The following is a 102,959-nucleotide window of genomic DNA, read 5'->3' as shown; positions in this document are numbered from 1 at the left end:
TTTAATCAGACGAAAAAAAATTAAGAAGGGTAAGTAAAAGGTAAAAATGGTTGTGTGGTTAGCAGTGCCCGATATTTATGGCCAAGAAACCATCTTAGCCAGTGGGGGACTTTGGAGAGAATATTTATATTGGCTTATATATTATGTATGGTATCTTTGATTGAATAGGATTAGGAACTAGGATTGCATTAGATTTGGACAGGATTATGATGCTAATCCAATGATTTGTTTGGTGCTACAACTTAATGTTTTTGAGTTTGATTTTCTAAGTATATATAAATTAGTATTCAAAATCACAAGTTATGACTGAGTAAAATGATCATTCAGACTTGGCTGCAAACAAGTTAGCTACAACATTGTGCTCTCCTTATTGTTTTCAAGTCCAAATTTCCCTCCCTTACTTAAGTTAGAATAGAATTCTTCAAATGAAAGCAAAGTAATATGGCAGAGCACTGTGGTCACCCGGTAGAATTTCTGTTCCGGGGTTTCAAGGCAATGACATAACAAAGGAAAAGTGCTTACCTGAGCTATGTTCCGCCTCAAATTTAGAAAATATTGGAAAAATCTATAAGAAGATAGGTAAAATTAAAGAGAAAAACCGTCTAATTAATTAAGAACAAACCCACCTCATCCTAACCTCCCCATACCACAAGGTTCCATCCCAGTCCAAGTAACAAAGTTGGCTCTGTCCCTATCACGAGGTCGAACTAGTTGGTTTAGTTATCCCACAAAAATGAACTCAATGGGATATATTATGATCGGATTAGTTCTTACCCAATCTCTATTCACTTATGAACAACCGAAACACGAGATAATCCTTACCAAAAGAGGCCTTATAGGAAATGAGCCAACAACAATGTAGATCGAGTTAATAATACCAACCCAACGTACAGTTTTCCTTTTGTCAAGGGATGGTCTATGTCCTCTTCTCCATACATCATGATGGAAGTGTACTAAAATCTTAGAACCCTACTCTTTTTTTACTGCATTCTTAAATTACCATCAACAAGTTTTCTGCACAATTTACATATAAAAGAATCTGAGAGAGAGAGAGAGAGAGAGAGAGAGAGAGAGAAACATGGCCACGCATGCATCCCATGCTAAAAATCGAAGGCCAAACAAACACACAGAGTGACAGAAGCACTTATAATATCACAACTATTTGATTGTGACCACCGACCACCACCATCGTGCCTTCGTACTCACAACTCTCCTCTCCCATCATGCGTCGCTCCCTCAGTGGACCACTCAACACAGATGCCTGGCTTGGCTATATAGCTTTTCTGTTTTTCTTCCTTTTTTATTTTACACTTTTTGGTCAAAAATAGATTGTTTTTTTTCTTCTCAAACTTGCATGTACATTGTACATGAACATCAAAAAAAATATATCATCAAGTGCTCCTGTAGCTGCTGCTATTGTTCATCAGCCCACCGGGGGATCTTAGTGTAGTCAATTTTTGGAATAAATTTCCATTTTTTAACTCACTTTTTTTAAACCAATCTGGTTTGCGGTGCGGTACATTTGTAATTGGTATTTGTGGATTTATCGGGTTGATGAAATCATGAAAGGGGTTTAAAATAATGATTGTGGGAAAAGTATATGCTTCCAGTTTCACTGCTCTTACGCTTTGCTTCTTTGGTGAAAAATAATGAATTATATATACTCTCACTTTCTATGTTTTGTATACCAACTAGGGTTCCAGCGTACATTTCACTGCTAGCTCTAACCTTTTTTCACCAAACTAGAAGTCTCCATTTTAGGAGAGTGCACTATGCATATTTAGACGGTCGTGTTCATATCGTGTCACTTCCTGTTTATACCAGATGTTAAGTTTTCCAAATCAAGAATTAAGCTAACTTAATCAATCGTTTTGTGTTCTGGTGGACTCTGTTGCTATTCAGACCGATACTTTTATCTTTGAGTGACTCCCAACATTAAAAAACAAAAAAATTGCAGATTTAAAATGCAGAAGTATGAAGCTAGTCGAGAAAGGAATTTGTTTTAATGTCACGTACACAGCCAGCTTGTATATGCAAAGATTGTAAATCTTGTCACTTTCAAATTATATAAGAGTAAATTGTATGATTCCTCAACTTATCAAAACGTACGTGTAGCTATGGTCATTCTCATCAACTCCATTAGAACTTTCTTTAAAATGAGTCACGTGCCATGCACGTAGGGTTAAATCAAGGGGCAAACATAGAAAATCAAATAAGAAAAATTGTATCAATGGTCCCTCAACTTTAATTCAACCGGAGAAATTGTCTCTCAACTTTAATCTAATTTGAGTAATGGTCCCTCAACTTTAACCCAATTGTAGCAATGGTCCTTCTAACATAACTCATTTTGACAGATTCTGACGGAGTTAACGAAAATGACCATAACTACACATTTTGATGAATTGAGAGACAAATGGTAATGAATTTTTAGTTAAAAGACTATTTGTCTAATTTAATTAAAATTAAAGAATCATCGCTATAATTTACTCAAATAATTTCACACACACACGTGTTACGTACTATTAATGCGGTGGATGGGCGGGGACCAGCGAGCAGGCAGGCATAATTTGAATAGATGAAGGAAATCCAATGGCTGGAGTTGAACATAAGTGGTCCCCGAAGAGTGCTTAGGGTTGCCAGATTCATTGCCATTTTAGGGCGAACACCATCCACGTCAACCATAATAATACGTGGACCTCTTTCCAATTTGGGCACATGTATTTGAGGAAGTCGCGTCGAAGCGGTCCTCTCCTCCTCCATCACAGTATTCAAAACACCGATCCAATTTCTTTGCTGGCCGGTCTTTTGTCATGGCTACCGCACCATCAATTCAAAGTCTTTATCTTCGAGTCCTTTGGCTTTGTTAAAAGCATGATCAAAGAACCATATTCTTTGGCTTTCAATCCCTTTGGGATTTTGATCACGTCTTTAAAAAAAAGTATACCATAAAGAAAAACGTTAAACACAATCGTTATATGTGCTCAAGTGAGTGATTTTTTTATATGAATTAACGACTGACAATTACTTGTTGATGTGCACGATTTCAACCTATTAGTCACGGCTGAAAATCACTTCGTGGTTAAGCGACTGACGTAAACGCAACTCATATGGTGAATATGGTTGGACATACCTCAAGTAATTTGGATGCTAATCATTTGTCTTCGATTCTTTTTACTATTGGCTATTGCACCATTATTAATTCAAAGTCTTGTTTGAGTCTTTTGACTTTTTTAAAAGCAAGATAGAATAACAATATTCTTGGCTTCAATATGTGGGAGATTTTGATCATGTGTTAAAAGAAAAGTATACCGCAAAGAAAAACGTTTAGAGCAATTGTTTACACATAAACGTGGTGATATTTTCACCATTTTCTAAAAGAAAATTTCAGTGGTATGAGGTGAATTTTATAGGAAAAAAAAATTACATTTAGTCATGAGGGACACAAACTTTATCCTTCTTAATATAGTGAAGAGGAAACAACAAAAAATACAAAAAAAAAAAAAAAAAAAAATTGCAAGAAAAAGAGGGAGGGACATAGAACTAACCCCTCTAAAACAAAGCCTAAAATATAGAAACCTGCACAACAAGCTTTAAAACACCAAAACACAAAGTGTTAGGAAAAAAAAATAAAATCACACATCCAAAAGATATAGTCATCTATAAATTGGAATTCATACTAATTTAAAAATCGAAATCAGGTAAGCCAAGAAAGTCCGAATGCAGCGTAGTTAGAATTGCCGGCGGAGGAGAAGCATGCCACATTGAGGTTGAGGAAGACACACTCATGTTAGCAAAACTATCCGTTACAACAGTCTCTTTCCACTAGATGTGAGAACAATAAAAGTTATCATCTGAATGCGAGCCAAACACTGTTTATTTAAATAGAATTGTGACTAGGAGACTGACTGAAGCATAACTGAATATGATAGAATGGAGTTGAGCATTTGCCCATGCCATAGTTTCGATGCTAATCATAGTTCTTCCACTCTTTTTACTTTGGGGGGAATTTATTGGGACTCTTAGAAACTAGGAATAGCATCTGACGAGGGCAAATATTTTCCCATATTGATATCATGACACGTTTGTTCAATCAAACTTAGCCTAACAAGAATATCGCTGGCACCAAACTCCTTTCATACACAAGCTCCGTACCATATTTAATTAGTTCAACATGATCAACAACTTGTTTCAAAAGTTAATTCGAATAAGGAATAAGGGCTCGTTTGAAAGTGTTTTTAAAATGACTAAAAATATTTTTGGTAAAATTGATTTTGGGTTTCAAAAGCACTTTAAGTGATTTTTAGAAGCAACAAATATGTGTTTCTTGTAGGAAACACTTTAAGTAATTTTTGGAAGAAGTAATAGTTATGAGCTTCTTATAGGAAGCATTTCAAGTCCTTTTCGAAGATCCACTTGGATTTTTACTAAGGACTGGTTTCAAAAACATTTTCATCAAAAAAAAACTTTCAGTCATTTTAAAAGCATTTTCAAACAATCCTTAAGTTGTCAATTTGTCTCCTAATTAATTATGTCAATTCCAAGTGAGATAAGGTGCAATTTATGATTTACGAAACTTTCTTAAAACGCATAATCAACTCAAAAGTACTTAATATGGCGACACTAATCAACAACTCAATAGCGCGTATGCACATGGCTTGCAACCCTAAATCTTATCTATAACAAACATAACACAAAAAGTAGACATCGGAGGATGGAATGAAACTTTCATTACATGTACTGCAGAAAACCTAATTACTTTTCTCTGATTAGTGCCCTAAACTCTTACTTTTGTTTCGAGGCCTCTCTTGTGTGATCAATCAGGTATCGTTTGGTATGCAGACGGGACGGGACGGAACGGAATCGGACGGGACGGGACGGGACAGGACGGAACGGAACGGAACGGAGCGGGAGCAAAGATGCCCTCGGATGGAAACAAGGAGGAAGAAGAAGGAGACGGAGATGTTATAATTTTGTGTTCCACGGATGTGGAACGAGTCGTTCCAGGGGGGTGAGGTGGAACGAAAATTCATCCAAAACTCGTCCTGTGGAACAGCTCGTTCCACCCGTTTTAGGCACACCAAACGTGGGACGGAACGCCTTGTCCCACTCTGTTCCGTCCCGTCCCACGTACCAAACGGTACCTCAATCTTGTAAAATTAGGGATTTTCAACCTAAAACACCTTGATTTCCAAAAAGACTTTCCCTTTTGCCCCAAAACATCGATGGTTTATAGGCAAGACAAAACATTGGGTATTAGAAGCATCACTTAGGCCTGGTTTGGTACTGAGGTGATTCTGAAAAAAACTGGTATAAAAAAAAGCTGGGAGCTGTTTTTGTGTTTGGTAAACATTCAGCTTCAACTTTTTTTCACAGTTTTGGGTGAAAAAGCCAAAAACAAGAAGCTGCAAAACCCAACTTTGAAAAACTGGCTTTTTTCACATCTGTTTTACATAAACGTTTACCAAACACTATAATACTGCTTTTTTTTTTCAAAAGCACTTTTACAAAAAAGTTTACCAAACACTCTGCTGCTTTATTTCACAGCTGCTTATTCTTACAGCACAGCAGAAGCAGCTTTTTTTCAAAGCACAACAATACCAAACCAGCCCTAAGTTAATTGAGAAAACTAGAGCGTTAGTCTGTAAACTTTGGCCGAATTGGAATGTGGGTCATTGAACAAAAAATTCATGAGTATTAGTTCATGAACTTGTCACAATGTGGAGCAGTAGTGATCTTTTTGGATAACTCTGTTATAACTTCATCCCTTATCTACTCTTTTAAACTTTTTATTTTGTATGAAAATTTAACGATGTTATCTAAAAGGATCATTGCTCCACATAATAACAAGCTCAAGAACTAATACTCATAATTTTTTAATGAATTTTTAATTTAGAGGCTAAATCACCTATTGAGCCAAAATACATAAACCAATACTCCGATTCTCCATAATTAATTAACTATTCTTTTGAGATGTGCATGCTAACCAAGGCTACACTTTAACGTTTGAACAAACCAACTTATAATTAAATCCAAAACTGCATCATGCCTCATCGGATCATGTGCGTGTTGAATTAGGGTTTGTGTGTGCCACTGCCATGCACCACCAACAGGATAATAATTGTGATGAAAGCAATGTTGCGGGGAAGCATGTGCGCTAATGGTCCTTTTGCAGAGGGAGGGATTGCAGTTTACGGTTAAGAGAAGTGGAGGTCTTTCATTTAAGAAAACGAAAGTAACTTAATTTGGTTTAGTCTTTGTCCACTTTAGGTCATCTTTCAACCACCACAATTGGACAGCAGCAGAACCCAACAGCGACGCAAATATTCCCCTTTAAATATATCAATTATATCTAGCAATAAAGACGTGGTTGTCTTCTTTATACTGGTATTAATCAATGTGTTCAACACATTTTTAAACTCAAATAGGAAAATAAAGAAAAAACACCACGTTTTTCATTGTCTGTGAAGTTTGACTCTTATTGTTCATCGGTTGTTTTAGTTAAGGCGGTTTTAGTTCTCTAATTAAAAAGTGGGTTAAGTTCTCTAATTGAAACGTGCGCTCTTATGTCCATAATAATCATGCATAATATTATTTTTTTTCTTGACAAAAAACGATAAATTGATATTTCATTGATCATCAAAACAAATACAGAGGTGCTAGTTGCGTACAATGCTCAAGTGACTAAGAAAATGTATAATTATGCACAATCTTAACATAAAGCAATTGGTTTTGATACGGGGACTAGTTAAGTTCTTTTTTAGTTCTCTAATTGAAAAGTGCAGTCTAATGTTGGGGTGATCACAAAGCATGATATAATATGATTGGACAATAAGTTTATGATTTCGAGTATTACATTAATACACGTAACATGTATCAATGCATGTTTATCTCAAAATATTTCTCAATAAACTAACGCATAGGAAGTAGAAATATGATTAATAGAAGGATAATGCTTGCATTCCCTCTCTAGGGATGAGCTCACTCCTCCACTTGCAGCTAACGTATCTTTATCGTAGAATTCTCATAATCACAACCGTTGAACGGATAATGCTCTTGTGTCCCCCCTTGCATGGGGAGACTTACTTGTCGTCTCACTTACGATTAACGAATTATTTACCGTCCGAATATCATGATCAAAACTGTTCATTCTCTTTATTATCATCTAAAGATTATGTATGCAAACAATCAGTTAATATGGAGATTGTTACCCATTTATATGCATAGAACAAATGGACGGTTCATCATGAGGATGCTACTTGTTACCAAAATTGTTGATTGGTTTAACACATACGTATGGATGACTAAATGATTTCCAAATTGAATAATGTTTTGCAAATGTCATCTTTAGATGATAACAAAGAGAATGAACCGTTCCGATTATGATGTTTGGACGGTAAAGATTCGTTAATCGTAATTAGGGGGACAAATAAGTCCTCCATGGGATACACAAACATTAACCTCGTTGAATTCCTTAAGATTCATTTGAAGATCATTCCTACGCAAAATAGTTCGAAATGAAGTTCTTTTAGTCATCCAAGTTTATCAAATAAATCTAAGGTGTAGGTACCAAATAACATATTCATGATGAATCGTCCATTTATTTGATGCATTTGGATGACTAAACAAACTATGATTCGAATGATTTTTTGTATGAGTGATCTTCAAATAAAAATTAAGAAATTGAATGGTTTTGATTATGAATTTTTTATAATGAAGATACGTTATTTGCAATTGGGATAATGAGGTCATTTCTCCAAGGGAAAACACAACTTTTTAGATTATTCTGTATCCAATTAGATTTTGGATTTAATCAGGATCACATGGAACACTCTAGGTTTTCATAGGTTTTTTGAGTTTTATATTTTTATTTTTATACAGGCCTAAACCGTTCTTCTTTTTTTTTAACTTGGGAGGATGATTTTTTTTAATGAAGATCTTAAAAACGATTTGGATTATGAAAAAAAATTTATGGAGTAGACGTGAACGCATGGTTAACGACATATTAAGTTACTAACTAATTATTGTTTGAGCAATCTTATATACATTACACTAAAATAATGGGGGATATGAGCTATTCTGCACAATGGGCCAACATAACAATCTAGTGTTAGACTTATCATTCACAGGAGTTGAGTAACACTAAAGCGTGGTAATAGTTTAAAAGGATAATTCAAACTCAGTCGCATCACCATATTATATGTATAATCTTTGAAAAGATTTCTCATCTCTCATCGATTCCAGAGAGTAATGTTTGACAATTTATCTTGTGTTCCTATCGTTGTGTACGCTACAAATACGAGGGCCAAACCAGAAGACCACATATCTGATCGATCTAAATATTTCAGAGTGGGTTGTGTTGGGACCAGAGAACTGCCTGGGCTGTGAGCGAAACTAACTTAAGTAACATTGAAAGAGTATAACTCTGGTGTGCGGTAGAGCCCATACAACTCCAAGGTCCAAACTATGTTCCACTACCACCTAAGATGTGAAGAGATTACTCAAAGCATATTTGAAGTGCGTATTAGCTTAAAAACAGTTGAGGTTCTATCATATGACTGCGGGGCAGCCTAACTTAGCCTCACGAGAGAACAGACTCGAAGAGAGTAGAAATAAGGTAGCTGCACACCAGCTGATCAGTTTTATATTTGGGATTAGGCTTGGCAGGAGCATCATCATCAGCAGGAAGCTCAGCGTCAGGCGCAGAAGATGAGCCATGAACATGAGAGAAAAGATCATGACCAATCAAGAAGGGACGTATCTGACACTTCCAGTTGAGAAAATTGGTCTCTGTAAGCTTGAAGAAGTGAGCCACATTAGGTCCATAAGGAAGAGATGGAGCGAAAGAGGAAGAGGAGGCCGCTGCCGTGGGAGGAGACGGAAAAAAAAAAAAAAAAAAAAAAGAATTTAGGAGGGGGTGCTATGCCACACTAGGGTTTGCAACCTCAACTCTCAGATACCATACATAAATTATAAACTTGACAATTATATTCATAGCACAAAAGCCCATATATACAATCATGTATACTTAACGTATAAGTAAGGATCTCTACAAATTAGAAATACAATCAGACTTAAATTACAATATTAATTACTAAACCTTAGGAGAGACGATTTCCTTGGACAAGACCCCTCTAACACATAATTAAGGTTATATCGTAAAACCTATTGGTAATATGGATAGTAACTCGGCTACTTATTAAAACTTAGAAGGTTCATTTTATCAGGCCAAAATTCCAAACCTTGGTAATTGGAAAGTAAACTTCCCAAATTTGTGAACCTGGGTTCAGGCTTCCTCCGGAGTTTGTTGTGTCCATCAAGACGTCTTCTGCAGCTTCTATTTCCTTCATCGAATTCCTCCAACGAATGGAACCTTCAACATGTTACGAAGAAATGCTACTTACTAGTTTGTAAGACTAGTTTTGCTCAAGTTTTCAGTGTTATCAAAATATACATTTTCAACAGACTGTTTATAACATAAAATTAAACAAAATTCCTAGAACAATTGCCTCCCCCTTGCCTGCTGCACTGCTGACAGAACCGCCGTTCCTGGCCCTTGATCGGAACTTTTCAGGCATTTGCTAACGTCCGGATTGCACCCATCAACCAATCATGCAGCAATTTGGTTTCATTATTGGGTTGTCGCGGTCTTTTCAAAGATGTAGTACTCGAAGATGGCTTCCTCATAGAGACCCCAGGATCCTTCAACTTGCCCTTTGATCCATCTTCCATGTCGATTATCAACCGAGCTCACAAGTTTTGAACTTTATGAGTAATATCCCCTATTTTTATGCAGAACTAGAAATTGGAGCACTGTTAACATGCTTTTTCTCAAGGGCAACCAGTTTCCAAGATGTCCTCAATATTCTCCGGAAAAACTCTTTGGAATGTACAGTTTCTTGTCCTTACCACATCTTCTCTGTGTGGGCGTGTGGGAAGGGTGGGTTCAAACTTGGGTGCATGGGGACGGACACTTTGTCTTGATTAACTGACGTAACCTACATATAAACTAATATACGGACTATTCACAAACAATCTAGAATTGATCCATAATTTCTTCAAATTCTTCCCTAACAATTTGTCAACCATCTAATTTTCGTCTTCCTGATTGATGGTTACATGTACACTGTAAAGGGAACAAAAACAAGAAAAAAGATAGAGAATAAGAAGCCTGGTTTTGAATGATCAGCCATCACTTTTCTGCCAAACATTACAGGCAGCTAGAGCAGTAGCTGCTCCATGATTCTCATAACAATTTTTTGTGGACACTCAGGGCCACATCATTTCTGAAGAAGCTCTTATGAAAATATGAGATTTCGTGTATTTTAGTCTCATTTGACTCTACATTAGTTTCACTAATAGTCGTGAGAGCTACTCTAATTAATTAGTCGTAGGCAAGTTATTCTCCTACTAAAGAATTCGATCTCCGCTTCTTTGATTCTTATCCGTTGGATTTTGACTACACAGTTTAGGATTTAGAGTCAACCCGCATCCACAAACCAGGACTAGAACCAGAAATAAAATTAGGAGCATGGGGTTGGAATTCAGGTACTGGTCCATCTGAGATTGAAAAGCCTAAACAATAACAAGAGCCGCGAGGACATTGACATGTGCATAAAAGTTAAAAAGTAATACTGTGACGGATTACATATCGAATTTTTTGCGCTGAAAGTACCTTGTTGAACACAACGATATTAACACATTATGAATAACATCTTTACAATTAGTCAATAAACGGGCTATTGCTTGGGTAATAAAATTGTAATGATAGTTTAGGTGGAGCTAAAGAGAGGAACCACATTGTAAGAGGAATGGGCAATGGATACCCACAGATACTCCCACCCCGGTCACCACATTGCAACAAGGTAAAGAAATCGACTTTGAACTCAAAGACTTTCTCGATAAAATGAAGACTGGATGTCATGTCGTTACAGACCAAAGGATCATAAACATTGTATCCACGAACTATACTATTACTTGTATACAATGAAAAACAGATGCCAAATATTGCATTACTCAAAACTAATTATAAACTTCAAGGGATAACTCAAATCCATCATAAAACAAACATAAAATTTTCGTTATATATCATCATAAGGAACGACAATATGTTATGCCATTAGCTTCGTCGTGACCAGTTCTTCAGCCCGACCAACCAACCAACCAAACCTGTACACCAAATTTGAGCTCAAACTGAAAAAGGCAGGGGAGAAATCAAATGGACCAATGTGAACGGTGGACCTCATGTTGCAGAAGAACACTTGCTAATAATAGAACCCCCTTAACCAGGAAACCAAATTATATATGTCCTTCCTACTTTGGGGCAGATCATAGCACTGGCTTTCTTTGCAAAAAAAGGAGAAATGATAACCATCAACCTTTTTTCTCGTCCTACGCATGTTTAATCCTGTTTATTATTTGTGTTTGATTTATTTGATTCGATAGCCAAAAATAAAGAGTGGTGTGTAGGAGTAAAATAAAGTTGAAAGAAGGGGGTCTACTTTGGCTGGATGCTCTATTATTTGGATTTTACATGGACTATTTTGAGAGAGGTACCTGTGGAACGAGAATATGCTATATCCGCCTCTGATGGTGCTTTAAAACTCTCCCTTAAGCTGCAGACTGGTTCTGCAAAGAAAAATTCAGATAAGCATGTGGTTGAACTTCGGCCTTTTTGGTTACCCTAGAGGTCTCAAAACCGAATTAAAACAAATTTTGCTCAAATTTTGGTATTTGATAGTAAACTGTAAATAAAAGCATAATTTACCTTAGACTTTATAATACTTTGGCTGTCCTTAAAGTACTGATTTGGATGGTTAATTCCAGCGTCACATGATGAACCATGAATAGCTTCGAACGTCAAGGTGCATGCCAGCTGATGCATACGTGACCAAGTATTCCACATTAACATCGTGTTAGAACAAAAACAACTTGGAATAATTTTTATGCATCTAGTAACATTTTCACCTGATAATGTTTGTTTTTAACTTTGTCCATTACATCTCCAACCGCTCGGCCAGTAACTCCCATTTTACCAAGAGCTGCTCTCAAGTTCTCTTCACTGTCACAGATAAATAATGAGACATTGGATAAAGAAGTATTGAGCAAATATTTAAAAAAAATAAGTTAGATTTGCCACGAGCAGGGTGAGGAGATTCAATTAAGTATGAAGAATAAAAGGATATGGTTGATCAGCCAATGTATGTATCACTACTTTAGCTGAAAGCCATTGAATTACTAGAATAAGGCACTGATATAGTTGGGTATTTTGCTGCGGCAGTTCTATCCAATATATTACAGCCAGTAACGTCAGAAAGGCCAAGTTAAATATCATCCAGATGAATAAGGAAATTTTTTATTATCAAAATTACCTGAAATATCGATATGGGCATCCATGATGATCTCCTACACCAGGAGTAGATGAGATGATTTTTTGACAGGAATAAGGCGTGTAATCCTGCAATGTCAAAAATTGAACATATTTGATCATGATCAGAATGCACAGCATCATATATTTTAAGTATTTCTTCACGCGTACTTCCTGTTTTCTAATGGTATTTTTAACAAAAAGGCTGTACATATAAGAACAAAAGCCAACATCAAAACGCTTCTGCAAGCAATAATTATGTAGTGGTTTCGATTTTTTTGAATATTTTTCATGAGCCCAGTTTTGATGAATCTGATTCTAGACATAACGTCGCTCAAAATTCTTGCTATTTGAGTAAAAGAATATAGCATCTTAAAACTCTTGAATCTTAAGTGTGATGTCTTACCGTTCTTTTCCCTTCTCTTCCATAATTGTGGCGTATGCCATATGAATATTCTTTGTCAAACCTTTCAACACCAACCTATACAAAGATCAAGTACAAAGCATGGAATCAAATAGCAAGTGAGTCACAAGGAACAAGAAAACATCTTAATAATATAATGCACTACGACTTTGGAACTTATCCTTTCATCATACATGGATAATAACTGTTGGAAAATATTTCTGTGCCCCGCGTGATGATTAAGAATGAGTAGATTAAATACTTCAGAAACAACATACTCACTTTTTGTGAGAACTCAGCTTTCCAAAACGCAAGGGCATCATCCAGCTTCAACCCAACACCCTGCAGAGGTTAATAACAAATTTTAGCCAATAGGAAAAGAAGATCCCAGAAAGACATATTCAAGATTCTTTTGATAACTTTTACAGTTTGTCATAGCAAGGTTGTGCGTATAAACGTCAGCTGACAATTTTCATGCACCAAAATGCACCACAAAAACCTATAAACTACATAATATATATATATATATATGTATGTATGTATGCATGCCATTCTGCATTCTCCAAAATCATCATTCGCTATTCTGCAACTTTTTCAACACAACAAGACTGTATGACTTCCAATAATTTTGAAAACTCTAGTCGCTAACTTGCATACAGACATATAAAAGCACCAACATATACCACCAACAAAACCCAATAAGTGGTATATGTTGGTGACTGGTATCTAACGTCTATGTAACCACGCATGACATGTACGAATGAAAATGAGAAACATAGGAACAGATATTTGTTAATGATGTGGCAAATTTAAATTGCAACAAACAGCACAAGGTGTCTTGATGCCCAACGTACCAAATACACAATGAATAGCACGTATGATCATGGAATAACATGTTACCACAAAAATACAGGACAGAAACCAGAGAGTGATGCGGGTTAGGATACAACCTTGAGAAAGAGACCTAGTTGCATTCTCCCTCCATGCTTTAAATGATGATCCTCTCTCAACTGCAAGCAAGTAGCATGAGTAAAACAAGAGCAAAGGCGATTTGAAAATCTTCATAAGAAATAAGAAGCTGAGAAGAAAAATTTAGCCAATAAAGTCTGACTATACCTTTTCAAATAGGTGGCGCATGCACAGAGGAAATGAGCTCTTAGCTGCATCATCAATGTCTTTTAACGAAATCTGACCAAACTCTTTTGGCTACAGAGGCAGTCAACATAGAATAATTAACTACAAATTAAATGATCGATACATATGGGTAATAGATGAGCTAAAACACGTAAAGAACTACCTCAGAATAGTCGGGGCCCAGGTAACTTGAGGATAGGGCTTCAACAATCTAAACAGAAATGAAAGGAAAAGAAATGTCAAGAAGCTAACTTAGAAATAAATGCCTACTTCAAAATACAAGGTTCAGGATCCGATACTCACAGGAGTCAACCGATCCTTCTCTTGTTCTGCTATAGTTGTTGTCCATTTTCTGCATGCAGAAAGTGCAACTTCAGATATTTTAAAATCCAAAACCTCATGCATTAGATTGTCTTGACAGAAGATAAGAAATAGTAAGTAACATCAGATATACCCAATGAGCTTTGAATTACAAATAGCCAACAATAACCTGTTTGTCAAAATAAGTGCCTTTGATAGAAGACTGCGGAACTGTGTGGCAACAAGGGAAACCACCTATTGTTTGGGAGAGAGAAGCAAATAAACATAAAAAAATCAATGATTATCGTCACCTTATAGGTATATCGTATGCAAGAACTAATAGAAAGCATTAACTAAACCTGATTTCTAGCTATATATGCATGCCCCTTACTGATGAATACTCTACGACTGGCTACCAGTTCTGGGACTTCTTCAAACGGTACCTTAATGGAGGGGTAGGATAATAAGAAATTAAATAAAGAATAATAAATGATAAAAATATAACACATGACATAAACTGTAGGATTAGTTCGAATTTTAAAATTCATTCAATAATTTATTTTTCTTAACAATTTACTTCACTAATGAAGCAACACATGCAATAAATCAAAACCAACTGAAAATGTATTTCTGGCCGAGGACCACATTGGACCAACAGGAACCTCATTCCCATACTCCAGTAACGAAATAAACTACGATCAAATAATAAATTAAAGAATGTACAGTTGAAAAAGGAAGAATGAATCAAAGATAAACAGACCTTGAAGAAGATATCATTAGCTGCAAAAATGCAAGTAGAGGAGAAAAATTAGAATATGGATAACAGCGAAGGAAAATGCAGATAATCAATTTTTTCTTAAACACGTTCTGAAGCAACAATGAACATGTCTTCTAAAAAGGTAAATGAACATGCCAAATGCAAGACCAAGACCTAACAACATGCCATAGACACTCCACTATTGCACACACCCAGATATTAGAACATTTAAACAGTGCATGTGAGTATAATTAAGAAAATTCACAACTATAAAAGTAATGCACAACTTATTGACTCCAGCATTGCAAAGTGTTATAAAATATGGCCCCTACCAGTTGGTTGAGATTGAGCACCGAGCGAACGCGAAACCTGGACCAATTTATCTAATACACTCTGCAAGGGAAGATAAACTTACATGATGATTGCAGCATATACCAAGAATTTTAAGGGGTTTACAAAGTATGAAACTGATAAATAAATGCTGAAATGGTCTTGGTTTCAAATGCATATTTTCTATATTGAGCACATCATATCGTAAAGGCTTTAGAAAGTATGAGGCACAGAATTACCTCGAGTTCTGAACCACCAACTGCCTTGTATGGAAGATCAAATTCTTCCATGAGCGCCCTCTGAATACCAAAAGCAGAATATTGGTCAGAAACAGACTAACGGAATGTGCCAAGCTAAGTGTAGATTACCTGAGGTTCAGGTTGTTCGTTCATAAATCGGTAACGAAATAGGGCAGTCTCCATGGAAAGAAACCATTTTCTCAGGTCCTCCCTAAAATGCAGAATAAAAATTTACAACATAAAATAAGATATAATAAGGAAATCTTTTAAGAGAATAAAATGTTACAAGTTCTTACGTTCTGCAATAAACTAGCCGAAGAACAAAGTGCGATATTATGTCCTTGTTGACGACCTCATATGCCTGAGGATGCCTCATATTTGTTTTCCATAGTTCTATTGCCTGTAAAATGCCAAAATGTTAATTTTCTAAAAGGGTGCAATAAGGGAAATGAAAAGAATTTCAACCTGGAACTACGGTTTTACCAATTTCTGCATTTCGTCATGTTTCTTTCCGCGTGATAATCCATCAGATATCCCTTTAAGCACTGCATACAGTAGTAATTTCCATCAACACAACTCTCGAGATATATGCTGGGCAAATGCTAAACCCATATTCCCTTCAAGATCTGAATCCTCTCCGGTAAAATGCATCAAGAATCAAATTTCATAATTTTTGTTTGATTCCGAAATCCAGAAGAGAAAGGGATTCAAGGCCAACCGAAACTGAAATGTGGATCTATCCTAAAATCAACTGCAAAAGCATTTCGATTTTCCCATCTCCCAAACAGTCACACTCCAGCATGAAAATAATCAATCTTTTCAGCATTTTCTACCTGAATAAGAAATTTAAAAGCTAATCTGAAAAGTACAAGACTGTGTGCCAATCTCATTCAGCCCCATCCTGAATATGGGGTTCTTTGATTTCACGCCCTAAACGGTGAAAGGTGCAGACTTTCGGTGTAATCTATTAACTTAGCTCCAGAAATGTGTTTCGCTTTTGCAAAATTTTCTCAGGAACCAAACAAAAACCAAAAATTAAAAGATATCCCCCAAGTTTCGAGACAAAAATTGAGCAGCGAAACGGAAATTACAAAGTTTCTTGATAGGAAAATTACCTCGGAGGCGATCGAGGGCGAAGAGCTCGAACTCTTCTAGACGAACTTCAAGGGCGGGAGCAGAGCGGTAGAGAGGGAGGGTCGGGACGACTTCCTTGACGAAAGATTTCCTCTGAGATCGAACGGCTTGCATTTTTGCTCCTCTCTCTCTCTCTCTCTCTCTCTCTCTCTCTCTCTCTCCGGTGGAAGTGAGAAATTATCTCCAGTGGGCCACGACTCCAGTGTGAGTTCTGTATTTTATACTTGCGCGCCAAAGAAGCCGAGCAAAGAAAAATGGCGGGAAACAGTTCCTTACATTGGCATTCCGTGTGGCTTTTGGGCTTTCTCTTTAATAGTACAGACTCAAAAAGTCGGGCCGAAGCTGGATTATTAGGGCCCGTTTATTGTGCCGGTTGGGATAGGTTGTGACTAATTAAAATAAATTGAAGTTTTGTTGAGTTAAAATGTGAGATTGACAGAATAAGTCATGAAATTCCACAATAGGAGGGGTTATATAACATATCCGTACATATGAGTTACAAGTCCAACCTAACAAACCCCTGCCAATCTAATTTTGTCCCTAAGACCCAATCTCATCCAGCCACTAAACAGACCCTTAAAGAGTTTCGTAGGACTTAACATGTTTACTTGTTTGGAATGTATCGAAATGAGTATTTGAATGCATTTAATTTCTTATTTGTGTTAACTAAGACATACGGAACTAAAAATTATGTCGCTCACTTTACAAGCCGTAATTTAATATAAAAAAACCCAGGAAATAGAATAAATAATGGAACATTTGATTTATTGTATAATCCTCTGAACTGTAAATAAAATTCTTAGATGTCACTAGGTGTATACACCGCTGCTCTCACAATTAATCATCACATCCAAGTCATGAATTTTATCAGACATATACACGACAGCGACATCTAAAAGTTTCTCCATTATTGCCAAAACAATAAACTTTAAACCTAAAACCTCTTCTGTGACAAAGGCCATCGTTCATATACACAAATACTAATGTCACCATAAGATTATCTTGAATAACCATATTACGACGTAACTGCGCTACAAAATTTCTCAGCATCCCGTCCCGTCCCGCTCCGCTACAATGACTTTGATCGACTACAAGGCATCAGCTATACTTGAGGTTTTGGCTTCCAAAACTAAACAGTCTAAAAGCTCGAGGCTTTCACCCGAGCGATGGTACAAATGATGATTTATTATATAAATTTACTCTAATGACTTTACCGGGATCTATACAAGGATCCTCATAATGGTTGACTGGTTGATCGTTTCTGTTGCACCATTCCAGTTGTAGCACTTCGCGTCCTCTGGAGCGCCGAACTATTGAAGGTTGGAAACCCGAACCCAAACCAACCAGAACTGGAAGCCGCTTTGTTTGTGCCTTCTTGGGCACGAATCCCATTGGAAGCCTCACCACGATTTGAGGACTCAACCACTTCCAAGATTCCACTATTCTCCTGAAACGACTGGAGATGGATAAGACTACGGATTCCTCAACCAAAAAGGGGGCAAAGTCAAGTGCGCAAACATTTGTATAATTGTAGAGTTGCTTAAGAATAAAGGTGTTAAAGCCTCCTACCAATTCAATATATTATCTTAATAAGATAGCATGTCAAACCGCTATACACTTTGAATATCAATCTTACCCTTGAGGGTGACGTTGGGGGTAGCTCAAGTGCTGGCCTCGGGGACTTCAGTGGTGTCACCAAAGACGAGGGGGAGTCTGGTGGTAGTTCAAGAACTGACCTGGAAAAGCTGGAGGGTGACGCCTGAACATCGTGGAAATCAGAGTCAATAAAATGTCAAATGAATAAATATCAATTGAAGCTCATTCTGATAAAATAAAGTTACAAAACCATAAAAGTGATCAACTCTGTGAAAAAAGATAAAGAAAATTAATGTTACATAAAGCAGTACAATCAATCATTAGCCAAAGAAAAAGTAACGTACTACAGAATCAGACATAAATATCAATCTACCAGTTATGCAGGAAATAATCAGTACATGCCTGAATGCGTTCTGTGTTTCTGCCCTTTTCCATGTTCAGGGCATAGTCACACAACTTCCAGACTCCATCAGCAGTCTCGCCCTAATTAGAAGTCAAAGGCCAGACCATCAGAACAAAAGAGTATTCAAGGGGAGAGAATAACAACTCCTAAATCAAAAGAGTTAAGTACTATATACCTGCTTCCCTTCGATTCTATTAATTTTTGTTTCCTGAGACCAAAGAAAAATAAGGGATATGATTTTCCAATCCATGAATGTACCTTGCTAGAGATGAATGAAAATAAAATAACAATAAATCACCAGAGTCAGCACTGCGTGATGAACTTTTTTAAAATCTCTGCTAATGGTATCCGTCCTTCCTTGTAGTGTGATAACCTATAAATGGCTTCGAAGATTTCTTGTTAACGAACTAGAAACATAGAAATACATACTAACTAAACTACTCAATAATATCTAACATACCCACCTCCTGTTGCGTCCTAGCAGTATTTTCAATACTTTCATCCAAACTACATTCCACATGATCAAGTTGTGAAGATAATTTCCTCCGAGTGCTCTGAAAATCAGACAAAATATCTACAAAGTTAGAGATTTTTATTTTTCGTGTCTAATTAAAAGCAAATAAAAGAAAAACCAATCCAAAAGCACGACAAACATAACAGGTTCATAAAATTTCCTTGCAAAATATGCGTACTTTCACGAAACCATCAGAAATGGATGAGTTCATCTAATCACACAAGTTCATCTAAATCACAAAAGCTTCAACTACAACCAATGCCTTTTGGGAATAAATCAAGTATCTCATAACATGGATGGATATTGACTTAATAATTTGCTCACTAGACCCAACCAAATTTTGGTAACCTCTAAATTCCAACCTTGACCTTCAACAAAATTTATAAAATAATAAAAACTGAAAAACCCCAACAGCCACCCACCATGCCCAAACCCAATGAGAACGTCGACTCTCTCAACTCCCACCATCATCAGCCCCTGCTCTCATCTCTTGCTTTCTTGTTCTTCCCTTTCCCTCTTATATCTTGATTTCGCTCTCTACAACTCCCACCATCATCAGCCCCTGCTCTCATCTCTTGCCTTCTTGTTCTTCCCTTTCCCTCTTATATCTTCATTTCACTCTCAAATCTAATTGGAATGGAGGGCCTGCAACCTTGCAGATAGGAAAATGTTGCACATGATTGGCAATCGCAGAGAGTTTGCAGTTATGGAGGGGGCGGCTTTAAGGAATTGAAGAAACTTATGAAACGACATAAATGGGTCTAGTGAGCAAATGGTTGGTTCCATATAAAATTTTACCAACAACATTTGGAAGAGAGAGAGAGAGAAAAAGTAATACTTGACCGTTGACTCACAACAGAATATTCATGGCTTTGTCATATGGTAAACTTAATTGAATGGCATCAGTGAAGACAGAAAAAGATAAGCTCCTCTCATTCTTGAGAGAGCACTTAACATACCATGAAACAACATAACGACCTACATATTACGTAGTAAACCATCTATATTCCACCATAGGCACAAGGCAAAAGATTTCACTTGGTAAGGAAAAAAGGAACATCAGAAATCAACAAATATCACCCCCAGTGAGAGAGAGAGAGAGAGACAGAGAGACTTGCCGAAATTGATGTAAACAGACTCTCAAGCTGTTTAGCAACAGAATTGGAAGCATCGGATAAGCTACGTCTTGTTGCAAACATCATATCAGGAAGCTTCCACCCCTGAAAACATATACGAAATGCACACATATAATAAACAACTTCGACAAAAGAGAACAAACAGAACAGAAGAAAACAAATTGAACCACTAGTTTTTTTTTTTTTCAAAACATAATTTGTTTATCAAACCAAACGGGTTGAGATTTTGGGACGACACCTATCATAATTACAAACTTTCAAAAAAAATTACATGAACTTTAAGCAATAATCACCCTACAAACTCAGAGTCCTTGAAAGCATATTGAAAATTCAGTTCTAAATTGTTAAATGATTCATATACTTTAGACTTTGCACGCTATGACAAGAGCACTTGAAGTTTATCAAGTTTAGATACAAATCAGCAAAAAAAAAGAGCAAGCTGAGTGTTTGTTTTAGTAACCATTTTAATTGATGCATGCTACTTGATGAAACAGAAGTATAGCATCCCAAATAGGCATATTTGGATGGACTGCACCAATGCACATAAGGAAGTTAATAAGATGGTTATTCAACTACAGAATGCATGTAGTTGCATTCTTATTTACAGTAGATCATGTCAAAATGTCAAGGAGAAACATAAAGGGTTGAATCTAGTGCCTTCACTGGTAGAACTTATTATTTAGCAATTGTAGAAGATACCAAAACTGAAGGGAACCAAAGTATCTAGTGGCAATTTAATGTCCTTGCTAATGTAAAAGAATTTACATTCAATTACCAATATTACATTTCGAAGTACAAATTTTATCTCTTTATAACTTGTTTAACCACAGAAAAGTCAGATAAATAGTCATTTTGCATATCAAGAATGTTATTAACGTTTACAATGTAAGTATAGGTAGAATTTGGAACAAGAAGTTTGATTAGTTGGCCCAAGGGGAAGCTTTAACCTATTTATTTTCTCATGTAAAATAAAACCTCATACCTTCCACCACAAGTAGCCATATCCCGCCGCTACTACAACAATAATTATACCATATTTGCTAGTACCTGAAGTAACCAAAACCAGGTCACAGAATATCACAAATGGATAGTTATAGAGCTATGTATACAACACATAACAAGGAATTTAATCATAACATATATTCATGCTCATATATATGTGTCATAAGATGTTTCCGAACTTGATGACAAAAATAAGATACAAAAACAGCTTAAGTTTGTTTATTAAGGTTTTGTTGGCCCGTGCGCTACTAATCCAGACAATAAATAACCATGTTCAAAACTCCAGTGAAGGTAAGCAGAACCTGTTCGACCCATAGTTATAATTGTAACTGGTTGCCGAGGACTTGATGCTATTATCTCCAGCTCCTTCCGCAGGTTGTTCATCTGTAAAATTTAATTATTTAATCACAGTATACCATCCTCTAGAATATGAAGCTCCAATAATGAAGGCACACAGATGCTGACCGAGAAAAGAAAAGAGTGATAATTGATAGAGAGGCAAAACTATTCTAATACCCAACTACTTTAAAAGCAATTATAAGTAATAAAAACTCTAGAAGAAAATATGAAACCTGAGCCATCAGATGGTCGTTGTGTGGTTTCTTAGCCGCCGGAGTACTATCACTTCGTATAATTTGTTTCCATGCAATCTGTGGTAAAAGACTATAATTAATAAAATCTTATAGTCGTAATGATAAACGGGAAAATTTATACAATTTAAACAAAACTGAAGAACATTAAACTGAAAATATTTTTTTCAAAATATAGTTTAAAGATTACAGCCATGCCCAACAAAATATGCATATTGTATCCCGATCTTATAGTCGTAATGATACATAGATTTCTCTATTGCTCGAAAGCCCTCAAGAACATTGAACCTCTACCCTCCTTTCCTGTTTAATATAAATACCCAGTCCTAGGATGCAACATCACCAACTGGCAGCCAGATCAGTATGTAATACTTTGGATGCCACATAAATAGACTTTAAAACATCAAATTTGAAGGGCAATTTTTAACATATATAGAATACAAAACAGAGTAGCATGAGAAACTACCTTGAAAGCACCAGAGACAACATCAGATACACGTCCTTCTTTTGCAAGAACTGAACCAAGAATGCCTAAAAAGCACACGATAAACCAATTGATTAGAAATACATGCTCTTTAACTAAGACAACATAAAATAATAATTTTATGTCGAACCCTGCAATTGCAGTAAGTTGGTTCATGAATCATAAGAAACTACCAATAAGAAGACAAACCCAGATTGATTAGAACCCTTTACATGAGGTCAGAAGCTACTACTCGAATGGGACTGGACAGGTGACAAGCGGGCATGAAAATTGAGAAAGAAAGCACGTAACTAACACAAGAGGAACCATTTTCCACCAATTTGATAAGACCCAAATGCCTATACTTTCACGTTTCGCAATATACCGTAGGATTCTCCCAAAAATATCACTAACCCATATGACAAAACACGGTCTTGGATAGTTTAAGCACGACTTAAGCTCCTCAACAAACACCAAACACTGCACATTTTTAGTCAAATGCAAAAAACAACAGAACCCATATGGCTCGGATACTCAAATACCAATACAGCTCCACTTTCACACTCTCAGACGCCTTTCTCAATTGCAATGTCGTATTAAGTTAACAATGCATTCAAAAGAACCCATATTTCCTCCTCCCAGCTATCCATTCAGTGTTCCCGAATGATAGAATCTACGGCTAATCCGAATCCCTAACTTTAATCCGCCAGTACTATGCCCGAATAAAAAATTAAAAATAACAAACCAGTTCGGGACAATATCGCAACGGGGATTCCAGAGGACACGGAAATAGATTGCTATGGCGTCCAAGTTATTACGAAATTGAATGAATGAAAGGGAAAGGAGGGATTTGTACGGACCTGCGCCCACGAGGATGGTGAGCTTGCCGAGAGGGAGAGCAGCCATCGACTCTGATTATATTTAGGTATCGTCTCGCGGAGACTAAATTGCAGAGCGACAAGGCATCGAAGCTCCTCCTCCTTTCGATATCACAGAACTGGTAAATTGTTTGACAAGAAATCGGAATTTTTCTCTCTTTCCGAATTCCGGGTGTTTCTCTCTCCTCCGCTACTGAGAAAGAACTGAGAATCGACCAGTTGGGTAGAGCAAGGGCGACAACCCTACTTCCGCCTGTGCAAGCAAAAAGGCCTTGGACTCGGCTAATAGCACCAAAATTACCGCAAAAGCCCTTTCTAAATGTTATTGGCATTCTAAAAATCACATTCTACACTTCTCACAAGTGTATTTTTGTTTTCAAATATAGAAAAATTGAAGTATAGAATGAAATTTTTGAACTGCTAATAACAATTTCTTTTATAAACGGGTTATTGTCTGTCTATTTTTCTTTTGGCGAATTGCCAAAGTATGATTTACGTAACTTTCACTTAGCCAATTTAGGAGAGGTGTATTCAGTTGAGAACTTGAGGAATTTTATTTCTTTTAATGAATTTAGAGGTATTCAATAAGGATTTTTAAGTGATTATCTGAAATTCAACGTGTATTCAATCAGGATTTTACTAAACTATATTAAACCTTCTAGGTTTATTCAATTAGGAATTTATTTTAAAGAATTTTAAAAAGTTGATGAATTAGAGAGAATTGGAGAGATCTCATAGTGCAATTTAAGCATTCACAAATTTCACCTCTCCTCCTGAGATTTCGAGGGAATTGAATAAAAAAGTTTATGGAATCTTTACAAATCCATTAAACTCTCTTAAATTCCACGGATTTATAAAACCATTAAAATCTCTCAAATTCTCAATTGAATATACCCCTTAAACTTTGTGTTTTCAACTTAATCAAATCAATCTTTGTCTTGATTCGGGAATAATTCTTTTTAATACATACATTGTTATCTACAATAAAGAAGTAGCGAAGTGAACTAACTCTCACAATTAACTAGCTATAATTATTTTGCTCAAATTCATTCCAAAAACTCTACTTACAAGCATTTTTTGTAGCATTTGAAAAAAAACATGTTTCTGACCCATAAAAAATAATTTTTAGATAAAGTGCGTACCAAGATTTTTAATGAAAACTAATGAAAATGGCTTGAAAACTTTGAGTTTTAACGATAAGAACAAAATAAATGGTAAAATAAATAGTACCAAGATTGACTTTTTAATGTAAAAATGTGGTTTTTCGTTAAAGTGAACAGTACCGAGAGCTTTTGATTAAAATTCCCATATTTTTAAGCATTTAAAATGCTTTTTTTAAGTGTTTTAATGTATTTATAAAAAATTACTTTTAACATGGGTGCTATTTTTTATAAGCAATTTCAAATAAACCCTTAATTTAGCTAATTTAACTCATGTGCTTTTAATTCAGTTTAGTCCTTAGGCTTTTTCCCGTTAACCGTTTTGGTCCATTTTGTTAAAATAGAGACTTAAGTATTATTAAAACGGTCCCTATGTTTTTTCTTTTCACCGATTAGTCCTTTGAAAAATCCTATGTTATAATTTTGGCCAGTTTGGTCCTTTATATTTAACATAGCACCCTACATATTGCTTATATAGTGTCACGTAGTCCTAGAATTTCGAGGAGTCTCAATAGAGAATGAATTAAAGAATTACCAAAATATTAAAAGTTTCTTAACATCTTAACCATTATATTTTGGACTATTAAACAAGGAAATTCAGCCAAACATTCCATATGTTATGGCAAAACACTAAATCATGGCCCTAAATCGAACACCGAATCTCAAATCTATAATGTTTGGGCGTTGCTGCCATTAACACATTTTCTATTCTTCTTCAACCTTTTCATGCCTTATGCGGAATCAGATATCCTCCAAACCCAAATAAACTGAGCTTAAGAATCAAAGGATCCGGGCCGTTGAAATTTGATCCAACGGCTACAATTATTATAACTTTTAGAGGGCCTTCTGTTTGTAGCCGTTGGATCAAATTTCAACGGCCTAAATCCTTTGTTCATGAGGCTTAGTTTATTTGGGTCCAGAGGGGATCCCGTTCCGCCTTATGCATCAAATGGGTAAATTTCTTTTTAAATAACTAACATGAAATAAATTAGACTTTTTAGCCAAAAGGGTCCTTAAAAATTGTTATAACTCCTCACTTTGGTCCGTGATGATGAAAATTTATAGAAATGATCCCTGAGTTTGTACACGTAAATTATTTTGGTTAGTTCGTGAAAATCTATCAATATCCTCGTTAAGGTGGAATGTGGACGACCACGTGACCACATTTTTAAGAATAGTTTGTGAAATCAACTCCTTCACTTAACGCAGATATTAACAAATTTTTCACAGAATTACCGAAATGATTTATAGCAGACAAACTCTTAGACTACTTCTTTCAATTTTCATTATCAGAGACCATAGTGAAAAATTATATCAATCTTATAAATCATTTTAACTAAAAAGCAAACAAATCGAGTGGAATCCTTGTAAACCCCCCCCCCCCATTTTTCTTTATTTTAAGAAAGGCGAAAACATGTCACTTAGTACTACGGTCTAGTGATATTTCTCTTCAATTGTAAATGAGAGTACTTAAGTTTGATTATCACCAAAAGAGAATTTGAATCACATTATTGCTAGTTCATTATGAGGCTAAACCTACTCCCTCCCCCTTGCTGTAGATAATATTATTTGTTCAATAAAAACAAGGTGTAAACTGTTGGAATTTATATATTATAATATTAACAATTATAATATTTAATTCAAAATATTGAATGAAAAATGCATAACCGTTTGAAAGGGATCAAACCAATCCTTGGTAAACGGTATCATCTAATCGATGAATGTTTACATCTCTTAATCAACCAGTATCTTAGGTTTTATACAAACTCACGTTAGTATAGTCGTGAGATTATTATGAGAAGAGTTTTTATCTAAGGTCTTTTATTCTTGGCTAGTCAAATTCCGCTAAGGTATTTTATTATTAGTTAGTCAAATTCCGAGTCGTGTCTTAAGAGTATGGAATATATGAAGTTCGTCAGAGTCCGATGATTGAGGTGCTTTGATTTCGGATTATAGATTGTTGAATTCTAGGAGACAGACGCCTACCGAACTACAAGCACAAGAGTAAGGGCGAAATTCTGTCTTTAGGATATTGCATTTGTGCAAGCCTCAATCTCCAAATTTGTCAATTTTTCTAACTTTCTCTTTTGTTGTTTATATTAATCTCATACATAATTGATGTTGTGAATTTCTTTGTGATTATTATTATTGTAATTTTTGCGTTATTTTCATATTTTCTAATATTGCTCCAACAATCTAAAGACAGAAGTTTATATCTCTATGCAATTAGAAAATATGAGTAAAGCCTAGGGCTTTAGAGATTCGCAATGAAAATATTGTAAAGATAGATCAGGGATAGATGATGCGTTGAAAGTTGTATATATAGTACACAAAACAACACAAGAATTTTGAGATTTATTGATGATGATGATGATTAAGATAGAAGGTTATTTGTCTTATATATATTTATTAGAAATTATAATCTAACTACTTTTAAATTAATGTTAGTTTGAATTTAATTTCTCTTGGCATTCTGGGCATGTCGCGATCAAGCAATGTTTTAAAGTATGAGGCCTGGTAAAATTATGCATGCCGTCACTATTGTTGCTATTGTTGTTAATTATATAAATTCTATGATGTATAGAAATCTCATACTTGGCTGTTACTTTATGTACATGTCTCTGTTAACTGCTTTACATAGAAATTAAAAGATGGAGATTCTAGTTTCCATAAAGATACAGTGATAACAATTTTTATTATATGGGTACCGGAATTATTATCAGATCCGTTTAAAATTCATGTTCAGTGTTTGTCTCCTTTATATGAAGAAGGGTGTCGATTAAGGCTAAGTGAAATGGTATGATTGTGAGGATGTGAAGACAAAAGGGGTTCCACATCGGTGAAAAGAGAAACATAACAAGACCTTATAAGAAATTGAGTTGTTCTTCGTATTGTCAATTGGTTATATGTTGGAATCCCAACTTTCTTCAATAGTCATACAAAAATTTGCATTATTTGTAAATTTAAAAGGGCCATAATGTAGTTCATGGATTGATGCAATGTTTATTTCTTGGGACAAAGGAGATCAATATTTGATTGGGCACAAGGATGATTAATAGGTTTTTGTTGAGCCTTATATTCATAAAGATGTCAGCGAAAGCTCTTGATGCAGAGTGAATACCCAAATAAAATGGGGTTGTTTTAAATTTGTATTGAAACAGTTGGAAAATTCCAATACAAGATATGAACCCAACTTCCATGGTATCATGTGTTTGTATCATACTTGACCAATCCCAAAACTACTAAGCACCGGTCAACAACATACCGTCAAGGACCCACAAGACTTTTCCTCCAACCAGGAAGCTAATCACAATACGACACATGTCGGTATCAGAGGCCAATCATAGTGCGACATGTGTCGATATCAGAGGTCAATCACAACACGATATGTGTCAATGTCAGAACAAAGCTAGAAACTCTCTTCTATAAAAGGGGCTCATTCTCCCACAATAATCTCTAATGTCATTTGTACTAAACTATTCATTAGAACTCACTAAAAGAGAGTTTGAACCTATGTATTTGTGTAAACCCTTCACAACTAATGAAAACTCCTCTATTCCGTGGACGTAGCCAATTTGGGTGAACCACGTACATCTTGTGTTGTTCGCTTCCCTGTCTCTATTCATTTACATATTTATCCACACTAATGACCAGAGTAACCTAGCGAAGGTCACAAACTTGACACTTTCTGTTGTACTAAAATTCTCGCCGATTTTGTGCATCAACATCATGGAATATAAGATGAGTGCATACTACTCATATGTAAGTGTCTATTCATGGAAAGAATGGAATATGTATGAAGAAAATTGAACAATTACTCAGGCATCTGTGTGCATATGCAAAATTGGGTCTAGCCTTCAGTCATGATAAGAACCCAGAAAGTGGATGAATTTGGCTTTGAGAAGCAACAAAAATAAACTGATAAACTAAACTCTTAGATGAGTTATCTATCAACGTCGAAAGATGCTTATTTAATTATAGGGTCAAGGTCCAAGACTTTTATTGTACCACGTGGCGGTTAAGTCGCAGAAATATGCAACTATTTAACAAATGGATGGTTTTGTAATGTGGTGGAATTGAAAATTGAAATTTGCATTTGAGATTCAAAGGAAAAGCATGCCATTTGAAGTGCTGCTTTTGACAGTGAAGGGGTATGACCTTTCCAACTAGTCATTGACATAATCAAATGTGTTCATGGGCTGGTATGTAAACTTCTACATACCGACTGGTTGTATTATCATATAGTGATAATAATGTTGCAAAATCATTTATATGTTTTATTCGAAGTGATATATTTATCAATTACAAGAGGCTCAAGATGACATTGAGTGTCATTTAAAGTGATATTAATATAAAGAAATAATCATGGAAGTGTGGGGGTCTTTTAGAAAGGACAAGGCCATACTGAAAATGTGAAAGACATTTCACAGATTTGAATTTGACATAATGATGCTTATTAAGTAAGCATATGAATGGACATGGCCATTGGGTCATGCATGTTAGTCATAGCAAGGAAAGAATAAAAGCCAATAAGTGATTTTCTCATAATTTCTAGTGAGGCATGAAGGCCTAAGAAGATAGATAGAGCCTATCTTAGTTGTTTCTTACTTCTTAAAGTGGAAAATGTGATCGATTTAATGATAGCATTAAAAGAAACTACAATTATGAAAGAATTGTGGGGGTTGGTTAAAAGTAGTTTGCTAATTGAACGACATTTAAGATGTCATCTCTTGTAATGAGTAATTGTTTAAGGTATGGCAAGGTTAGAGATCTTCTTACAAATACCTTAAATATGGGGGAGTTTACCCAAGTGCTTATTGTTAGCAAATTACTTAGTAATTAAGTCCTAATATAATTTTGAGGACTTGACATTTCAAACAATGTCAAACAACTACTCTCGTATGAAATATAATTTCATAAGATGGATTGTGCACACCACTAATGATAATCAACCTAGTAGTGAATCCAATTATTAAATGTTAGACTAGAGAATAAGTTGATCGTTGAGGGAAATAAGGCTAAAGCCAACATAACTAATGAATCAGCCGAGCGGAAACCTAGTTTAGTTGATTGGAGATCCCTTGGTCTAAGTTCAATAGACAAACTGGCTGGGCATGATTCAAAGAAGTTAACACACTATATACCTCATTCCTGTGATGGAAGAAGTGTGTTGCCTGCAGAAGTTTATGATGTATATTTATAGTTAATGACAATGATATCTTATAAATAAGAGGAATATTGCAGAGTGTTCTTAATCAGTGGTCACCTATGTGAAAGTAGAAGTGAGTCGCTTCTATGAGTATGAAATGGCTAAATTCTTTAAAGCTTTCATGAATCCGGGATTTATTCAGGACCAAAATGAACACAACCGTATGACCTGGAATATATTAGGATTAGTGATGTGTGTTACTTATTATCTCGGTTTACTGCTGCGATGAACAGTTTAAGATTTCATATCAACTGCGTCACCAAGTAAATCCAACAAGTATTCACTAGGGTAGGTTCAAGTCCAAAAGACACCTCTCCCGATGCATCTCTTGTCTGTCTATACTCTCAAATTCTTTCTAATTTTTCATTCATGTGGAGGATTGTTGGAATTTATATATTATAATATTAATAATTATAATATTTAATTCAAAATATTGAATGAAAAATGCATAACCGTTTGAAAGGGATCAAGGCAATCCTTGGTAAACGGTATCATCTAATAGATGAATGTTTGCATCTCTTAATCAACCAGTATCTTAGGTTTTATATAAACTCACGTTAGTATAGTCGTGAGATTATTATGAGAAGAGTTTTTCTCTAAGGTCTTTTATTCTTGGCTAGTCAAATTCCGCTAAGGTCTTTTATTCTTGGTTAGTCAAATTACGAGTCATGTCTTGAGAGTATGGAATATATAAAGTTCGTCAGAGTCCGATGATTGAAGTGCTTTGACTTCGGATTATAGATTGTTGAATCCTAGGAGACGGACGCCTACCGAACTACAAGCACAAGAGTAGGGGCGAAATTCTGTCTTTAGGACATTGCATTTATGCAAGCCTCAATCTCCAAGTTTTGTCAGTTTTTCTAACTTTCTCTTTTATTCTTTATATTAATTTCATACATAATTGATGTTGTGAATTTCTTTATGATTATTATTATTGTAATTCTTGTGTTATTTTCATATTTTCTAATATTGCTCCAACATAAACGTTTTTCTTCAGTAAGTGGCCCTTTACCACAGTAGTGGAAATGAGTTGAGCTCTTACATGGTGGCATGGATTCGAACTCTGTCAATAACTAATCTGATGAAATCTATCGTTTGACAAAAAAAAAAAAAAAAAACACTTTTTTCTTCAAATAAAATAGGGTAAAGTACAAAAAACTACCTTAACTATTGAGAGCACGACAGTTTCATACCTTATCTTTTAAAATTGACAATGTCATACCACATCTTACGAATTTGTGATAATGTTATACATCCGTCAATTTTTCTATTAGTTTTTCTGTTAAATGCTAACGTGGCAAGAGACGGGGACCACTTTCTATTAAAAAATTATTAAAAACTAAAAAAAAATATTTAATTTTTTTTAAATATTAAAATAATAAATAAAAGTAAAATTAAAAAAAAAAAGGATAAAGTACAAAAAACTACCTCAACTATTGGGGTCACGACAGTTTCATACCTCATCTTTTAAAATTGACAATGTCATACCGCATCTTACGAATTTGTGACAATGTCATACCTCAGTCAATTTTTCTGTTAGTTTTTCTGTTAAGTGCTAACGTGGTTTGATTCGTGACATACTTTCTATTAAAAAATTATTAAAAACTAAAAAACAATTATTTAATATATTTTAAATATTAAAATAATAATAAAAAACAGAAGAAAAAAAACCCTCATTTCGTCCCTCCCCTCCCCTCTCCTCCCTCCTCTCTCCTCTCCCCATCTTCATCTTCTTCCTCCACCTGCAAATCCCAAAAAAAAAAAAAAAATATATATATATCCAATTTGTCTTCCCCCCACACCCACACTCAATTTTCCCACACCCACACTCTTTTCCCTCCTGCAACCCATAAAAAAAAAAAAAAAAAAAACCCAGATCCCGTCGGCGGAAAGATGGGTGAGTAGAGAAGGTGGAGGATGGGTGCTGAAGATGATGTAGAGAATGGATGAAGGTGGTGGATTTGGGGTTTGATGGGTTTTCAAAAAATTTTTTTTTTTCCTTCTTTTTTTCCTCTTCTTCTTCTTCTTCTTCCGCAGGGGAGTTGATGGTTTAAAAAAAAAAAAATAAATAAATAAATAAAAATTCCTTTCTCCTTTTTTTCCTCTTCTTCCTCCTTCACCTTCTTCTTCTTCTGTAGGGGGTGTTGATGGGTTTTCAAATTTTTTTTTATTTTTTCTTCCTCTTCTTCTTCCTCCTTCTCTTTCTCCCTTCTTCTTCTTCCGCGCCGACAGGGGGGAATTTTTTTTTTTTTTTGACTTCCTCCTTTTTTTTCCTCTTCTTCTTCTTCTTCTTCTTCCTCCTCCTCCTCCTTCTCCTTCTTCCTCCTCCTCCTCCTTCTCCTTCTTGTTCTTCCGCAGGGGGATTGTTGGGTTTTCAAATTTTTTTTATTTTTTTGGGTTTGCAGGTGGGGGGAAGAAAATGAAGATGGGGAGAAGAGAGAGGAGGGAGGAGGGAGGAGGGGGGAGGGGGAGGGGAGGGACGAATTGATGGTTTTTTTTTTTTCTCTGCTTTTTATTATTATTTTAATATTTAAAAAATATTAAATAATTGTTTTTTAGTTTTTAATAATTTTTTAATAAAAAGTATGTCCCGAATCAAGCCATGTGAGTACTTAACAAAAAAACTAACAGAAAAATTGACGGAGGTATGGCATTGTCACAAATTCGTAAGATGCGGTATGACATTGTCAATTTTAAAAGATGAGGTATGAAACTGTCGTGACCCCAATAGTTGAGGTAGTTTTTTGTACTTTACCTTTTTTTTTTATTTTACTTTTATTTATTATTTTAATATTTAAAAAATATTAAATATTTTATTAATTTTTTAATAGAAAGTGGTCCCCGTCTCTTGCCACGTCAGCATTTAACAGAAAAACTAACAGAAAAATTGACAGAGGTATGACATTGTCACAAATTCGTAAGATGCGGTATGACATTGTCAATTTTAAAAAATGAGGTATGAAATTATCGTGACCCCAATAGTTGAGGTAGTTTTTTTGTACTTTACCTAATAAAATATACATATCGAATCCTTAACAAAGTTTTTCCTAACTCTTAGATGCCATAGTATATATACAATCTAATGTATCATAAGGATCAAATCCAATCCAAAGGGATCATTCATCAAGTTTTTAAGAGTTTAAAGTTCTAATTTGGGACGTTATCATATTTTAGTGGTAACGGACCACTCTTCGTTGAGTGCGAGAAAATCTGACACGCTTGACATTCAAAATCGTATTTTCTGGTTTGAAGAATAGCCACCGGGGGTGGTCCCCTAGCAACTTTCCAGTCAATTTTCTCACCAAACTGCCTACATAACATGCATCCCATCCTAATGACATTCATATTTTTCTAAAATTGTTCTCTCCGGTCAATTATATTAAACGAACGTTTGATCATACGAAGAAAAAGATCGATATTCAATGGAATGCACGTCAAAAACAAATGAGAATAGGAAGAAACTAAAGCTTATCTTTTTCACTTGTTCAAATTAATTAATAGAGAAAAATTCATTATGAGTGCCTAAATGAATGGACCACGATTTCGAACATATCACATTAATATAATTCAAAACTTGCACGAATACAAGAATTGACAAGTTGATCAGTACTCGTATATGTGTAATAAGAAGCTTGTAACTCACGGGTGGGTAGTTAGCATTTTCTCCTACCTTCCATGTTTCGTTTTGAGAGGTAATTTTCAACATCGCTCTTGTTATAAATAAATTAAATTAAACTAGGGTGCTTGCACCAGAGAGTCTCCCTCAAGCCCAAAAAATGGAGAGATTTTTCAGTTTGACTAGCACATAAGGTAGTACATCACGTGTCATTATACAAATGGTAGGATATGTGTGTTAAAAAGTTAATAATTTAAAAAGTAAAATTTCTCATCACTCATATAAAAACACATGGTATATCACTCATGTTCGCGTGACAATAAAAAAAATTCTCCAAAAAAAGTGCATGCATTACGTACTTCCAATAATCTCATAGTGTGGAATAGATAGAAAGTTATTAATCAAATATAAATAATTAAACAATCCAAGTTCTAAGAATCTGAATTCCTGGTACGTACATGTGTTTTTTTTTTTCATTTCAAATTAAACTACACAATAATATATTTACAAACTGCAGCTTGCATGTAAAATAGAGAAGTGCTTAGCTCTTAAGGTTGAGGAGAGTTCATCCTCAAAACATTTATCGACTTTTTTTATAGAATTTCGTGTTTATGATCGTATTTGTTTATATTATAAATCACAATGTAAAAATTATCTATGCAAAAAATCAATTAAAACTAAGACCGTTTAGTCAACTAATTGTAGCAAAAAATAAACGGTTCACAATACTTTTATCAAATCCATCCGCATGTTTTTATGCAGTTCGATGACTAAACGATCTTAGTTTTAGTTGATTTTTTTTTTTTTTTTGTAGAGATGATCTTTATAATGTGATTTATAATATAGACAGTTCTAACCATAAGCACAAAATTTTGTGACCAAGCCATGAAGTATTTTAAAGTGAAGCTCCTCCTCAATTGTAGTCAAGTGTAAGATATCAATTATCTCTCTCTGCACCGTGCATATTGACATATAATTAATTAAAATGGAGTGTAGATTTTCATCTGGCTCAAAATATGCTCAAAGTTATCAGTAGACTTCTCGATGGGATGAGAATGCATGCCTTCATAAGTTGTCACAACGACTCCTTCATCTTTTGTTAACCTTTGAACTTGCTTTTTCACATTGCACCCCTGATGTGTGCACCTGTAGTAGCTTCTGCAAAAATATAAACAAATATACAAGTTAATTCATTATTCTTGATCGTTTAACATGTGGAAATTAATGGATTCATTTTCTATGCATGTTTGAATATGTATATTGTAATGTTTTCTGAGCACTAGTTCTATAAGAGCAGTTGAAGAATCAGTATTCTGTCAACGATTTTCCTCTTCTTAATTGAAAAGAATTAATTAATTTCTGTATACATTTGAGGATTAACTAGACCAAGTTCCTTTTTTTTTATCCCCTGATATATCTGAATTTAATTATTTTAAAATACAACATTAAAAGTTTCTCGATGACCTTATTTATATGTATATGCAACACCCCATCTTTCTCCAATGTAAGATTCATTCTCAACATTGTGATACAAATTCTCGGAACAACACATATCAAGAAAGCTGACTGCACTGGCACTCCTTGTTATATAACTACTAATAACACTGTTTTCATACTATATACACATTCAAACATGCAGTTATAGATCACTTTAATTAATTTGTTCACTTAATTAATTAATTAATACAATCTATAAGGATTAAACAGTAGTGAAGTGAACTTTTCAATCAAGTCGATCGAGAGAATTTGCAAGGCTAAAGAAGCCAAAGGACACCATATGATACATATCCCAAATGAAGAAATTGTTAAGATACTAGGAGAGCAAGGAAACCCTTAAACAAGAAGCGCAAATACATGCATTCTCATGGGCACCCTAATGCAACCTTGGCAAAAATGTTTCTTACAGCACATATTGTTTCTTTCTTACACTGTTGCTCACCTCAACCAACTCCCATATGTGTATTCACATCAATTTTTATGGTTATATTCTTCAAGTTTATTTGCCTGCCTATTCATCTTATATATGCGGTCTATGACTGCTAACCAACAATTGTCGGTAGCCGAGCTCGCAAAGAGCTGATCAGAGGAAACAGAAGGCTAGGAGCTATAAAGTATATAAAATGATCATGATCCGAATATATATATATATATATATATATATATATATATATATATATTTATACATACACACACACACACACACATACACACCATACATAACAGAGCTAATTAAGAAGCTAGCTACATGTATGTATGTACGTACCTTGGAAATTTGTTGTTCTTCACTGCTTTTTGACCATACTTCCTCCATCTATATCCATCATCAAGTATATCAACTTGGCTCCTTGTTTGAAAAGCATATCTGGGCTTTCTTATTTTTTTCTGATCTCCTTTTTTCATCCCTAATCTCACAGTTGCCTCACCACTTTCAGATCCTCCAAAGCTTTTTTCCTGAGAACTAGAATTGTTCTTGATCATATTGTTTGAAGCCTCCATCTCTGACATCAGTCCTAAGAACCCATTCGATGATTTACTATTTTGGAATTGGTGAAGATCATTACTATTGTAAACGTGATGAGCTGGGTTCCCCATGCTCAATGACAGGGGAAAAGGAGCAGGCGCCGTGGATGAAGAAAAGAATGTTGGGTAATTTTCCATCAGAGAGAGAAAGAAATAGAGGGGGCGGTTGGGTTTGTTTAGTGACGATAATTGATTTATTTATAGATTGTATGGCCTGTGGTTTTCTACTTTTCTGATTGGAAACTTAGAATTATTTAAGGGTGAAGGCGGCTCGGTGGCTGCGAGCGTCCATAAGCTTCTTTTGTCGTATGTTTGATGTCGTAAACGGCACGTAAGTGGTGAGATTAATAAAGAAATTGTCACTTCCACAAGGATAATCCATCATCAACCCTGATTACTACGATTTTATGGGACTTCATGAAAGGTGTAAATTGATGTAAAGCCTGTCACTTGATTGTTAGGGAAATTCTATGGCCGCATGAATCTTAAAGGTGTATGGTTTTTTGAATATTACATCATAATCTCAAAGTTTATGGTAAGGTTATACAAATCATATTATTTATTACACCACTACCATTGATTTTTACATCATTAACGAGTAGTTCCAATAAAAGTAAGTTATCATAAGTGGACATCTTGGAATTACGCATTAGCATCAGTCACTTTGGGCTCCTAACTTTCATATTTAGTGGTGTTACAATATGACATTAAGTTGTTAACTTTCAACATCTTAATTACAAGAAATATAAGGTCACATGCATCATAATAAAAGGTTACAATCCAATGTGACGTGAATTTTGAATCGCACACATTAGCAATGATCGCGGATTGAACGGACACACGAGAAATGGATGACACACAAGGAACCCATGCCGCTTAAAATTCAATAATAATATTTTAAACGTCCCCTAAACCCTAAATTACATTGTGCTTAAATGGAGAAAATAACCTAGAGCTTTAACAAGAAATAAAAATACATAAGAAAAATATTTAATTTCCTTGTCTGATAAGCAATTATGGAAAATAACATAATAACTTAATTTATTACAAATTAAGAATAATTCCTTGGTTTTTACCCTACATCACAAAGTTACAGAATAATAATAGTCGCTTAGTATTACGTTGTAGGGTTTTACTCTAAATTGATTAATCTTGTTTCAGATGGTTGGTTTTGACATCACAAAGTTACAGAATAATAATAGTCGCTTAGTATTACGTTGTAGAGTTTTACTCTAAATTGATTAATCTTGTTTCAGATGGTTGGTTTTGACCAAACTCACTTAGGTTTCGTACGGGTATACATTTCTTTGAAATATGAATATATGTATGTACTCTGTATTTTAACAAACAATATTTCTTTTGTTTCATAAATTAACTAATCTTGTTCACGTGTATTATATATATAACATATAAATATATAAGTGCACGTTATGGCAAGCTACAGCATATTAATTTAGGCTCCCACCACGCGAGTTCAGGCCCGTGCATTTGGAGTTGTGACTCGTCGCCAGTGTCTGGTAGTGGAGGTTCATTTTCTCGAGTCAGAACACGTGTTTTAAGATCATTCTGTAATCTCTTGACTGTCGGGATAATTAAACTCATTATTAAGAACTAATCCTAAAACTCCATTTCCAGGAAGCATGCATTGCATCCTCAAACTGCAGAGGAAAAACCATGTGATTAATTAGACCATTTCGAGGAAATGGGTGGTTATGCTACAAATATTATCTCATCATGATATTCAAATTCACATCATGGTTATCCTAAAAGTACATGGGGCGGTCAAACCAAAACAACTATGCTAGTTATTTCAACAACTTTTGCAAGATTGGGGTAACTTATGTCAATTTTTCTTTTTAACAGTCTGAATTACTTTTTTTTTTTTGTTGAACAATAGTTTGAATTACTTGGCAGTATGAAAAATAAACATTCGTAATTGAGTTAATCATATATTATTTTTTCGATTCGCCAATGTAATAGGTAAAAAGTTAAATTATCTAGTAATTCGAACTAAAGAAGACAAACTCATATATATATATATATATATATATATATATATATATATATATATATATATATATAACTTCTGGATATTTTAAACTAACCAGAGTTAGCGGGATTTAATGGATGTTGAAAGTGTGTAAAAGAACAACTATTCGCTGTCCACTCGGTTTGACTATGCACAGTACAGCGAAAATGAGAGCTCTGATATCTTTGAAACTTGAAGCTGAAATATCATAAGATTAAGGGCTTCAACTGTTCATTAGCACGTAGAATCAATTTGTATGTTTTCATCAGATTGAATTGACTATAGACAATAAGTTATAGTAATAAATCATTATACTAGAAGGAATAAAATTTGAGTTGAAAGTTTAACTTTATATTTTATCAACTATTTTATGTATAATGTTAGAAAAATTATAATGTTTTGACAAAGATGCTACCAATCTTCTCAGCCGGATTTTTTCATTACATTATCAGTTCTTCTTTTCATTATGCAATATTGCATTATGATCAAGGCCATTTATTTTCTAATTTTCTCTTTAAGGATCAATTGTGCAAACAAATTAACCAAAACATAAACGTTTAACTGATTTGCAATAAAACAAAAAAAATGTTTAATTGATCGACTAATGCTATCAAAATTTTAGTTGTTAATTAGGGTATTGCTATCCACCCATTCATTTTTACTTCTTAGATACCTTCTTAATTTTCTATCATCTGATAGGAAGAATTGAATAAGATCAATGACAAAAAATTAGTAAGAGTGTGTGGAAGACAAAAATGGGTGTGTGAATAACACATCTTTTAATTAAATAACTTAATTAATTTGTCTTTTTATTGGATAATCATTAAAAGATCAAATGATTTCAGATTTAGTTATTTTCGAAAAGTTGATCTTTAAATAATGACTCAAAAAATATACGGTTGGAATTCTTGTGTAACATTGTACTATTGTAGGATGAGAATGAGAATTGTGAAGAAAGAATGAAAAAGTTTAAATGAGAAGGGTTCTCAATCAGACCTTCTCGACTCTTCTAAAAGGGATGATATCATACACCACTTATATTCGATTGGAAATTCTGTGGCCTCTGCATTATATTCTTTTACTTTCATATACAGAAGAAAGAAAGAGTAAAAGAGAGAAACTTTGAACGGACACGGCAACGAAAGGGAATTATCACGGAAAGTCATAGCTAATGATGGCGGCCTAAGTTTTTAACGTGATGTATAGGGTTATTTAGAAAAAGGTCATTGAAATTCTTATTTTTCAAACAAAAAATCCACACAATATTAAACTTTCAAATAAAACTCAAATTTCAAATAGAGTACCATGTATACAAATATGTAATCAATTATTATCACATATTTACAACTTATGCCACAAAACTCTAGTTATGTCAATAAATATTATTACTCACCCTAATTATGATTAGCAATTAACCCCATATGGAAATTTTACCTTTCTTGTATGATAAATATCAGGAATATATATATATATATAAATTTAGCCATGTTCATAAACAATTATTGTCACATCCCAGTTTGGGCCCCACCACATCCCGGGCTCAACTCCGTCGTAGCACGATATTGTCCGTTTTGGGCCCCCAACCACACCCTCACGGTTTTGTTTCTGGGAACTCACACGAGAACTTCCCAGTGGGTCACCCATCCTGGGATTGCTCTCGCGCGCTACTCGCTTAACTTTGGAGTTTCGATGGAATCCGAAGCCAATGAGTTCCCAAAAGGCCTTGTGCTAGGTAGAGATAGGGAATATACATATAACGCTTACATGATCCACTTCCCAGGACGAAGTGGGATGTTACAATTATGGGCACATTTTTCATTTGGAAAAAAAAAAATCCTTTGTACAATCAGTTATTTTGCATCAAATAATAATATTGTTTTAGAAAACAACAAAAAACCAATTAATATTCTTTTATGTTGTAGGTAAATTATTTTACCTAGATTATTACATACATTAGGCATTTTTTGTTTGTTATCATATATGCTTGTTAAAAATAATTTATCTATATTTATATGTAAAATATAAGTAAATTAATTTCGAATCAAATAGTATTTATTTTGTAGGTAAATTAAAATAGTAGTTCCATTATTTTGGGAAAATTAAACAGTGCCTAAATTATTTCGTAAAAATTAAACCAAGATAAATTATTTCCATTAAAATAAAATAGTACATATTCGACAAAAAATAAATAAATAAAATAAAATAGTAGATACATTATTTTTTTATATGATTAAACAATAGGTAAATTATATTGTAGGTACATTATGTTTGTAATATAAAAAAAGAAATTGAAATTCATAAACAAAAAATAGTAGATATATTAATTTTTAATCAAATTTCCTTTATTTGTAGGTGAATTATTTTCATGCATTATTATATATATTGGGCACATTTTACTACTAATATATATATATATATATATATGTGCGCGCGCGCGCAATAATTTAGATTGGGCACATCACATCACCACAGCCTCACCTGCTTCCTGTCCAAGGAATTGTAAATGAATTAATGATCAATTAAGATAAAAAACTTAGTTAGTTGATAACTTTCCCTGTTTCCTAATTATCTTTCGATTGTAGGCATACGAAAATTTGCCAAATAGCTAAAGTGGATGAACAACAATTTTAATTAGTAATTAGAACACTAATTTGTTAAACTGAATAGTTCAACTTTCAACTTTCGACTAATTAGATGATTCAAAATTATAACTAATATTTGATTCCGAAACTTTTCTCGACTGGCATTGGATTGCTTATTTGTGATCGATCCTACTGAAAAGGACCCCCTGCGTAGGATGCATGGGATTAGGTGAGCAATTTTGTGCGTCCACCTAGACCTAATTGCAAGGGAATAGATATAAATCTCTAACGAATGAAAACTATTTCATGGTACGATAATATAGGTGTTTGGCATGTATAACGAGACCATCTATTGCGAGATTAGATCTGCTTTTATACTTAGAATCTATAGCTAGCTAGCTAAAAAGTTGTACATGATCATCCCACTCAAAATATTAGCCTGCTAGATGATACCCACTTTTATAAACTTAATTAGATGCTAACTTATTTCTAATTAACTGATAGGTGACATCTAAGGATGTGAAAAAATGTCCACATCAGAAGTTTATTAAATTTTACACTTGTTATAAGGCGTTGGATTATTATTCCATGTATTGTCAATTGGTCTTATGATGTAAGAGTATGTTGATACTTACTTTTAAAGCCCAACGGTCATACGTGCTTCAAATCACCTAATTTTTTTGTCTATGTTTCATCACAATAGATAGTGCGAGACGTGGAAGTTTACAAACCTTCCATTTAGTTATAATTAAGGAAGATGCACTATTCCTTACATATGCAAATTAGCGTAACGATAAAACTTCAAACGTTTTTTCAGTTTCGTTAATCGACTAGTGTGGCCTTAATGTTATATTTGGGATCTTTAATTATGACCAGTTCATAAGTTCTTTGACCCCTAGTCTGCCGAACTGCTATTAAAGGATGTAAATATGATAGTACTGTACTAACATAGAGGGTGCATGCATGGCATGTTTCATCAAATAATGCTGCAAACCTAACCAGTTACGTACGCAGCCAAGTTACCTCATGCTTAAGGGGGCCAACGTATAGAGCATGCTGCATTGGTACCGTATTTCATGGACAGTAGTCGAGGGAGATGGAACTAGCCTTTAGGATTCGGGGCTCGTTAAGTCTGTGTTTATTCTTAAGTGATATTATACACTAGTTTACCATATCATGTTAAATTTATTTACATAAACTGACGTTGCTATTTTTTTTTAATTATTATTACAAGCGGAATTATACATTATTTTACACTAAAAGAAAAGAAGAGAGTTTGAACTCAAAACGCATTCTAATGAACAAAAAGACTTTAACGGGCAATTCAACACTTTGCTAATTAAATACACTAAATTATGTAAACTATGCACGCACTCTTGTGGACATGTATTGTGCAGAGAAAAGTTACGTGTGTACGTAGATGAGTATTGGTTTTGGTGACTTTTGTCTTCTTAGTTTGAATTGACGAGTTCCAAAATTGTAGATGAGTTGATGGCTTGGTGAAATTCGAATGATGTATTAGAGAATAGAGATTACATCAACATCAAGGACAAAGTAGGATTCAAATGTTCTTAGTTTAATTTTTTAGTCATTTTCACTGTTCTAAAAATTCTTGTTTAACACCGTCTAGGCGGAATCATTTTCTTTGTATAGTTGTTTACTCGTTTTACACTTCTCTACTGCACGTGAGTTCCGTTAATTTGAATTGATGAGTTCCGTTAATTCTTCCAATAAAGAAAGATTATACACAAATTTGAAAACGGCTTGAGTTATATAATTATATTGCTCTTATTAATTTTTACTGATATTTTTTTGTCGAATTTTCTTTCTTCAACCCGAGCGTTAATTGTTCCATTTAAATATACATTGTGTGTAGAAGTATCAGTAAAAAGATCAGAAACTAAAAGTTGTGACTTGCAAGTGGCCCTTTACCACAATGGTGGAAAGGTGTTGTGTCCTTGCACAACAGTGTAGATTTGAACTCCGTCAGTAACTAATCTAACATTTAACTTACTATTGCTATCGCTTGAATAAAATTAAAAAAAGCTATGACTTAACTTTTACTGAAGAAACATCAATATTTGTAAATATCAGATCGATAAAGAAGTACATAAATATAATTTCCAAATACCCAATGTCCATCTTTTCAATCGAGTGAAAGATAGTGAATCCAATTGCATGACATTTCAATATGCGTCTGTTATATCACCTGGTCAACAAATTGCATGCACATATATTCTTAGGGAATTATCAACGGATAGTCATTGCCCAAATTGCATGCACATAAATTCTTAGGGAATTATCAACTGATCGTCATTGCCTACGTATCAAATGATGCCATCTGATGTTTACTTGACCTTATATCCATACTTTCACAACGTACATAGCATGCTAGTCTGCTAACAATTTATTCTTGTAAACAATTTGGTGCTTCCTTAATTTTGATAAAAACTTTTCTAATCAAATTAAGATGAAGCATACATAATCTGTAAACTATTTGGTACATGTAATGTCATGACATGTATTTGCATGAACTAGTTATAATAATTTATTTCGTTCAAATTTATTTTTAACGAGAATTGAATCTTAACAATACTTCTTTTATAATGCGATATTATCATTTCTGTGACATCCTACATCGTCCAGGGGACTGATCCTTAAATGTATATTCTCATCCTTACCTAGCATGAGGCCTTTTGGGAGCTCACTGGCTTCGGGTTCCGTAGGAACTCCGAAGTTAAGCGAGAAGGGGGCTAGAGCAATCCCATGATGGGTGACCCACTGGGAAGTTGCTCGTGAGTTCCCAAAAACAAAACCGTGAGGGAATGGTAAGCCCAAAGCGGACAATATCGTGCTACGGTGGTGGAGCGGGTCCGGGAAGTGATCCGCCCCGGGCCGAGATGTGACAATTTGGTATCAGAGCTTAACCCTGGTCGTGGTGTGCCGACGAGGACGTCGGGCCCCTAAGGGGGGTGGATTGTGACATCCCACATCGCTCAGGGGAGTGATCCTTAAATGTATATTCTCATCCTTACCTAGCACGAGGCCTTTTGGGAGCTCACTGGCTTCGGGTTCCGTAGGAACTCCGAAGTTAAGCGAGAAGGGGGCTAGAGCAATCCCATGATGGGTGACCCATTGGGAAGTTGCTCGTGAGTTCCCAAAAACAAAACCGTGAGGGAATGGTAAGCCCAAAGCGGACAATATCGTGCTACGGTAGTGGAGCGGGCCCGGGAAGTGATCCGCCCCGGGCCGGAATGTGACAATTTCCTTTTATGATCATCACAATACTTCTATTTTTAACACAAACCCTATCAATACTCTTATATCACATATATTAATTAATAGTTGTTATTACAGATTTAGAAGCTAATTCGTCATTAATTGGAGAAGCTTCTCGTGTGCATGCATAAAGCTCGACGACTATTCCAGTCAAAGTCTTCTGAACTTTCTGAGAAACGCAGCTTCAAGTTGTTGGCTAGAAGCAGCGGTGGGTTCGAAAAACCGAAAATCGAAAAAAATAAAACCGAACACTAAACTGTAGTCGAAATAAACCATCGAAGAAAAACTAAACCAAATTAAAATAAAATATTGACCGAACTGAATTACATTGGTTTGATTTTGGTTTCAGACCATCTCCAATGGTTGGGCTAAATGCCAAATTTTTTAGCCTGGAAAATTTAGCTTTTAGTCCATAAACATTTTTTCTGCTCCAACCGTTCTAGCCTAAAATTTTAATCCGGGATTATTAAAGAATGAACTTAGGCTATTTTTTTTGTTAAATTAAATTTAAAAAAAAAAAAAAATATATGTAGACCATCGTAAATAAATTTTATAAACATTTTAATATAAAAAAATTTAAATTCCCATAAACATTGGGTGAAGTCCACTTCGATTTCTGGGCTAAATTTTGAAAGGAATTTGGCATTGGTTTAACATTTAGCATTTAGCCCAAAATTTCCCCTTGGGTTGGAGTGGGTTTGGGGGGAAATTTTAGGGGATAATTTGGTTTTTAGCCCACCATTGGAGTTAGTCTCAAAGATGCGGACCGATTTCTAAACCCACTTAAACGACGTCATTTTATGATACTTAACTAACCCTAACTAATACATTACACAGTGTACATGTGCAATTAGCTTAAGGATTTGTTAATGTCTTTTATTGCCAATTGCTTAAGATGAAATGGATTTTGGCAGAAGCCAATTGCTTAACTAATATACGGTATGAAATGGATTCTATGTTAATTTATCATTGCATACAATTATTAAAGTTTAGTTTTTTGCACTATAATTATTTGAGGTCAATGCCTTATATGACCATGCATTATAAAATAGTGTTTTGTTGTCTCCTCCCCAAGGCAGCATTGCCAAGCCGGCGATCCGTATTTTTTTATTTGAGGTCAGTGCATGCATTTGAATAAGACTTCTGCCCAGTTGCATTTTTGTTTGGTTATTCATGCAAGCTTAGCTTGATACAATTATTAGTATCATTTTTTATCTTTAAATTGTTTTATCATTTTTGGTAATGGAATATGTATATGCATTTGTGCTCATTTTTGGTAATAAAATATATATGCATCTGCCCTCCTTTGAAGTTTCAACAATGCATACATTAAGTGATATAGTGTACCCTGCAAGCTGCAACGTTAGTACTTATCTAACTTGGTATTCTTTTTCTGAATTGATATGCTGTGCAAAAGAGTTTCAGGAAAAATAAAATAAAATAAAATAAACCGAAGCTAAATCAAACCGATAAAACTATCAAAAAGAAAATTAAAACGAACCGAACCGCATAGTAACTTTGATTCGGTATTCAGTTTCAACAATAAATCGAACCGAATCCTAGAATAGAAGAAATCCTTTTTTTTTCTTTTTCTTTTTTTTAATGAACACATAAAAGCCTTCTTAACCTTCTCCAATACTTTTTTTTTTTCGATATCGAAATATGTTATTTTATCATTAAATTTGATAACTTATTGTTTTATTAGAATAATGTAAGCCCCCTAAACCGTGAATTTGGTAACGTTAGCGACTAAAACTGCAAACGGACTAAATTGCACTTATCAAATCGGTAAAATTGAAACGTTTGTGACCAAAATGTGTTTTCGAGTCATTTCATTAGATTTAGACAACGCTTCTTTTAAAGATAACATTTGTTTTTGTTTTTCATACTTGGTATGCAAATTTACTCTTTTGGTAATTCATTGTTTGGTAATAGTCTGCGTGAAGTGGTGGGTTAACAATTTATAAAATTGGCGGTAGTTTTTTTTCGTTGAAAAAGTTTTGATTGAAAGAGTTTCGTTGAAAGAGGACTAACGTTGCGGAAAAGGGCTTGTGGTTCATGGCCTTTGAGCAAGAAGATAGCGGCGTTTAGGTTTATGAGGGAGAGAAGTCGAGAGATTTGTACTTAAAGCAAATGGAAAACGAAGGGCATTTTCATAGGAAAATTAACGAAAAGTCTAAAAAAACTTTAGTTTTGATGAAAATGAACAAATAAAGGTGTAATGAATAGTACCAGGAAAATGTAAAAATGTAATTTTTCGTTAAAAGTAAATATTACCGAAAATATTTCGTTAAAACTTCTCATTTTCATCCCCTTCCCTTTCTACGATTATAGAGATTTCCACCCGTTCCTCTTAACATGTGTGAGCACCCCAGCCAAGAGGTAGTGAAGGTCAAATTCATAATTTTGTTCTTTTACGTTAAAAAAAAAAACGCGGGAAATAGGCAGAAAATGAAGGGCTTTTCTGTCAAAACATTGTTAATGAACAGTAGTTTTTAACTTCAGTGGAGATGGTTTAAGGGCTTAAACTGAGATTTTCTACAAGAAGAAGATGAGACTGGAGGAATTTTGAAAGACCAAGAAGAAGCTCAGATCCATTTGGAGAGCATTCAACAGTTCAACTTTAAAGAAAAGATTTACTTAATCTGTTGTGAAATAGTAATTAAGAGGAGAAATAATCGTTCTCAAGTATGCATCTGAGTGTGATAGTATGCATTTCGTTTTAGTTTTCTAGTTTTAATTTTAAATCAAAATTGGAAAAAAGTGACATAATGGATTTGTAGTTTTAGTTTTGTAGTGCATTTGGTTATCATTTTCTTCTTTTTCAAAGAGTTGGAGAGCAAACACGCCAATATATGTAGTTTTGTTTGCAAAGATTGCAAGATTTGGGACGCTGGATGACCTTTGTGCCTTCGAATCTGGCGACTCAGGGTGGTTGTTCGTGTTGTTTTTCTCAGATTTGCAAAGTTTGGGAGGGTCCTCAATCCTCATACAGATACAAACACGTGCATGAGTTAGAACTTGCTACATTTCACCGAAACAAATAAACCTGAAATGAAAGTCACAAGATTTGAGGATGGTTTTACCTTTAGCACCTCCGATTTTCAGCTAGCTCCACCATGGATGGGTTCTCGATACACTATGTTGTTAGGTCAGTGGTTGCAGAAAAGGATGAAGAGCTAAGAGAGAGAGCTAGGGTTTCTAGCACGCGTGTGGCTTGTGTGAGAGCTGACAAGTGGGCTGCCTTATGTCGGCCTGTTTGTGTCTCGTGGCCCAGATCAGATTCTTCAAGGTTTCTTTATAGCCCATCATTGTATACGTGCATGCCTCAGCGCCTCTAATGCTTCTCCCACGTCGTGAGTTCGATTCCCAGGTGTGTCTATTTCCTTTTTCTTTTCTCTTATTTTCTGTTTTATTTGTTATTCTATTTCTTTTATTGTTTTCTATTTTTCTTTTCTTAGGTTATTTTCTTCATTTTTGATAGTCATTTTACGTTTCCTAGGATTTAGTTTTTTCTACGTTTCTTCTTCTATTTATTTTCCACACCTTGAGGACAATGTGTGATTTAAGTTTGGGGATGGGAAATAAGAAATTTTTAATTTTTGAGTCAATAAAATTTTTTCATTCTTCTTAAGTTAATATCCATGAATTATTTTAAACGTTAGAACAAACGGACGTGGTGAAGATTAGGGTCTTTTCTATTTATTGTTGCTTATACATTAATTCATGAATTATACTTCGAAATTTGCACATCACATCAACATGGTTTGTGGAGAGTGAGATTGAAACATTTACTTTTAGTCTAAGTTTAATTTTAATTTTTGTTAGTTATTGTTATAAATAAAGTAATAATTGTTCCACCAGAGATTTTGCCTAGTAACAGGGCCAGTCCTACCTAATCAGCATTGATTCTCGCGTCAAACGGTAGAGTTTTGGCATAAAGCAGGGTGGTTAGTTGGTTTCATAGCTTTTTCAACTCGAGTTAGTAAGTCCTTACGAGTGTTTTACACCTAGTGCCCTAATTAGCCTTTGTGGTTTGGAAGTCATTGATCTAAAGCTCGTTACATGGGTTGGATCGAAAGCTTAAGTGAACTGACATTGCACGACCACAACTGTTAATGAAAAAAAAAATGTGAAAGATTAAAAAGAAAAAAAAAAGAAGAAAAAAAATATATATATATATATATAAAGTTAGTAGGTGTAGAATAAAAATGACGAGAGGTAAGGGTTTTTAGTTGATTCTCCTTAGCTATATTGGTTCACTTTACACCAAAGGAAGTTTGTGAATTCTTTTCTAATTCTAAATAGTTTGGACTCTGTAATGGGATTAGCTGAAACTTTTGAAAAGATGTTCTGATTTTTAACGTATTCTATAGATTGCAACTTTGAAGGTGAAATTTTTCGTCCTTTAGTTTTAGTTAAGTTTCTAGTTTATTAGCTTATATTTTTGTTTTCTAGTTTTATTTTGCTTGAGGATAAGCAAAAAGCTAAGTTTGGGAGTATTTTGATGAGTCAATATTATATTATATATTTTACCATATTCTTAGTATAATTTGGTAATTATTTTGGTAGAATTTTGATACTTTGCTTTATATTTTCAATATAGGACATTCGACTTCTTCTTGAGCAAAACATGACCAAACGGATGAATTTTGGAGTGATTCAAATTGGAGGATGTTCGTGTGTCCCTTGGCTTGTTCGTATCAAAATTTGGGATTTTTCTACTAAGCTGTTATTTTCTGGCGATGGAATAAAAGAGTATTGCGCAATGCTGGAAAGTGACGTTTTTGGGCTTAAATTGTGTTTTTGGAGCCTAAGATGACCTCAAATGGGTTCGCTGGGAGAAATATTCATAATAGTTCAAGCTTTAAATCCAGCTATTTTGGGTCGATTTTGGAGTTGATTTCGGTCCAAAATGTCGTTGTGCATATTTTTGGGCAAATTTACTAAGTTAATTTAGGATTGTGTTTCCTAATTTATTTCAATTTATTAGGTTTCCTAGTCTTATTCTAAGACCTTTTACTAGGAGGATTTTATTTAGAGTAGTATAAATAAGCCTTTTTGGCCAGCCCTAGGGGGGAACGAACGCAACAATGAGAGAATTTAGCAAGCTTTGGAGAATTTCAGACTTTTTACCTATAGAGTGTTTTTTCTTTCTTTTTCTAGTTAATGATACTTTATTTGATTTTTATTATGGAGCCTAAAATAATCCCAAAAATGCTAGAGGCGACACGTGGACTTTTATTCAAGAAAGACAATATTACCCTCAATAAATGGACAGTCTTCTCAGATGCTCCCATGCGCAGCTCACATCCCTGGAGGTCTCAACAGCTCAATACAACTGCCCACAGCTTACCTACCGTTGGCAATGAATTAAAGATAAGGAATAATCACCCAAATCCTATATTTAATACATTCCTAATTGAAGATTGACTCCAATTAAGTAAGTAATCCTAATTCAAATCAATTAGGGATAATTACCCCATTATCTTAAGATATTAGTTCCTATAAAATATCTTGGGAATATTTAGAGAATATCTCTCCCTTGAACATTATATGGATGGCCCTAACCCTATAAATACCTTATATTCTACCAAATTTGGAGGGCTTTTGAAACCCTAAAAAAAGCCCTAAACACTTTACTCTCTTAGAGAAACTAACTTAGGCATCGGAGATCCATTGACCTAACCTCCCCCCCCCACCTCGTGGGCGCGTGAGGCTTAGGTCTCTGATCAAAGGTGTTGATTGTTTTGCAGGTGCATTTTCGTCAAGACTGAAGACGACGGAAATTTGCATCGACAAGTATGCGTAACTAATTTCTTTTGCTAGGGGTTAGGCCATGAACGTTAGCATGAATATGTAATTTTATTAATTTGCTTATGAATAGATGCATGTTTGCTTTGAATTATTAATCACCACAATTAAAACTATCTATATATTTTAATAATTGATCACCATTAGGATATTTAGACAAGTAATTTGATGCAATTTCTATTGGAACATCACCCTAGAATTGAGGAGGGCTTCTTGTGATTGATAATTGTAAGTTCACTTAAGGCGAACATCACGCTTTTAAAGGTTGCATGATTTTTTAAAGGGTTTTCGCAAAACTTAATGATTATTGCATGTTTATATTTGATCTGAACATTATATACGGGTTGCATATTATATATATGTTTTTGCTTAAACATCACGAGGAAAATATGTATTAGGAAAATTTAACCTTCAAAGCATGTATGTGGAAATTCATAAGTAAATAGTAGAATTGCATAGGATTGTAACGGTGACGGCTAAACCCTAGTTTTTCTTTAAATTGATTTTAATTTAAAAACGTTTTTATTCTTTGTTGCTATTATTTCCAAACTTTCAGATTTCTTTTATTGTTAATTTAATCCTTTTAAATTTGAAAATCTCAAATCTTTGATAAAAATATGTTTTAATAATTAATTAAGAGTTGATTTAATTACGAATTAGTCAAACAATCTTTGGGGACAATGACCTTTCATGAGCGATTATACTACAATTACTTTGTATTCTTGCAAGTATTTTCAGTGATTTTAACCCTATTTGCCTAGGTACTAAAAATCCTATCAAGATTGTAGATATATTTGATGTTGGTGGTGAGAGTAACCAATCCCCTTCTCAACTTTCTTTGAATCATTAAATCAAATCAAGATTACTTAGCATCTTTAAAGGAGATGTCAAAAGATAAATGTCAAATGTTAATTTGATGGCTGATGTTTTCTCTTTTTCCAACCGATGTGTTTCTTTGTTATAAATGATATTTGTAAGGCCCATGTTAAAAAGAAATCAATTAAAATCTATTTTCAAGATCTATAATTGGTGCATTAATAGGATCCAAATAATAAAATAATTAAAAAAAATTGACATCACATTTTCTTATTTGTCAAATTTGACATATGAAAACTCTATATATCAATCTACATAAGATTGACATATCGATTGTAACTCACTTGTACTTTCAAATTTGATTACATGAAATTTCACGTAGATTTGAAGATGGTCTTTGTTTATGGGGTCTGAAATTCTTCATTAATAAAGAAAAAACGAAAAGGTTAGAATATGTTCTCGTTCTGATCAAGAAAGCAGACCGACCAATCACAAGAATTTGAACGTCTTGTCTCACCACACGCACACGCACGCCACCACTTCCACAGCAAAAAACAACTCCCATGCCTCGAAAAGTCCGACGACTCTCCATGTGCTCATTCAAAACTCTCAACTGGTAAGAAGCGCGATCAAGCTACGCAACCAAACCGATTGCTTTTACACCACAACAATTTCGTCAACCAAAGCCTACTCGTTTGTAATCAAATTATTGAAATTATTGTTTTCTTGAGCTGCGGCAACTTGTTGGAGTATTCAGCCATGGATTCTGCTTCTGTGAAAACGTTCCTGCTCGATGTTAGAGCTTCTGCGAATTCGTTGTTGTCGCAGTACGAGCCTCTGGTTCTGGTTTCTGCTCCTCTCTTTGCTCTCCTTGTCGCTTCCACGCTTCAATCGGCTATCCATGGCCTGCAGGAGAAGGGAATCAAAGCCACACTCCTAGGGTTCTTCATGAACTTCATCAAGTCAGTGACCTTTCGCATAATAACACTCAGTTCTGCTAATCTTTGTTAATTTTGGATATAATCTGTAATTGTAATTGTTGGGTTTTGTTTAATTTGGTAAACTGCAGGTTGGTTCCTGGCGTCAAGAGTTACATCGACGCTGAGAAGCAAAAGGTCTGTTTTTTATATATAAAGATTTCATCTTTAATTCAATTTCTATTTTTTTTTTTTTAATATTTCTGGTGCCAATTTATGCTTTTTCTTGGGAGATGGAATATTACTGCCACACGAACTTTACATTTTGTTGTCCCTTGGAAGATGAACATTCAATGCAGTTTGTTCAGAGGCCGTTGATGATCAGTCAATAGCTCAGTTGTGATTTATTTTTGTTCTTAAGGGTTTTTTTGTATTAACTGTCTGAACTGGTTCCCCTCCCTTTAGTTCTTAACTGCAAAGAAATGAATTTTAAGGGGGGATTAATCTTGCTGAGAAAATTTTCATCTCGTGGCGGTAACATTTTTTCGGAATTGTGGATGTTGTTGTTGAACAAGCAGGTTGTGGATAAGTTACAGTCTGGTGGTAAATCTGGAAGAGAAAGTTGGAGAACTGAATTGCCTAGCACGGGGTTGGGAGTGGGAATCATAGAGAAAATGAAAGACGAGAAAAGTAAAGATGTGGCTTGGCAAGGAAAATGCTCGGGTGCAGTGTATGTCTGTTATTTTTGCTGTGAAAATTGATGTTGAACCATTCATCAACACACACTTATGTGTGCGTATATGATTTTTTATTGTGGGACATCCTGAACATTAGGTATGAGAACATGCCATTGATCGCATGGTGAAGTCAATGTGATCAATGGCGTGAGTCTCTGTTGAGGAGGTGTTGTGTATCTTTGTCGTGCACAAGAAAAACACCCTCATATGTATGCGTATTGATTGAGATTGTATTTATTTTCTGACCGAGAGCTTGATTGTTTTTGGGTTATTCTTTGCAGCTACATTGGGGGAAGCGAGGTTGAAGGACATTTTTCTGTAATTAATGAGGCATGCTCAATGTAAGTAAGATTATTGTACAATATGTACATTGGAGGAAGTGACTCATGTTTTACCTCTGGTCTGAAGTTGTTTGGATTTGGCCTTCAGGTTTGCACATACCAATCCATTGCATATGGATGTCTTCAAAAGTGTGGTACGGTTTGAATCGGAAGTTGTTGCAATGACTGCTGCACTGCTTGGAAGTCAAAAGAAGTCTTCTGGAGGACAAATATGTGGAAACATGACATCCGGAGGAACTGAAAGTATATTATTAGCTGTGAAATCATCACGAGATTATATGAAAACCAGGAAGGGGATTAAGAAACCTGAAATGTATGCCATGTTACACTTCTCTATACTAACTGTTGTAGCATGTGTGGTTATTTATGTAACTAATTTTATTCCAGCGCAGGATAATACCCGAATCTGCTCACTCTGCATATGACAAGGCTGCGCAATATTTTAACATCAAGCTCTGGCGTGTCCCTGTAAATAAAGAATTTCAAGCGGATGTCAAAGCAATTAGAAGACACATTAATAAGAACACCATTTTGGTAATGTGATGTTCATACTTTCACCTGTATCTCTGGGAACATATTCTAATGAAATTTTGTTGTATTTTATTGGATCCAAAAGAAGAAAGTCATCTCCATCTAACCCATCATATGCTTTTCCTAACTAAGTTCTCAGTTGAGTTAAACTGACCTGGATTATTTTGATGCTGCAGATTGTGGGATCTGCACCTGGTTTTCCTCATGGCATTGTTGATCCTATTGAGGTATTTAATTTTTTTCAGAGGGGAGTGTTTTAAATTAATTTTTGGGAAGATCATTTGATCTTAGCTTTAGTTGTGTTCTCTTAGATTAAGAACTTCGAACTGAGAAAATATTGGAACTTCTTATACAGGAGCTTGGTCAATTGGCTTCTAGCTTTGACATCTGTCTGCATGTTGACCTTTGTCTTGGCGGCTTCGTATTACCTTTTGCTAATAAGCTCGGGTATGTTTTGGGTCTGCTAGCAAAAGTTGTTTATAACTTTGGCTATCTGAAATTATAATTTTTAATCGTTAATTTATCTATCGCAACTTTTATTTCAGGTATCCAATTCCACCCTTTGATTTTTCAGTGAAAGGAGTGACTTCAATATCAGCAGATGTACATAAATATGGGCTGGCTCCTAAAGGAACTAGCACAGTTCTGTACAGAAACCATGACATCAGAAAGGTTATCTACTGATGTTGATGAAACTTTCAGAAAGCATTTGTTTGCATTTGATTTAGCCTTCCTAATGTGTTTTTATTTTCATGTCGGTTCATTGGAATGCTGGGCTTTATGGCTTTCTATTTTCCATCTCAGCATCAATTTGTTGCTGGTAAGTTTTCATCAGAAAACAATGAATATCCAGTTAATGAGTTTTTCATCTGTTTTGTTTCATGAGTATAGTTTACTTAAGTGTACAGTAGGAGCTATCATCTGTGCTTCATATTCGATAGCTATTGCAGAAATTGGATTTTATGTTTTGTATTTTTTTTTTGAAATTTGTTCTGACAGACTAAAAGAGGAGAAAGAGTATAAGTGGAATAAATAGTTTTATTATTTGCTGGAGTTAACGTATATAACAGTCAGTGCTGATTTTTATGTTCATCTTGTATTTATATCCATGTTGCAGTTACCGAGTGGTCCGGAGGGCTATACGTGTCTCCAACCATAGCCGGAAGCAGGCCTGGTGGCTTGATTGCTGGGGCTTGGGCAGCTATGATGTCTTTAGGGGAGGAAGGTACGCATGTAGTGGCCAGACCTTTCTGCTAATCTGAATATTTCATCAAATTCTTGTCTTGTGATTGATTATGTTCATTACTTTCCAACATTCTGTAGGGTACTTGGAAAACACAAAAAACATCATGGAAGCATCAAAAAGACTTCAGAAAGGGTACTGTTTCCCTTTTTCATCAGATAAGGGTGTATTTTTTGTTCAGTTATTTTGTCTTCCTTGGGGGATTGGAAGCAGAGGTATTGATCTTCTGATAATATGGCAACTTTCTGTGCAGAATAGAGGAAATTCCGGAGCTGTTTATCATTGGAAAGCCAGACATGACAGTTGTAGCATGGGGATCTAATGTTGTTGACATATTTGAAGTCAATGATATCATGTCATCTAAAGGCTGGCATTTGAATGCATTGCAAAGACCCAACAGGTAGGCTATGTGCGTATGTTTGTGTGGCTGCGTTTGTGCATGTGTTTGCTTCATGATTAGTTAACGCAACAGTCAAGGTGTGAAACTTAATTCTTTTGTCTAATGTGCTTGACTCAGCATTCATATCTGCGTGACGCTTCAACATGTACCCGTCATTGATGACTTTCTCAGGGATCTAAGGGGATCCGTGAAAACTGTAAGTAGTTTTAAACTTCGTAAAATACCAAACCATCTCTACCATTTGATCACACCCCACTTTCATTCTGTACCGAAACCTATTTATGCGTACATTAATTATCTGTTACCTCTTTCAGGTCACAGAAAATCCAGGACCGATAAGCGGAGGGCTAGCTCCCATTTATGGTGCTGCAGGGAGGATGCCGGACAGAGGTATGGTTCAGGAGTTGCTGGTAAATTACATGGACGGTACATGCTAGTGGTGCTCTCTGTCCACATTGTTTCTCGTGCTTCATGTTTTGTGCCAGAATTCTTTGTTCACGTTGTAAGAAAATTATGTTTCCAAAAACAAGAAATAAGAGACCAAAATCCATTCGTTCATTTTCTACAATTTAACCTCATGTTTGTGCCAATTTAAGGGTTCATTGTCTTAAAGACTTCCATGAAATATATAATGCGATCGTTTGCTGGAGCCTCCACAATTGTTTGTAAAATTGCACTGTGCGATCGTATGCAAATGCTTCCGTAGGAAGCACCTCTGTTTGTAAGTGCTTTTGCCAGAAGCGTCTCAAAAGCAAAATTTGTTTTTAGAATAAAACACTTTTAAATATCTGAAAAAACACTGCCAGAAGCGATCTTGGTATATGAAAACACGTTTAAACCCTTCTAAAAGCGTTGCAAATGGGACTTCAGGCTAAATTCTTTGGTTTTTACCTACAATCAAATATCTAAATAACAAGAATTAGATTGATCTGATTCTCTTTCCTTCTATTTTAAAGCTCTATGATTCCTTCTTTTTCCCATATTTACTCAGCAAACACGCCATAAATTCTTTGCCTTGCACATCACCCTTTTGCCGGTAACCGGTTCCGTTCAAATTCCGAGTTTTATCACCGGCTGCTATGGCGGTACAAATCATGAAGTACGTTCGCAAAACCGTATATTTCTGTTATGTTTATTGATGGAAGTAATCTGCAGCTCATGTATAATGGAAGGATCAAGAAAACATAAATTCAAAATTTTTGATAACTATGATCACCAAGCAAAAGTACATAATCGATCTTATAAGTTACATTCACCATTCAGATAGATTCATAAGAGGAATCAATGCCTCTTTTATTCATCTGTTCCACTCATATTCTTTGATAATTATTACCAACAAGTAGAATCTCACTCTTACAAATAATATTGAAATATGTAGAGAATCACTTCTTACTAATCAAGCGTCACAATTTGAAAAACACGACTTTTGAATCTTCTCCTTTCACAGCTCCAGGACTAGGTCTACAATAAACACAATATAGCTCGATCAGATCTAATCCTCGATTAAATTGATTCACAATTCAAATAATTAATACTCGATTAGTTTAGGCTCTTTACAAATAAGCATCTCAAAGCGTTTTTAAGTCAAAACACTTAAAACACTGTTTTCAAGAAGGAAAAAAAAAAAATTATACACAATGCGATTACTATTTTACCTGACATTAACAATTGAGGTAAGAAGTTTTTCTTCATAATTTTAGGTCTCTTCACAAGTAAAGCACATTTTCAAACAAAAAGACATTGACCCAACTATTATTATACTCGACGTTAATACTGTGAGGTGTTATTTTTTAAAGGAATGTTACACTTATTACATTTTTCATACCACATTTGTAACACTTCTCAAATAGAAATGGGCCCACCAGCACATGTATGTTTCATCTCTATTAGAGAAGTGATACAAATATGTTATGGAAAATATGGTAAGAATGTAATTTTTGTATTTTCTATAGCTTGATTCCGGAAGTGTTTCTTGCTAACATTAATAGTTGTTAGAGACTATGCTATTAAGTATTCATTTTTAAGTGCTGTGCATGTAGTCATTGTTGAGGAAAGACCAAGATCAAACAAAAGGGGTTGTTTGACAAAAAAAAAAAAGAAACAAAGGGGGTTGAACTCGATTGGTACTCGATAATGTATTTTGAAATGAATTAGTGCGTAGTGAGCTTACAGTCTGCATCCGTTTTGATCCATTGCTCCCTGTTATCATTTGAATCCATGCCGCTAAGCGCGATTTGGGGCGGGTTTGATTGGCTCTTGTAGCGCCGCATGCTCGGATTTGAAGAAAATCCTTGCTGAGGATATAAGATAATATCATCCTCCTGATCTCCATTGCTGTAAGTCCCCTCACTGCTTGTTTTCTTCTTGGTTTGGTTCCTTTCGTACTTACCAGGTTTTTGCTCAGCCGCCGAGGTTTCAGGGTGAACTTTTCTATGAAACATGTGAAGGATCTACACATAGATTTTATACAAGTATATATAACCCAATTCAGTTCAAACTACTCTTTCGGTACGAAAGTGCGGAATATAACACGTAAAATATTTGATGTAAGAAGCAAAGTCTTTCCGTTATTTTCGTTAGAGGTACCTTATTGAGTTTTGTTTCTGCTGAAGCGTGATCAGCAGCTCCGCCGGAGCCACGAGAAGAAGCGTGAATCATTTTTTTCTTGAGCATCTTTTTCATCAAGTGCATGGCGGACTTATCCGCTTCCTTCTCTGCTCGCTTCTCCTCCTTGCTTAATTTTGCTCCAGAAATCTCTTCTGCCAATTTAGTCCTCTGAAATAGCTCACCAAGGGATGTCCTGTGTTCCTTCTTTGTCACGCTTGTTGTTTCAGACAATTCATATGCCGACCCGAATAGATATCCCTGGAGCGGGCACACCGCAGTTCCATTGATCCCGTTGCTCTCTGCGCCTTCCAGTGCCTTCCCACTAAGGGTAATGGTGCTTCCATGGCTACTTCTTCCATTGCTGACATAGCTGTTTCTTCCAGATGAATCATTGCAAATATCATCCTTCGCCGGATCAGCCACCAACTCTCTCTCCAATTCATCATTGATGAGCTTCAGCTCGTTCTCCGTGGCCTCAGTTTCTTTTTCGGTTATGTTCTCCACAGAGATTCCAAGCGTTGGAGTTGATGGTTCAGTGGTCACTTGGTCCGAGCTGCCAAGAGTACCGATTGCAAGAAATCCATGGAAGAGCTCAGATGCTTCAGCAGATGATTCTTCTTCGTAGTATTCTTCTTCTGTCCTAGCTGCTTCTAGACCGTTGAAAGATTTTCGAACGTGCTGATCTCTCGGGACTTGTTTGAAGGGTTTCGTGCTGCAGTTTGGCTTCGGATAGTATTGTTGATCGTCGAGTGATGGCTGCCCTGAAAGACAACCACAAGAATGTTCTGACACAAAAAGCATTGTAAGGAACTTGCTGAACATGCCGGTATGAACATCTCGTCTGTAATAATGAATCTTACTGTTATGCATAGTATCTCATGTGATTATAATTGGTTCTTTAAACTGTTTTAACTGCATTTTTGGGAGTGAATTTCTTGTGTTACAAGAATGTATTGTCTGTGAGGCATCACGCGACTTACCAACGACGAAAACTTTAAATGGATCGTTGCTATTCTGCCGAAACTTACGATGCATCCAACCTAGTAACTGCAACATCGGCATGCAAGATCAGCTTATAAATTACAATTACTGAAATGAGGATAAAAATCAAATAACAACATCATATTGATCAAATTTACAAAAATTCTATTTACTATGGTGTATAATATGCACTTGAGGAATGGAGCGTTAGATATGCGATCAAGAATCCCAACGGTCACAAATGTTAGAGTATATTATGCAATGGTGGTATTCTATAAAATCCTCAAATATTGATGAGCGTATTGGAAAATTCTCGAAAAGTGATAATTTCCACAATTCAAACTTTTGTTTCCATAATTTCAGCCCATTTCACAAAAGAATAAGAGAATACTAGGGTTTTTCTTTCTTACCTTCATCTTGTAACCTTTCTTTTAGATGACTTGAGCTTTGCTAGGAGAGGCTGAAAGTGTAACTTCTTTTCATTACTAGTCAGTCTTTATGCTTATTTATGAATAAGGTGTCAAATGATTATCCGAAAGCCTCCAGCCTCTGAAGAGAATGAGGGCACAGAAGTACAAACAGATAGTTACAAACCTGGGCTGGCTATCCTTTGTCAAGATCAAATCAAGAGGCCAATGGATGCAAGTGGGTCCCGACCCCAAATACGTCTATAATGTGAGATTGATTGTAGGGTTTATATATATATATATATATATATATATATATATATATATATATATATACATATATATATATATTATATTGTGTGAAATTTGTAGGGTTTATATTTCATAGTATCAATTTGTCGTGAATAATTCAGGGACAACCACTTTATATCTTTCTGTATTACTATACACGAATGAGGATCCTTTTCAAATTCTTTTTGTGAGGATCTAGAAGATTCTTTAATCGTATTCGTTTATTGTAAATCGTACGGTCAGTTTTCGTCAAGTATTATTTATATTCAATTTTAAATAAAAAAATTTAAAATAATTTATGACCTTATGATGTACAATGAATGAACACGATTAGAAGACCCCGGATTCTCATAAAAAGAATCCGAAGAGGATCCTCATTCGTAATACACGACTCCATACACATGTGTCAGTGTGTGTGTATGAAAAAAAAATTTTAGTATGTTAACCTGATCAAGTGGTTATAAGGATAAAGTACCTTTTTTTTTGTACACTCGTGTTTAGTCTTGTTTGTAGTTTATGTTAAATTTATTCAGTTCGATGGTTAAAAATAAGGAGATGTATGTGAGACAAAAAAAAAAATGTATGAAAATCAACTCCCTTCTATTTATTTGGAGTTGAATAATCTCTTAACATAGAGGAGCACGTTCCTTTTTGAGAGTGTCTTGCCCAACCACGTAATTAGACTTGCTTACTAAAGTTTTTCTCCTCTAACTACTAATTGCTTAGATTTCTAAATATGGTATTTGTGCACGTCCTATTTTGAAGAAGATGCCCATATCAGTACCATGTTACAATGGGGCTTCCCGCTTTAATTATCATGTTCATGCACATGCTTCCTGCAGAGGATGGCAAAGTAATTTTCATTCAATTATTTCTACTACTTCGTTATTTTACTAGCTAGGTATATTTGTTGGGAAGTCCCTAACTTGAACAGTAGGGTCAGCAGGGAATATTTTGTCGGACCTCATTGGAGCCAAACATAAAATTCGACAATTAAGTATTTTTTATATTAATGGGGACACAATATAATTCTCTACTCTTTGATCAGGTGGAATACAAATAATATTTCTGTGTGAGTAGTGTGACAATCATACTACTACATGGCATTACTTATCTACTTATATCATAAGATTTGTGTGCATTTCGAATAATGTACCTAGATTCATGACATATGAATTATAACACGTGGATAGTAATATTGCATGACGATAACGGTCAGACTCAAATTAAGTTTCTTGTAAAATACTTCTAATAGTGGTATTTCTCTTCACTTGTAAATGAGAGGTCTTAGGTTCGATTCTTATCAAAGACGAATTGAACCGCATTATTGCTTCGTTTGTTTAAAAAAAATAAAAAAAACCTTAGCTGATAAACAATGTTAAGATATGATTGCTTTTTAATCTTCAATTATAAGGTTGAACATGTTTTGGAAGTTTATTTTATTTTATTATTTCGGTCAATATACTCGAAGTTTAAACTAATCCAATCCCATGTACCAAAACTAGGCCATATTATTCTGTGTTTGGAGGATATCAGCGTTTGATGGGATCGGTTGCAGGTCTTGACTCCACAGCTCCCTTCAATTTCTGTCATGTTTTCTGTTTGATAGTTGCAGTCAATGACATTCACTTTTCACCGTCTTTCTGGCGTAATTAACGTAGAATCACTTGGTGCATGCCTGCCCCAGGTCCCTTATCGTCAACTCAAATATTCAGAAACTGTCTAAATTAGAGATGGTAAGCATGCCACATCTTACCAAGCTGTCCTCTCTCCTTACTAACCATTCACGTTCATGTACTCACAACTCACTATCTTCGTTTTCTCACAGGAAGTACATGTGGAAAGTCCTGGCAAACACCCCGTATGCGAATATGAAGGAGGTGATAAAGGAGAAAGGGTTTGTAGCTTAGAGACAAAGGTAATAACCGAACTCTAACAGGTGTATCCTTTGATGGAAACTGAGAGGAAACATGCATGATTCAGTCTTGAGGTGTCACTATACAAGAAATAGTTTCTGTGAAAATGATAGGGTATAATTATTTCGACTTTAATTTTTTTAAAGGTACAGAAAAAATCTATGGAAAATGAGAGAGAAAAGAATATAAAAAGGATCTTGAAAGTTATGTGGAAATATATATGGAATGGTGCACAAAATAAGAGTTAAAAACCAAAAATTAAAAAAGTTTTTGTTTCATACATTCTCTTTAATTTCTCCCTTCTCCCTCTTTAGTTTTCCTTTATGTTTTTCCCCACACAAACAAACCCTTTTTCTTAGCATCTTGTTTTGTAATTTCAGTTTTAACCTAAAAGATTACAATAATATTTCAAAGGAAATTTTAACGAAAAACTTCCGGTACTGTTTACTTTAACGAAAAACCATATTTTTACACTAAAAAATCAATCATGATACTATTTACTTTACCCTTTATTTTGTCTTTATCGTTAAAATTTAAAGTTTTCAAATCCTTTTCATTAGTTTTCCTTATTTCAAACTGATTGAAAATGTTTATCGTAAATGAAGAGAGTGGATATCAATCACAAATAATTGTACTATATACTGTTCATTGTTTTTTTGGCTGGAAATAGTTGTACTTACGCCTGTTTAGATATTGGCAGTCTCTCTGTGTATTATTTCAATCTTACATGGTATGTTGAGATTCTAGCTACTTTACTAATTGATTAAATTTTCTGAATAGCAGGAGACATGACCATGGATTTGTCCACTTGATCATGATGGCTACCTGAATCTTGCTTTTGATGTTAATAACTCTCACAATAGTATCTGATATTTATCTATTATATACATAAAAACCATACCAACTTAGGGTTATCTTTTTGCACAAAAATGGAAAAAAAAATTAAGGTTATCTTACAAAGCTGGATTGAGAAATATACTTATTATTATTTGCAAGTTTTTTAAATAGAGCCATACCTGTCTTGAATCCCTCACTTTATTTATTTACTGTCTTCTTTCCCAACTTTTAAGTCATCGATGTGAGAATGGAGCATTTTGTTTCAAATTACTACTTTTTCAAGTATATATGGACGGGAATTCATGGTTATTAGATCCTTAGTCATTGGATCATTGCGAAGAATTTAGTAGCCATGAATCTCAGTCCATTGTAGAATTTTCATAAGATTGCTGCTGTACAATGCTTTCAATGAACTAAACTAAGAACTCTGGATCATGCATGTTACTTATTTGTGCAGGTCAAAAGACTCAAAACAATTCTATCAGATGTCTTTCCGGATCCATGTTTTGAGAAAGATGGTATTGTCCAAGGAAAACGGGACCCAAGTGGAACTTCTCCTCAGAAGAAACCAACAGCAAACAAGAATACGAATTGGTGGATAATTTTTCTGCAGATATCATGAGGGGAACACAATGTGTGTTCAAGGCACATTCCTCATCCCTACTTGACCTTTTTCAATCATTTATCCTTTTGAACGCCTACCAAAAAGTCCCACTTGCCAAATTTAAGTGTGATATCAACACACATTGTGTTGTCAAGGGCAGGGTTGTTTGTCCGAATGCCTGCAGCTCTTTTACCTTTGGTCCTCTACTCTACCGTCCCTTAATTATTAGGTCAAAAGTAGCAAATGGTATGGTGCTTTAATATCGTTGTCACCTCAGGTATTGCGGTTGCATTTTGTCAATTTTATCCGTAGGGTTTACTTTGGTCAGTAATTTTGGCCAAATGTTCAATTTCGTCGATGCGTACGAGTTATAGCAGCTTATAAAAATTAGAAATGCCAGTAAACTGTAGAAACAAAATTAACAAAATTCAAGCCACATCACCTGAAATGACAGGTACCTTTGACCTACAGGTTAACCTGCTCTGGCCTTTGGATAGAAATGGAGGGTGATTAATTTGCAAACGTCATGATCTTATGCTTATATTTATTTTATGAAGTTGCTAGCGGACATTGGTTGCCACCTATAAAGCTCAAACAGGCACACTCATTTGACATCTCCTTGTATATTAAAATCAAAATTGCAGGATTTTGGTGCCGACATATTCATTATTATTTTATCAACTTTTATTATGCAAATAAAAAATAATAAAAAAAGGATAGAACCATGAAACTAAGCATAAGCAACCCATTTGTTAACGATCGGTGATCATCAAGGAGTGATTTTTATGCATTCTTGTTTATCTCATGCATTCCTCTCGTAATTTTATCTCTTGATTTTCTTTTGAACTCTTAGTCAGAAAGGAGTACATAAATCACTTCTCTTAGAGAATGTATACAAATGATTTTAAAAATTAGACGACCTCGTTTATAGTCGCTCATTCTTAAATATGATACTAAGATTAAAATTAAAACATTAAAACCATATCCACCTTTAATCAAATTAAAAAATAATTAACCATAAACATTGATTATCAGGTGGCTAAAAGAACAAGGCTTAGAGAGTATGCTATAGAATAATCTATACTTACTGGCATGGATCAGAGCATGGGGCCATGAAGCTTCTCAGAACTCACTCTTGTTTAGAATGGCTGATGAAGAAAAGCACAAGGAAAGACAGCAATTGTTAAGCTCTTGGGCAGCTGGGTCCACATCAAGAAGACAAGGGGGAAAGAAAAACGATATACCTTGTTGCTTATCTTCTCACTATTCAATTGATAATACGGACGAAATGATACAATAATTCTAGGTTTTGTAAATTTGTATTCAAGCACATACTCTAATATAGTATAAAAATATAAAGTTGCAATAATCTGTAAAAGTTGCTGAATGTAGGATAAGAGGCTTCCTGATGTGAATCAAGTTACATAAAAAAAGGGTTGGGTTGGGCTGGGTTTACATTCAAACCAGGTTGCTATAAGTGTATCTACAAAGCCTAATTGCTCCCAAAGCATAATCAAGGTTGATCGGTCATCGGTGTATCACTCCTCTGCAAAGCCAACATTCTATTGCGCATGTACGAAGAGATGGACCTATCGCTATTCAGATTTGGCAAAGTCTCAATTTTTCAATTTCTTTTTTCGGCTTTTAGGGGATGTCTTTGAATGACTGCATAATAATTTTTGTTTGGAGTTTTGTGTTTTGTGTCACCTGCTGGTTCATTTGGTATTGGCAAAATAAGAGTTTTCCTTAAAGTGATTTTGTCTTTCCAAGTGATCCTAAAATTATTACTCTTTTTTATTGTCACGAATGGCTACGAGCAGATATTATTACTTCTTATAAGGCACCCAAGGCCTTACTTTTTTTCATTGGAACCGCTTCCAGAAGGGTGGTTTAAACTCAATGTATCGTAGAAAAGGCCCTCTTAGTTTTATTTAAGCAGGTGGTGTTCTTAGGAACTCTTTTGGAGCATGGGATGATGAGTTTTGTGTAAATCTTGGGCGTGAAGGGATTCCCAAGGGATTCTTTTTAGGCATTTTTTTGGATTACAATTTGTTTGGAATAAAGGTGTTTATTACTTTTTGGTGGGGTTTGATTCTACAATTGTTGTCTAATTAATATCACATGATGCCACTGATAATTATTCTATTGGTGAATAGATTCAAACTTGTCTTGCGATGTTATTGCGTGATTAAGAATGTAATATTCAACATATCTGTCGTGAGATGAAATTTGTTGCTGATGAGTTGATCAACCTTACCTGAGCCCTTCTCATCCTTTGTGCCCGGTTTATTTTAAGCAAGCTCCATTCTCCTACAATTAAACAATTATTATTATCTGATATTTCTGAAGTCTCTCCACCTTGCAACATTATTTTGTAATCCCCTTTTGTTGGGCTATTAGCCCCTTTGTTTAACAAGAAAAGAAAAAAGAACTACTTTATTGAAAAGATATTGTAGGAAGTGTGGCTTTATTTAATAATAGTGGGCCTATAATAACCAAGATTTGTGCATTCGGTGGTAGCTTTCTTCAACATCCTTGCGGTTTCAGAAATGTCATTGTTTATTTCATAAAAGAAATTTTCACATGTTTTGTTTAGTTTTTTACACTCTTATTTAACCTTGACAGTTGATTTGTGAAATTTATTCAATTTGATGATTATAAATATAAATAAACGTGTAATAATCACTTCCCCTCCTTAACTTGGATTCAGCTTTTCACTTTATTTGCTTCTTTCTAATTTCAGAAATTATTTACACTTATTCTCTGAAATTATCCTCTGTTTTGCACAATTTTATTAATACTTGACATTGTCAAGTTCACAACGCCCCTATCAATTTTAGAAAAGAAAAAAGAAAAAAAAATCAACAATGTGCTAATTCAGTGTGAAATGAAACACTAATGTGGTATAAATATGTAATATCCCTAGCATTACTCTTACTCAAAACGTTGAAACTGTCTACTTATTTTATAATAATTATAAGATTAACCATTTATAATTTGGTTGGTTTTCCACATAAAATATCTTTGAAGGGTAATATACAAGATAAACAATTCCGATCGTCAAACAGAAGTGAACAAAACGGAAGAAGATAAGGGATAATTTCATATTTTATCCCTCACATCCTACAGTTCCAATTGTCTCTATTTTGCATAAAAAGTCTGCTACTACTAGTGGTCCTCTCCCTCATGGTAATCTGTCACATTATTTCTGCAATACTTGTAAGTTTGCGACACAACCTTTTGTCCGTCTCAAAGCTAACAAAATAAAACCAGACAATTCACTCACAAGCGTTTAATTGTTGCCTTTGTCCGCTTTGATTTAGAAAAGGAACCGTGTCTGCGTTGTTTCTGTAATTTCACGGTATTTACTTGGCTTATTATTACGACAAAGACTTAACGAGTTTACTGATCATAATACAAAGTCATGTGAAGAAATCCGTATATGTTTCTTTGTATTAATAGTTTGGAACGCCACATTCACATTGAACTACAGAGGTCTCCCTCCACTTCATTACAAGACGAAATTAACCTAGTAAACGAGACTGCATACAGAGAGAGCAAAAGGGCAGTTCTTGATTTCCAGGTGGTTTGCAGGGCTGGTTTTATATCTCAGAGAAGCATAGGAAATCGCAAACTATCACATCACATTAATACTAATTAATTAGATTAATCCTAATTCTTTAATTATTCATCGCTAAACTCCAAAAAACTCGATACCCATTGGCCCATCTCAGACAATCAAAATTATCCTTCCCACGTTAAAAAGCTAAATAGCTTGATTCCAAAGCAAAAACAAAGAAAAAATAAAGAAAGAATATTATGATAAATGGAGATTAAAGTTAAACCCTTTAAAAACAAGAAAAATTAATAAATAAACATTTTCATTGAGAGAGAGTGGGGGAACACACCTATATTCGAGCACAAAATAAACCTACCCACAAAAACATATAGTACATTCCTTTTTTTTCTTTTTTGAGGCTCGAAATATGACAGAAATTCATTACTTTTTTCATTTTTTTTAGACATTCGGACTCCAAAGGTTCCACAAACGAGAGTTAAAGAGGCCCAACACGTCCGGCAGCACTTTCCTTGCCAAACCCCTGTGGCTGCTCGCCGCCGCCGCCCCCCTCAGAATCACAGCCATGTCATCCACCGTATCCGGCGGCGCTACCGTAACATCCACGCCCAAGTCTTCCACTTTCCCCTCATTTACTTCGACCCCTTCAGCCTTCTCAGGCGAACCCAAGAAAAGAACCTCATTTTCCGGCACCACGGCGGCACCAGAGTTTTGAACAAACTCCGGCGAAGCTGGAACGGCGTTCTCTTCCAGAAAGATTTCATTTTGGGCAGAAACATCGGCCGTAATGGGGGCGTCCCGACGGCCCTGCTTGTCTCTTCTCTTGCCTCTGCCAGCGTTCCTCTTGGGCCGCTCGCCGTTAGCCAAGTGGTCCTCGAAGGCTTCGATGGCTTGGTGGATGAGCTCGCGGTTGGGGGAAGAGTCCCACTTGAACCAGTAGCTTCTGTAGCAGTCAAAGCAGTCGCAATCGAACATTGGAGGCTGATGGGCGGCGGCGGTGCTGGCGGACTTCTTAGGACCTTTCTTGGAAGTCTTTTTCTGGGGGTCTTGTGCGGCGGGGATTGAAGACGAAGAAGTGTTGGGGGTGTTTTTCATGGAGCGGGTAATCAAGTAAGCCAGGACCTCGCGGTCCTCGAGAGAGAGGACGGAGGCTAGAGCTAGAATGGCCGCTGGGAGGAGTTGAAGAACGGAGAGAACATACCCGTCGGAGGAGGAGGAGGCGGCGGGGATGGAGGAGGAGGGAGATGGGTAGACTTTGCCCTTGTTCTTTATCTTCATGGTGTTTGATGTTTTGCCTCAGAGAGAGTGGGGAACTGCTGGTGAATAGGCAGAGGGATTTTTGGAATGGTGAAAACGAGAGAGAGAGAGAGAGAGAGAGAGAGAGAGGGGATGAATAGTGGTAGGGTTTTTATTTTTTATTTTTCGTCGGGTTTTGAAAACAGAAGGGGGATGGGGCTGTCAAAAGGCAGGACAGCAGTCGCAGTATCACGTCGAGAGCGGAGCAGAGAGAGGTCACCGTTCCTCCTTTTTCAGGTTAACTAGCTTTTCTGTACGCGCGGGGGCGCGTACCTTTTAGGCCTTTCTTATTTAGAGGAAATTACACCCATACTCTTCACTTCTTTAGTTTGCAAAATGTGATGAACTACACACCTATTTGGGTATTATTGCAAATGTTTTGTACTTGTAGTCTTGTTGCCCATGAAACCAAACATTGTACTTGCATTCTTGTTGCTCTTGAAACCCCATTTGTTGCACTACTAAGGATTGTCTTAACTCGGATCCTAATATCATATTTGGTGTAACTGCAAAATGCTGATTACCTTAATGGTTAGAATATTCTTTTTACTTCACCTTTTTTCCTTAGTGTAAATTAGTGTGATATACTGTTTGTACTTAAAAAAGTTAGGTGCCACTAAGGACTTAAAAATGGGACCAAGTTAAACTATACATGACTCTACATGCGTCAATGGATGTTCTTATCTAATCTTGTATGTAAACACATACTAAATACGAATACCTCACTAACATAGAAAATGCAATAGTTTTTCTATCTTCAATGAATAAATAAAAAAGAACATTCATCTTCGGTTAACCGTGAATTAATAATTTCGTTCTCTAATTAACCATCAACAACCAAAAAGTAAACTGTCATGCGACAACCAAAGAAAAATGGATAATTAATTGAATGCCTAAATCCTTTGTAAAATTTTGTTTGTGTGTCAACCAATTTATGGTGTCAATTAAGCAACATAACGTGCGCAATTTGAACGTTTATAACTAAAGTAAGTTGATATGGTAAAAAACACGCAAGATATATAAAATTTCTTTAAAAGCTAAAGAAACAAACTTGTTATCACATAGACGTGGAACAATATCTAGTAGTTTGCATTCTACTTAAAAATAATCAAACATATGGTCAACATTTAGTTGTAGGATGCCTTTAAGGGAAGGGGTTCCTTTTTTTTCTTTTTTTCTTTTTTATAATAAAAATGAAGATTAATTGAGAAGTTCACATCAGATTAAATTTTAACGATCTGAATTGTTTAATTTTCAAGTTGCACCTCATAGATCATTTTAACAAAATATTAGCCTATTAAAAAATATTTGAGATATATATATAATTGAGTTAAAAGAAATTGATGAATATTTTATTTTATAAGAAATAAAGAATTTTTATCATGATAATTAAATAGATAAATAATAGAATTATAAAAATAGAGATTCATTTGGAGGAGAGTATATCTCCGCGCGTGGGCTTTGTTGGCAGTTTGAATGTGGCGGAAAAGGTTTATTTCCCAATATCTGAATTTTGATTGGGGTACAATAGTCATTTAGCTCCCGATTGCAAAGATAAGAACAAGATGACAACCGACCGAAAGTACTCTGGGAAGCGGCAATTGAGGCGTACTGTGGAGTGGCTACTGAAATAACACGAGGATAAATATTATGGATTAATATTTTAATTGATAAGTCGTTGTTAGGTCTATGTTAAGAACTATTAATTCATACTAACATGTTAAGAAAAATATTAATTTGATAATTTTTAACCAATAAGAAAATCTTCCTACAATAGCCGTATGATTTAATCTCACGTATATGTTTTTTCTTGATGACAAATAAAACGTTTTCATTATTTGATACTTAGCACAAGATGTGTTTTTTTAATATTTCAACTGTTGCATCAAAATCCATATTTGTTATAGGATATAAAGTACTAAATCAGCATCGTGCTTTATTGTTACAAATATGGTTCAAGTTTTGTTATGCATACCAGATTGACTTTTTCAAAAAAGGTTAAATGTATCTTTTATGTAATATAATATTGTTATTCTATTTGTTTTCATAGTTATTATTGGTAAATTTCTCAAAATTTAAATAGTTTATAATGTTTGGTTTTTCTATGTTTAGTTTATAGGTAAAGTCTTACTAAAAACATCATCAATTAATCTAATTCTTTGAAGACAATAGATCATGCCAAAGTTTCAATACTATTTACCTTGATGCTTGATGAAAATTGAAAGGTTTTGAATCTCATTGACAAGGTTATAACTTTGATAAACGCACCACAACCTTGAAAAAAACTTCTTTCATTTTGCAATTTGCATATCCTTGTCCATTTGATATTTTGCATTTATGTACTAATGATTTTTCATTAAACCCTTATTTGGGTATGAAATACTTGAAAGACAAATGCATTTTTTGTATAAAAGTAATTTTTATGTGACAATGTGGTGTATGGATACTAGTTTTAGTATGATGCATTTCATTTGATTATTTATTGAAGTAACATATATTTTCTTTAAGAGTAACAAATTTGGTCAAATTACTTGTTAATTTTAACGAATCGAGTTTGAATCGGGTCCTTTTATGCATTAATTTTAATAAATTTGACACGACGCAATTCACTAAGATATTAAGTACATAACAAAAACGATGCCTCCTCCTCAATGCATTGTCTTTCCTACCTCTCAAATTCCATCCGTTCGACTTTACAATAAAAATCAACGGCCAATATTTTTTCTTACAGAGAATAAATAAGGATAGGTCTATAACCTAGAAAAACAAAAACATAATGGGCTTTGATGTTAACTTTTCCAAAATGATGTAAATTTTGAAGCTGCATTATCATCGACTCTAAATTCAGGATATTTCATCCCCAAGTTCTTTTTCTCTTTCTATACATCCGTGTTTTTATTTATTGATTTATTTATTTTAATTAAAAAATGAGAATAGGTACATCAAATGAATAAATCGACTACGAAATTGCAACGAGCAAGGTAAGAATCCTTGGCCCACAAGAATTTTTGTTATGCGAATGACACTGTACTTGTTGCATAGCGTTGTCTTTTCGGACTTTGTTGGATGAACTAATTACCTTACCAAAAAAGAACTACTCGCGCTCGGTCTTCACATTATGTTGTTGAAAAGGGTCTTAACTCGTCACAGATCGCTTGAACCACTAGCACTTCAAGCACTCGGTCTCCTTGTACTGAAACAGGCACTTAAAACAAAAACAAGCAATTCCGCCGGTCGATTGCAATACATTTGGAACTTTAAAATGAACTACTTTTGCATTCCAATATATCGAGGTATCTACCTCAGCAAGCGAGACAACATCAACAAAAGTTGAACAAAGCAAACTGATATAGATCAGTGATCCATGCATATAGAGGGAGTAGCAGTACATTGTATCCATGTTAAGCAGGGCAGATTTAGAGTTTTTGAGATCTGAGACTATGCTAAAAAAACGTGCCCTTATTTTATATAAAAAAATTATTTATTTTCACACGTAAGATATCGATAAAATTATACTTAGAAAAACACTTCAAACTTAATAATTTAGAAACACAAAAAACTAATTTATTTTGTATCGTGAGAAGGAAACAAAAAAATTTGGGTTTGCAAGTAGATAGACATAAATTTTGTTTTCCATCTGAACTTTTAAAGTGTTTTTGTGTAAATCGCGATGTGTTTTTTCTTATTTACTAACCTTGTCAATATGTGACTAAAAAATTAATGATGTTTTTAAATCTTTAATTGATATGTATAAGTAATAAATTGATACTAAATTAAACTTTTTGATGACACGTCATATGTTTTGTAAATTTGGTCTAAAAATTTGGTCAACGCATTACTCTTTGTCGAAGATTAGACTTGATTTGAAACAAATGTTTAAAAATAACAACCAACATAGCTACTAACTACTAATTAAAAATAAATTAACAACCAAACAAAAATTCTTAAAAATTGAAAATAATAAACATGCACTTAGCATTTCAAAGTTAAAGAAATTTGTAAAAATTAAAAAATAAATAAGCACAAACGGTATTTTAAACCCAAAGCACTCTCTTCAATTTCAAACAACAAAACCACCCATTCTAGTTTAATTTCTTGGTCATTGAATCAAATTTTATAAATTTATACTCTTATAAAAAGATATATAAATATACTATCCTAATAATGTTGATGCCCCCAATTATTTTAGACCCGAACGGCCGTCCTGCCAGCACTCAACGCGGCCCGCCCCTGATGTTAAGGAAAACCGAACATCGTAGTATATAATATATATGGCACCAAACCCGAAATCAATCACTTTTCTTATTTGCAAATGGTTCCGGCTTATTTGCTGCGGCGGAGCGCTTGTCCTCTACCATCTTGGCCCCAACTTCATCCCTCTCCCTGAAGTACCTCTCAAACGCCCTCGGAAGGAATCGAGGGATCAAAAACCCGAACAGGTTGATCGAGAAATATAAGAAATTGGCTACAGCCAGGCTTCTCCCAAACCAAAACCATGCAACATCCTACAACAAGTGCCCCAACATAACATCAATCAGTAGACACTAGCCAAAGCACAAAGTAAGAAAATTAATGAAGAAGCAAATTTCCAAAACAACAGAAAAACCTATGTGGAGGTGTTCCTCCTACGTGCACTCATACTGGAACCACATTTTGAGCTCGTGCCATCATTTAACCGTCATGTTTCTTTTAATTACTACAATTGGCACGTAGCATGAACATACCACAGAAGTTTTTCTCCCAAAACACAAGCAATATAATAATTACCTTAAACTGTGCATTGGCAGGCAGAGTTTTGTTAAGCCAAACATCTTTCATCCAATCAAGGACGACAAAGATCCTCCTGACAGTGTAAAGCAATGGGACCAATGCCCTCACCGGCGCTGAAAATAGCGACAACCCGCTAATCACATTCTCAGTCAGAATCTGACACGAGAGCAAGAACAAGTGAGGCGTTGCAGAGCGGACAGCATGCTCATCGCCCCTCGCAAAGCCACCCAACACGTATGCAAGCGGCAAGAACAGCCCAACTGTGGTTCCCACAATCACATAGAACCTGAAGAATCTGCTGCCATGGAAAATCTCCTGTGACCCAGTGCTGACAGCGCCGTGGGAAGGGAACGCCAAACGTGACAGGGCTAAAAGGTATGCGGTGGCAAAAGCCGGGAAGATCAAATCAAAAAGCGGGACAAGGCCACTGGCCGAGAAAACCATGATGAAGGCCACGAGTTGGAGCTCTATTACTCGCAGTGAGCCCATTACACCGCCTACTGCAGGCTGCTGGTGCCGTTGGCGGCGGAGCGGTTTCTGTTGGGGTTTGGATCCTGGGGTTGTGGTGGTTGTGTCGGGCTCCGATCTAGGAGCCACGGCAAGAGATACACCTGACATGTCTTCTTTTTTCAGATGTTTAAATATTTTGGTCTCAGAGGGTGACTGAATGGGTATTAATCAAACTAGCTAGATAATATAAGTATTTAGTTAGTGAGTTCCTGATCGTACAGAACCTGAAAAGTAAAAACAAACACAAACAAAATAGAATCAAATCATCTGAATCAAACAAATCCAACATGAAAGAGAATTGGCTATATATTAATTATTACCAATTGGAACTGTTCCAACAAGGATATAACTTGGTTAATCTGAATCATATTTTTTTCAAAATAAAAGATTTAACTCGATTAATCATTGATCTAACAAAAAATCTTGATTAAGCGTTAATGTTTGATTGGATCCAATAAGCAAAAGAAAGCAAATGAAATGCCACAAGCAAATTAACTGGCCACAACAAATATTAATGAAAATTATTCAAATTAATTGAAACTTACTCTGAGAGAGAGAGAGAGAGAGAGAAATCTTTCTGTACGTGTGATGAGTGAGAAGGGAAGCAAATGAAATGATTCATTCAAAAGCCAAAACGAAAGGGTCTCCGAATGAAAAGACGAAGGAAACGGTGAGAGCAATCATGTGAAATATTACAAGGCCGGGTCACTGCAGAATATCCTCCTGTGTTTTTACGTGTAGTAACCCCCTAACGACACTTGGCTGCATGCCAACGTGGAAAGGTGCCGGAGCAACACGTGTCGAGCAACACGGTCTTCTTATTTTTTCGTACCATAGTGGAGGCCCAAACTAGCAATTCTTTGACAACCCAAACTAATAATTAGCTGGATTAATTCATTTTTGGCCCACAAACCGTCGGTTTCAAATTTGACCCGTTGCAAGTCTAAAGCCTAGCCGGAGCAAATCAAATCTTCTGCACCAAAAAAGAATGTGGCAATTTCTGTCCTCCTAATTAGCAATTGACTGATAATAAAATTAAGAAAAATTAAGTTTATAAACACGTGTCAGTCACTAAATAGACCACAAAGAGATCACACTTATTTTGGAGGGCACAAGATGTGATCTCCTAGCAGAGATTCTTCTTCAATTCAAGCAGGTGCAATTTTTAAATGCTAGCAAGCCTAATTGATTGCTTAGAGAAATTTTCGTTTTCAATAACAACAAATGAATACATACAGAATTACAGACGGTACCATAAAACTGTATAAGATAAATGCCAGATTAAGAGAAGAAATTTAGGGTGAGATATCGAGGATTTATGAAACCATGAACACTTTTTGTAAATTGGTAAAGAAAACAAGTTCTCTTCTCAAAATGAAGAAAACAAATTATTGGAAATACGAGCGACTTCCCTCAGAAGATGATGAGGTGTCGTGATAATGCTAATTAATTTTGCCATTAAGATTAGTGCTCGAATTGGAATTTAGAAAGTTCATCATTTTACTGTTGATATTTTATGGATGCATGTATGACGAATATATTTAACTTTGAATCACAAACTTTTTTCCGTTTGCTGTTTCTTTACTGACAGGTGCATGCTGTGTTAAAATTTAAGAAACCCTGTGACAACTGTGTGAAGAATGTCAAGAGATGGGGCAAGAAAATGGAAGGTGTGTAAATTCCTATTTAGAAATTTCCGTATACATATTTAGAAAATTTCCCAACTTATTGTGAAACTTTTTGTATGCTAGGGTTTATTGTGGTCAGTGAGGACCAGTTACAAGTGGTAGTGAAGGGAACTTTTGACTATGAACAATTTGAAAAATACGTGTCTGATAAAATGAAGAAACAGGAGCATCAAAACATAGCTTCCATAACTAAAGACGACCAAGAAGATGATGATCGAGCTAGCGAAGCTGATTCAAGTGATCATGAACATGAATAGTAGATTAATTCATTCGTACAAATAATGTTTATTTATTCTTACAAATAATGCGTATTTATTTATTTAGTTGAGGTTATGGTATAGTGTTAGTATTAGAAGTTTAGTGACATTCCTCTTCATTTATAACTTGTAGGTCTTAGATTTGATTCTTGTAAAAGACGAGTTCGATATCAATTTGTTATGATTGGTCATTGTGTGGTTTAGTCTCAATCCCCCATCCCTTATTGCAAATATATTGTTGTAAAAATTGAGAGAATCTTTTAAATACCTGATTTTATTTTTATTCTTTTGTTGTGTAATATTGTATGAAAATTATGAATTAATGCACGCATATACTGGCTAATCATTTCAGGCTTATAGGAGAAGATTTGAAGGAATCGGACGATTAATTCTTGTGTTTTTTTTTTTGGGAAACTAGAAGTGTATTACCAGGGCAAAGATGTCAGCGAGGTACAAGGAAAGCCTACACCGAGGCCAACAAACAGCAAAGCAACAAAAAACAAAGCAGTGAAGGGGATAAGGAGAAAGACACTAGAACTGTGTTCAAGTGTCACGCCTACAACTGCCACCATAGATCAATGGGAACAAGGTAAGCCATCTTTATTGAGTACATGAACCAACGTTGATGGAGGTCTACTGACCCAAGTAATACTGCACATCTTCGTACTACTGTGCGATGCTAACGTATCCGCCGCCATATTGGTTGACCTTGGAAGCCAAGACCAGCGACAGTCCTGAAGGGACTTCCTGAACCGTTTAACAACTGTTAAGGTAGGAAAGGCCTCCCATCTGCCAGTTTCCAACGAAGTTGATAAAGATGAAATCATATCCTTCGAATCAGACTCTATGATGACGCAACAATGCCCCAAAGCCGCAGCAAATTCACACCCTCTCAAAATAGCCAAAGCTTCGGCCGTGGCTGCATTAGGAGCCTGGACCTCAGACTTCATCGCAGCCACAAACCTACCCCTCTTACGCCTAATCACAATCCTGACAAAACTAGATAGAGAAAATGTAGACCAGCTAGCATCCACATTCACTTTGAGGAAAGGGAATGAAGGGGGAGCTTGGAGGGAAAGAGAATGAGCACCAGTCACGCCGAGGAACACTCCAACGGAAGTTGAAATGGCAAGAATAACCTGGGTAGGATTTATAGGAGATTGATTGGACTATAAAATTGCATTGGCTTTCCAAATATGCCAACACGTAAATGCGACATGAGAAAGCAAAATACCCTGCTCCTCCTTAGACCCAAACCTCCGAGTAGCAATGGAATGAAACCAATCCATCCATGAATAGATCATTCGTCTATCAACTTTGTAATTTAGAATGCCACCAAACCAAATAGTCTCCACCCAAGGGCATAACAAGAATAGATACTCAAGAGACTCCTCCTGATCGTTGCATATCGGACACATAGGTGATGGGACAATTTTACGTAAAAATAGATTCTCCAACATAGCCAGAGCACGATAAGCAATCTGCCACATAAAATTACGAAGTTTAGGCGGAGTTCTCAACTTTCGAATAAGCTGCCAAACCTGTTTCGATATAGAGGAGGAAGACGATATAGAGGAGGAAGAGGATGGTCGGATATCCACCGGGGAACCCTGCAAAGATCGAGCCCAATGATAGCTAGACTTGACCACAGACAACCCATTCTTGGTAGAAGGCCAAACAAGGCGATCATGTCTCTGAGGATCCCCAATGGGTGTCTCTAAGATAGCATTCCACTCATCCGCCGACAAGAATGGTTAAAGAAAACTTAAATCCCATGAGCAGGGAGAAAAACACATGAGAGACGCCACCCATGTATCCCTAGTCATGGACACCGCTCCGGGCATAGGATGACCCAACAAAAGGGAGGGCAGCCAACGATCCACCCATAGACGGACAATACAGCCATCCATTATTTGCCAGTCTGACCCCTTCATCAACAGATTTCTACCCACCAAAAGACTATTCCAAGCTCAAGAGGCCCTACTTGTAATACCCTGTATTTAAAAAAAAAAAAGATTATATATGTGTGAAGTTATTTTATGTAATAATTTTATGGGTAAATTACATAAAACTACCTCAACTATTGGGTCAGTCACAGTTTTATACCTCATCTTTAGAAAATTTCAATGTCATACCTTATTTATGAATTTGTTACAATTTCATACCTTCCATCAGTTTGTCTGTCAATTCTTCCTTTATATAGTGACGTGGCTTGAAACGAGCCCACTCTCTATTAAAAAATTAATAAAAAAATAAAAAAATAAATTAAATATTAAAAACTAAAATAATAAAATCATTTAATTTTTTTTTTTTTGCATGAGGGACCCCACTCCTTATCCCCCTCACTCTTTCTTCCCCATCCACCAGTGTTGCCCTAACCTTCCTTCAACGCCAAAACCAAAACCCCCCACCACCCTCTATTCCTCCATCTCCACCTTCCTTCCTTGGCGTTCATCCCCCTCCCTACCACTAACCCATCTTCAACCCATTTTTTTTTAAAGAATACTTAGCAAATCCCTAACCTTTTCAGATCCATAACCTTTTGAAATTTGAAAACAAAGCAAACATGTGATGTGAATAGAATTGTGCACTAAGTTTTGAAAAATTAACGAAACTGCAATTTCCAAACAAGAAACAGTTGCATCCTCTCCTGGAGAATGTGGTCTGATGCATCACCCTCTAAATCCATAAGGTCAGTTGTAGCTGCAACGCGAACGAGAGTGAAGAAGCTAGTTGGAAACTAGGCTCTCAGCCTTATTGAGAAGATTGATCAGGGACTTGACTGTAGAGGCTAGGCTTGACCTGAAGAAAAAGCTTGAGATCTTTGCCGATGGTAAGGATCTGAATGTTGTGGTCGAAGCAGAAGACCTGGACACGGCTGCCGGAGTTACTGGTGTTGAAGGATACGGTTTATGAGATATTGGAATGTAGCTTGCGTGGGAGCTGGTTACTCAAATTACTGCCGACAGCGCGATGATGATGATGGGGAGCGTGACGCGCAAGTGTTCGTGCTGGTAAAATTTGACAACGCGATGGTGAATATGCGGAGCTCGCTGAGGTTTTCAATCTACGACAACGGGGAGGAAGATGGAGGGGAGGTGTGGCGGCATATAGATTTGGAAGGGTAGGAACAGAGGATAAGAGGTTGAAGATGAGTAAAGTGGTAGAGGTGAGGCCCATTGCTCTTTAAAGAATTTTTTTATCTTATTTTTTTATTTTATTTTATTTAATTTTTTTTTATAGATTAACATTTCTTAATATTTAGTTTTTAATATTTAATTAATTTTTAATAGAGAGTGGGCTCTGTCTCAAGCCACGTCACTATTTAACGGAATAATTGACAGACAAACTGACGGAAGGTATGAAATTGTAACAAATTCGTAGATGAGGTATGACATTGAAATTTTTTAAAGATGAGATATGAAAATGTGACTGACCCAATTGTTGAGGTAGTTTTATGTAATTTACCCTAATTTTATTGGGTTTCTTTTTATATGCTATGTGTACAAGAACTTATACTTTTGATATGTATACTAGTGTCAACGTTATTTCATTTTGCTACAAGATTATTTCAAAAACTAGTTAGTATTATTTCATGTTCATATGTAATTAGAGATATTTTTAGTTTGAATTGGAGAAGAAGATTATGATGAGTTTGGCTTGATTTTTTCTCACAAAGGGCCGAGAATTTGAGGTTGGACTAAATGAGCAGTTTTGTCTTGATATTTTCTCTCAAATACGAGGTGGAAAGTTTGTAATCATTACGAGTTAATGATTTGGTGATTATTCACCACTCTGAATGTGGAGGTGGGAAGTCTATAGCATGTATACGTTGGCTAATTAGCATGCATGAGGCAATATTTTGTGGTATTATGAGTGCTTACTCACTAGCTTAGGGGAATCTCAATCATTTGAAAATATTCTTTCTTCAATATTACTCAACCAAGCTTCCAAATACTCCAATGAGATTGGAGCTTTTACCAAACTCCATTTGTATGCCTATTGATTGTAGACTTATCCATGTGTTTTGATCTAGGAATAAAACTTAAGCTAAAGCTCAACATGGCCTTAGATGCTTGCATCTCACTTGCATGATATTGATTAACTTAACACATGTCTCTTTGCCATTTGAACACATACCATTATCAATGATTAGGTTAACATTTGGTGTGTTTCTATTGGAACACATAATAGGGCTAATGATTAGCTTAACATTTGTTTTCTTTCTATTGGACCACATATCATGGTTAATGATTGGTGATGATTCATCCCCCAAATTTGGAGAGGTGGGATTCTATATCCCTTAGAGTTTGGACGAGGCCTTTATGTATTTGTCCACATGCATTGTAATGATGATCAATTACTAATGTTTCCAATGATTGATGTCCGAGTGTTACAAAACAAGTGAAACGTGTCCTTAAAGGCTTAATTGAGGATTCCATTTCTTTCTCCATAAAGGCAGAGGGAGGAAAGAACATGAGGAGGAACACACACCAGCAAGAACCTAACAACAACAAGAAAGATCTCTCATTCTCAGACCAATCTCCCCACCATCCTTTTCTTTTACCTTATGTAAAGGCTCTAGGCCATCTTCATTGTATTTTGTAAATCTCTCTTACATAGTGAAAACACAAATGCATATGCAACTCTAGTGGGCGTAGCCGATTTGGTGAACTACTTAAATCTTTGTGTTCATTATTATAGTATTTGCAATCTTTCATCTTAATCTTGAAGACAATTCTTCACTTCAAATTCCAAACCAAAATTAAGAGAAGGAGGAGGAGGGGGGTCGATTTGTAGAAAAGAAAATTTGAAAGAAAATGATTAAGCAGTGGTTCTTAAGGGAATAAAAAGGAGAAACAAAAAGATGATAAAGAGACATTAAAGGGTAGAGTGTTGTGTGGGAGGAAGAGGAGAGTCAGGTGATCAAGTTTGTGGGTGAGAAAATTGAGGAAATGAGATAAGAAGAAGTAGAAGTGGTGGGTTGAAATAAAAATAAAAGATGAGGTTTGGAAGGGGAAAAGCTATAAGTAGAGTTTCATGCCTTGTTGCTTTTGAGATATTTATTTCACTTTCAATTTTCTTCACTAACATGGACGTCTAATTCTTGTCTAAATAATAACAGGTACCAGCCAAACAAAAGTGAACAAGACGATGGTAATTTCTATAGAGTGGTAAATGATCAATATTTTAAATGATAGTATCAAACATTATTACATTGGTTTCAAAATTAGTTTGATCTATGCTTATATTTATATATGGCGAGTAAGTAACTATTAATCTTTATGTGCAGTACATATACATATGCATTGCAAGGCAAGAAAAAGAGTTGTGTTGTGTCAAGTGCTCACTTTTGTAAAGTGTTTGAGTTGTGAGAATATTCAAGGGCTGAAGTTTGCCTTGAATATAAAATAATGAACCTTGTATACGTTAGGCGTTGGAGGAAGGGCTTGAGTATACAACTGGTTGGTTATAAAATAATGAAATCTTGTATATGTCAGGCATCGGGGGAAGGGCTCGAATATACAATTGGGCGTAAGGGGAAGTGCCTATATAATAAAGTGGAAACTAAGAATTTAACTACAAAAAGTTGGGTTTAAGGGATGAACGGGAGTTAACTCATATTCTAAGGTATTCGAAGCCAAGTGGTATAAGCATGGTATGGGACGTGCAGGCTTGGGTGCCTTAGGTATGTGTTAGCAGGATTAGAAGGGAGTGAGTACATTCATCCATCTCATTTGCATATATTTCATGCATTTGAAAGAATTGTTACAATTTAATTATTATCTAATTGGTAGTTTTTGTTGTAAATTAATTTGTGCACTATTGTTGTTTCGTTGCGTATTTGAAATTTTTTATGTAAGATTTTGTGGATGTATGGTGTAATCGTTATAATTTTATTTTATTTTCCACCATATCCTGGTTGTGGAATTGATTTCTATAGCTAAGATATGGCTCACACCCTAGCTTGTGAATAGTCTTTATTCGCGGGTCGGGGCATGACATTACTTTCACGTTTAGCATCAAAGAAAGAACAATGCGGAAAGTACCAAGCTTTGAGGACCAAGGCCCATAGAGAGTTCAGGTTTTGAATCAGTCGCCAACATTGTTTCGCAAGTAAGGCATCATTAAAATCATTAAAGTTTTTGAATCCTATACCTTTTTCCTGCTTCGAGAGACCCAAAGTGTTTTTAGACACCCAGTGAATTTTCCAAGCCTCACCAACCTTCCCCCACTAGAATCCAGATATCAGAGAATCCAACTCATTGCACACCACTACCGGGAACTTAAATATATTCATAGGGTAAATAGGAATCGCTTGGGCAACCGCTTTAATTAATACCTCTTTACCCACTTGAGAGATAGTGCTTTGTGTCCACCCTTGTATTTTCGGCAAAACTCAACCCTTAACAAAAGCCAAACCTTGCCGCTTTGATCTACCCCACATAGCAGGAACACCAAGGTAGGTGCCCGGATCCGAAACCACCTACATATTGAGAATTTGTCCCACTTCCGTCAACACTGTTGATGAGTATTAGAACCAAAAAACACATACGATTTTTGTAGATTTACAGCTTGGCCTGACGTAGCACAATAATCTTCAATAATTTTGACCAAATGGCAACAATTCGATTTAGCGGCCTTCAAAAATAGAAGTGTATCATCAGCAAAGAAAATATGAGATTACCAGAGCATGTTGGTTCATCTTTACCCCATCCAGATACTTCCACTCCACCGCCAATTGAAGCATCCTAGATAGAACATCACTGACCAATAGAGACAAATAAGGAGATAAATGATCCCCTTGTCGTAAACCTCTTGAAGGAGCAAACTTGTTCCCCAGTTGGTTGTTAATAAGTATCGTAAAGGTAACCGAGCTCACACACCCCATGATAATTTTTCGCCAACGAACCCTATCTTCTCCATCACCACATCAAGGAAATCCCACTCCACCCGATCATACGTTTTATGCATATCTAACTTGATTCCAAGCTCAAACTTACTATTAGCTTTTCGAAGTTTTAAGAAATGGAAGAGTTTATGGGCAATCCCAACATTATCTTGAATTTGGCGACCCCCAACAAAAGCATTCTGCATGGGAGAAATGAGATTGGGAAGTAGCAGCTTCAACCTATTCGCCAAAACCTTGGCCAAGATCTTATAAGAATAATTACATAAGTTAATCAGTCAAAACTGAGAAACAGATTATGGATTGGGAACTTTGGAAATTAGTACAATATGAGTGGCATTTAGTCAGTTAAGATTAACCTCTCGAAATTCCAACATCCGAACTAGAGCATGAACATCCTCCCTAATAGTTTCCCAAAAAGAATGATAGAATACACCTTGAAAACCATCGGGTCCCAGCGCCTTAAGACCGCCCATTTGCATCGTTGCTTCTTGAATCTCAACATCTAATAATGAAGACAACGAGGACTTATTCATAGTATCAGAAATGAAAGTAGGTATGCACTCCAAAATAGATCCCCATGTTCTGCTCCCCACAGAAGTAAAAAGATTGAGAACATAGTCATCGATCAGATTCTTTATCCTTTTCGGCCGTTCCTCCCAACAACCATTATCTTGTTTAAGTTTCAACACATGATTTCTTCGCCGTCGTTGCATGGTGGATTGATGAAAAAACTTGGTGTTCACATCACCTTCCTTTAGCCATTTAACCTGTGACCTTTGTTGCCAAACACTTTTCTCCTGTGCTAATAACTTATCCATCAATTGCGCCTTATCATGAATCTCATCAACATGTGCACCCCAATTTTTTTTGAAGCTCACCAAGCTCGGATGTCAGCTTCTCAATTTCCTGCTCCCGCTGTTTGAATGTGCGTCTACTCCACCTCATTAGTTGAGAGCGACAATCATTGATTCTTTTATGCCAACGATCCAAAACAGCACCACCACAAGGATGGGCCCAACACTCTTCCTCCAACCTTTTGCATTCTTCATCCTTCGCCCAAAAAGCTTGGAATCGGAATAACCTTTGGCCAACAATCATCTGGGGATCACACTGGATGATTATAGGGCAATGGTCCGACCCAAACACAGTACCATGAATGACCATAGTGTTCAGCCATGACACCTGCCATAACTGATTTGAAAGTCCACTATCTAATCTCTCTTCCACCAACTCTCCATTTCGTGTACCACGCCATGTAAAAGGAAGGCCATTAAAGTCAAGATCGAACAACTCCGCCTTGTTCAGAAAAGCAGCCAGATACGAATGCCTATTATACAAAACAGCCGATCCACCAGATTTCTCATAATCCCAAAGAAACTCATTAAAATCCTCGCTACACAGCCAAATAACACAAGAGGATAAAAAATAAGTATTCATCCAATCCCAAAATTGTGCTTTCTCCACCTTATAAGCAGTGCCATACACTCCAGTCACACGCACCCATTGAAACTTCCTCACCGGTTGCACTCGACATCAATAACATGCTTAGAAGACAAACTAATATCCACTTCCAAGTACTCATCCCACTAGAGGCTCAAACCACCCGACCTACCAATTGGAGAAACATTGAACCCCATTCGTCTTCGCACTCCAGCAATTATATGATTGTTCATCTTTGTCTCTGATAAAAAAATCATAAAGGGCCGTTATTTTTGAATAAGATTATGAAGGGCTTGAACTATCGTGTTTTACCCAAGACCATGATAGTTCCAGAAGATGTAACTTATGGTGACATTGTGGCTGTTGAAGGCCAGCCACCACCACCTTGGGAAAACGTTCCCTCTTTTCGTGCCAATAAGGCAACCTTCTCATACTTAGAGACCTTATCCATAAACTCCCACATATCTTGATACTCAATTGGGAGGTTCTCAAATTCCTCCTCTGCATAAATAACACATTCCACCATAAGGCATCGTTCTCTAATACTCATGCTTTGCAGTCTCTCCGCTGCTCGTTGTTTCCTATCCTGACGACTTTTAATATTCTTAGACTTTTTTTTAGGAGACTGGATAGGCTCCAACTCCTCCGCCTCGACACCTCTTTTTAATTGGCTACCTTTCGCCTCTCCTACACTACCCTCTAGAATCTCCTCAAGTGTTACTGTAGGCTACCCCCAGATCGTCGTGAAGGGGTCTACATAGTTGCATGCATTAACGATTCAGGCTTGAAACCCATTTGTAGGCCTTCAGACACAGTTCCTTGGGGATTCGATATCATTCCCTCCACACTAGACCTATCTAGTCGATGTCATCTTTTACGTTCCCTCATTGGAAGCTGTGGCAGAGCACATTGTATCAACCTTTTAGCTCTGTAGTCATTCTCTTTTTAAGGTTCATCTGTTATATCTCCTCGACTCCCCTGTGAAGCTTCCATTTGACTACTTCTGACAGCACCCGCATACCATCTTTCCCCACCCCCAAGAGTAAGTAATCGTTGAGGGACCACCATTTCCCAAATTGAAGCCGCCTTAGTCCATTCCCCATATCCAGCTGAACCACCCCTTGAAGGCTCAAACGAACATTCAGTATTCACATGTCTTGTTTTCCCACATCTATAACAAAAATCTTGCAATCGTTCATACCGAAATTCCACCAACGTATTTGTGTTCTGCCCCCTTGAGAGCGAGCACCTAGGTATTAATGGATTCAACATGTTAACAATAACCCTAGCTCGAAGAAAACCCTGAGCTTTGGATGGGTCTTCCAATTCCAAAAATTCACCAACATCGCGAACCAGACGTCTCACGTTTACCTCTGATGTAAGTCCTAAAGGTATTCCACGAAGTTAAATCCAGAAAGTAACCAGTTCCAACTATATCTCCTCCAATGCAAGTTCCTGAAGCCATCTATGAATTGAAAAGTTTTGCTTCATCACGGCCCATGGTACCTGACTCAGAATTTTTCCAGCCACACTTTCATCTGGAACAAATATAATATAAATGTTTTCACGTACCCATTTGACCTCAACTTCACCCAATTCCTTCCATGATGATCGAAGAATATTCTGAACTCCCCATTTATTCAAGTTTCGATGTACCAACTCTGCTTTCGCCAGTTTGATCCCTTGTTCCTTGGTCCCCAAATCCATCGGTTTCTCTAAATGGACCATTAATTCCTCCACTTCCTGCTATGCCATTTGTTCCTTACTGTATCTATCCTCTTGGACTACTTGTACCGAGGTATACAGAAGATAGATTGTGGAAGCCTTGTACGAATATGTCTTAGAAAGATGAAGGTTACGTTGTCTGTTACCTGCACCTTGTTGATTTTGTTCGCCAAATACAAAAACCACACAGAACAGTAAGGTAGAAAAGTGAGTGAAATACCTCGATGTCGATGAGTGTGAGTCCCTGAAACATTTATTCTTTGAATCAATATTGGTTTCTACCGCCATGACTTTTTTTATTGCGATAACAGTGTGTATGTAATTACTCCCCATCTAAAAGTTAGAAAAACCAAGACAAAAGGTTCCACACAAACCACCAAATATCACAAGTTTGGTTAGGGAAATTAATTCCCTACTAGCCCTACAAAAAGTGAATATAAGTCACCCCTACAATTCCTCTGCACCAAACCAAACTACCCACTGCAGATCTGGTGAATTAACTCTTCCACCTACTTGCTAAACTTCGCAGGAAGCTAAAACCGACTCGCCCCTCGAAAATAAACCGACTCAACCAACCAAAAGACAATAATCGAATACCGAACTTACCCAGAGATCCAAACCAATATTCTTAGTTACACTTACCACGAAGACTTTCACCAAGGAGAGAAAAGCGTTCACTCCGAAGGTCTTTCACAGAGGAGTAAAAAAAACCATTCCATTTTGATTTCTGCTTTTGGTTGGTCATTACAAATAATTCTTGTTTTGAATTTACAGAATTCCACTTGATTCCTGTTAGAAACCGTTCGTTCATAAAATAGTAATAAAACGAAGACAGTGAAGAAAAAAAAGATCTGTTGTAAATAATGGATGTCTACTCAACAAAGGAATCAAGATAGTTGTTCATTAAACAAGCAAGTGGAAATAAGGTTGTCCTCCAAAACATGTCCTTCCACTAGGAGCTGCCGCTGCTTGCTTCCGGTGCTCCTGTATTGCCTATAAAACAAAAGAGCATATGAAAGAAAGACATATATGGGAGGAAGAGAAAAAAAGAAGGAAGGGGTGAGCGAAGAACATACAGAGGAAAGAAAGATGAGTTATGGAGGAAAGGAAGAGAAGAGGAAATAAGAGAGATGCAGAAGAAATTACCAGTGAGTCAAGCTAGAGAAAAAAGAGAAAATATTGAGAGTTATTTTGTACTCCTATTATTTTAGATAATGAAAGAAAGTACAACTGCTGCCCTGAGGATGTAGGCACACTTGCCGAACCTCATAAATATTGTGTCTCATTTACTTTATGTTACACTACACACATAATGTCGACTTTACAATACATTATCAGCACGAGAAGCTCTCGTATCGGTGGAAAGCGCCATAAATCCGGTGAAGCATTACCTACCTCTCACACTATCGGTTGGAATCTTACAGATAAGAAAATCTTTTCACTTAATCTTCATATCTCTGTATGCTAATTTTCTTAAAGTAAATATACGTTTGGTTATATAATTGTCATTATTATTGTAAAAAAATTTAATGGCCATGTAAACAACCTCTAAACTCCAACTTGCTGACCTCGGACTGAGATACTTCCTTCTTGAAAGTTGTTCTTGCGCCCAATATCTATAACATATCAATTTTCAGAAAATTCCAACTGTGCGATCGTCGCAAATGTCTGAAACACCATCCCAGTTTCCAATTCTGCAGAAAACTGGACAGCCATCTTATGAGCATCGAAACTCCTTGTTCAGTAACTCAAATCAAAATAGTTTCTTCACAAAAGTTGTTTGGTATCCTCTTATCCATATCATACTAAAATTTGAGCTAAATGTAATGGTTTGATCTTCTCATAAGTTGCGGATACTACTCTTGACTCCAAAATTTATGGGAACTGTTTCGACTTTTTTGAAACTCACCGGAGGAGGAACACCAATTGGGACTTATTGTTACTATTACTTCTTAGGTAATTAAAATGACTTAGAACCGTGAAATGAAAATAAAATAAAAAGGATGAAACAAAAGAAAGTGGCAAACAAAGAAAAAAGAAAAAAAAGAGATAGAGACTTAATCATTGCCTTTTCTGTTTTGGCATATTTATGTGAATGGTGCTGGTTTAAAACCCTATCACAAGTTCTATTTATTTACAATGGGTGAAATTATTACCCTTTGTTTTAAAGCTTTGATATTTATGTGAATGGTGCTGAATCAAAGCCCTTGTCACAAACTTTATTTACTTAAAAGCAATTTATTTACCATGGTTGGAATTACTGTTTATTGCTATAATTTATTTAGTGTATTACATTTTGTTATAATGAGTATTTAAAGGACCTAAAGTTCCTTAATCTGATCAAAACCTGAAGTTTCTTGATCCTCATCATATAAAAAGATCGGACCCAAAGTTCCTTGATAAAAAAATCAAAACTTGAAGTTTTGAATCAATTGAGAGAGTAGCAATTCCTCAACTAAATTAAAATGACGGCCATAAGTGCCTTAACCCACAAACTATTAAATGAGGGCCAGAAGTTCCTTGGTTTATGTAAATAAGGACCATAAGTTTCTTAATCCATATACAACTTAAGTATGGGTATGAATTCCAAAAATATGAACCTAAAGGTTCTAATGATGTCGATTCTGAGAATAAATTTCGAGTACATATGAATAATGTTTTGACCTGAAGTTCAAAATATGAATAATGTTAATAACTTGAAGTTCTAACATTTTGTGTAGAAATATGTTATATGTGGTACAACTTAATTATCACAATTTCTATCATACCTGAATTTCTTCCTTTTGGGAATAAGAAAATGGTGAACTTGACAAAACTCGATTTTGTGACCATCGGCATTTTACGCAAAAGATACTTTCATGAATTCATAATGTCGAGGATTCATATGGAAGCATATGATATTAGAAATTATCTGTACTTAAGGGCTCATTGAATTATATTCTTGGAACTAGGTGTTTCCATCATTTCCCATTAATTCATTCATTATGAAACCAGAAGTTTCCATGGGTTCTTATATATAACAAGCTAAAGTAGAAGCTTTCAGACATGAATAAAATCAAATGGGAGAAGAAAAAAATTTATACATACACATGAGTTACAACTACAAAAACAATTTTTTTTGGGGGGGGGGGGGCTTCATAAGGTTGCTCATGTGAAGCCTTAGTACTTGGCAGTACCCTAAAAGGAGGAGGCACTAAAGATTGGTCAAGTGATGTCCTAGTACTTGGCAAAACACCAAAAGGGGAAGGCACCAGTTGCCCCTGGAATCTAGCCACGAATCTTTAGTGATCACTTTGAAACCAACTTTCAGATTCCAGCAGTTGGTTGAACTTTCTTTTCATGCTCGTCGAGTAAATATTTGCAAGTTTGTACAACTCTTTATTCTAGTACTTGAGCCCTTTAATTTCTTGTCTAAGACTTGCCACCTCAGCCATTAATGCATCGACTTAGCGAGTTTGAGCAAGTAGACGTTGGCCTATGTTTGATACAGAACCCGCACATTGAACATTAAAAGTCAATGAGTCTTGAACAGCCAATTCATCAGACTTTTCTGAAAGTATTCTTTTATCTCTAGGAGTGAGAAGGTTCCTAGCTACTACTATAGCTGTTATATCATCTCTCATCACAGAGTCTCCAACTATAAAAGGGCCATTATAAGATAAGAAGGATGGGCGCCATATATTATCCTGACGTGGCTCATCTGTATCTCTCCCGAGACTCAAATCTAAACAAAGTTTAGATGGGCAAGTCATTTTCAGAAATGATGAAAGAAAAGGGTTGGATAAAGTGAAATATCATAAATACAACATAAACAATTTTCAAATAGGCAATCTTCAAAGGTTGCATTTTGGATACAATTGATACCTCTATAAAAGGAAAGGCAACACAACCACTTGTTCAAAAATCAAGACACTGCTCCCTGAATTCCAAAAGCTGGATTTTCCTGAATAAAGTTCGTCAACATTTCTCAGATGCAATCTTAGCTTTCTGAATATTAAGGATAACTCTGTCAAAATATCTCTGGCAAAGTTAAAATGTGTAAAGTTCACTATTCCAACTATACCACTGTTGTCGACAAGCGTGGGTGACAAGGCCAAATCCGCACAACTACCTGATATTGGGAAATCCCTGTATATGTCGACCTTCGTCCTGCATGGAAAAACACACCTCCAAAACGCCCAACTCTCTTTCCTTGATGAGAATACATTTACAACCAAACTTCTCAACATATTTAGTATTCATTCTCTCTGAGAATACCTCTTCAACCAAGTCCCTCAAAATGCCAAACTCATTTTCTCAGCAAGAAATATTTTTGATTAAGAAGCTTTACATCAACATCAAATCCTTTTACTGTCTCTCTTCAAGAGCAAAAGTATTTCATGTCATCATGGTCGAGAGTAAGAGTATCTCATATCATGCTCTTTCCATGTCTTTTCCTTTGCCCTTACTCTTACTTGCAAGGTAAAGAGAAAGAAAACAATTAGGTGAAACCTGAAATCAAACTTTCGGTCAAGAACCGATTGCCTGTAAACTTTTTTGATTGCTTACCTCGCATTGCTCTCGAGTAATCATCTTTAACTGTTGTTGGAGCTAGATCTCAAGTCACTAACACCGCAAAATAATTGGTACGTTGTTGGCTCTTTACACTGAAGCTGCCAAGCATGAACGAGTCACCAAGAATTGATGGACCATCCAAGGGTAAATGTTGCGCACCACTTTTACTGTGCAAGAGACTAAAGCAAAATGATCAATGATGAGCCCATAGAAGTCCAAATGGAGAAAATTGGTGGCTGATTGAGTGAATGGAAGACCAAAGTTCAGTGATGGGAATTCTACTCATAGCCCCATCAAACTCTACCAGTTTATATCATCACATGATGTACAAAAAGGTAATGCAAATTACTAATTTATTACAAGTTACAGAGATGCCAAATGGATTGAAGTCTCAGTCAGACTATCCACTGACCTTGTATGCTCGAAGCTTGACAGTCGCCGTATGGATTCAAGTTTCGAAAGGAATAATCCATGGATACGGCAATTTTAATATATTGCATGCCTGAAACATGATCGATGTGTAGGTTCCAATGATCCAACTCCCCAGAAGTCAAGATTAACAATCCAAGCTCTATAACGCTCTAGAGGAGGTTATGATCCAAATTCTCAAACAATTCTTCTAATGAGAGATAAATGTCCTAGAAGAGATAATGTAAAACCCCTGAAGAGGCAAGGATATCCAAAGTAATGAAATGATTATAAATATGCATGTGCATGCACATGAGAATTATGGGATCATGAATCGATGATTACCAATGTTAATTTTGGTTTTACAGTAGCTACTAAATTCATCAATGAGCTATGTTGATATTGAGCCACGTTCTTTTGTTCGTAGACAAAAAGCAAAATTATTGGCCAAAATGGAGAAAGGCAATTTCATTACAGGTTATTAAGAATGTGGAAAAATAGACCTATAGTACAAATCGCCAAATGATGTTGAACCCAGAAGGTTACATACGGGCATTTGTAATACAATGAAATACACTCAGATGATATGACACAAGGTTTCCAATTGAAACTTGAAATTGTAATACACTCCTCTAAACATGATTTTCCATTGTGAAACTGTTCATTTAAATAGAGAATTATATATTACACGAAGCCTTATGAAATGCCTAAAGCATATCTTCAAAAGTAAATCCTTCAAGTATACATGGAAGTAAGTTGCTCTATATAAATTCCAAAAGAGAATGTGTCATGAAGTGTAGAAAATCCCTGAAGGATTAATATTGCTTGAAGAAAGTCCTGGAAAGGTAAAAGCATAAATTATATACTCAATACCAATGAATGATATAAATTTCCTTAGTGAGTACTATCATTATGATGTTGTTGCAACATACTAAATCTTTTGCAAGAGATAATAATATTAGAATGAGACTCCTGAAGAGCCTAGAAAGATTATAAAGTGTTGAAATGAATATTATCTTGAGCTGCAAATCGAACAATATGCCAACACAAGTCTTATCCATGATGTTTATGGTATTAAAGAACCATATGGATTGAAGATCATGAGTTGAACGCTCAAGTGATTAATTAATATGTAGACACTAAGAAAAATCATTCATCCTCGTGAGGGAAATGATGAATTGATGTTTGGTCCAGGAGTACCATATCTTAGTAAAGTATGTGCCTTACTATATTTAGCATAATACATTGAATTAGATGTTACACTTCCTATGGAGCATAATACTAATAAATGGGCATTACAATGAAATAAAGTTTATTTATTGATATCTCCAGTAAATTATAAACATATGCTTGTTCTATTCCAAAAAAACTCACTAATAGCCATGGTTTTATTGGGCAAGCAAAATTTGAATACCTCTCTAGCCTGCATACAAATAGCTCTCAGAAAGGATTTGTATTTACATATGGAAATAGATTGGCTCTGCAATGATCAAGAAAGTAAGGATTCATTGTTGCATCTTCATATCTCTCATAAATACATATCTTCATGAAGTTAGTCGTGAATGTATTTGGCTAATACTTGTGGTCCATTAAAATTTGAAAGGCATGTGAACCACCTTCAGAAGCTAACACTCCAAATGCCATGCGTGGTATCGGATTACATCAATTTAGTAATCAGCCAGAATAAAGAATTCGAAATCAAGGGGAGATACTCATCAGGAGGAGCATCCAAAACAAATCAAGATTTTAACGAGGTAGCCGATATTGACATATGGCCATCTAAGGGGGAATGTTGTAAATAGTGGATGTCCACTCAACAAAGGAATCAAGATAGCTGTCCACTAAACAAGCAAGTGGAAATAAGGTTGTCCTCCAGAACATGTCCTTCCACTAGGAGCTACCACTGCTTGCTTTCGGTGCTCTTGCATTGCCTATAAAACAAAGGAGCATATGAAAGAAATACATATACGGAAGGAACAGAAAAAAAAGAAGGAAGGGATGAGAGAAAAACATTCAGAGGAAAAAAAGAGGAGTTATGGAGGAAAGGAAGAGAAGAGGAAAGAAGAGAGATGTGGAAGAAATTACCAGTGAGTCAGGCTAGAGAGAAAAGAGAAAATAGGGAGAGTTATTTTGTATTCCAATTATTTCAGATAATGAAAGAAAGTACTACTGCTGCACCGAGGACGTAGGCACACTTGCCGAACCTCGTAAATATTATGTCTCATTTACTTTATGTTCCACTACACACATAACGTCGACTTTACAACAAGATCAACGATTTAGAATCATGGAGGCCCTTAAGTGGACAAAGAGAACAGGGTTTGGGAAAGCTGACCAGGTTCCCCTAAGAGAACAGGTTTTCACTTTGGCTGCCATGCACGAAAGCATGCATAGTGCTGCTTTTGATACATATGAATATAATTTGCGTATCTAGTTTCATAATCGACCTTTTGTTGTTTTAAATTGTTTTAGGTTATGTGTCTGCTTGCTGAGCTAGAATTCAGCATGCACTGTGGACATTGTGCAGATGATGTCAAGAAAGGCTGCAATAAGACGAAAGGTATATACACCTGACTTCAATATTCTAGTTTAAACTAGCTAAAAGTTATATCACTGCGGCACTGCCTACCTATGAATTTTTTTTCTATGTCAGAAGTTGAAAGGGTTAGCTTGATAAGGTGAACAAAGTAGTGATAGTGGAAGGAAGATTTCGTCATAAAAAGCTTCTCAAATGCCTCCGAAGGGCTAACAAAATGTGATGCAGAACAATTAACAGATCAGATTATGTAAGAGTTTCATATATGTGTGTGTGTGCACGCGTGTGTGTAAGAGTAAGCTCAAGAAAAATAGACTCTGCATTTTCTCGGGTATGATTTAAGCACCTAATAGCGAGACGATTAAAAATTACAGCTCCAGTGTGGAATATTGGTTTTCACAACGCTTTAATAACAATTACGGGTCAAATTTGCGTTTTTAAGACTTGGAAGAAATTTGGGTATTTTTTAAATTATGTAAGCTGTAATCGAACGTCTTGCTTTTATCCAATAAAGTAGGCATCGAATGCTTTTTGAATTGAGGTTGATTTACCTATTATTCTGTTGTGTTCGCGTTTTAATATGGGAGGCTTCATATTGAAGATGAAGTTTGCACACAGGGAGGAAAAAGAAGATGAAGCAAACCAGTAATTACTAGATTCAACTGCATATGTAAATGAAATTATTTTTAAAAGACATCTACGGGATGAGGGGAATTGTACTTAGAAAGAAAAAAAAATATGAAAAAAAAAAGGTTGATTTACTCAGGGAGGGCATACTTCATCCCTCAAAATATGAAGAAAAAAAAAAATGGTACAAAAAAGATTTTGAGACATGAAAAAAATGACAAAAGAAAAAAAATAGATGCAAGAATAAGAGGGAATGAAGCGGAATGCAAGATAACAGACCATGCATGTGTATTGTCTGATAATAATCAAGAATTACATGCAAGTAGTATTGAGAAGAGGTTTTAATTCCGGGTAATGCTAGGCAGACTAATTTTGTAAATTAATGACATGGAAGTTGATGAGTGCGTTATTATTTAAACGTTGATAAACATGTTCATTTCTATTAATGACTAATCATTTAGTTTACAAATATTTTCTCTCTAACATTTACCCTTTAATTCCAGATTATGTTTGATAGCACAATTAATTCTAAAGTTTTATTTACGTGCTAAGAAGATTCATTTTTCCATGCTAGCAATTACGCCAATTGTCACATCCCGGCCCGGGGCGGATCACTTCCCGGGCCCGCTCCACCACCGTAGCACGATATTGTCCGCTTTGGGCTTACCATTCCCTCACGGTTTTGTTTTTGGGAACTCACGAGCAACTTCTCAGTGGGTCACCCATCCTGGGATTGCTCTAGCCCCCTTCTCGCTTAACTTCGGAGTTCCTAAGGAACCCGAAGCCAGTGAGCTCCCAAAAGGCCTCGTGCTAAGTAGGGATGAGAATATACATTTAAGGATCACTCCCCTGGGCGATGTGGGATGTCACACCAATCTAATTACTGATTTTTTTCATTTAATTTTTCAGAAATTGTCATTGTTAAATAAAATAACAACAAAGCCTTATCCCATTAAGTGGAGTTAGCCGCATAATTAAATTCTAGAACACAATTGCTCTCGGTTTTGTGACAAGTTTTCTGTTAGATTCAAGTACTTAATATTTTTTTCTATAATTTCTATTAAAGTCTTCTTAAATCTTCCTTTACCCCTTTTACCATGAGCCTTTGTCTCATAATTCTCATCTTCTAACCAAAGCATTAGAGATCGTGCAACTGAAAAGTAGAAAGAAGTAAAAGATCAAGAGTTTGGAAGCACTAGGCATCGTGCTAATGAAAAGGTACCGCAAAGAGTAAATTATAACTAGCCAAGCGGAAAGTGTGGAGTTCGGAAATTATGTGAAGACGACACGTCCTATGTTCCAGATTCAAAAAAATTTAAATCAAATTTATAAAACACTAAATTTAATGGTTGAAATCGAACATGAGCAAATTTAATGATAAAAAAAAAGTAAATCTAACGGCTCAAAATTAAAATTCAACAGCTAAAACAATTAAAAAAAATTATTGAAATCAAAATTCACTAAAAAACTCTATAATATCAATGTATTTGTTCAAACATTCACAAACAATTCATTTTCCTCATACATTTCCTCCATTTTTTCTTTCTACCTATTTTCAAAACTATTTCTTCCCATTTTCAAAATTTTCAAGATGCCAAATGAAATGATCATCTAAAAGGACCTAATTGGTCAAATGATGAAGATGTTGTTATTTACTTGGCAAGGATTTCAATTAGCTAAGATGGTGTTGCTTTCACAAACCAAAATAAAAAGCTCTTGTGAGGTAAAATCCTTGATGGGTTTAATTTCATCTCCACCACCAACCGAACCTCTGAAGGTGTATACAATTGGTGGAAGACTATCAACAAAGTATGCAACTTGTGGAAGGGAAGTTTGGATAAAGTTGTGGTTAGCATCGCTAATGGAAGGAGTTTAGAAGAAGTGGTGACGGTCTCCCTTCATAGTGTGTTTTTCAAGTACACAATCTTATTTTCCAACTAACTGATATTTATTTATTCCTGGTATAGACTGAGAAAGCATTGTCAATTTACAAGACAAGGGTTACGCCCAAAAACTCTAGTTTTATATTGTCTTATGCTTAGGACATCCTCAAGGATTGTCCAAGATGGCGAATCAATACGGACCAAAAATGGGAAAAATTATTTGCTAATGAAGACTCAAGCATTAATGTTGGTGATGATGTTGATGAATTGGTGACCCCATCTTCATCTATACCAAGGCCGTCGAGACGACAAACAAAGTAAGCAAAGAAAAAAGAAAAGATGCAAGATCTGACTACTCTGGAGTTGAAAATATAATTGAAGGGTGTGAGGAGACCAAAGAAGAATGGTTTGAATGTGCTTACTCATGGTGAAGCAAATGGAAAAGAAGATGCAAGAGACCTTTTAGAACAAGAAATGTTTGATTTTGAGGTAATGAGGGAGGACTTCAACAAATATAATCCAAGGAGGAAGAAGTTCTTCTGTGATAAGCAAGCGCAAATTATAAGATGCCATGCCGCAAGGAATGTCTTCGATCCATCTAATGATCCAAATAATGATCAATCTAATGTCTATTTCCCAAGTCCATCACCAAGTCAACCAAATCCCTACAAATATTTGTATTAGTAATTGTTGTAAGAATGGGGTAGGTTGTGTGATTTTTCATTGTTTATTGGACTTTAAATATTTTTAGATTAAAATGTTCATGAAAATGAATCTACATAAATTTTATTTTAAAAAAAGTTGGGCAAAATCTAGGACAAAATTTTAAGCCATAATCATTGGATGAAAAAAAACTGTTTCTAGGTTACGACTTAAAATTTTTAAGTTTTATCCCACACCATTGCTCATGTTCTTAGTCTTTGGCACGCAATCTAACTCTCCTGATTCTTCTCTGAATCGTCACAAGGAGAATTTGATTGCAGAGCATTCAATTTTTTGTTAGTTAGAATCACGGTAATCTTTGAATCCAACTTCGCAGGCTTCGTTCCTGCACTTGAGCTACCCTATAGTAGTATTCCCAATGATTTTCCCGTCTTTTGTTGTTGTAGTCGTAGTCGAGTTTTTTTTTTTTTTTTTTTTTTTTGTTTTGTTTGTTTGTTTGAGGGTGCATATATTGCCCTTTCTGGTGTATCATAAGCTGGCTTTTATCATCTGAATGAAAGAATCGACTCCCAATTGTTCTCTCTTCTTTCTGGGTTTACTTTAATGCTTCCAAAGATAATGAGAAAATGTAGTCCTCTGTGTGCACGTGTCTGCTTGCTGAGTTTACTTTTATGACAATAAGCACACGTTTAAAGACTTCTGAACATTTAACGCAAATTTGTTTAACGTGATTGTTGTGACCAAAGAATGACATAAAAGGAAGAGTTCCAGTTCCCATAGCTTTTTTCATAAAAGTGATGGTGATGTAGTGCAACACCAAAACGATGTGAGGCCATTTTATGATTCAATTTTCTCTTCCAACATCTCAAATTTAGTTTGGTTTGGTCTGATATTATGGAGATTTTTTTAGGGAGAGGGGATTCAAACTCAAGACCTTAGGGCTTTGGGCGCCCTAAACTCGAGACTTTAATATTTTGGACGCAAGATAGAATGCTCTTAACTAATTGACGTACAAGCTCATTGCTGTGAAGATTTTATTTTATAGTGAGTAGTTTCTTTAGGTTTATTGAAGTAAAAAAAGTAATGGTACCCCTTATCAATTAAGTGATTAAACTCAAGACATGGTTGGTCAAGAATTAGGGTTATAAATTTTTTTTATCAATCAGCTTTGAGCAAGGACAGATCCACATAGGGACCAGGGAGGTCCTAGGACCCGTTGGCAATCCTAAATCGTTGCTATAAATTTTCCGGGGACCCCTCGTACTCGAGCATGAGGTCTGTGTAGGTTGCAGTGGCTGTCTTCTTCTCGGAGAAGATGACCGCGCACGGAGAAGAAAGAAATAGGGACCCTTCCTGCCTCTCTCCTCCTTGCTTCTGCCATGGTCTCATCCGTCGGTGCCACCCACTTCTCCTCCAACCTTTCTCTGTCGTCTGGCGGGGGCAGTACATAAGCCCAAACTTTCCTAAATTATTTCAACCATCTTAGTAATTTTTCTTATGGGTGAAATTTCCTTCATAAGGTTAGTAAGATGGTATGATCTGTCATGGGTTGGTGAAATTTGGTGGTGGAGCTACCATGGCTTCGGGAGAATGGGGAGGGAGGCGGTTGGTGGAGGTATGGCAGCTTTGTTCTTAGTGAGAGAGAAGGTGGATGTTTGGAAACTAGTAAAAGAGAAAAATGGTGTGCTTGGTTAGAAAGATAGTGGGAGTTTGGGGAGAGTTTTATTTGACCGGTGTTTTAAATTGGGGTGTGCTATCCACACACCCTCTTAATTTGCGGCCGTCGGATCGACTGAATTAAAGAAGATCAAATGACAGAAATAAACAAAGGGTGTGTGAGAAGCAAAAAGGGGTGTGTGAATAGCACACCCCTTTAAATTTAGTGCTTCATATTAGATAATCAATAACTTAGGTACTCCCTAGTAACTTATGAAACCTCGTAATGGACACTTGAATTATGATTTTATAATTTATAATATTGTTTTGCATATGATTTTTGAATGAAATGTATTATATTTAAATTTTCAATGTTATTTTTATCTATAATTTTTTTGACCTTTATAATTGGGACCCCCCAAGTTTAAAATCCTGGATCCGCCACTGGCTCTGAGTCAGATGCATTTGCAATAGAACTTAAGTCGGTACATATACAAGAAAAGATAATGGAAGACAGCTTAAATTTGATGACCCTTGTTAAGTTTGCTGCATAATCTCCACTCTCTCCCTCCCACTTTCTTTGTGTTTAAGAGGTAAGAATTTTTTATAGGGGAATCTGTTAGCTCGTCCATTTGGTAAACAAGCAACTGCCTACATTGTATTTGCTTTTCAAGAAAATTTTATGATGCTACGAAGTATCTTATTTATAAGGTTTTTTTATTATTAAATTATTATATCTTTGACTAATTAAGGATCCAACAGTTATACGTCTTGGAGTATATTAAAAAAAATTTGACCGTTTCGAAAGATGTAAAGTTTTATACAATTCAAAGGTTATAAATAAATCAAAAGTACAAGAAAAAAAGATATGTACAAATATCAGTTCCCCATGTAGCTTGATAATTGGATTTGTACATGTAAATCAATCTGCATGACAGAAATATGGGACAACAATCAAATGTTAGGGTTTGTCTGAATACCCTTGCTTTTACAAACACGCAACCACTAGTTAAAATTCCATCTAAAAGCATTTCATCTCCCAAGTTAGCTTCTTCACACTCTTTGAACAATATTCAATTAAGTTCCTGCAGGACCCCATATTTCTGGCACCAAGTTACATGGAAATTAAATATAACAATTTTGATCAATCTTGGGTCACGCTAGCCCTTATTGATGTGCCATACTTCCACAAGCCTCAATTATAAGGAGAAAAAGCAAGCCATTCATCTCAAAACTTGAAGAAACAAAAATTGTAAAACAAAAACAAGGCAGAGAAATAGCATTTGGAGCTTAGCATCTTCACGGCTGGGTGGAAACGGAAATGAATTGAGAATAGGGAGGGAAGGAAGCAATGTTGTTTTAATTTAATTTCCATCACCCTAATGTTTAAGGAATAAATTAAAAAAAGGCTGATGTCACACCGAGTATACATACGATCATACCACCTAAGCTTTTGCGAAAACCACTAGCTAGCTTTCATAAAGTCGTTTGGTGATGCAAATTAAACTTAGCAATTTTTTGCATAATCTTTTAATTCGATACGAAATGATACAAAATAATAAGTTTCCGATTAACTCGTTATCATGTGATCCGGTAAAATAATGGGTTTGACATGACATGATCTAATGCAAATGTACGTTTCTTATTTTCAGAAGAAGAAAATTGAAACCCTAAACCCTAAAACCAAAGCACCCATCGTACACCCCACTCTCAACCAGAACAAAAAGTTTCAACTGTATCTCAGGTAACACATTCTCAAAACATGCCTTGTTTTCAATTCGGTGTGTTTGTCTTTTAACACGTCATATTAATCATTCAAATTAAATCATCGCTGCCGGAATTGCTTTTCTTGATTGCTAGAGCTATATGAGGGCCTGAAGTGCCAAATAAGCCCACGTTTGGAGACTTCTTAATTCTTATGCACATTTGTTTCGTTATAGCCAAATTCTTTGTTTAAAAAAACGACAGAATCTTTCTTAGTCAAGAATGAGGGTTATAAAAGTTGTTTCGCATCAGTAATTAATATCAAGGATACACCAGCATCAGTATGCTTATACCATTAAAGTCGATCTAAGTCACAAGATAAAAAATGGAAAAGACATCACAAGATTAATTTTTTCTTTAATCTGCTGCATAATACTATGCATGGTTGTAGTTGTAGAGACAAGAGCAATGTTTTTGAGTCCTTCCGTGAAGCTTCAGTCACCTCCAAATACATATGGACTCCACTATCTCTCGATCTCTCTCGGGTAAGAAGTGGAAGTTCTTTTGTAGGAGAATCTCTAAGCCGTCCATTTAGTAAAAAACAAATGCCTTTTTCTTTTGGTCAAATGCCTATGCATTGAACATTTAGCTTCCAAAAGATGATAAAAAAAAAAAAGAAGCAACATGCATATGCTCTATAGGAGTAGGATTCTCACCCCTCATATTCCCATCTCATTTCCTTCCCTCCTCTCACAGATTGTTTTTTATCTTCTTCTGGCTATTAAAAAATTAACACAAAACGTTGACGTGACTTAACCGTAACCATTTAAATATGAGAAGAGGGAAGAGGAAGAAGACTAGGAAGGAAGAGAATCATACTCCTGCTCTATATGGTATTGGAAGCCCAATTGGGGTTGTATATGAATATGCATGACAGATATATATGGGTCAAAAATCAAATTAATGTGTTACATGGAGAATTCTGAATTAGGAGAAGGGAAGGGTGCTACTGAAAAATATTAGAAAGCCTACTTAATTAGAATCAAACTCAATTTACCTATATGTCCTTGCTTTACAAACCCACCACTTTCCATCTAAAGCTATGTGAGGATGTAGGGGGTTTGTCTATGTAAAAAGTAAAAAACATTACATGGGCTTATAATAAGGAATCGAGCAAATTTCTCTTTTGTCAGTTAATTTTGGGGTGAAATCTCAAACTTTGTGATGTCAAGTTGATCCACTTGTGAGAGTTCGACCCAATATCACCTAATATGTGTTGTTATCTCTATTTAGCATGAGTGTTGTCACATGTAAAAATCATATGAGAATCTAAATTAATGTTATTCCACCTCAAAAAGTTAAGACACATGTATGTATATTTATCAATTAAGTTTTAAAATGAATCCTCAACTTCCTTTAAATCACTTTAAAGCCTTTCACCTCAGTAACTCTCTAATACCCTCTTTGTGGAAGCTAGGTTTAATTGGACTTTGGTGATTGGGAATTTTCCTTTTAGCTTCTTACTGGAGAGCAATAGCTATTAAAATAATACTCAAAATTCTCTTTCTACAGGGCTCCATATATCTGGCACTATACAGAACAATTTGATCAAATTAAGCTAAGTGATCATGCTAACCCTTGTTAATGTCACTACTAAACTATACCTTCCATTTTTATTTGTCGATCTTTGAAGTCCATTGTTTTGAGTTTTGACTACGACGTCCCCTGCCCTCCAGCTCTTCAAGTGTGCGGTTCCTTTACAAAGTGCTTTTTCTATTCATTAAGCACATGTACTGTTGGCCTCAATTATAAGAAGAAAAGCAAACCATGCGTATCAATTTTTTATGGTAAAAAAGCAAAAAAATGGCATTTGGGGCATCAACTCGGGTATATTAATGTCGTATTGATCTCTCATCAGACCATTTCCAATGAAGAGCTAAATGGTGAGATAGAACCTATTTTCGACAAAAACTCATTCTAATGGGCAGGCTAAATAAAGTCTTGAAAAAAATTCCACAGGGAAAGGGGTGCTGGGAAAGGCCAACATAGCCGACCTCATCCCCGTGCCAACCCTGTTCAATGGGCACGTCCCATGTGCTGCTGTTGGAGAGATAATGGCCTACAGTGATTCTGTAATTTAAACAATACATATAGTTAATGTGTGAGTGATGTACTAGAATACTTCTCAATATGCTAAAAGTAACAAAATATTAAGACGAACAAAATATAACTCTTACACCACTGGAAATTAAAAGGTATAGCCCGACATTACACCTTTTGGCTAATATATTTCTGGTGTGCTATATTTAAAAATGAAGACTAAATACAAGAATATGATTGGAGATGGCCTCAATGCCGAACGCCTACCTTATATAATTAAGGAATGGCAAGCTCTTTTTTTATGGCAAAAGTCCAAGTACTCCAAGTACATACTACCTTTTAAATCACAGTACGATACTATGAATAATGCAAATATAACATATTAAAATTAAAAAAAAAATATTATTCGAAAATCGATGAACATAAGAGAAAACCATGTATGACGTGCTTGCGCACATGCGACTACGTATAGTGTATCATACAGTGTACGTATGTTTTTTTATTTAGTTTGCAGCATAAATTAAGAAAATGGTTAATACTCAGGAAGGAAGCTGCATTGTTTTCTTTAATTTCTATAACCCTAATTATAAAGAATAAAATAGGGCTGATGTAACGGGTACGACAAAACCACCTATCGAATTGCATAAAACCAGTAGCTAACTTCGCAAATCGTTGCTGATACAAATGTATCGTTTCTTACTTCAGAAGAGAAAAGTTGAAAACCATCAAACACCACACGAAAAGAAAACTGTGAAAAGCAATTACAACGGAGGCAGGAAAACAAAAGCACTCAATCAATGTACATTCTCCGAAAACCTGCCATGGCTTTTTCATAAAGTAATACCTATTCCCAAACACAAAACTAATAAGAAATATTAACAATAACTTTATAAAGTAGCATGCATGCATGCCTTGATCCCACAAATTGACCAAAATACCCGCTCCCTCCTTTTCCCCCACTATATATGCCTCCTCGTTTTACCTTCTTTATGTTCAGTCAGATGTGAATACAATTCCTCACTATATACCTTAACATAGACAAACTATCCATCTAAATTCCTCATACTTCCATTTGAGGAGTTAATGGATCCAATCAAGGCTGAAAGGCTTCGCGCCATGAAATGCCACAAGAAGGAGCAGACCTACTACAACAACAATAGTCAGTTTCTTTACAGTCTTTTTGTTCATTCCCTTATTGCAGTGACATGCAGTTTGCTTTGTTCATACTCTTATTCGTTTCCTTCTCTCTTCACTATCAAACACTTGCTATTTATGTCTCTTCCGAACTTTTGCTCGGGGTTTATCAACCCCAAGTGCCTCTTCATTGTGGTGAATTTTATAATCGTATTCCTTATTGGAGAATCAAGGCTCAGCGGTGGCAAGCAATTGTCTCCAGTCACCGAGATGTACAACGAGTATATTGAGAGAAGTCGAAGTCTCAGGAGACCACCTTCCACGTTTCAAGGGAAGAAAGAGGAGGGGACCGTGCCGGAAATGTTGAATCCGATAAACGAGGGCAATGCGGAGAGTAATGAAGATAAAGAAGTTGATGAAGGTAAAGAAGATGATGATCAAGATCATGAAGAAGAAGAAGACTTTAAAGAATGTGGAGATAATGATGAAGAAGAAGGGGAAGAAGAAAAGGGGGAAGAAAGAGAAGAAGAAAAAAAGGAAGAAACGGAGGAAGAAAAAGAAGAAGAAAAAAAGGAGGAAATAGAGGAAGAAAAGGAAGAAGAAAAGGCTGGAATACCTGCTGAGGAACTAAACAAAAGAGTTGAAGACTTCATTGCAAGGGTTAATAAGCAAAGGTGGCTTGAGGCTAGATTTTTGGTTTGTTGTAAAGCATGACCAATATGTTGAAGTACCCGAAAATTGGAGACTCGGTTAATGTAATAGATGGGGTATATAGTTATTCTATGGCATTAGTGGCTTGAAGCATGATTCTTGAGAAGAGGGGGTTTTTTTTATTTGTTCTTTTCTTTTGAGTACTTAAAATGTAATGTTATTTAATATTTGATTACAAATTTACAATAACAGTTTCTTGTGGTAATGTCACTTGAGGTCATGTATATTTAGTTATTGGAGAAATCAAGGCAAATGAAATGGGAAAAAATAACCACTACAACATGAGACGCCTCATGGGATCGATGCTCTGCCTGCATAATAAAGAAAGGATAATGCGCGTGTTCCTCTTGCGATGGAAGTTACTTGTCTCTCTCTTTTATGTTTAACGTATTTTCATCATATAAATATCATAATTAAAATTGTTTATTCTTTTTATCATCATGGTCTAAAAATTATATCTGTTAAAATTTATTCGATTTGGAGAGTCATTCATACGTGTTAAACCAATCAACAGTTTTGATAACAAGTAGCACCTTATGATGAATCGTCCATTTGAAATGCATAGAATTGCTAAAACATCTCTAAATTGAATACATATATAATCTTTAGATGAATCCTCCATTAGTTGATACTTGATAAGTAAATGCTTTCTTGGGACGAAATAAACACCAAGTTGATGTTTCTTTCTTGTGCGTTTTATTTGAATCATAATTGTCTGTTGTAGTCT

At 35.5% G+C, this 102,959-nt stretch overlaps 8 protein-coding genes and 1 long non-coding RNA gene across 16 annotated transcripts; 3 read left to right on the top strand and 6 right to left on the bottom strand.

The window, feature by feature from the left end:
- Positions 1–10,876: 10,876 nt before the first annotated feature.
- On the bottom strand, positions 10,877–16,865 carry LOC137737940 (putative DNA primase large subunit). Of its 4 annotated transcripts, none has more exons than XM_068477528.2 (20): positions 16,643–16,865; positions 16,011–16,072; positions 15,824–15,927; positions 15,657–15,738; positions 15,528–15,587; positions 15,291–15,351; positions 14,962–14,981; positions 14,561–14,644; positions 14,392–14,456; positions 14,205–14,253; positions 14,065–14,112; positions 13,884–13,973; positions 13,718–13,777; positions 13,050–13,109; positions 12,771–12,845; positions 12,369–12,454; positions 11,965–12,058; positions 11,765–11,872; positions 11,554–11,625; positions 10,877–11,190 (listed from the first exon to the last, which is right to left on the bottom strand). In XM_068477528.2, exons 1-19 carry the CDS (start codon positions 16,773–16,775, stop codon positions 11,608–11,610), a joined length of 1,359 nt encoding a protein of 452 aa, XP_068333629.2. In that variant the 5' UTR covers positions 16,776–16,865; the 3' UTR covers positions 10,877–11,190; positions 11,554–11,607. The 4 variants fall into 4 exon arrangements, with proteins under 4 accessions (XP_068333629.2, XP_088538391.1, XP_088538394.1 ...); XM_088682265.1 differs by having other exon boundaries at positions 10,877–11,166; XM_088682268.1 differs by lacking the exon at positions 10,877–11,190 and adding an exon at positions 11,212–11,337.
- Positions 16,866–17,400: 535 nt separating this feature from the next.
- On the bottom strand, positions 17,401–23,555 carry LOC137737334 (uncharacterized). 4 transcript variants are annotated; one of them, XM_068476782.2, is made up of 13 exons: positions 23,226–23,555; positions 22,369–22,433; positions 21,885–21,962; positions 21,615–21,696; positions 21,293–21,357; positions 20,293–20,394; positions 19,125–19,214; positions 18,959–19,033; positions 18,836–18,868; positions 18,660–18,740; positions 18,298–18,420; positions 17,876–18,117; positions 17,401–17,749 (listed from the first exon to the last, which is right to left on the bottom strand). In XM_068476782.2, exons 1-12 carry the CDS (start codon positions 23,269–23,271, stop codon positions 17,896–17,898), a joined length of 1,062 nt encoding a protein of 353 aa, XP_068332883.2. In that variant the 5' UTR covers positions 23,272–23,555; the 3' UTR covers positions 17,401–17,749; positions 17,876–17,895. The 4 variants fall into 4 exon arrangements, with proteins under 4 accessions (XP_068332883.2, XP_088539145.1, XP_068332882.2 ...); XM_088683019.1 differs by having other exon boundaries at positions 17,876–18,108; XM_068476781.2 differs by having other exon boundaries at positions 17,401–18,117.
- A 10,564-nt stretch (positions 23,556–34,119) lies between these two features.
- Positions 34,120–35,943, bottom strand: LOC137737762 (putative WRKY transcription factor 75). Its single transcript, XM_068477316.2, has 2 exons — positions 35,492–35,943; positions 34,120–34,386 (listed from the first exon to the last, which is right to left on the bottom strand). The coding sequence occupies exons 1-2, from the start codon at positions 35,884–35,886 to the stop codon at positions 34,209–34,211; spliced, it is 573 nt and encodes a 190-aa protein (XP_068333417.2). The 5' UTR covers positions 35,887–35,943; the 3' UTR covers positions 34,120–34,208.
- Positions 35,944–50,696: 14,753 nt separating this feature from the next.
- Positions 50,697–55,005, top strand: DPL1 (dihydrosphingosine phosphate lyase). Its single transcript, XM_068476264.2, has 15 exons — positions 50,697–51,230; positions 51,338–51,383; positions 51,764–51,915; positions 52,204–52,263; positions 52,352–52,576; positions 52,656–52,797; positions 52,971–53,021; positions 53,150–53,241; positions 53,340–53,466; positions 53,599–53,614; positions 53,912–54,019; positions 54,118–54,172; positions 54,291–54,437; positions 54,555–54,633; positions 54,752–55,005. The coding sequence occupies exons 1-15, from the start codon at positions 51,028–51,030 to the stop codon at positions 54,872–54,874; spliced, it is 1,626 nt and encodes a 541-aa protein (XP_068332365.2). The 5' UTR covers positions 50,697–51,027; the 3' UTR covers positions 54,875–55,005.
- Positions 55,006–55,608: 603 nt separating this feature from the next.
- LOC137735875 (protein LAZY 1-like) lies at positions 55,609–58,576 on the bottom strand. 2 transcript variants are annotated; one of them, XM_088682433.1, is made up of 5 exons: positions 58,436–58,576; positions 58,025–58,091; positions 57,024–57,829; positions 56,608–56,887; positions 55,609–55,898 (listed from the first exon to the last, which is right to left on the bottom strand). In XM_088682433.1, exons 1-5 carry the CDS (start codon positions 58,439–58,441, stop codon positions 55,879–55,881), a joined length of 1,179 nt encoding a protein of 392 aa, XP_088538559.1. In that variant the 5' UTR covers positions 58,442–58,576; the 3' UTR covers positions 55,609–55,878. The 2 variants fall into 2 exon arrangements, with proteins under 2 accessions (XP_088538559.1, XP_068331331.1); XM_068475230.2 differs by having other exon boundaries at positions 57,024–57,805.
- Positions 58,577–65,944: 7,368 nt separating this feature from the next.
- LOC137738220 (uncharacterized) lies at positions 65,945–67,400 on the bottom strand. The gene has a single exon (XM_068477853.2). The coding sequence runs from the start codon at positions 66,933–66,935 to the stop codon at positions 66,099–66,101; it is 837 nt and encodes a 278-aa protein (XP_068333954.2). The 5' UTR covers positions 66,936–67,400; the 3' UTR covers positions 65,945–66,098.
- A 3,511-nt stretch (positions 67,401–70,911) lies between these two features.
- Positions 70,912–72,893, bottom strand: LOC137736255 (uncharacterized). Its single transcript, XM_068475559.2, has 3 exons — positions 72,779–72,893; positions 71,721–72,457; positions 70,912–71,458 (listed from the first exon to the last, which is right to left on the bottom strand). Exons 2-3 carry the CDS (start codon positions 72,339–72,341, stop codon positions 71,243–71,245), a joined length of 837 nt encoding a protein of 278 aa, XP_068331660.1. The 5' UTR covers positions 72,342–72,457; positions 72,779–72,893; the 3' UTR covers positions 70,912–71,242.
- Positions 72,894–91,181: 18,288 nt separating this feature from the next.
- LOC137736593 (uncharacterized) lies at positions 91,182–92,290 on the top strand. Its single transcript, XR_011068780.2, has 3 exons — positions 91,182–91,574; positions 91,691–91,778; positions 91,872–92,290. It is a non-coding gene; the product is annotated as an uncharacterized LOC137736593 (long non-coding RNA).
- Positions 92,291–101,395: 9,105 nt separating this feature from the next.
- LOC148691981 (uncharacterized) lies at positions 101,396–102,437 on the top strand. The gene has a single exon (XM_088682473.1). The coding sequence runs from the start codon at positions 101,471–101,473 to the stop codon at positions 102,233–102,235; it is 765 nt and encodes a 254-aa protein (XP_088538599.1). The 5' UTR covers positions 101,396–101,470; the 3' UTR covers positions 102,236–102,437.
- The last annotated feature ends 522 nt before the right edge of the window (positions 102,438–102,959 follow it).

This window comes from Pyrus communis, chromosome 13 (genome assembly GCF_041283825.1).
Source record: "Pyrus communis isolate YQ-2024b chromosome 13, ASM4128382v1, whole genome shotgun sequence".
In the NCBI taxonomy this organism is placed as follows: Eukaryota; Viridiplantae; Streptophyta; class Magnoliopsida; order Rosales; family Rosaceae; genus Pyrus; species Pyrus communis.
This window is presented reverse-complemented; position numbering and strand designations above follow the sequence as displayed.

Excerpts from the sequence above, each read along its gene's own strand:
- LOC137737940 (XM_068477528.2), bottom strand. The coding sequence starts at position 16,775 with ATGCAAGCCGTTCGATCTCAGAGGAAATCTTTCGTCAAGGAAGTCGTC. Across the intron at positions 15,352-15,527 it reads TTGGTGGTTCAGAACTCGAG|AGTGTATTAGATAAATTGGT; the intron begins GTAATTCTGTGC and ends CTTCCCTTGCAG. Across the intron at positions 13,974-14,064 it reads TGGGCCCCGACTATTCTGAG|CCAAAAGAGTTTGGTCAGAT; the intron begins GTAGTTCTTTAC and ends CTGCCTCTGTAG.
- LOC137737334 (XM_068476781.2), bottom strand. The coding sequence starts at position 23,271 with ATGGCTGCTCTCCCTCTCGGCAAGCTCACCATCCTCGTGGGCGCAG. Across the intron at positions 22,434-23,225 it reads CACCATCCTCGTGGGCGCAG|GCATTCTTGGTTCAGTTCTT; the intron begins GTCCGTACAAAT and ends TGTGCTTTTTAG. Across the intron at positions 18,741-18,835 it reads ATAGAATCGAAGGGAAGCAG|GGCGAGACTGCTGATGGAGT; the intron begins GTATATAGTACT and ends ACTTCTAATTAG.
- LOC137737762 (XM_068477316.2), bottom strand. The coding sequence starts at position 35,886 with ATGGAAAATTACCCAACATTCTTTTCTTCATCCACGGCGCCTGCTCCT. Across the intron at positions 34,387-35,491 it reads AAGAACAACAAATTTCCAAG|AAGCTACTACAGGTGCACAC; the intron begins GTACGTACATAC and ends ATATTTTTGCAG.
- DPL1 (XM_068476264.2), top strand. The coding sequence starts at position 51,028 with ATGGATTCTGCTTCTGTGAAAACGTTCCTGCTCGATGTTAGAGCTTCT. Across the intron at positions 52,577-52,655 it reads GGGATTAAGAAACCTGAAAT|GATAATACCCGAATCTGCTC; the intron begins GTATGCCATGTT and ends ATTCCAGCGCAG. Across the intron at positions 54,438-54,554 it reads GCATTGCAAAGACCCAACAG|CATTCATATCTGCGTGACGC; the intron begins GTAGGCTATGTG and ends TGCTTGACTCAG.
- LOC137735875 (XM_088682433.1), bottom strand. Across the intron at positions 56,888-57,023 it reads CAGAAACAAAACTCAATAAG|ATCCTTCACATGTTTCATAG; the intron begins GTACCTCTAACG and ends ATCTATGTGTAG. Across the intron at positions 55,899-56,607 it reads GATCAAAACGGATGCAGACT|ACCTAGTCCTGGAGCTGTGA; the intron begins GTAAGCTCACTA and ends TGTTTATTGTAG.
- LOC137738220 (XM_068477853.2), bottom strand. The coding sequence starts at position 66,935 with ATGAAGATAAAGAACAAGGGCAAAGTCTACCCATCTCCCTCCTCCTCC.
- LOC137736255 (XM_068475559.2), bottom strand. The coding sequence starts at position 72,341 with ATGTCAGGTGTATCTCTTGCCGTGGCTCCTAGATCGGAGCCCGACACA. Across the intron at positions 71,459-71,720 it reads CTGCCAATGCACAGTTTAAG|GATGTTGCATGGTTTTGGTT; the intron begins GTAATTATTATA and ends CACTTGTTGTAG.
- LOC148691981 (XM_088682473.1), top strand. The coding sequence starts at position 101,471 with ATGGATCCAATCAAGGCTGAAAGGCTTCGCGCCATGAAATGCCACAAG.